At 36.1% G+C, this 144,179-nt stretch overlaps 1 pseudogene; it reads right to left on the reverse strand.

Moving 5' to 3' along the window:
• Positions 1-11,361: 11,361 nt before the first annotated feature.
• LOC124100017 (uracil-DNA glycosylase-like) lies at positions 11,362-80,182 on the reverse strand (annotated as a pseudogene).
• Between the last annotated feature and the right edge of the window lie 63,997 nt (positions 80,183-144,179).

Genomic DNA, 144,179 nt, shown 5'->3' on the forward strand with positions numbered 1-144,179 from the left:
AGTGTTTGGGGTTTGGTTTTGTTTGGGGTTTTTGTTTTGGTTTTTTTTTTCCACTTTGTTTTGTTTGCTTTCTAGTTGTCTGAGAGAGGTAATAGAAACTTCATTATGGAGATAAAATGGCAAGTGCTAAAATTTAATAATAATTAAATTTCCCTATCAACTAAAATTTCGGTCCTGGGTAGGGAAAAATAAACTCCCTTTAAATCATATTCCAAGATATGTACTTATCCAAAGCCACCCATGCTCTAATCTAAAAATCTATGTGAAAGTAGAGATGCTGCTTCCCAGTCCCCCTTACTTTAAGACATTAACTCATGTTTTCAGCCAAGTAGCAGCACTGAATCTGCTGGTGATTATGGACATTCAACATTCTATGTGCCACTTAAGTACCTTCAGCATCAATTTTGCAGCTGGCAAACTATTGCTCTTTATGTTTTCAGTGCATTTGAAATAATCTAGAAGTTATTTTACTTCCATTAGACATTAAGAAAAGAACCAAATGTAAAATCATTACTTTGCCAATTTACTGTAAAACCCAGAGGAAATTCTCAAATGCATCATTTATTGAATGGAACTAGTTAACATTTTGGTCAGGTAGATTTATCAAATGCATTTAAAGATTTTGAGACTTTTTCCATTTGTATTGCTAGAAAAAAAGTTGAAAGCTGCTGATTAAATATCTCCTATATGCCAAATACTATTACTAATGTTTTATGCCTTTTAATCCAAAAAAATCCAGCGAGTTCAGAGTGTTCCCATTTATATATAAGAAAAATGGGAATGAAATTCATTAAGTTGCATGGCCAGTTAAATGGTGATAGTCAGAATTCCAGTACAGGTACTTATAAAATCAAAGCCATTGCTCTTATATTTACAAGTCTTTAAGTTCTTTTAGAGATTCAGGTATACATTTTTGCAAATCTGGAAATAACAGAGCTCTGTACACAACATGGGATCATGAGATTAGAGTTTAGATTTACTAACTGAATTCCCACATTTTCCAAACTTCTAATATGCGAGGAAGTGACGAAGGGCAACACACACAATTCCTGCGCTGATATTCAGCAGACTCCAAGCTGCTTCAACCACTCATCAAATTTCTTGAATTGGTTTTTATTATTCCATTTCTATTGAGTTCTTTCTTCCTCTTTTCTGCTCAGGCTGAGAATACTTGGATGAATATTTAGAACCGTGAAGATTTGGCCCACTACACAATTATCCTATTTAGGATCCGACTTATCCTCAGGACTTTGAGTGCTACATTATCATCTTTTGCATCCTTTAAAAAACCCCAAGACCTCAACATATCCCTAAAGACCACCTTCCATGGGAAACCTCCATTCCCACAGCTGTTCACCTTACATTGGCTCCTTCAGGGGTCACATATCCTAAGCTCCAACTTTGACCCTTTACCCTCCATTTCAGTGACTCAGTACACCTAGGTCTCTGCATAAACTATCTTTTTCTTTGCTCCATTGACAGGCAAAATGACCTACCCACCCTGCCTCCAAGTTAACTTGTCTTTGACTGCTGAAGCAAATTTTTCCTGTGCTCAAATTGCCTCTTTTCAGCAATTCAGCCTGTTTATCTTTACCAAGTTCTTCTCCCTCAAGTTATGCACAGCTGCATCTATTGATGCAGGCAGAATAATGACTTCCCAAAGACGTCCACCTCTTCATTCCAGAACCTGCTAATATTAACTGGCATTGCAAAAGGCACTGTGTAGAAGTAAAACTTGAAGGACCTTGAGTTGGGAAGTTTATCCTGGATTATGTTCAGTGAGACCCTGTGCAATCACAAGAGTACTTGACAGTGAAAAATGGAGACAGCAAGAAGAGCCACAGAAAATGTGAGAACAGAAGTAAGATCAGAATACCACATGAGGATTTGTTTTTCAAACTTTGAAGGGCAGGAAGGGAACCATAAGCGAAGGAATGCTGGAAAAGACATAGAAAGGATCCTTCCCAACCTGCAGAAAGGAACACAGCCCTAACAACACCTTCTTAATTTTAACCTGGTGAGACCTGAGCCAGAATTCTGACCTACAGAACTCTAAGTAATATTTTAAATTGCTAAATTTATAATTTATTAACGGTAACAATAGAAAACTAACATAGATGTCATCTATATTATAGAGTATTTATGTGTGCTGCTGCTTCCTTTTTAGCCACATTTATGTCTCTAATTCTTTCTACATTTGTAACCTATGTCCACTGCCTCCAATAAGATAATTTTCATATGCATAATGATGAAACAATAATAAAACATCACCAATAGGTTAAAATATGACTCACCAAAATCTGATTTTTCCCCTCCTTTACAACCAAAAATGTATGCGGACATAGTCATCATTGTAAAGCATTTAAAGTTCTAAAAAGTCACTAAATAATTCCTACACAGTAAAAATGCATTGCAGGAACTACTTGGGAAGGAAATGTATCTTCTAAACAAAAGCCCACCATCACTACTGAAATAACATGATAAATATGTGCTAAGTAGCAATGACAGATGCAGGCACTTTTTAAAATAATACAAAATGAGGATTTCAGGGATGCATCATTTAATTTGCATCTCAAGGGTATATTTTCATCTTCTTGTCAAATAATTTATATCCATATCTTGTCTTTATGAATTACATTGTAGAGGGGCCTGGCATTTTTTCTTATGTGTGTGTGGCGGTGTGTGTGTGTGTGTGTGTGTATATATATATATATATATTTTTTTTTTTGAACCAAGAAGCATTGAACAATAACTTCAGAGGGCTGATCATAGTAAGCAAATATTTTGGAATATTTGCCTCCCCATGCTTACAAAGTAAGCAGCCCAATTCACTCATTCCAGAGATTTCTGGGATGATAGTGGCAGATCAGAGGTCTGTTTTAGATCAGAGGTCCCCAGTGGCTCATACCTTTTCAAATCTTTGTTTTTGCAATCACTATCCCTTTCCACATAAATACTTGCACACTGTGGAACAATGAGACTCCTGGCACACCCAGAGGCCTTCTTGATCTTTCTCTTTTGTTCTGCTTCTGTTCTCCAGCTGAATAAGAGAAAAAGAGATGTTTTACTGTGGATTCTTGGCTCTTTCACCTTTGAAAGGATTTTTTCCTTTTATCTTATTTTAGTATAGCTTTTATTTTTAATTAAACATTTCCTTTGAAATCATCTTCCACTTATTGTATTGCTCTGTGTTGATTTCCATCTCAAGTTTGCATGCAGCCTAAAAATGTGCCACAAATTTTGTACTGAAAGAGTAGACTATGATATTATCCAAAATTGATCTATCCTCATTTATTACAATTGATGCATTGATTTCCTAAATTAAATCCTCCTGACTGGATCACATTGTTCACTATGCTCTAGAGTTGTACCATCCCATATGATAATCACTGGCCATTTGTAGTTTAAGCCTAAACAATTTGAGTTTCAAGTAATTGGAATTAAATATGATTTAAAATTTAGTTTCTCAACCATACTAGTCTCATGTCAAGAGCTCAATCACTACCTGCAGCTACTCTCATGGAGAATAGCATCAATTTCATAGGAAATTTTCATTATTGCACAAAATTCTATTGGTCAGCACAGATTCAGATAGGTCTCATGGGCTAGAGCTAGAACTCTAACATGACCCTCTAGATGTGTAAGATTTCGAAGAAAATACTACAAGTCAGAGGTTCTATTCCTCACTGAGTGTAGTAAATGTAAGATATTCCAGGTAGAATGTAGTCATTAGTATGTAGATGAAAAAATAACACGCTAGGATTTATGTACCAATAAAGTCACTTTATACAAAAAGGCAAACAAAACATCCATGTGATAAAACTGATATTTCCTGCTACTACTTTGAACTCTACCTGATTCTTATAAACAATCCTTGGCTCTTCTGTGGTTCATTCAATCCTAAATTTATCACACGTCCACTATTTGTATGTGAATGCTCTACATTTTGTTGTAGGGGAAGAAAAAATTCAGGAAAACAAGATCCTTCCCATCTGATAAGGTTCTAGTCATGTGTGACAGTAAATATAGTATAAGCAAGGGCATTTCTGGGTTTTGGAGGATCTTGAAACTTATGCACTTTGAAAAGTACTAAAAAAAAAACAAACAAAAAATGCAAATACATAAAACAACGCTAATGTGGACATATTGACAAAGTAACTCACCATTTTTTTTCTTTTTTTAATTTTTATTGTTGGTTGTTCAAAACATTACATAGTTCTTGATATATCATATTTCACACTTTGATTCAAGTGGGTTATGAACTCCCATTTTTACCCCGTATACGGATTGCAGAATCACATCAGTTACACATCCATTGATTTACATATTGCCATACTAGTGTCTGTTGTATTCTGCTGCCTTTCCTATCCTCTACTATCCCCCCTCCTCTCCCCTCCCCTCCCCTCTTCTCTATCTACCTCCTCTACTCTAATTCATTTCTCCCCCTTGTATTGTTTTTCCCTTTCCCCTGACTTCCTCTTGTATGTAATTTTGTATAACCATGAGGGTCTCCTTCCATTTCCATGCAATTTCCCTTCTCTCTCCCTTTCCCTCCCACCTCTCATCCCTGTTTAATGTTAATCTTCTTCTCATGCTCTTCCTCCTACTCTGTTTTGGTACCTGTACCATGCTGTTTTTGTTACTATTTCTCTGTAGTATAGTTTGAAGTCTGGTATCGCTATACCGCCTGATTCACACTTCCTGCTTACATTGTTTTTGCTATTCTGGGTCTTTTATTTTTCCATATGAATTTCATGATTGCTTTCTCTATTTCTACAAGAAATGCCATTGGCATTTTGATTGGCATTGCATTAAACTTATAGAGAACTTTTGGTAATATCGCCATTTTGATGATGTTAGTTCTGCCTATCCATGAACAGGGTATATTTTTCCATCTTCTAAGATCTTCTATTTCTCTCTTTAGGGTTCTGTAGTTTTCATGGTATAAGTCTTTCACCTCTTTTGTTAGGTTGAATCCCAAGTATTTTATTTTATTTTTTTGAGGATATTGTGAATGGAGTGGTTGTCCTCATTTCCATTTCAGAGGATTTGTCGCTGATATACAGGAATGCCTTTGATTTATGTGTGTTGATTTTATATCCTGCCACTTTGTTGAATTCATGTATTAGCTCTAATAGTTTCTTTGTAGACCCTTTTGGGTCTGCTAGGTATAGAATCATGTCATCTGCAAATAGTGATAATTTAAGTTCTTCTTTTCCTATTTTTATGCCTTTAATTTCTTTCATCTGTCTAATTGCTCTGGCCAGTGTTTCAAGAACTATGTTGAACAGAAGTGGTGAGAGAGGGCATCCCTGTCTTGTTCCAGATTTTAAAGGGAATGCCTTCAATTTAGGAAAGAAAGGACCACAAGCAATGCAGGTCAACTCAACTTTAGAAGAGGTAATAGCTGCAGCAGATGGAATGTCAGATAAAGAATTCAGGATTTACATGCTTCACATGATCTGGAGTCTCAAGGAAGATATTAGACAGCAAAATAAGACAATGAAAGATCACTTCGACATGAATTACATAAACAAATTCAAGAAGCAAAAGATCAACTATACAGGGAGATAGAGGTTATAAAAAACAAACAAACAGAAATCCTATAAATGCAGGAAGCAATAAACCAACTTAAAAACTCAATTGAGAATACTACCAGCAGAGTAGAACACTTAGAAGATAGAACATCAGACAATGAAGACAAAGTATTTCAATTTGAAAAGAACATAGACAGCTCAGCAAGACTGTTAAGAAACCATGAGCAGAACATCCAAGAAATATGGGATAACATAAAGAGACCAAACTTAAGAGTCATTGGGATACGGGAAGGTATAGAGGTCCAAACGAAAGCAATGAGCCATCTATTCAATGAAATAATACAAGAAAACTTCCCAGACTTGAAGAATGAGACAGAATCCCCAACCTAGAAGCCTACAGGATGCCGAATGTGCAAAATCATAAGAGATCCACACCTAGACACATTATAATGAAGATGTCCAACATACAGAATAAGGAGAGAATTTTAAAAGCTACAAGAGAAAGGAAGCAGATTACATTTGGGGGTAAACCAATCAGGATAACAGCTGATCTTTCAACACAGACTCTGAAAGCTAGAAGATCCTGGAATAACATATTTCAAACACTGAAAGAAAATGAGTTCCAACCAAGAATTGTGTATCCAGCGAAATTAAGCTTCAGGATGGAAAATGAAATTAAAACCTTCCACGATAAACAAAAGTTAAAAGAATTTGCAGCTAGAAAACCATCTATTCAAAACATCCTTGGCAAAACATTACAGGAAGAGGAAATGGAAAATAACAATGAAAACCAACAGTGGGAGGTAGGACAGTAAAGGGGGGAAAAATAATCAAAGAGGGAAACAAACCATGTTTAGTAACATAAATAAACAAATATGGCTGGAAGAACAAACCATTCTCAATAATAACCCTAAATGTTAATGGCTTAAACTCACCAATTAAGAGACACAGGCTAGTAGAATGGATCACAAAACAAGACCTAACAATATGCTGCCTACAGGAAATGCATTTGATAGGAAAAGACATACATAGACTGAAGGTGAAAGGTTGGGAAAAATCATATCACTCATATGGACTTCAGAAACAAGCAGGAGTGCCCATACTCATATCAAATAAAATAGATTTCAAGCCAAAGTTAATCAAAAGGGATAAAGAGGGACACTACATACTGCTCAAGGGAATCATACACCAACAAGACATAACAATCATAAATATATATGCCCCAAACAATGGTGCAGCTATGTTCATCAAACAAACTCTTCTCAAGTTCAAGAGTCTAATAGACCACCATACAATAATCATGGGAGACTTCAACACACCTCTCTCACCACTGGACAGATCTTCCAAACAAAAGTTGAATAAGGAAACTATAGAACTCAATAACACAATTAATAACCTAGACTTAATTGACATATAAAGAATATACCACCCAACATCAAGCAGTTACACTTTTTTCTCAGCAGCACATGGATCCTTCTCAAAAATAGATCATATATTATGTCCCAGGGCAACTCTTAGGCAATATAAAGGAGTAGAGATAATACCATGCATCTTTTCTGATCATAATGGAATGAAACTGAAAATCAACAATAAAAGAAGGAAGGAAAAATCATGCATCACTTGAAGAATGAACAATATGTTACTGAATGATCAATGGGTTATAGAAGACATCAAGGAGGAAATTTAAAAAAAAAAGCAATTCTAATAGGAAAATTTATTGCTTGGAGTTCATTCCTTAAAAAAAGAAAAACCCAACAAATAAATGATCTCATACTTCATCTCAAAATCCTAGAAAAGAAGAGCAAAACAACAGCAAAAGTAGAAGACAAGAAATAATTCAAATCAGAGCTGAAATTAATGAAATCGAAACAAAAGAAACAATTGAAAAAATTGACAAAACTAAAAGTTGGTTCTTTGAAAAAATAAATAAAATCGACAGACCCTTAGCCATGCTAACGAAGAGAAGAAAAGAGAGAACTCAAATTACTAGCATACAGGATGAAAAAGGCAATATCACAACAGACATTTCAGAAATACAGAAGATAATCAGAAATTATTTTGAATCCTTATACTCCAATAAAATAGAAGATAGTGAAGGCATGGATAAATATCTTAAGTCATATGATCTGCCCAGATTGAGTCAGGAGGATATAGACAACCTAAATAGACCAATATCAATTGAGGAAATAGAAGAAACCATCAAAAGACTACCAACTAAGAAAAGCCCAGGACCGGATGGGTATACAGCAGAGTTTTACAAAACCTTTAAAGAGGAACTAATACCAATACTTTTCAAGCTATTTCAGGAAATAGGAAAAAGAGGGAGAACTTCCAAATTCATTCTACGAGACCAACATCACCCTGATTCCTAAACCAGACAAAGACACTTCAAAGAAAGAAAACTACATGTTGGGGATTGAGTGTGCAGACTTTAGCTCCCTCAGGCCTGACATTTTGCAAGAGCTGTGGCTGTGATTTAGGTCAGCTGAGGCAAACCTCAGTTAGGAGGAGGAAAGTTCTCTTCCCCTTATCGCAAGTCACAAGTTCTGCATGGTTTGGCCAAAAGGAAGAAGCTTCCTGCCTACTTGTCCTGGGAACAGTACATTCTAAAAGAAACAAATGCATCCTCAGGGGATTAGATAATGTCTACAAAGAACTTTAGGAGGATACTTATCAAATAAACAGGAAGGATCTGAATTTAGCTCTGTGTATCCGCTGAGGCATGATATTTGGGCAATGTGGGTAAAGTGTCATTGAAGAATTGCTTGCTTTGTTAGAAGAAGAATATAAAAGGAACTTGCAAATAAACCTCAGCATGCAGTTGCAATTGCTGCCTTTGCTCTGCATCCCCTGTGTCCTGGTTATTTCGCGACCCTTACCCAGGGACCCGAACTCTCTAGAAGTTCACAACTACAGACCAATATCTCTAATGAACCTAGATGCAAAAATCCTCAAAAAAATTCTGGCGAATCGGATACAAAAACATATCAAAAAAATTGTGCACCATGATCAAGTAGGATTCATCCCTGGGATGCAAGGCTGGTTCAATATACGGAAATCAATAAATGTTATTCACCACATCAATAGACTTAAAAATAAGAATCATATGATCATCTCGATAGATGCGGAAAAAGCATTCGACAAAGTACAGCATCCCTTTATGTTCAAAACTCTAGAAAAACTAGGGATAACAGGAACATAACTCAATATTGTAAAAGCAATCTATGCTAAGCCTCAGGCTAGCATCATTCTGAATGGTAACTCACCATTTTGGAAGAAGGCCCTGTAAGCAAGTGGCCCTGAAGTTTAAGCTTCATTAGTATGCTGCCAAATCATTTGTTAGTTTGAGATTGCCTATGCAAACATTAGGCGAGGATTACAATGACTGCAAGAACTAGAGATGGTGCTGTTATAGAAAAAGGACTGGAAGGAAATATTCTATATTATTAGATAAATATTCTACATTATCAGTGCTTACTCATTACATGAGAGTAAGGGGGGTTGTTTCCATATCTTACTTTTGTTATTTCTTGCAACTTGTAGAGTTAAAAACATTGTTGTATAAATTGTGTTCAAAAATAAACTTTGGCAATTTTTTATACATGCACACACAAAGAGAAAGAGAGTGCAGGAGACAAATGAGAGAGTGAAATGATGATGGAATTTGAAGTAAGCAGCAGAGAGTGGCTTGATAAAAAAAAAAAAGATGAGTGTGTCTTCTCTCTTCTATAACAAAACACCACAGACTGCAGGGCTTAACACCACATATTTATTTCTCAACTTTTAATGCCTAGGATTCTAAGATCAACATGCCAGCACATTGAGATTCTGTGGGCTTCTCTTCTTGGGCTACATTTTTCTTGCTGTCTTCTTACATGATGGGGCAGGGAGCAAACTCTCTGATCTCCTTTTCTAAGGATGGTACCATCCTATCATGAGGATTGTACCCTCTGGGCCCATCAAAATCAAACACCTCACAAAGCCTTTATCTCCTCCTACCACCACATTGGTATTAGGGGGTCTCAGCATGTAATTTGGGGGAGGACAAAAGCATTCATCCCAAATCGATGTGGTGACGAAACCTGAAGGACAGAATAGAAGTTGCAAGGGCATGGAGGGAAAAGGTGAAGGGAATGTATGAGTGTGTGTGAGGAGGCCGGAGTTACCTTGCTTCTGTGGTGCCACACCACAAAGTTTCCACTCAGCATCCATTACCCTCACCTATATGCATACATCTTAACATCCTAGGGAGTAAAGAAATGGTAACTGTCCAAAATATACTAAAATTTTAAATATATTATTTTAACTAAATTGTTTATGTATAATGAGAAATGGAAGAGTCATAAAGTCAGAAACAACAGCAACTAAAGCTGTATATTCTTATATTCTTTATTTCCCATGTCAGGTTGGGCCTCTTTCAGAGGCTTATTTTCTATTTTCTTTTTTGAGTTAATATAAAGAAAAATGATGAAAAGTACTACAAGTTTCAGTATTTACATATTTTGAATATATTTGAATGTATATTTTGGACAGAGTATTGGATATCTTTTGTTAAATTTTTGAGACTCTTGTCACATACTCTGTGAGCACAGTGATTTCTCTGGAGATGTCTTCCTTCTTGTTTGCTTGGTTCTAAGGTTCAAAACACTCCAGCCTCACAGGTCTCTCAGGGTCTTTCTCCTGCAGGAACCCACCAAGGGACAGGCCAATATGCCACTTCAGTCAGAGGCCCTGCCTTCCTGAGGCTTTTAATTCCACAACTTCAGGTGTTTTTCTCTTGGAACTCTGATGTGCCACAGAAAGATCAACAGTTTGACTATTAAGTCTTTTCTTTATTTTCCTTGTTTTCAAAACTTCAATGATCTTTTATTTCCAAACTTATGCAAGGTTAACTGTTTAACCCAGCTAACAGCAAACACTCCATGGGAATCCAGACCCATATACATTGTCCTTTAAAAAAAAAACATATGTATCTGCATATTTTGCAAAAATGTGAAATTCCCCAGTGATGCAGACGGAAAAAAATCCAAGTGATTCCAGTCCATAAAAATAGAATCTCGCGATCTGTCCCTCCTTAAAACACTTCAACTGATAACCATAGGAGAAAATCCCCCATCCCGCATGAAAAAAAAAAAAAAAACAGAGCCCTCTTCTCTGCTCAACTTCACCTCACTCCAGGAAACAAAAACAAAGAGTCCACTGCTTCTTTGTTCAGTCTGTGAGGCTCACACTGAGGGGAACTCCTCAGGGATCCTTGCCTTTACTACAATCAGGAAACTGATCCTTAGCTTCTGGGACAGATTTCTAGAAACGTACAAAAAAGTCCTCCACATTCTTCCAGAAAATGGCCTGAAGTTTCCTCCAAAGATCAAGGGGCCTTTTTTTAAGCCAAACGACCAAATGCACTGTAACCTAAGATCTAACCTATCTAAAATGTTAGCAACAAGCACCAAACCATTGGCTTTAACAAAAAGGTGCCTTTCTCCCTGCTGAATCTACAGAGTTAAGAAGTTGGAGAGAACTCAGTATTTGATTTCATTTGTCTTGCAAGAAGTGTGCTTATTTGAGGCTGAGCCAGCTTTGCCTTCCTTGGGCCCTTATCTTATTGTGCTTGGAAGGTTAAAATGCAGAAATGGTCAAAGTGTATATCTGCTGTCCCTGGCTGGAGAGCCTGGTTCTTTGCTGCTGAATAGAAGCTCTTTCCTCTTATGCAAGGTACTTAAAAATAAGGAAATTTTCAATGACTTCATTACTGACAATACTTCAACAGCCACTTCTCAAAAACCTTCCCTGGAGAAGAAGAGACCCCCGTTTCAGTGCAAGGTCACAGCCCCTTCCAGTCGATGGGCTTCTTGCCAGAATTTTGCAACAGCTCATTAGCTTTAGAAAAAGTTTACACCCAAAGAACCTTGGGTACACAGACAGCAGGGAGGGATGAGCAGTCTGCAGTGCATGATGCCCCTTTCTGTCAATGGCAGTGCCCTTCTTCCCAGCATAAGAGCCTCAGAGCAGGAAGACGAAGCCATTCAAGTTCTGATTAGGCCAGTACATGACTGCATCAGTGAACGGCTCCCAAACTCTCTCCTTAGGCGAATTGGCTTGATGGACCCGGGCAGTTGGCACATCATTGAGCAAGAGGACACCTTGTTTGGCACATCCCGATAAATCTCCATGGCCAGATGAAAACTATCTATGTCCGTAGACAGCTCTTTATAAATGTTGTCCAAACTAGGCAGAAGTGGGACAGATCTTTGGATGCTAAAGCAGAGCACACGAGCTTGATGGGGTCCATGACAAGGATCTTGTACCAGGATGATAACCTTCACATCTCTTATGTCACATGTTTGAGTCCACGTGAAGACTTGGTGTGGAGGAGGATAAACACTGTAAAAATGTTTTCTTTCTTCTGCACCATATCCATTATAAAATACAGTTTCCCGAACTCTCTACTGAGGTGCTTCTTCCAACTCTTGCCCCCAGCAAGCTGGGGCCGTGGCCTTGATTTTCCGGATGCAGACCAGACCAACTGCTCTTGGCTCGGCAGTGAGGAAAGCGGCCGCCGGGTGCCTCCTGCCTGGCCTGGGCCTTCTTGGTGGGCTTGTCAGTCCTCTGCTTCACTGTTCTTGTCAGCTACAGCTGCCACACAGTCCTCGGATCGACCTGCAGGCACCGACTTTTAAGTCTTTCTACCTATGTTTTAAAATGCAAGACACTTTGTTTCACTGAAAAACAAAATAATAACTGTAGACTTATTCCTGTTCACCAAATAGACAAATTTTAGTTTGGAAATGAGAATAAGCAGACAATTATGGGGGTAGTGTGAAAAGTTCTGTGATAGAGACTAATATAACAGTGAGACAATTAAATAAAACAAAGACAAATATATAAAAATGAGGAAATTAAAATTAATACAACACAGTGACTATATGTTTCTGGAATTTTAATCCTGACAATCATTATTTGAAATAACTTGTTTTATGCATATTTTATAAGAAATTGTTCCTACCTTAAAAAACAGAATTATCTGTTTGGACAAATTTCTTATGAACTGGGTAAGAAGATGGTAGAGTTTACATTTTAACTTGAGGCTCAGGTTCCTAAGCAATAAATCATTTCATTATAGTATCTCAGCTAGTAACTTGACTCTCTGCTATGTTCTAATTCTGTAGGGCACACTAGCAGGAAATTGTATAAAATCACAAGGCAAAGGTTTAATATCTAGCACTTTTGTGTAAGTTGCTCTACACCTTGTGCAGAAATTGTTGAACTACAATGAGCTGTCTCATTAGATAAGAACCAGAAAATATATTTGCTGAAATCTACAATATTTGTCTTTAAAATATAGGCTCTTTTTTTCATTGTCTTTCTACCATTTAACTAATACATGATAGCTTCTAATTAAGATGAGAATGATGCTTTTAAATGATCTTCTGTATTCCAAAGTTACTCAAGCATAATTCTTTACAAATTAAAAAAAAAATCTATCAGACTATCAAGAGAAGTAAAAGTGGAATGGAAGCAAACATGGAATTATAAGAGAGGAATGCAAGTGAACACACTGAGTCCACATTGGACCATTAGTTTAGATCACAACCTTGTTGACCTTTAGCATTTGGTCCCAGTTTGATGATATATGATTTTTTGAGGTGTTTTCACTTCCTTCTTTGGTCTTTTCAAAATGCACACTTCTTGTATAATTCTCTACCTATAAGTTTTATTTTAAGATATGATCAAGAAAATAAAATGGAATAAAATTTAGGTCAAACAATTGTATTGTTTAGGCAAAGAGCTGATAAAAGTTTCACTGAGAACAAAGGGCAATCCAGTTAAACAAGATCAGATTTTCCAGAATTTTCCTGTGTAGTGTAGATAAACTGAGTTCTTTTAAAAACAAAATGTCACATATATTATATATATAGTCATATATATCTTTTCATTTTGTAATGTGTGTTCACACACATTTCTATTTTATTATTCAGGAGAAATTTACAAAATGCTCTTAAAGTATATCAACTGAATAAATGGATATCAATGCAGGGGGAATCACAAATATGGAATATATTTCCCCAAAATTAATATAAATATTAAGTGCTACTTAAGAAAACATTTGAACAAGCTTTCTCCTTTTTTTTTTTTTTTTGTGGTGCTGGGGTTTGAACCCAGAGCCTTATGCATGTGAGGCAAGCACTCTACCACCTGAGCTATATCCCCAACCCTTAACAAGGTTTCTCATAGGTCTACAAATCCATGTAAAAAGCTAAAAATATAGTATTGCCAAGGCAGATTTGAAAATAAAGAACAAAGGGGAAAAAAATTTTAAATTATCATAAAACTACTATGGGGCAGAGTTTGGGTGGGGAGACAGCGTTGGTGACAGGACAAATAATAATAAGAAAATGTGAGCTATAAATAAAGATTTGTGTATCTGTATATTTATGGAAACTTATATGATGGAGGTGGCATATCAATGGGATTGACTCAATAAATTATTTAGGAATAATCTTTTCCTATAGGACAGTTAACTTAGATCATGAATCAAGCAAAGCATAGTTCACAATTCATAAAAGAAGAAATAAGAATGTCCAAAGGATACTTAAAAATATGTTCATCCAAGGGTACACTTGTACATTGCTGGTGGGACTGCAGATTGGTGCAGCCAATTTGGAAAGCAGTATGGAGATTTCTTGGAAAGCTGGGAATGGAGCCACCATTTGACCCAGCTATTCCCCTTCTTGGTCTATTCCCTAAAGACCTAAAAAGAGCATGCTACAGGGACACTGCTACATCGATGTTCATAGCAGCACAGTTCACAATAGCAAGACTGTGGAACCAACCTAGATGCCCTTCAATAGACGAATGGATAAAAAAAATGTGGCATTTATACACAATGGAGTATTACTCTGCATTAAAAAATGACAAAATCATAGAATTTACAGGGAAATGGATGGCATTAGAGCAGATTATGCTAAGTGAAGCTAGCCAATCCCTAAAAAACAAATGCCAAATGTCTTCTTTGATATAAGGAAAGTAACTAAGAACAGAGTAGGGACGAAGAACAGGAGAAGAAGATTAACATTTAACAGGGATGAGAGGTGGGAGGGAAAGGGAGAGAGAAGGTAAATTGCACGGTAATGGAAGGAGACCCTCAGGGTTATACAGTGGAGGGGGTAGAGAGAGAGGAGGGGAGGGGAGGGGAGAGGTGGGGAGGGGGGAGGGTGGATGATGGGAAAGGCAGCGGAGCACAACAGACACTAGTATGGCAATTTGTAAATCAATGGATGTGTAACTGATGTGAATCTGCAATCTGTGTATGGGGTGAAGGTGGGAGTTCATAACCCACTAGAATCAAAGTGTGGAATATGATATGTCAAGAAATTTGTAATGTTTTGAACAACCCACAATAAAAAATTAAAAAAAAAAAAATATGTTCATCCTCACCTGTAATTAAGAAATAAAATAATAACAAAAATGAAATTTATTTCACAAGAAATTTGACAATTTTCAAGTCGGTAAGGATAGAGAAAAAAATGGAAATCCTTAAACACAAAAATTAGCACAAACAATATAGAGAACAATTCAGGATCGTCAAAAATCCTAAATAAACTCTATAAGTCAGCAATGCAATGTCTAAGATACTAATGAGGAGGATGCCCACAAATGAATACAAAGGTATCTGTGAAACAGTCCAATAACAGTTAGTAAGACCAACAGGTATGTTGTTCCTCCTAAGTACTGACACTATCCTAGGGTAGGTATAAGTTATTTTTTCATCAGAGTAGTGCTGATGTCACCATAGATGTGATACTATTATAGTTTTCATATTATAAATAAGGAAACTGAGGCTCAGAGAGAATAAGGAATTTCCCCAAGGTGCCACAGTAATAGGTTATAAACTCAGTTGGCTACAAAGTCTGTATTTCTTTAAGAACCATGCTCTGCTGTTCCCCATGAATTAAAAAAATTAATAATATATGATAGTGTGTAGTTTCAAGAACAAATCTTGAAAACTCTGATAGTGAGGGGGGAAAGCAAGCTTCAAGATAACGTGTACACTTTGATAACTTCTGTATAAGTTTTTAAAAGTCTTAGGTATGCAATATTGCATTTTTTCATTGATGTGTACATCTACATTTGTAACTGGAAGAGTTCATATTAAATTCATGAAATGACTGACTCTGAGGAGATGAAAAAAGGAAATAAGGTTGGGGATAGGAGACTAAGAGGCTGTCAAGCTTATATTTAATGTTGCATTAAAAGAAACCTTTAATGAAATGTGTATATGCATTTGTAAATTCCAATTCACTGGTGCAGTTTATGACTTGCTAAAGAATATGGCAAATGGCAGAACTAAAAATCAAACTCATTCTAAGTAGAATTTTTTTCTCTTTCTAAATTTGGCTAACCAAGTATTTGCTGCATAGACATAAAGAGTGTAAAAGTAGTTGGAAAAGAAATTTACTACAATAAAATATAATATGTTTACTTCAAAAATTTTCCTGTTATTAATTCATTTATTATTTCATTCAAAAATAGTTATTGAAAAACTGTTTTGCACCAATTACTACATTTATTTTTTTTTTTTTAATTCAGCCAATTTATTGTAAACAGGATAACCCTAGGACTCTATCATACTGGCTGTGTCACATGCTCTTTCACATCAACTAGTCAAAAACAAGACTTTAAAAGTCCCCAGTAACTAATAACTTAATGTGTTTCGCAAATCTCATCTGCTAAATATCGAGTAAATAAAAGTATCTGGGGTAATCTGTTATTACTCATGGACTGCAGCTGGGACCCATTTAAATGAATCCATTAGTATGTCTGAGTGACCAAACAGTAGCTCTAGATCCCATTTAGAAACCAGAAAGTGCTGGAGCACACTGAATAAGTGCAGGTTCATGGAAGACTATAAGGAACTGCTTTCAGATCTCCTCAGGTGCCTTTCCTCACACAAATGACACTTGCAAATTTTATTCACTTTTTTTTAAGAGCTAATAGTTACTCAATAGAACATAATTTTCCACAGAAAAGATAGGTGGATTTTCATTTATTTTTACAGTGATGGACTTAAACACTCAGGACAAATTTTAGATTCATCTTGTATATATTTGCAGTTTGATGAAAAGCTGCATAGTCTACAAATGCATGAGACCAGAGGAAATGATAACTTCATACACCTTCTGATGGACCAAGACAGCTTCACACAAGGAGGCTCTTGAAGTTAGATAAAAAGACAGTTACAGCACCACATTGACCTGACAATAGAAAGGGAGCCCTGCTTTTGAAAGCAGCCTCTTCGGTTGTGACTAGTATCATTCTTGCCCCAAACTGAGATAATTTGGAAAATGGAAAAACCTAAGATGTGAAAAGACATGAATCCACACAAAGAAGTCCTGGCAAATCAAGTCATATGGGGAGGTTACATTTCATTTGAAAATGCCATTCTTTGCCTGAGTTAGTGGACAACAGGACCACTTACTATTACTAGTGCCTGTATGTGGAAATATATTTACAATTTCTCTTGAAGCAAGTTTTAATAATAGTAAATATTTCAAAACAGCTGTTTAATCTACAATTACTACATTTAAATATGCGGAGTAGGTTGAGAATCTAGTGAAGATTAAACTCATTGACCTCCAGTTTACAAAATCAGGGTTCAAACAACCATCAACAAAGGGAGGTTGTGAAGCTAGTAACTAATCATTGTTTGAGCTTGGGGAAGAAAATCTAACTACATCTTACAAGGAATTATCTTTACACATATCATTCCTCTTAATGGTATAATAGTAATTTCAAGCATTATTATCTTTATTATTCTCTGTAACTATGTAATAATCATGATGTTTCATTTCTAATCTCCAGAGAGGAAAGGAAAACTCCACTGGGAAGATGATGAGCGAGATTAGACCAAATGGTCTTGATAAATTTTCTATTGTAATTTTAAACAAAGCCCTAGATACCATCTGACTAATTGCAGATATTTCTGGAAAGCTTGAAGGTCTCCAAATAATTAGGTTGGGAAGAGGGAGGAAATCAGTTAGGAAGCTGATATCTCCCTGGACACTGTTACAAACTGGCAACTGGCCTGCAGACCCTGGTGCTGCTGACAGTGTGAGCACCAGGCAGCCCATCTCTGAGGCTAATTTGGTCTCAGAAGCAATGGCGTGTCTATCCAATTTGGGAAAGCATTTTGGCCGTGAGAAGCATTCCGAAGCAAAGGTTCATAGGGAGAGGAAAGAGGAAACTCGAAATTAAATTTAAAATGTATTTGTTATGAGCTGAATAAACAACAATTTTATGTGCACTAACCAAAATGTTCTGTCATTCTTCATCAGCAATCGTTACATTTAAATTCCTTTGCTAAAGAACAAAAAAGTGTCCAGGGGACTGGTAAATCTTTATTTGCTTCATTAAGTCTGCACAAAACAAAACAGAACTGAAGTTGATAACAGCATCCTATGAAGACTCAGCTATCATGATTCTCATCCAACAGAACAAATCTGATACAGTGAAAGAAGTGTTTTGAATTTCAGAAAGAGATGATGATAAGATGATGATAAATATCCATATTGACGGCAGACAGGATATGTGTTTGCTGTAAGATCTAACAGGAAGAAGAAAGTGTCCTTCCCAGTCTTCATGCTTATATTTGAAAATCTGAATTTATTGCAGATTATTTTTTCCTGATGAGAATATTGATATCAGACTTGGTTACAGCCAGGAGAGAATGATATAGAAATCTGGCTTTTATACACCAAAGTCCCAGTTCATGGTATAGCCTATACACTATATTCACTAAACACTAAATATTTCAGCACAAGTTTATTAGTTTTCTAGAACTGCAATAGCAAGCTGCTACAAAGTTAGTGGCAAAAGAAAAAAGAAAAAAACAGCAGAAATTTATTCTCTCACAGTTCTGAAATCAATATGCCAACAGGCCCATGTCCTCTCTGAGGGCTCTAGGAAAAAATCTCTTCCTTGCATTTCCCTAGCATCTTGTAGTTGCTAGCAATTGTTGGCATGCCTTGACCTATAGCTATATCACTTCAATCTGTCTCCATCACAGATGGCCCTCTTCCCTCTGTGTGTCTCAATCTCCCTCTCATCGTCATTAATCATTGGATTTAGTACCCATCCTAATCTAGGATGACCTCTTCTTAACTTGATTACTTCTCGAGACCGTATGTCCAAATAAGGGCATATCAGCAAGTACCAGGAATTAAGACTTGAACATATCTTTTTTAAAAAAAAAATTTGTAGTTGTAGATGGACAGCATGCCTTTATTTTACTTGCTTGTTTTTATGTGGTGCTGAGGATTGAACCCAGTGCCTCACATGTGCTAAGTAAGCTCTCTGCCGCTGAGCTACAGCCACAGCCCCTTGAACATATATTGTTAAGGGACACAGTTTACTACATTACAATAGGCTACATGCATACCTGATTCTCTGAATCTGGAAGATAAGAACAGATATGAAAAATGACTTTCAGAGTAATAAATATCTATTCATTTAAAAATGTAATCATGGAATTACAAGGAAGGAAATCCTTCCATACGGTTACACAGAATACAAACAGACATGCGAACCCGTGGATCCTGACATGCTACCCACAAGAAAGGTGAACAGAATTGTATATAGCAGGTCAAGCAGAAGGCCCTAGCAGGCCATGAAATATTATACTTTCGAAATAAGGGCATAGGTTGACAGTGAGGAGATGAAGGAGACTTTCCACCTTCATCTTTCTTAGTAACATCACCAAAGAGGATTTAGCACTGAATTCTCCTTTTGCCTTTGGAAGCCTTTTCTCCCCCTCTCACTCTAGTATCTGCTTTTTAGGATGCTGTTAGAATCCTGCTCACATGTACAGCTGGCACCCCAAGAAAACCCACAGTCCTTTCTCTCTTTTAGAGTAAGCAACTTTGCTACTCACCTTTACCCACTTAGACCCAAATCCATGCATTCTCCCACCACCCTGCACTTTAGGAAGCCAAACTATAGCCAGTTTGGAGAAAGAAGATCTAAGCTGTCTGCCTTAAAACTTGGAAATAAATTTGTTCTTCCTTTTCTTACTCTCTGTTTGCTTTCTCCTGCTTTCAGATTTATATTTTAAAAGAAAAGAAGATCAGGGGCTGTTTTGCCTGCTTCTAGTATTCTAAGCTTTAGCTCCGCTGGAAGTTTCAGGAGAAGAGCAGCAATGCCACTAACCAACAGCTTCATCATTCTTATGTGGTGCCTACCAAGTATTCTTCCAAGTGTTTTAATATATGGCAACATATCTAGTCCATTAAAAATTTGAAGTGAGGGCTATATTACACCCATTTCACAGAAAATAAATGGTGAACACAGAAATTGCATAAGCTCCTCAAACTCAAGTAGCAACAGGGCCAGAAGTTGGACCCAAATTCTTACAGTCTGGCTTCATAGTCTTTAGTTTCTTCTAAATTGTATTTCTTAAAGAAATGGTCTTAAAGTGTCTTCTAGATTAAGGCAGAAAAGCAATATCTATCAGCTATTCTGTGTAATCTAGTAAACACAAGTGCTCTGCCTAGACCGTCTCTGGGTTCTGATTCCCCAGGAGATCTCTTAGGAGATGCTCTGGCAGATAAAGTTTAGTATATCTACTTCTGGAAAATTCTCAACCTTTTACATGAGAGAAACAGCTGATGAGTCTCTTCAAATAGTGTTGTCAATATCTGGGCACAGTTCTGTTCTAGACAACCCAGTTTACTTGCCTTTCTTCCCAAATCCCATGATCCAGAAAATACTGTACCTTGCCTAAGATGTTCACTACCCTAATAAGGATTTTTCATCCATCCTCTTCCCTCCTTCTTGGATAACTCCTATTTAGAATTCCTAGTTAGACCTTAAGTGTTACTCCCACAAAGATTCATTTCCTGATACCACCTTACTAAGTAGAATTCTTCTCTCCTATTATCTGGATCCACAGTAGTGAACATTCTTAACAAGCAATCCCAATCTTTCTTTTTCCTATCAGAATCTGGAAAGTATTCATGTAACCGACTATATTCACAAATCTAAGTACTCAGAGAAAGCTACCCCAATTCCAACTTGAGGGATGCATTTGATTATTTACCCCCTGGGTATTGAATGCACTTGATTTTTCTACAAGTAATCTTATTAATTCTGCAATGGCATATGACAACTTAGGACAATCCAATGTTAAGAGATATTTCTTGGGGCTTCTTCTTTTAGTGCTTCTGAAATCGATATTTTGTCTTTTCCTCTGGACATTTTTAGATATGAAAGTGAATTCCAGAGGTAATGTAACCATCTCATTACAAGCTGAATTTAAAAGTAAGTGGCAAAAGAGAACACAGACAGGGAAAATGGAGTTAAATAAATGGATTAAGTCAACCCTGAAGCTGCACAAAATTTGGATCTGTACAATAATATGATATATTTTTAATGTTTAAGCTAATTTTAAATTATTTTTTCTTCTATTTTCATCTGAAACTATGATTAAATACCTTCAACAAACATCTTTTGCATATCTCTTTAAGATGGCTTTTGAATTTGTTGACCAATTAACCATGAAATCCTTGGAGTTAGGAAGCATGACAGTCTTCTCTATGCCCCTGGAAACTAATTCATACATGGTACCTGAGAAGATTTACTATTTGATATCTGTATAAATTTAAAAGTAAATGGCTAAGTAAATGAAATTACAACTAACTATTCAATAAAGAAGAACAATTGTTATATATTCTGCAAGAGACTTAGAGTCAGATTGTAAGAGATGGCATCTAAACTAAATAATCTGGAAGATAGAGTTTTAAAAATATTGTTCTTCCTCTACTTTAGTCATGGAAAATCAGACTTCCATGTCAGACAATATCTCTAGAAGCACATTAAGACACCCTAGTTTATTTGTAATTTCAGATGAACCAATAACAACACTGATAAAATAACAAGTGTTACATTCCAAATTCAGGTGCAAGATGAACCTTCAGGATTTCCAAAAGGAAAGTACAAAGATAGTGTTGTGTTCTTACATGCCCATCTATCTATAGCCTAAATGAGATTGACAAAACAAAGTAAAAAGCTAGAAATTGCAGGAATCTTTGTCAAAAAAAAGTTGTTGGTGTGTTGTGAACTTCATTCTTCTCCAAAGGTAGAGATATTGGGGAGCTTATTATCTCTTTATTTAAATTTAGAGAGAAAGAGAGAGATTTATTTTAGGATTGGCTAATAAAGCTTATTATTCTTCACCTGAAATTTGTAGGACATTGAAAACTGACCACTAGAGCACACTTAGAAGTCTGAAGAATGAGGTGCATCTTGGCTAGCTTCCTGTCTGAGGGAGGAGTGAAGAGGAGCTATAACAAGCTGCCAATGGAATCATTTGGCACATCCAGTGTTCATCCAAGCAAAGGATGGGCTACCCAAGTGGGAAAAAAACGACATGGGGCTCCCTAGAGGGGTACTTGGAATTCAGTGGTGAGACTCTTCAGAATAAAAGCCATTTTATTTCCAAAGGTGTAAGCAACCTAGAGGGTCCCTCTCAAAGCCCTACCTTTTATCTCCTTGTTCTCCTCTCTCTCTCTACTTACTTCCCTCTTTCTTACAGTGACCCTTTTCCTACTTAAAGCCTACAGCTTGCCTTCTGCTTCAGGGGATTTCCACAGGCTGTTCTTCCAGCCATCCATAGGTCACACTCCCTGACTTCCTTCAAGCTTTTGTTAAAATGACAGTGTACCAGTTTGCTAACCACAAATTTCAGTGGTTTAAGGCATCCACAGTCTGTTATTGATCATGATTATGTGGGTTGGCTCGCCTATTCTTCTTGTCTGTGCCAGCTCAATTGGAGCTAGATGGTGTGGAATGACTTCAGTTGAATTGTCTCTCAGCTAGAATGTTAGCTGAAAAGTTTTGGAAAAATGGAAGTTTGATTTCTACTTGGACTCTCATCTCCTAGCAGGCAAAAGGAAATTTCTTCACTCTGTGACAGAGAGTTCCCTAGCAGCAAGGGAAGGCAAATCCCAGTACACAAGCACTTCTTGTCATGTTTTTTATCATAGTTGTTATTATCTGGTACCCAAAGTGAATCTCATGGCCTCACCCTTTTGAGGGGGGCTCCAAAGAGAGATTCCTCCTCTTGAGCAGCATACACACTTGAAAAGGTGTGTGTCTGCAGGAATGGGAGGAGTAGCAATTTATCTTTTCAATGCAAGCTACAGTGATTGCTGTACTTAACTGTAATTTACCCCTACGTAAGCATTCCTAATCCTCCTTGATCTGCTCCACTTTTTTATTTCTATAGTATATGTCACTTTCTAATATGCTATGTTATTTACTTCTTATATCTACTGTTTGTTGTTCTGTCTCTCCTTTAAAATGCATGTTCCCAAGTTGGAAATGCTTGTTTATTAGTTCACTTAGAAGAGTTTCTGACACATAGTGGTTGTTCAATAAATATTATTTGAATGAATCAGTGAAAGACCTATTAACAATTTAAGGCTAATAGAAACTGCATATTTAGCCAGAGAAAATATCTCATTCATATGAAAGGGACTGTAGATATAATGAGCTTGTATAAGAATGTGATATTGCAAGATTATAAACTAATTTATAAACTAAACTAAGAATCTATTAAAACTCCCTTGAGAGACAAAATCACAGTAGGTCCCTATTTGGGGGAGGGAGAGTGGGAGGATAGGAGCAAGTCCAGTAATTAGACACTGATATGAGTCAGGGTAGTCAGAAATTTTATAAAGCCACTGGAATGTCCAGGTCAGGAGGCAAACTAGTCAATCTGGTATTTCTCAAGCTTGCAAGGTATTGTTAGATTCCATAAAATTGTTCTCTCTGATACATTCAGTTCCCAGCATGATGTCTGCATGGCAATCTGTTCCCTGTCAGAACATCTCTAAATCTCAGAAAAGGACTTTTGCTCCCCCTTTAACCATTCTGTAGCCATTTGGTTTATTTTATCAAGAGTTAGAAGCATGTATCCATGAAAGAAAGAAGAGGTCAGTGTGCTCCTCCAACAACCTAATAAACAATGACTGAACTGTGATACAGCTGAGGCAAGTTGTTGTAATTCAAATAAAATCTGAAGTTTTAATAATCCCATGAAACAAATTCTATAAATTGCTGATCAGGAATTTTTATTGTCTGAAAGGGACCAGAAAAGTCATGGGGTTTCCTTTAAATTTCATGCAGGAGAAAAGAAAGTACTGCCTACTGAATCAATTAAATGAATGAGTGGTGGTAGAGGTAAAATTGCTTTGTGATTGCATTCCACAAGCCATGCTTGTCAAACATCATGGTTGCCCTTTCTTTTCAATAATGAGAGATGCAGTTGCCAAATGGCTAACCTGTGCTTTATGCAAAGAACACTTCTGCATGGAGGAAAGGACTACTGATGAGAAATGTGAAAAGAGAGAGAGAGAGAGAGAGCTAACATTTATGGAATATGTGCAGGGGGTAGGGGCAGTATATAAGTTATTTCACAGTATCTTTCTCCAATGCTAAGTATTATCATCACAGCTTTATATATAAGGAAATGGAAGCATAGGAAAAATGATATGCCATACCTCTGACGGCTAGCAAGGGGCAGAGCTTGGCTGGAAACTGAGTTCTCGCTGGCTCTAAACTCCAAGCTCTTCTATTATAAGCCACTGCCTTTCAGACTGAAGCAGAATCCGATATAAATCCTCTGCACAATTAGTTTATAATCTTGCAATATCACAAGACCCTGGAGAACGTCTGTAAATCACTACAATACAAGTTTCTAAGTCCTTTAGGATAGGCTCTGGGAAGTCATAGAAGGAGGGAATTACTTCCAGCTGAGGATCAGGGAAAACTTCCCAGAGGAAATGGAATTTTCATTTTATATCATAATGATGACAGAACTAAAGCTCTGGTTGGTGTTCCTTAAATTCTTTCCCATCTTCGAAAATATTATAAGTCATATTTACTTATTTTGCAGTATTTAAATAGAAAAACCAAACTAAAAGTAACTTGGGTCTTCTCCTTTCTCTCCCTTTCTCTTCCTAAATTTATCTTCCCTTTCTCTCTCTCTCTCCCTCTCTTTCTCTCTGTCACACACACTACACATATGAGCACACATGTGCGCACACACACATATCTAAATGGAAAAAAAAAAAAAAACCTAAGTCCTCCATCCCCTATTGCACCACATGCATAACACACTGACTTTATTATTTTATTTTTTTCAATTACTTGGGATTCAACCCCAAATGCTTTATCACTTAGCCAAATACCCAGTCTTTTTTTTTTTTTTTTTTTTTATTCTGAGACAGGGTCCAGCTAAGTAGCTTAGGAACTTGCTTAGTTTCTGAGGCTGGCTTCAAACTTGCAATCTTCCTGCCTCAGTTTACAGAGCTGCTGGAATTTATAGGTGTATGCTGTGCCTGGAGAATATAGTCACTCTTTTTTTTTCCCTGATACCAGATATTAAACTCAGGGGCACTTAAACACTGAGCCACATCCCCAGTCCTTTTTAATATTTTATTTGGAGATAGGGCTTCATTGAGTTGCCTAGGGCCTCGCTATATTGCTGAGGCTAGCTTTGAACTAGCAATCCTCCTGCCTCAGCCTTCTGAGCTGCTGGGATTACAGGATTACACCACCATGCCCAGCTGATAAATTCACTCTTAAAGCAATTTGGTCTCCCATGTACAATTGAGTTGATCTGAAAATAAGTATAAGTATCTAAATCATTGCAAACTTTATTAATTCATATTTACATGTATTTTGACAAATTTAATTATTATTTGTTGCATTGTCCTTATTCTAAATTTCTAATTTATTTATCTTGCTAAACTGACAATGTCAATTATATTCTTTCAAGCTAGAAGAAAGAACAAATATGTAATAAACATTGCTTTACATACGATAGACTATGATATTTCAAGTTCAAATGTCAAAAATGATATATAAACATGAAACTTGAAGTGATTGAAAATTACAGAGTAAAACAGATACTTAATTTGCCTAAAACTGTAGCACCTAAGACATACAAATGACAATAATCATTTTTATAATTACATATTATAGCACTATAAATTAATATTTAAGGATAACAGAACAAATTTATTTCACATAAAAAATAACTGCCTGTAACTTGAAGAGCTTTTTATTAATCAAGAATTTCAAAGCCCACTGTGGAATACTAGACCAAGTTTTTTCTATGTGAAATGATCAAACATAGAATCCAAAATTCTGTTTACTCAACCTAATTCTCCTCAAGAGACTAATGCAGCTCGGTCTTAAATTGAGCCCAACTGAGCAATGAGAATCAGATGAATCCAAGACTACAACTTTGCCCAATTTGGACGCAGTCATATAAATGTGATTTACGTATCACACAAATGAAGATTCATCTCTTCGGTCAGATTGATAATGAAATAGAAGAAAATAGGGAAAACATTTGCTTGACCGTTGCTTTGAACCAGATCTTTGACTATGTCATTTTATTAAAATAGTACATGGTGATAAAGCTGGGCTTTGAACATACATATCTTGTCCCAGAACTAAGCACTTAATCACTCTCCAATGGGTCTACTACTAAATGATAGCTAAGATTTTTGCAAGGATGAAAACAATACTGATTCTATAATACTGCAAGATTTTGGATTTTTTATTATGTGCTATGCTTTGAATATGGATGGTTTTCTCCAAAGTTCCATGTGTTAAAGGCTTCGTCACCAGGGTAGCATTATTCTGCTGTAGTGAAAACTTTAATAGGTGAGGCACAGTGAAAAGTTCTTAAATCACTGGCAGCATGCTCTCAAAGTTTGGGGCCTTCCAATTTCTCTCTTCACTGCAATTCAAGAAGTGTTTTGCTCCCATCTAATCTCCCTGTACTTGCCATTCATGCCCTGAGGTAATGCAAGCCAGGCATGACCTTCACCAAGCCTCTGCTATATCTTTAGGACTAGAGCCTTCAAAACTCTGATATAAATAAAACTTTTCTATTAATAAAGTTCATTGTCTCAAGTATTTCATTGCAGTGACACAAAAATGGCTCATACACATATGTAAAATAATTGGAAATAATGCCAAAAATGGGCGGATGAGTTTGAGCCAAAACTGGTGTTTCAGTCTGAATTCTTTTTATCTCGATCCCAATTCATATTTAAGAGCCCTTCCAATAGGACACATTTGAATGTGTTGCCTTAACCCATCTCGTGAGAAAATCAGTCTTTTTAATCTCACTTTTTCTGTCTTTTGTTCTTTTATGCATCCACAATTACCAACGCAAAGCTGAGAGCCACGTGATTCCCAGGCTCCATAAAAACACATCACATTACTCCAACCTCATGGCTCCAACTTAAGCAAAGGCTAGCCTCCAAGTCTTGTCAGTAAGCCATTCAGGTCCCAGGGGGACTTCCTCTTTCCATCTCTAAGGACACTTGTAGAGGTTCAACTGTCACCTAATATAGCATCTATGAAGAGTCCATGCCCAGGATTGTGCATGCCATAATGTAGTACAATAATATTTCTGTCCCCATCATGTACTTAAGAGACTGCTGCTGGAGTGGCTGTTGCTGTCACTCTGTGAACACATCCACTCACCCAGCATTGGACACCTCTAGGAGATCTCAACTACAATTTCATTGAATATTCTCACAATTGTCCCATGTGGTCCTGTGTCATAATTCCTTTGAAAATGGACCCAGGAAAGATGTTATATGGCCTTATCTTTATGCATATATAATTGGACTAATAACTACCAGAATGCTTCGCAGAATAGTGTATCATTCCTACATATTAAAATTCAGTCAATTTATTCTTTTGATTGTTTCCCCTAACTTACCACCTATTCTTATGGATTTACCCTGATTTTTATTTATTAGTTTGTTATGTATAGCAATATTGTTGTCTTGCAAGTTTCACATAATATTCGTCTTCTCTCCCACTCTCCCACTTTCAACACAATGATGATGATATTTAAAATTTGGATATTTTCCTCAACCCATACTTTTTAAAAATAATCATGATATCTTTGAAGTTTTGGAACCACCATTACTCATGTATTATTCCTCATCTCAAAATATTCTCAAAGAATTTTTGGAAGTGCGACTTTGTAGGTAAATATTACGTACAAAGCCTGATTGTGTCTAATTCAGTTCTCCTTATAATTATACTGTTAAAAAGCCTGGAACCAATCTAAACATATTTCCATGATAAGTGATATGTTCATCCTCTTTAGAAGCATTTCCATTTCTCTTTGCTGTTCTAAAATCTAATTGTAATACAACTAGATAACAATAATGATACTGAAATAGTGATTATGTGCAAGGCACCTTTCTAAGGGATTCATAATAATATTTTTAAGGTACACATTATATTATCCACATTTTACTGGTGGGTAAACTTAGGCACAGAAAGTTTACCTTAAGTGCCTTTTCAATCAAGAGATCTGTCATCATTCTTTAACTCTGGGATGTAATAGTCTTTATTTCTTTGTCCCCCACAACTTATTAACTGAGTATTTGCCTTGAGTTCTATCCTCCAAATTGCTCAGTTTACTGTTGTATTTTTCCACATTTTATATTTTTCTATTGCTTTTTTGAGTGTTCAGTCTAATCTTTTAGCAAACTAAACTTTCCTCAGCTGAATCCTTTGGAAAATTTGTCTTCTCCTGATTTTTATTTTTAACTATTATAATTTTCATACTTATAATTTCCACTTGGATCTTTCTTGCAACTTCTTTCATATTTTATTAACACCTTTCTTATCCCTTTGAGTATTTTAATTAAGCTTATTTTAAGTTCTTAGTCCATCTGTTCCAAGAATTCTGTTTCATGTGATGTTATTTTTAGTTACCTCTATTTTAAAGGTTGCTGTCCCCACTATCTAGATAACTTTCCCCTGTGCCTCATGACACTGTCTGATAATAGGAATTACAGGGGAGCCTGAGTTAGACTCCTGTTGGTGAGTTTAAGCCACGGGGTGGGAGAAAGAATCCTCAAAGTATGAAACCTCCTCTCCCCATCACTTTTAGATGCTATCACTCCACCGACAAATCTGAAAGATGGCACATTTTTCCTAAAACAAAATTCACTAGCTCTAGCATTTAAAGAAAACCAGGGCCAAGATGGAACCTGACATTTTTTCTGTTTGTGTCTTAACCCAGCAGAGAATTTGCAGCCCTGGAATTTGCGTTGCTAGGATCAAGAAGTTGCCGCAGGTTTCTGTGCAAATAAGGAGTAAGAACCATCTTAAAGCAATGTTCAAAACAGCAAGAAGCAAGAGAACTGAAGACCTGCCCAGTACTGTCTTCCCACAGCTGTGTCCAGGCCAGCTGCTCTCCAACCCACTCTGCAGGCAGCACCCGCTACAGATAGATGTCTCACAGTTCTTACATTCATTCATTCCCAAGTCCGGGCTTCTTTCTGCTTCTGAAGCCACTCCCAGTAGATTTCTTTAGGGGAAGAAACAGAAGCTGTGCCCATTCACTTTCTTGTGAGGAATCAAATGCCACTCTCCTAGAATGTTATGTTTCTTTTATTTGAAGATGGGATGTAGAAAGGGAAAACTCAGTCCGTCTTATCTAGACATAGGAAAATGGCAATTCAGGTTTATTTTAAAAGAGAAAGCACAGGCTCATTCTTTCTGTGTGTTTTAACCCTCCATCTGTCTGACTCTAATCAGCCAGAATTGTCTCATGACCCCCACAAGCCCTCTTTTTCTGGTTTTGGAAACCTCTGGAGCCTTAGATACTACAGTATAGATAGTCTTTAAATTGTTCTGGGTAGGTGGGTGACATATCACAATTTGGTGATATGTCATCATATCATATCACTTACATCCTAAATTTCCCATTTTACAATTATTTTAGAAACAACTTTGGATATGATACATTGAACTAGTTCTTTAATAACAAGGCTCCAAAGCTTATTCAGTACACTGAAAAGTATTCTGATAGCTTAAACATAAATTTTAAGAATTTTAAAAAAAAAACACACCTCAGAAAAATGCTCCATGGTCCTTAGATTGTTTCTGATAGGCACAGAAGGAAATTCTCACATTTAAAATTTGTTTGGGGTAACTGCAAAAGTCCCCCCCACAACCTTGGCTATTACAAGTTGAAGTACAGCATAATCTAAAGTCAAAAGCTCTTCCTTCAAAACATTCTTACTGTTAATGAATTACACAGGTATCACACCTTCTGTCCCTTTCTGTTCAAAAGGAGAAAAGCTGTTCTTTTCATTTGGAGCAGAGTCTGTGATTATGGACCAGCTAATTAACTTGTCTGATATGGAAGGGATGATGCAATTTTCACTTCTAGCTTTTTCTCTCTTCCATATGGATGGGGTTGCTGCTTATAAACGCTGTGACTGTTGTTGTGCAAAAGCTCGCTCTAAGAACTTGCTTTAAGCCCATTTCTATACCTACCATTAAGCTCCCTTGGCAACAGAGGAAATTTTTTAAAGCCAGCTAAATTCCCTGAGTTACCGAGCTGAGTTTCCACTTATTCTTATTTATAAAAGGCAGGATTTTCCTTCAGCATTTTTCTGAGTTTCCGTCTCTCCTTTAATATTGTCATAAGATATCACTGTTACTTATTAAAGCAAAAGATGGCATGAAAAAAGACACTACCTATTCTTGCTTACTAAATCTCTTCATTCCAACCAAACCCTCAGATAAACCCAGGCACTGCAGGTAGGCAATTCACTTTGCTAGTTTAGTTAGTGACTAAGTTCTGTCTTGCAAAGGGAGAACCTCATTTGTTTTATTGATGATATATTTTCCTTGGCCAAAGTAATTTAAAACTATTTAAAATTTACAAATTTAAATTTTTTAATTTAGAAAATAAATTAAAATTACTTAGTGATACTTGGTTTTAAAAAGGGGAAAAACTTAGCAATAAATATTTATACATTTTGTAGAAAAAGAAAAAGCCAGTGGCACACTTCTCATTGACCTAAGAGAAATTTTCCAAGCCAGGTACACATGGGCACATATACTTCATCTACAAAAATAATGGCAGTTACATTAATATTGATAAAAATAATACATTGCTTTCTAAGGAGGAAAGCATAGACTACAAAAACATCTATTATGTATAGCTCATAAACTCAAATTTTAGACCCAGTGCATCAGAGTTGTCAATGATTTATAAAATGCCTTTATTGTATTGGGTTCAAGTGCCAGTAAGTATCTGAGGTCATCAATACCATCATCCTAAACATATGCTTTTTATAACATTTAAATAGCTGATGCAATATTTCACTTATGACCATCCTGAGTATGGTTGCTTTATAGACTCTACTAAGGGCAGAAGCCTGCACAAGTGATTAGATGCATGCAAGAAATAGGCAGTACTTTTGACACTGATCTTGAATAACTGTCGTGAAGTCTCAGGATCTAGACCAGACCTATGACAAAGCTAATCCTGCACTCTCCAGCAGTCTCCAGGATCATGTTCTCTCCCTTGGAAACAGTTTTAAAGTCTTGTTCATGCCTTTTATGTCACTCTTGATCAATAATTATAATAGGCAACATTATTCAAGGTTTGTGACATGCCAACCATTGTCCTGAATGTTCTATGTGTATCAGTTCATTTTATCTTCGACATAGTCCAATAAGGAAGATAATATTTCTGTCCTCCCTTTCACAGATGAGAAGGTAAGTTCCTAAATGTTTTAAGTTACCAAATTTAAACCAGAACTCCAAAGCCTATACTTTATACTTTTAACTCTACACTGATGCCATTTCTAATTCTATTTCCAAAAACAAATTCATTGAGAGCACAGATTGGCATTGCCATTTACAGTTGAAATACTCCATAGCATTTAGCACAGTGTTTGGTAAGTATAGGAAAATACAGGTTAAAAAGTGCATTTTATAGAATGTGTATGCACTAGGTGTTCTCTGACGCAAAAGATCTTCTTTGCACCACTTTTCACCCTGCTATGCGCCCCAGAAGGTCAACTTCTGTATATTGTTTCATGCAAGACCCTTTGCCCTTGGGGAAAAAAAAATCTATAGTGTGATCTACTAATAAAATTGCAGCACCTTATTGGAGATAAAGCTTCTTCCTTCTGAGCCAAGGCTAGACATCTGCAGTAACAAGGAGAGTCAGTTTTGTCTGCTTCTCTGTTTTACCCCTTTCTCCTACATTCTTGTACAAAGATGCAAGAGTTGAGGGTGGGAACCATGATGGGGAAGAATTGGTGGGAAGAGGGAAAATATAAGTGAGGCAATTTTATCTGGCTGACATAATGGTAATTCGACCTAGGCGCCCTCTGGCTGTGGCAGATGTTTGAAGCTGACTCTTTCTCTCCTGCAGCACTTTGAATGGTTCTTCAAAGTCCTGATCCTGAAACCCCTCCAGGATGTGGGCAATGCCTTCTCTAGTCACCTACAAATCTCCCCCTCAATACCAGCCTTCACCTACCTGCCTGAGCCATTCAGACTCCCTGCTTAGTCCTTTCAGGCTGCTATAACAAAAATGCCATATACTGTGTGATTTTAACAACAAACATTTATTTCTCACAGGCTGTTAAGTCCAAGAACAAGATAACCAAAAGATTCAGTCTGAGGAGGATCTGATTCCTGGTTCTTAGTGCCTTCTCAGTTTTGTCCTTAGGTGGTGGAAGGGGTGAAAGAGTTCTCTGGGACCCATTTTAGAAGGACACTAACCCCATTGATGAAAGCTCCACCATCATGACTTAATCACCACCCCACCTCTTAATGCCATCACCTACAGTATTAAGATTTCAATATATGAGTTTGTGTGGGGGATACAAACATCCAGTCTGTAGCACTCTTCTTAGGCCAATGAATCACCCAGATGAACCTCTCACAAGGCACCATTCAAGATGAGCCCAGTTTGGTTCCCTGGATCTACCTCTTACCCATGAGAATTCCTTCTCCAGCAAACTCTGGGAGCCTTTTCCAGCACAGTGCAGCTTTCCTGCCAAAGACTGCACTAGCAGGATTCTTCCTTTAGATTTTCTGTCCTTATATTCTGAAACAGCAGTCGTCTGATGGCTCTCAAAAACGATAACACCTACTCGAATTAACCAGGAAAAGCTTGTCTTCTAACTGGAAAGGAGGAAAATGCCTCAGTATCCTAATTTTAAAAATCTCTTTCTGTAATATTCAAACTTCCTTCTGTGTAGCTTGGCAGTGGGTGATGAGCTAACGTGGACCAAGGAAAGGATGGCCCAACACCTCTCCTCCTACAGATGGGAATGTGGTCCATCATGTTTGTAGCTCAAGATCTCAAAATAACTATGAGATAGAAATAGCAATTTCGCCACTCTGAAATTACCAACAGCAAAATGTTGGTAAACATTTGTGTAATTGAGATCACAGAAATCACTTTTTGTCATTGATTTCTCCCCTTTGCCTGTCACAACGTACAACTGTGAATACGTGAAAATAAGTTTCTTGTTTGTTTTACTAACTGATCACAATCTACGTTTGTGTTCTGCTTTTATCATGTAATATAACATCTTCAAAATGTCTCCCAACGAGTACAAAGAAAACCTTGCCTTCTTCTTGGCTGCAGTATTTTATGTTAGGTATCCTACAAGGAGCTTTATCATTTTTATTATTTTTATTAACCTTGTAAGTGTAAGGTCATTTTTCTTTTTTTTAAATGAACATTTCCTAGCTACCAATAAGACAGAGCCTCTGTCAATACGTTCATTTAATCTCTGGATTTATTCTTCTGTGAAACACCTGTTTGTGTGCTTTGTTTATTCTTCTGTTGTTTGTTGTTTGTCATTTTCTCATCAATTCATAATAACACATTTCATTTTAAAGCAATATCTCATATGTCTTGTAAATATTTCTCTTAGTCATTTGCTTTATGCATTATGATGTATTTTACCATAGAAATATTTTTTATAGACATTTATATAATATAATATTATTCTTTGCTTTAGTTGGGGATTTACTTGCTTTTGCAATAAGGAATTTTGTATTTATTATACAAGCCATCAAAACTGTTACTCATAGATTTACATGTGTTTGTGTGAGTGTGTATAAATACACTTGTATAAATGTGTGTACGTAAACACACATATTATATACACTTAAATATGGTATATACATATTTGTTATGTATATTTAACTTTAAAATGTCTGAATTTAAACATTTAATGCATCTTATTTTCATTTATTAAAATGAAGCAAACTCCAGATATGTTTCTTTCTAAATGTTTGTCAATTATGTTGATTAAGTAAACCCATCATGTATCTAAAGAAAACACCATCTTTATCATATCATTTATTTCTGGGTTCCCTGTTCCAATTTACTTATATGTATGTTTTTCTGTAAAACACTATACTGTTTTAATGCTATGTCTTTAGAGTACATTTTAATAACTGATAAAGCATCTCTCCTAATTTCACAATTTCCTTAACTTTCTCTATTTATTGCTTCATTTATCATTTTCAATAATTTCATTAGGTTTCTAAACACCATTTTATTTGAATAAAAGATTCTACCAAAAAAGTTTGAAAAATCATTTCAGGTGACAATTTATAAAAAATAATTCAGTGGTTCTTGCACTAGGTGAAATGACCAATAAACAGAAAAGATTGTTCAGAAGTACTGGTGAGCTTGTTCATTATAACTTAAGGAAGACTTGCTCTGCATGTACCTGCTTATCATGATGCTTCCTTTGCTCTGAATTGCCTCTGGAAATTTAAGATAGTTTGGAACCATTGACTGCTACTGAGCTTGAGGACTGAGGAAATATTGGGTAAAACTAATTTCTCTACACTTCTAAAATATTTCATTGTGTTTGTGTGCATGTGTGTGTGTCCCATGGGTAATAGGGGAGATCAATGGAACAGCAGGGAACAGAAGATTGAAATACAGGAAGGAACAGTTGTACCTGGTGAGAAAAATGCCTTCACTTGTCTCCTTCTTATCTGCATTAAATAGTCCCATAGCTTTTATTTAAGTAAATACTGTTGAAGTTGCACATTTATCTATCTTCTTGGCACAACTGGTTCATTAACATGTTATAAGCACTGTAGAAGGCTTCTGTAAAGAAAAGCACTAAATGCTGCTTCTTGACATTTTTTTGTTGTTGTTTTAGGAGTGTAATTCCTTAGAAACAACCTCAAGACAAATAAAGCCATACATCTTTTAATCACAGATGATATAAATCATTATGTCAGTTAAGTGTAAGGTCCATAAATCTCTTAAGAATATGAATTTATGACATAGAGATGCAATTTGCCAGTATTGGCTTTTGAAAGTTGATTAGAATGATGAGATATGATAGAACAGATTTTTGCAATACTGCTCATAACCATATCAGAAAGGGAGGCTCTCAAGCTTATAGCCTGTTGATGTATTAAGTATCAGCTTCACGTTTTCCCTGTTCAGACTAATTGCTTCTTTTAATCTGTGATTGCTGACACACATGTGCAGTTGTGCAAGTTAATAGGAAGGAAGATGGCTCAGATTTTCTTCAGTTTTATTATATTCTGTTTTTAATTGTCTTCACTGCTAAGGCATGGTTATTTTATTTGATGGTTTCATAAGCAGGAGATCCAACAATAAAATTTAAGTATCTAAAATAGTTATGGATAAACATTCAAAGGGAAGTCCACCCAGGCAGGCCCAAGGCCAAATGGATTCATTTTAAAAATACATCATGTCATGGAGAGATTTCACCCCACTAGAGCTTGCTCTGGTTTGCTCTGCTTGTTCAGTCTACCTGACATTGTAAAACTTTCTAAATCTGTGCTCTGAAGTTCGGATACACTTACCCTAATCTCATAGCAAGCACGCGCAGAGTCAAGTGCGCTGCAGCTGACTGATAATGCTGATGCGTTTTTAGAATGGAACAGAGTGAAGCTGAACCAATGCAGAGGCTAAAATAGGAAACCAATTTAACTCCATTGTAACGACAGCCACCCAAATCATCCTCCAAATAATCCAAAATGTTGGGCTGTAACACAGAAAATACATATTTGTTCTTTTTTTGGCATGCATGTTTTATATACATCCCAGTCTTTCCCTCCCCCTCAGAAAGGAGCACATGGTCTTCTTGTTCTGGAGATTTCGGAGCTGTTATTATAGCCATAGTCTCACATGATGCCTCTGTTAAGTGTGGTTCAGCATTTCCATTATGAAACCCAAAAGCCTCCAGAGCAGACTTCTTATAATTGTCTATGAGGGAAAAATCGTTCCCAGCTGATACTTAATGCCTATTATATTTATTTTCAGTCCAGAAAGCACTGTTCTTTAATATATTATAAAATAAAATATTCATGCCATTCATTGATTTTACTTTTTAAATTGCTGTTGTCACTATGATAACATGGGAAATAAAGCAGGGAAGCTAAAAGCCATTTGTCCCACATTTTGTCGTTTTTCCCGTAGATGCTATTCCACTTCCATTTCCAGATGGGAGTTGAAGTTTCAGATCTTAAGCACTGTGTCCTGAGGTCCTTACCACCAAAAGTAGTTCTGCCAACTCTCAGACTGTCAGATTATAGGAAACTGAAATTATGTGGATTATGAGGAATGTGGATTATTAGGAATCCACACAGAAAGATTCAAATTTCGCCACACTCAAAATCCATCAGTGAATTAAAATACAGAAAGTATTACACAATGGAAAGTGTCCGGAAACTATTTCAGAATAGATCATTAAAAGAGATATTATGCCAATTCAAGCAATGTTATTTTTGGATTACATTTTTAAATTGTGTAGGATATTCTTTAAATTGGTTTACTATTTGATGTTGGAGGGCAAAGAAAGCACAAGCAAGCTTATAAAGTGGGAATTTACAGAATACAGTTATAACTTGATTCTTTCAGTGATATAGAATTAGAGGAGTTAAGGAAACAGTATTTTTTTTTAACACATATTGAATGAGAAACTTTTTTTCACTGGTAAAATAAACATAAGGAGTTCTAGTATGTTTTCATAATGAACAGATAGATTTCAATGTCATCAGTGATAACTAAATTTTTACTCTTCTGAATGAATCTAAGGAGGAAATAGTTCGACTCTGGCAGATACATTTAAGAGGGGAGGTGCCAGAAAGACCTAGTCAGCAAGGGGGTTAATGGGAGCCAGGAGCCAAGTGGAACTGTAAACTGACCCCTGACACCAGACCTAAATCACTATATTTGGTGTCCTTCTTCTTCTGGCACCACCCTGATATCAGCCTTATTTCTCATACCCTTCAGTAAACAGAGCATTTGTGGAGGGTAATGGCAGGTGCCTCATGGACCCGGAATCACCTGTAACTATGCCCATGCCACAAAACAGTTTTATCCTGAGCAAAGAGTGTCTCTTGACACTCGATTCTTTGGCCTGGCCTAGAAGTTTTCTGTCTGTACTCAAGCTTGCCCAAAAGCCAGTGTGCAAGAGAAGCTGACTGACAATCTAAGCATTTTGCTGGGAGAGGCAAGTTTCCTCAAATATAAGTCCCAACACAAGATGTGTGTGTCCTCAGCATCCTACTGTAAAATTAAATGAAGAAAACTGGTATTTCATTGTAGATATAAAAGAAAGTACATACACATCATTTTTTTCATGCAGTTGACCAGATGACATTTAAATCTATCAGAAATTTTCGTTGAGAACCTATTTCAAACCCAGCAGTGTGCCAGGAGTCGAGAAGAGGAGTGCTACATGGGAAAGGTAGAGGATAACGTTTTTGCCCAGAAGCAGTGAACAGTTCCATTTATAAACCAACAAGAACGTTATGAATCTCAAGTTTGATATTTTCAAAGCCACTTCATAAAAACGTAAGTGTCATACATTTGTTAGTAGAGACTAATGGATACCTGCTGAAATAAAAATCAACATATTTTAATTTTTCAGGAAAATTACTAATCCTAAATATATATATATATATATATATATATATATATATATATACGTCAGGTTGACACTTTCTATATAACATGGTATAATATGCTTTCATAGAAAGAGAATGTACTTTGAAGCCAGAAAGACCTCTCTCTGGTAATTTACTACTTCTGTGAACTTGGTAGGCAACTTTGATCTTTTTTCAGTGTAAGCTTTTGAATCTATATAAAGGGGGGGTTATTTCTTTTTTGGCTAGATAAAACATATGGATATTTAAATGAACTTACACACAAAATGCCCAGCACTCCCTCTACCTGTTTCTAAGCATAGAAAACAAGATTTATCCTCTTGGTTTATATTTGCACTGTGGTTATGAGAACAGCCAGCAAATATGACTAGGCCTTTATTTTTGTTGGCTGAGAGGAAAGGGAAGCACGTTCTTAAATGTCACTTCTAAAACACCAACGTGTTGTGTTTTCAGTCTTTTGTTGAAAAAGAAAACCAACTGAATATAAGTCCCTACTCTCTGAATACAAGCGCATACTATGCTTTTAAAAATCAGAATTCATGCATACCCATGATCCTAGCGATTCAGGAGGCTGAGGCAGGAGGATCGGAAGTTCAAGGCCAGCCTCGGTAACTAATTAGGGCCCTAAGCAACTTAGCAAGACCCTGTTTCAAAATAAAAAAATAAAATGGACTCATTAGAAACCACACTTTCCTCCAAGAAACATATTTCACACTTGCATTCCTTGTTATTTTGCTCATTCCTGGTAAGAAATCTTTCGTGAACTTAATTTGAAACTTGTTCTGATTTTATTATGTTAAGTCCCTTAGAAACACAAGCCAAGGTCTTTCTTTTCTTCTCACAACTGCAGAATGACATCAGATCCAACTCTAATAAGTTACTTTCAGATTTCAACCGAGAGCAGACCAGGCACAGTGAGTACGGGCTGGCTGATTGCACCTGTGAAATGATCAACCTGCACTCCAATTTAGCTCTCAGTCCCATCTCCTAGGGCTTTACCAATCATTTGGCCCTTAATGGGTCTCTTTTGCTGTTTATCACTCTCTATCCCCATCAATTTTCATTGCTCTCTACAGCTTCTTTATCACTTTTTGTTGTCAAGAACATAACTACTTTTGGATCAGATGTTTGCCATAAATTCCTGAAATAGACATCTAGCCCATAAAGAATAGAAATGAATAGGCTAGTTTTAAATGTCACCGGTAGATAGTTCATCTCAGTAGGCGTGATTGTTAATACTTTCACATCTCTAGTTCAAAATTGAAATTTTTCCAGTGCCCCAGGCATAATTATTTTCCTCCAAATGACTTGGAAGCCAGCATTACTGCATCCACCTACACATTATATTTGACCAAAACACTGACATAAAGCAGAATCACAAAAATCTATTTACGTATGCTCCTTAGTGTTACAGCCTCGATTTCATAGGAAATATCATCTTATTCAGATGGAATAAAATTTGATAGCATTGGCAATTACTGACTTCTGCTTTGGATTAATGTCCACATGTGAAAAAAGTGGGGGTTTGTGATTCCAAATGTTGAAAAAATAACAATGACACTGAAACTTTATACACCATATTTCAGCTGAAAGCACAATTTAGAGCTGAGTTACACACCCTTAAAATGAAAGCTTCCAAAAGAAATGCTGACAGGCCCTTTACTTATAGGGAAGTATTTGCCTCTGGAATAATAGCAATATATTATATTTAAATGGCTCCTTTTATAAAGCACTTTAAAAACTGTCAACCTATATTCTTTCTCTCTCATGAAAGTCAATAGTGAACCTATATATCTATTATTTATTTAGCCAGTTATTATGTATTTATTACATTTATGAGATTCACCCATCATTTATTAGCCTCTGGGCACCTTTGAAAATTTCAGAGTTAAAAAAATAAGAAGACAGTCCATGTCATTATGATTTGCAAGTTATTCTAGACATCATGAAAATAAGACACATTGCTTCAAGGCTTATTGTCTTAGAAGTTCAACACATCTTCAAAAATATACATTCACCTGAAGTGAAACAGACCAACAGAGCTCAGAATAACTCCATGGCTAGAAGAAAGACAGAGTCATAATATGAATCAAAGGTATTTGACTGGTTGTCTTACATTTATGTGTTGTGAAGCACTGTTACATAGTAGAGGCTGGTATAAATGAGATATTATGGATGAATTTGCATAAATTATTTATTCAAATTTCTCACATTTATTTCGTATCGCTATTATGTACTTAGCATTGTATTCAGGTGGACAACTTCAATCATCATAAATTGAACATTAGATAAAATCTTTAGTATCATTGATAGAGAGCCCCCCAGCTCTAAGACTTTGATAATCCAGGTGCATTCAGAGTATATCACCTAAGGACATTTTGTTTTCTACATGAAATACCAAGATCCTAATAGATTACATGACTTAAAAATGATTTTAAACAAAACAGAAAAGACCCCCAGATACTACCTTTCACCCCAGTTCTCAGTATCTCTATAGGCACCCAAAAGAGATTGTGGGATCTGAATGTTCACTTTGGTGTCTTCTTGATTCTCTCATTGAGAAAATTTTAGAAGCTAGCTTTGGGAAGGTTGAAATGGCAGTTAATTTGGCCTGGAGTGTTATATTATTTACACAAGTCCTAGAACTTCACAGAAATGTAGTAAATGACTTTGGGTTAGTTATGAATCTAGTGAATCAGCATCTACTATCATTAGCTGAAAAGTAATCTTTTTGGGGGGGTACTAAGGATTGAACTCAGGGGTACTCAAATCACTGAGCCACATCCCCAGCCCTATTTTGTATTTTATTTAGAGATGGGGTCTCACTGAGTTGCTTAGCACCTTGTTACATTGCTGAAACTGGCTTTGAACTCACAATCCTCCTGCCTCAGCCACCACCACCACCCCTGCCCCCACCCCGCCACCCCCCCACCTTCCACCCACCCACCCCCCTCACCCCTCCACCTCCACCCCTACCCCCCCCACACACCTGGCAGCCAGGATTATAAGCCCATGTGCCTGGCTTAGTAAACTTCTTCTAACTGGCAAGTACATTTGAAATTGTTTTGAGATATTAAAATGAAAAATGTTTTATAAATATAAGTGTCCCTCTGTCTTTACTTCTGCAGTTTATTTCCCGTGACCTCTTATATATCACCTTTGCTTTTCCATTACTAGCCTGGAACTCTGTTGAGAAAACAAAAACTTGTCAATACCTCTAATTGCCTGTTAGTTAAACTAATCAGTATACATCAAACTAAGCCTAACAAAACTTGATGGGTTAAGTGGAACTCGTGACCATTAGGGAAACAAGATTCACACAGCTCCCCAGGGACAGAGAGCCAAAATATTAATTTACCATGATTTGGAAAGTTCTTGCCAATTCCCTACTTTAATTTATTTAGCTTCAGGACAAAGGGACTCCTCCAATATAAGCTTAGGAAATGCATTTCCAACTAAACTTTGCCCAGAACATTTGCAGAAAATTACTCTACATTTGATTTTCAGATGGTAGAAAGACAGATAAATGGGTAGTTATATCATGTAAATATAGAAAGATGGAGTAAAATGTGATTCCATTGGCAATTACTAACTTGTACTTTGGATTAATATCCATATGTGGAAAAAGTAGGGTTTTGTGATTCCAAATGTTATAAAAGGAACAATGACACTGAAACTTTATATACTGAATTACAAACATTATACACACACACACACACACACACACCACATATTTCAGCTGATATAAATAGTGTTGTCACCAGTGGCACTATAAATAATTACTCAGAGGCAGATTGTCTTTAAATGCACACATATATTCTATCACACCAATCATCAAATATAAACAATTAATGCAAAATTGTTGGGTGTGTGGGAGCACCCCAACTAGCATTCAATGCACACTAACTAAACACTATAAAGCAAATCACACAATCCTAGGGCAACCACGAGCCCCAAAATACCTCCAATGCCAGGCAACTTCTCTTAGTCAAAGAGCAAACATTGTCCTTGTCTGGTAGTTCTCTCCAGCCAATGGCTGGACATCAGGGAATGGTGGAGTTAGTCCAGGGACAGACAGCAAGGCGGCCAGTCTCACTGATGTCCTTGGAGCAAAACTCTTCAATGTGGCAGGACCAGCAATTTAAATACAGTTCCAAGTTGGTGGTGTATGTTGGTGACTGGGTACACCCAGTGAAAGTCAATGTTCATTGGTTATGTCAGGTGAAGTGATTTAATTGCAACTGGGCATTTTCTCTGCACACGTCCATGGAGCTGTGCTCCCTATCAGTTGTAACCAGTCATTGCTTAGCATATGGTTAGTGCCTCTTATAGCTCTTTATCAATTACAAGCAGACATGACTAAGCAGTTTAATGACTGCTGTTCCTTATGGCCAGCAACTTAATGAGTCCCAGCATGTCCCAGCATGTATGTCTATGACAGATGCTCCTTACAAGTGGGTTAGTCAGCTTTCAGTGACTATGACAAAATACCAAAGAAAAACAACTCAAAAGGAGAAAATATTTCTTTTGGCTCATGGTTTCAAAAGACTGTGGTGGCTTGGATCTATTGCTTTTTAATCTATGACAGGCTAGTATGTCATAGGCTGGGGAGCATGCGGGATGAAAGCTGCTCACTTCATGGTGTCCAAGAAGCAAAGAGAGGAACAGATTGGGATCCCAATATCCTCTTTGATGAAAAGGCTCCCAAAGTTTTCACCCTGTTCCAACAGTGCCATCAGCTGGGTACCAGCCCTTCAACTCACGAGCCTTCAGGAGACATTTATGATTCAAACCATAACAAATGGTTCATAATGGTCTCTGAAATTTCATTCCTTTTCCAGTAATTTTATGAAGCACAATATCAAATGTTTTTAAAACATACATACCATCTTCATAACTAACACAAAGTCATGCACTACATGGCTCTGGAATTGTTTGTATTTTTGACACACCAGCCAAATCCTGTCATTCTGAACCCAACTATACCAAATACAAGAGCTAGACATGACCCCTAGCCCCCTCACCATTCCCACCCAGACTTAAAACTGGGTTTTCAGTTCATGGTGAGAACCTTCATTTCTCCAGTTTCACCCTTCTCCCTTCCTGCACAGGCTGTGCTTCAACCCTTGTTACAGAACCTGATTTATGAGGTCAGCAAGCATGGTGATGTGTAGCTGTGTTACAGGAGAGATTTACATCTCTTCTTTCTTCTCTTTCTAGAGTATTCTTTCACTTTATCAATGTCAGTTATTCACCCTTTTTGACAAGGAACTTGAAGGAAGGTGGAGGTACCAGAGTAGAAGAAGATATATCAAACAAAAAAAGATTAAAGGTATCCATTTCAAAATAGAAGCACATTAATACTTTGAGAATTATTTAAGGTATTTGCATTATATTTGTGGGGGGGAAATGCAGCCAAAAACAAGGTAGGGAGGAAGAATGTCAAAGCTGGTAAAAGAGGAGGGCCAGGTTGCTGCAGAATTTTATCCCTTAGGATCCTGCTGTTTAGCACAACAGGTGGCCAAGAGGAATCTCAACCCATTATCTTACAAGTGCAGGAAGCTTTGCATTTCAGCCCCCTAGGGTGCTCCCCGCAGGCTTCCTGCTATTCCCCTGTTATTTTTGCAAGCATTACTGCCAAAGATGCTATTATTCTGGTTTACAACAGGTGATCATTGCTGTGCATTTCAGGCTGTGGACAAAATGTATTCTTTTAAAAATGGATAGTGGGGACCAACAGACCTCATGTCTACTTGTTCTTGGACAAACTTTACCAAATGCTCCACTGTAGCAGATCATTAAAGTCTTTCTTAATTTCCATTCCTATGGTTGCTAGTTGCTGATTGCTAGTTCCTGGTGTCTGAATAACAAACCTGTTTCCCTTTCTTTCACTTGGGAATGCATTCCCATGGGATGTAGGTCTCTACTGCCTGCCCTTTGGAAACTGGAATCCAAACACAATGCTTCCTATGAATATTTATTGTTGCAAAAGTTTGGCAGTTCAGAGCAGAATAATATTTGTGTGAGAAGCACCAACTATTTAGGTGATTTTATTTTTTTATTTATTTTTTTGGTGCTGAGGATTGAACCCAACAGTGCTTAACCACTGAGCCACATACCCAGTCCCCCCCCCACTCAGACTTTTTTTTTTTAATTGAGAGACAGTCTCCCTAAGTTGCTAAGTGCCTTGCTAAATTGCTAAAGCTGGCTTTGAAAGTGATCCTCCTGTCAGCCTCTGCAGCCTGCGGGATTACAGGCGTGGGCCATGGTACCCGCCTAAGAACACCAATTTTTTAATCTGAGGTAAGTAGGATGCCTCTCATTTCCTTAGTATGTGATGATGATACAGTTCCCATTAGGCCAAAGCATCCCTGACCTTTCCCTGCCGGGTCTCATATTACCTAACCATCAACCCCAGCTGGAGCATGCTTATCATTTTGCTTACTATACAGTCTATTATTGGTAGTGCATATTTGCTTACCCATCTTCCCCGAAAGATTCTGAGATGAAGGCAGACAGGAGCATATCAATCATGCTGATCATTCTTGTTGCCATTGCCTAATGGAGGACACAGCACAGGTGGCATTCAATTAATTTTTGCTTTGCAAATGAATAATGGAGTTGATTTTGTTAACATGATCATCTTTGTTATGTACCTTTGTAATACAGCAACCAAGTTTACAAGAAAATTGAGTTTTCCAAAATACACAACCAAACACAGATTCCAAGAGCAGATCTAGCTCAGCCTCCATGAATCAGAAATTCCACCTGTGGAGTTAAAATTCTATTACCTTCATTCAATGGCAAATACAATTGTAAAGGTAAACAGAGTTTGAAGAAGAGTTTATTAATCATGACATTCAGTTAGAGCATTCCTATGCTGAAACAAAAGCAAATAAATTCTAGGTGTTGCTAATAAGGTCAGAAAGCTGCTATTCCAAGATTCTGGGAATATACTTGAAATCTTCAAATTACTCTTAACCATCATAAGTAAATGCTTTATAGATGAATAGTCACCTATGGTCATTCCAGAGTAAGTGTTTTCCATTCTCCTCTGGGAATATAAGCTATGAATTCTCTCTTGCCTTTCTTACCCTCCTCTATAAGAACTCACAGTCTACTTTATAAATTATACAACATTGTATGTGGAATGCTTAAAGGTAAAAACCCAATCTGTTGCAGCCAGAAAGAAGGGTTACATACTATTATACAGCAAGGTCAATAGACTGTCTGTTATTTTAAGTGTTATTTAAATTATCTCCCTAGGGAAAACAATTTTGAGTTGACTCTCCATCTTCCCAAAAGAGCAGAATTGAACACATCTCGCTTCTTTGGCATGGTGAGAAAGCAGACACTGCAGCAGTGGTCAGAAACAACAAGAATAAAGACACAAATCCACAAAACTTGCACAAAGTTAGTCTGAGATAGTTGTTCTCATTGAGAGGTCCCCAGAACAGCCGTTTCAAACTTACCAGGGCACCTGATGGAATTGCAAATCCTTGGGCCTCAGCCAAGTCTAAGGAATAAGAATTTTTTTTGGGGGGGGCTCACCCATCTAGCTAAAGTTTAACAAACTACCCAGGTGATTCTGATGTGTAGTAAATCTTGAGAACATTTTATGTCAGGTAATAAGAAAGTAGAGCCCTTGTAGAGAAGACTAGCTGTGGAACCAAACAGACTACAGGGGTCCAAAACTACCTGTTATTGTGATCCCTGCAGGAAAGCTTTCAAGCAAGTCTTGTCCAGTGGCAGGCAGGAGTTTATTAGGAAAGTGAGATAAGAGAGATAAGTGTACAATACAGGTGCTGATCTCCCCAGATGACCTCTGGAGAGAAGGAGGTGGCCCTTGCAGAGCTGAGGTTTTTAAGGGTTTGGGGTTCCTTTGTTTTTGTCCTATTCTCTCATATCCTGTTAAATGGTTAATTAGCTCATGTTGGAGCCCTCAGCAAATTTCCTATGCAAAGTCTTGATGACAGAAAGAGAGGGAAGAAAGGAAGGAAGGGAGGGAGGGAGGGAAGGAGGGAAGAAGGACGGTCCCTCTTAAAATGAGGAAAAGTGTCAAAATGAGTAAGTTTTTTTTTCCTGAATTTTCTTAAACACCTGGAGTTAACAGCTTTCTAATTTCTAGGGAAAAAAATATGCAAGTTGATACCACTAAATGTATTTACTAAATGTATTTTCATCAGCCTAGTCTTTGTTAAATCTATAACAAACTATACATAGTCTGTGCTAAGTCTACAATCAACTGTAAATAGTTTTCATTCACAGTATGGATGAAGACACACTAAATATAATCCTGCCTGGGTTGAACTTCCATTCTGGTTAGGAGTTAATGAGAACTGAACCCTCTGCTTACTCATAACAAGCAGGTGAACTACCTGACACCACAGGCCAGGTGTCAGGGTCTGTAGAATAGTTAGCAGATAAGAATAGAAAATATGTAGAACCCACAGGTTGATTTACCTTAAAGCTATGAAAACTTCATCCCCAAGACTCTTTATTTGCATGAACCACTAACAATGATCTCATGGTCATATTCTGTTGTAAATTTTGAAAAAAAAAAAATTAGCCTTTCAACTGTAGTCCATTAAAACAGCAATTTCTTTCTAACCTGGATTCCTCTCCCTGTGTCCCACTGAGCTGGACTGAAGTAGCAATAGCCATTTTGGGGATCTATCAAAAAAGAAACTTGGTTGCCTATATATTTAGCATGAGTTCCGGTGGAATACATGTATGTGACTTCACAGTCATTTCCATTCATGATAAGTTGTTGCTACTCATCCCCATGTAGCGGTGACTTCCAGGAGCGCTCTCTCTACCTATTGTATTGATTTCTTAGCACATTGACACATTGCAATATAAATGTTTTGTGCAGAGCCATGTACCAGAAGTCAATGATAAGTGTGGGATAAAGAAGATTTGAAAGGTATTATGTCAGAAGCCTACCTATGCAAATTCTTCTACTTATCAGAAATGTAAAATATAAGAAAAGGTTTCAGTTCTCATAATGGAAGCTTCATCCTGTTGGGAATTATTCATGCATTTTATATATAAACACAAATGTGTGACACAGTTTTTGAGAATCCTATGAAATAGAATGTTCAGAATCCCTGTTTGGGGTGGCAAACCTGCAATGACAGTATAAACTAAAAGCACATATGAAATCACATGCTACGTATCCCCCAATATTAATAATAAAACGTTAATCAATCACAATAAATGAGATGTGAAACTTCTTCAATTCTTGATAATAATGTGGTATTATAAAGTCAGTTACATATAAAGTGCCAAAGAGCATGCCACCAAAACACCAAAAAGAAGTATACAATAAAACACTAAGAAGGAAAAATTCTGAAGCTGTGCTAAAGTATTAACAAAAAATTGGGGTGGGGGAGTTGTAATGTTTATAGCATTTCTCAGCTTTTTAAAACTGATAATTTGCTTTTTCTCATTTTAAATAAATATTTACATTTTACCCAATTTCGAATCCATATGAAAAGAAAGTCCTTCAAAATGTATAAGCATTAAGCATTTTATTAAGCACCACAGCAAACCCGTCAGATCCTCTGAGACACGGATGGTACAACCTTCTTTCTACTTATCCCAATAGGAGCCCCCTATGTCTTCACCCCTCCCTGCCCAGCTTGGCTCCAAAGACCAAGTCTAGGTAACCTCAGAAAAGATTAGGAAAAAGATGCAAGTTGATTGGGAATAAAGAACAAGACATGCCCAAACATGTCCCCATAATTATATTAATGTCTACATTGTATCTCATTTGACCCCTCTGGGGAAACAATAATATGTCACCCCCAAATGTGCTTCTTCCACATAACAATGGTATTTGAGCTGCAGGCAGTTAGGAAGCCATCAGCCTCCCCCAGCCTCCCGCTTTCTGCCTCAGGACATGGCATAAATTCTCCTCTACTGAGGATAATGTTAGACTCTGAGTGGCCAGAGACTGTGAGAGAGGAGCCTACAGATAAATCTCCCTCCATTACTATCATCCTATTTATTTGCCGTTCATGCCTCAACCTGCTTTCCTTCATCCTGTCATTTTTCTACAATTCATTGTTCTCTGCTGATAAGTGAAGTTTTGAATCACCATATTGAGTTGCTTGTTATGGAGATTTCTGTGCTGTGATGTGCAGGGCACACATAAATAAACTTCTTGTTTTCCTCTTATTAATCTGTCTTTTGTTGTAAGGGTCCATTCTATCTAAGAATTCATGAAGGTTGAAGAAAAAAGTGACTATTTTTCTCTCCTACAGCCCATATTTTGTGCAACCATTATTTCATGATGAACCCAGAATCCATTTTTCCTTAAGACTGTCATTAAATATGATGTGCATATATGTTCCACATTGATCTTTGTTCAAAGCTGCATTCGAGATATAAGCTCTAGTAGTATTTCAGGGTGTGTTTTTCCTAGAAACTCAACCATTGTGTATAGTCATTTTTATGGAGAAATGAATTCTGAGATGCTAATGAATTAATATTTGTAATAAATTTACAAAAGACCTTTTGAAATAAAACTTTTCCTCTATGGGAATCTAAATGTTCTATTGTGCTTCTCACCTCTTTTCTTTTTGACTCCATTTCCTCATCAGGAGTACAGAAACACTAATCCAACATATGTCCCATGGAGATGAGAAATTAATAGAATGATGTAGACTAAGAATCTAAAATGTAGTTCTATTTTTTTCTAAGAGCTGAAGTCCAAAAACATAGGTATGCATAAATAAAATTTTAGGAAAAAATAATATATTTTGATTGATATCATACCCCGAGAAGACAGTTTCAAAAATGTAAAAGTATTCCTGGCCACTGAAATTTAGTATTTGAGTTTTAGTCCTGGCTGTTTCTCCCACAAATTCTAACAGGTCTGGAAGGTCCTTCAACCTTCCCAGTCCATAAGACCAGCATCAGAATAATGAAGATGAACACTACATTGTCTCTGAATCTATTCCGATTCTCACAATCTATTATTTTGTGACTAGAAAGCACTCATTACACACACACACACACACACACACATATTATGGAAAAATGGTGTTTTCCCAAGGATAGAGAAAGCAAATTTCTGTGACATAGCAGACTGTTTAAACTTAATTGTTCTTGGTAGAAAAATCTCCATATTATAGAAATATCATTTAAAGATCCATTTTTTAAATATTTGAAAAGTTTTGAAAAGCCAAAATGTTAATTATTATATGACTCATGAAATGTCATTAACTAATTAAAAAACAACAAGCAGTTCTTAATAAAAATAAGATATTTTTTTTTTTACTTGTGAAAAGTCAAGATTAAAGAAAGTCTCATAGAAAAGGAACGAAAGCCCTTTGCTATAAACTAGCTGTAATTGTAAAATTCAAATAAATATGGCAACTTTATTTTTTTAAATAAGCCTAATGCAATAAAGACATACAATGAAATAAAGTTTTAAAAAGGATCTGAGAAAAAGTTCATACTTCTAAGGTACAAACCTTTGAATTTGGAATGCAGTGATTTTCCTGCTATCTGTAATAGCATTTCATTTTTATCGAGGGCAAAGAAAAGTTAAAAATATCCAGGAGTATGTATGTCATAAATGTAACTACTGTTTATTTTAAATCATTTCATTCCCTTTTCTGTTTTTTTTAAGCAGCTGTTGCCATTGCCACGTGTTTATACCAATCAATCAATCCCTTGCTCCAACATTTGCAACAAAATCCCAAATCACAAGCTGTAATGTATCTATCAACTCATCTTGGCAGCAATCAAGAGAAATCAAATAAAAAGCATTTTATGTTACAGGGTAAAAGTTCCATCTACATTTACATTTATATTTACTTGTACTGAGTTTGCAAACTCCAGTTTGGGAATGAAATAAGGGCAGAGTTTTCTGAAGATTTGTCCTGAAAAACAATTGAAACCCAAATGATTTCAGAAATCCATAAAACTGAAGTTCCATTATGCTTTCCCTATGAAGAAAATTGTCCCATCAGCATTTTAGCTGAATTTTGAAAGGAAGGCTTACGACGACATCCTTATGAGAATTTTTTGTTAACACCTGTAGGTGGGCAATGTACAGGATACAAGGCTGAGTTGCTTCTCTGGATCCCAGATTATTTTTTTTAACATTCTTTGTGATCATCTTCCAGAATTTAGATAGATAATTGATAGACAGACAGATGGATGATAGATAGATTTAAAAAAATAAAAAGTAGGAGAGAAGGGAAGGGTGTGTCTTAAGTCTAACCCCAAGTCTGCACTTGCCTTGAAAACCTGTGTAGGCAGAGGCTGCTGTCCCTGTCACACTGCCCACTGACTTTCCCGGTACTGCTGATTATGTCTCATTAATTCATGGAATATATCTACGAATCCTTTGTTCACCAGGGAAAGAATCTTTTTCACCAACAATTGATACTAAGGTCATAGCATTCATAATTCTAATTTATATCTGTTACAACCACTCAAACATAACCCCCATTAGCATAGGGTGCTGTTAATCATATTTACTACTCTACCTATCATACCCAGGGCACATCTGGCATGAAATCGTCTTTCAATAACTACTGTTGAATAAGTACTGAAAGAGTTTATAACTAGGAGCTCCATTGACATTTTCCTCCAATATAAACTTTATAAATAACTGTTTAAAAGTGGCAAATGTACTTCTATCTATGAATTCCTGGTGTAAGATGATATACTAGAGTGAAAAGAGAGAAATGAAATAATATACAGTTAGTAGGAGGCACTCTTTGAATGTTAGTTTCTCCGTTTCCACTACATTACCCTGCCTCTAAATTTAAAATCCCTAGTTGATATATAGCTCTCATAAAATAAGCTATCAAATGTACCACGAGTCCTACAGAGGATAGGGCAATATCAATTTTGGCCTTTTTCCCCCCACCCAGCTTTATAGCACAATGCCTAGCACATAGAAGATAAATATTTGTCAAATGAATAAATAAAATATATATGAATGAATGAACAAATGAATTCTGAATATGCAAATAAATGAGTATTCCAAATTATATATCCTTCAACGGAAAATGTTGTGAAAGTTGATTTATATACATTATTTAGCAATCTCTTGATGCATCATATTCATGTGTTCTTCAAGTATTCTTCTTTGCTTATAAATTATCAGTGTACTAAAAAATAAATAATTTACATTTAACTACAAAGTAGAATTTTACATGGAGAAGTTCCCCTTTTAAAAAAACATTTTAAAGCAAGAGGAACAAGACTACTGACATATTCTTAGACCCAGGAGTTTCCAGTGGATTGAGGATTCTTGTCATTAACAAGACTGCTTTGAACACCTATCCCAGAATTCCCCAGGAAGAGTTGATGACTAGTGTAAAGTGTATAGGATTCAGTTTTGGTTTAACAATAAAGAACAATGTAGTGGTTCAAGTAGAATCTAAACTATGTTTATAATCTTCTTTGAAATATTCAAATGAAAGAAGCTATAATAGCTGGAAAGAGCTAAAATATGGATTTTAAGAAAAGAATACTAGTCAATTTCAATTGCAAAGGATTCCATGTAGACCTCTTTTACAAACATCCAGAGCCTGGGCTGAGAACCAGCGCTGGAGAAGAGGTGGGAAGGGTTGATGAGTACCTTCCCACAAGAAGGCTGTTCTTGTTAAGGATGAGAACAGGCTCCTGTTCATTTCACTTATTCCCTTTTACAGTCCTCCCCCTCCTCCTTCTCATTCCTTGGAGCAAGAATTTTAGGAGCTTCTGTGTTTAACAAAATGTAAAAGTTCTCCTTTTACTCACCAACTTAAAAATCTCTGAGGGCTACTCAGTACAAACTCAAGATCAGTTCCTGACACCTCTGTGTCCTGAAAAAGAGCACATCATAGCCACTAAAAATTTAACTCCAATCTTAAATCTTATATAAACTCTGTGTCCACCACTTTGTTTTGGGCTGCAGCTAAAAGAGATTCCAGGGCAGGAGGAACAGACATGTGTCGAGGGCTTACTTAGCAAAGCATAAGTAGCCTCCATGTCCTGTCAGTTCAGCCACAGTGTCAGGCGCAAGGTGTCCCTTGCCCTGGTGTCTGGTATCCAACACTGCAGTGCAGAAAACCAGTTAGGCTTTTCAGTCATGGCACCCCTGTGACAAACATGTGAAGCACCGCACGACTTCCTCAATCAGCTGGCTTTCCTGGTGTTTGAATAAAAGTAAAAATAGAAAACAAAGAGGGGAAAGAAAAGTGACAAGCTGAAACCTGTGAGGAGAAAGAGGACAGATAGGTACAGAAAATTGGATAGAGGCTGGGAGGGGGTGGGGTATGGTGGGCTCATACTGCCATCTAGTGGCAGCATGATACCAGGAGAAAAATAAATCCGTTCCCAAGCCGTGATTTATTTTTCAATGCTAGGGAAAAACAAACTTCTTTCATAATCATCCAGTACTGTGGTGAGAACAAATGCTTTTGCCTTAGTCAATGGCTTCAACCTTGTTTGGTAAACAAGTGAAGGATACAGGAAAATCTTATCAGAGCCTTCCTAACAAGCAGGTCCTCAGCTTTTTTATTTGAGACTTCAGTAGATGCATTCCTCAATTCCAATATTTGTTTCCTCTCAAACTAGGGGTGCCAAATTTACAACATAATAACAATAATAATAATACAAAGATTCCTTCAATAAAATTTGAATTTTATATGAACAGTTAACAGTTATATAAGTATGACCAACTTTACCTCACCTCCAAATAAAGATGTTATTCAGCCAAAATTTTAGATGAGAAGTTTCTCTTAGCACTGACCTGAAATGTGACTATGAGAAAAATTTATTAGTTGTTGTTTTACAATGATTTTTATTTTTATCAGTATAAACAACCACAAGAAAAAGAGTAACTAATAATAAAGATAATATCTTAGACATGAAATTAAATTAAGTCCATATTAATCTTTCATACTGAATTCCTATTTCTTTTTAGCACATACCCCTGAGCTAGCAGTTTGTGAAAGGCAGACAAGATTTGGATCTAGTCACTCCAATATATTCCCAGCTAATAACCACATGTTGATTAGAAGCCTATGTAAATTTGTTAACATGACATTAGCATTAGTAGTTCTGAGTACAGGTACAGGTGAACAAAGAGTTATGAAATATGCATAAAAAGGAATATTGCCACAGAAAGACTTTTTTCCATTTGACAGGGAAACAAGAGTCAAAAAAAAAGCCTTAGTATTTTATCAGCTTTATTTTTCATCTCTAACACACTTGACCATTTGACAGATCAAATCTTACTTTTTACATTTTGACTTTTGATGAGAACATTCCACTCATTTCACTTTGCTGAAGGACAAGGTTTAAATGTCTGACTGAGCAAGAATAGCTTGTCAACTGCTACAAAGATGCCGTGGGTTGAATGATCTTGTGTATTTAGGACAACCTATTCCATTGATGGATGAGGCAAAATCTCCCAGAATTTACTACAAATATATCTTGGAAGTTGTACAATCATAGCCATTTTTTTCAACTTGTGTCAGTCATCAATAATAATGGAAGGGATCCCTAAAATAAGAAACAATAATCTCATTTAAAACAATGATAGTGAAAGGCAGCAGAATACAACAGACACTAGTATGGCAACATGTAAATCAATGGATGTGTAACTGATGTGATTCTGCAATCTGTATACGGGGTAAAAATGGGAGTTCATAACCCACTTGAATCAAAGTGTGAAATATGATATATCAAGAACTATGTAATGTTTTGAACAACCAACAATAAAAAAAAATTAAAAAATAAAATAAATAAAACAATGATAGTCCCAAAGAATACTTGTGCATTAACAATCAACACTATTCATTGACCTCTGTCTGTTGTAATTCACTTCAGGCTGCCCAGGACCTGCTGCCTGGCTTCTAGCATGTCATGTAGGATCAGTAATAGAAATGAGAGCCATCCAACCCCCAATCCTCACACACTCATATATAACTAAACCATATTAATACCTCTTCCTTGTTAATTAATAGTAGACCACCTTTTGTAGCTTAATTTTACTCATTGAAGTGCATTGAAATCTAATCTACTTTTGCAAAATAAAAGAGCCTAGTGATAGTAAGCAAAACACTTTGAAAAGTAAACCACATTTATTGTTCTAATTTTTTTCAATTATTTAAGGATGCTTTGACCCCAACAAAATGAGCACACGTAGAAGGAACACACCCTGGATTCTGAGAATATAATGCATCATTCTATAATGGTGTTCAGACAGATTTACACTGTCTAACATAATATATTTCTACATAGTATATCAAACCATATCAGCTTTTTTTTCTATTGAATTATATTACAAATTTGGAAATGTATTATCTTCTTTTCTCTTTTTTGTTTGATTGCAAGTGATTTCCAACACATATCTTTGTACTTAGTCACTTTACTCCTAATCAAGTAGCCACTCATAAAAGACATAAAATAGTATTAGAGGAAAAAAATATTTTTAACATTAATTCTTTTTTATGAGAATTAATCCCACTAAATATCAATTAGTATTTTTGCTGTTTTTCTCTAACACCTATATTTTCAGGCTCCAAAAGCCCTTGGTCTTATCTAGCCAAAATGTCATTTTATAAATAGCAAAACCTATATTAAAAATATCTAAGTTCTGCTATATTAATCTCACATAATTTGTGTTTCAGTCAAATGAGATAGCTTGGATTATAGGAAATAATGTATTGTTCGGAGACAGTTCTTCATGGGTCTCTTGTATGTATATTCATATCTTGTAATAGAGTTACTCATAGCTTTTATTCCAGGCAATCTTTTTTTTTTTAAATGTCTTTTCAGTATGCTTTTAAGAATGACAAACAGCCTTGAAAGAGAGAAATAGTGTTGCTTTCCCAGGCAGAAGACAGATCTCTTTGCTTATTGGTATAATAAAGATAAGGAAACCATGAGATCTCACTCTGGGCAAGAGTTGTCCAGGTTCATGTTTGTTTGCAATCTTTAGAGACTGGAATGTCTCAGCAGTGACACAAACATAGTGCATACGCAACATCCATCTGGCACCAACTCCTAGAGAGCCCCTTGGCATCCATGAGGAGAGGGGAGCCAGTGCAAACCTGAACTGCCTGTTGTGCTTTGGGTAATTCAGACTTTGTTTCTGACCCATGAATCTCTTGTCTTCTGCTGGCATTCATGAGTGTTGTGAGTAGGGTATTATTTCAGACTCTTGGTGGTTCTTTTTTTTGTTTATTTGTTTAACATTTTTTTATTTGCCTCTTCTTTTTCATTTCTTTTAATTAGTTACACATGACAGTACAATGATCTTGACATATCGTACATTTGAATCAGATGGGATATAATTTCTCATTTTTCTGAGCATACAGGTTGCAGAATCACATTGGTCATGCAGTCACGTATATACCCACAGCAATAATAATGTCTATTTTATTCTGCTGTCCTTCCATTCTCCCCTTCCCCTCCCCTCTCCTCCCATCACTTCTCTCTACCCAATCTAATGTGACAAATTTCTTTTTTTTTCCCTCACATCGTCATACCTGTATCCTGCATAACAAAGGGGGTTTCCTTCCCTCTTCCATGCAATTCCCATTCTCCCTCCCTTTCCCTCCCACCTCTCTTCCCTATCTAGAGGTAATTTTCTTCTCAGACCCTTGGAGTTCTTAAAATGAATGCAAAATTTTAAAAATTATTTGGGAGTTAACATGATCTAAACACTATTAATATACACTCATGTTAAAACATTGCATGGTACTCCATAACTATGTACAATGTTTATGTTTTTATGTATCAATTAAAAATTATTTGTGATCTTTAAAATTCTGAGATAATACTACACTGGAAAATTGCCTTAAGTGCTGACAAGATATGTGTCTATATACGTAGTTGGATCTGGTTGTATTACTGTGTCCTGAAAGTAATTTTCCCAACATGGACAACAATGTAGTATGTCTAAGTCCAGTAAATACATTGACATTGCAGTCCTACAATTTCTGCAGTATTCACAAAACGATTGCCTAGAGAATACCATATAGTGGTTCTGAGTGCTGCTGGTGGAATGGGGCTCTCAACTTTCCCAAGTACTAGCTGCATGATCTTGGACAAACTACTTAACCTTTCTTTGGGGATAGTTATATACACTCCATAAGGTTGTTAAAAAATCTGGTAGTCTGTATGTTATTATTTTATCCTGAAAAGTCAATCAATCAAGTAATTCAGCTTTTTCCTGATTTCAATGAGTCAAAGATTTCAGACAGATCATACATTGGACAAATCTGCAGTAGTGCTTTAATTTTATGAAGTTCTCTTTAACATCTCTTTCTTGGGTTAACACCTACCTTCACCAACAATAACTGATACATTAATATCCTCAAAATACCTACATAATCAACATAGTAAAAACAACATATAAATTTTAATAATTAACAAATTTTGTTCGTGCCCAGTTCATTATTTCATTTACCATAAAATCTTTAAGGTTTTATTATCTATATTAAGTATACATATTGTGTGTATACATTACTAATTTCTTTAAAAAAATTTTTAGTTATATATAGACAGCTTGCCTTTATTTTATTTGTTTATTTTTTATGTGGTGCTAAGGCTTGAACCCAGTGCGTCACACATGCTGGGTAAGTACTCTGTGGCTGAGCTACACCCCTGGCCCAAGAATAACTATTTTTTTTTATTAAATCTGAAAATAAATAAATAAGCAATTTTTTGTCTTTTGATCCACATATGTGAAAAATCTTGTAAATTTTAGTAGTCATTCTCAGAATATACAAAGAAAAAATTGGAAATGAGATTTTTTAAAAATCCCCAAATAACAATAAATCATAGTATAGTTTATAGCCACCATCAATAAAGGGGAAAAAAAATCTAATGGCAACCCAGCAGCCATAAACTCATACAAAGTAATTGAATGTACCCCATACAATCTTTATTTTTTTCCTTCAAGGTCAGTTCAATTTCCGTGATCAGGAGCCACTGAACTATAGAAGTATGTGCTAATTATTATCTTTCTAAAGATAGTTAAAATGAGGATCAGAATCAGAATCTCTATATCCCCAAAAAGTACAACGCATTTTGATAAGTGATGAGAATCCATCAGAAAAGAATTTCATTGGAACATTTTAGATTTTAATCAAGTAAGCTGAATACATTTTACATACTGATCTTTTTTTTTTTCATGTTCTCTTTTTTCCTATTTATACTTCACACCTCATACCTATCAATTTCCTAAGGCGCCCACATCTAACCAGTGGTGTGAGTGAATTGGTATATATCTGCTTAGGCATTTTCAGGAAAGCAGTGGGCTAAGATGTCATCCAGGAGTTGAGAGTGAAGCAAAGGAATTAGAATTCAGGATCTGGTCTTTACAAAGTCTGAAATGTTATCAGTTCCAATGACAAAACTGTACCATTAAACAGGCTGACCAGGCTGACGGATACAGCCTAAGAACCCTTCTATGTACTCTACACTCCTTTTCATGATTCTGAAGAATCAGTAGACGCTTTGAGTTTGAGGTTTTGTTTATTATTTTCACAAACATATGTACTGGTTTTTCTCTAAGTGCCAGAGCTGCTTTTACCACCAAGAATTCAGGAAAATGCTCATTTATTTTTCTTCCAAATCTATTTTTAAAATGGTGAGGACAGCATTATAAGTATGCATGAACAAATAAGTATGGAATCAAAGCGCCTTTGACAATGATGTAGATCTGTTCTGAAATACAGATTTCCATGTCCATGTGTGAGAACTCACTGTGTTTGGGCTGAGGATGCATTAATATGCACTGCCTTTATAACAGCCAACAGTGCAACTGGGAGGCCAACAAATCACCCCTTACTGCAAAAAAAAAAAAAAAAAATGCTATTGCCAAAGGAAGCATTCCAAGTTTTACTTTTAAAAATGTCTTTTCAGAGCAGAACCTTGAAATGCATTTCCCTGTTCAGCTCCTAGGGAGGGAGACTGAGGCATGAGGAGGTTAAGTGAGCTGCCCAAGGTCACCCAGGAAGTCAGTGAATTAACCAGAAATAGTACCCAGGACTCCTGCCTCCCTCACCACAGCTCCAACCACTGGACCACGTTTCCTGATGGCAACAAAGCAACAGACCACAGCGGTTTGCCAGTAACATCAAATAGCATTTTGCCAGTGTAATTTACCTCTTTCAGAATTAAATAATAATACCATTTTACCTTAATCTATCACCTTTTGTCCCAGAGGAGCTTAAAGTGCTAAGTACTTTAGTTATGAATTTTAGCAGCTTACATATAAATCACTTCACACACCATTAACGTGCAGCTGTCCTCGGAGTTAGTGTTGCAGCTGTTAAACATTTATTGAGCACCAACATTGTGCTAAATGTTAGAGAGGAGGCCAACTTTGAATTAGGGGAGTTTAAAGGGACTAAGAAATACAGGAAAACTGTTTACAATGATGATGACAAATACATAGAAATCAAGTTCTTCCTGGAACACACTTCTGTTCTAATGAGCATAATCTAAAAGGGGTCTGAAAATCACCTTTGTTTGTAATAACAACCCTTAGACAAGTGCTCTAAATATTTGAAAACAATAGTCCAGATAACAGGGAAATTCTTCCAGACTCATTCCAAGGCTTCCCACTTGTCTTTACCTGATTCATTTTGTTCACTTTCCTTCTTCTTTATGTTCAGGCACCTATAATGCCAAATTTTAAAATGTCAATTCCAGTGAATTTATGTATGACATGACTTGAGTTTCTCATGGAGATCTGTTATATAGAAAAGGCATTTATTTCTTGGGAAAGAAAAACAGATCTAGAGAGAAACAAGCAAACCATAAATAATGACATGGTGAATGGAAAGATAATTTTATGATAAATGGTCATAATAGATTTATAAGCCATTTTTTTTTTTTTGGCAACAGCTCACCTCCTATACACTTTAAAATATGACCTGACAGCATAAAAACTTCCACCTAGTAGATGCACATAGAAATTTTTAATGGAATTCATCGAGATTGCATTTATTTATACACCACATGAAAAGCCAAAGGCAAGTAAAGGTCAGTTCAAAGGGACAGAAAATCCCAGGAGGGGAAGTGAGTCTGTACTATATCCATCCGGTGCTCAGTGGCTGAGGATGCACCGAGGTTGCCCAGATGTCGTTTTGTAGCACTTCACACCAAATGATTACTTTTAGAAATGAACAAGTTGATGTGGTCTTCAGGGAGGAAGAGGCAGAGACACGCAGTAAAAATACTATTTGAAGAGCTGCAGACATGAGTCAACAAAGGGATCGCATCGTCTAAAACACATGGTTTGGGAATAGGAATGAGAAGCTTTCTTCCCCTACATCATTTCTGCTATGAAAATAAAAGAAAAAGAAAAAAAATCTGCTTAACTTTGTCATTTTTGTTGACTCCCGCATTCATGATGGAGGCACTTCAGCAAGTTTTATATAAATAGTTAGAGGAAGGTAATATGAAGGATTAAAAATGTTGGCTAAAAAAATTTAGTTTGCTTTTAAGTATATATTATACCATGAGTTACTATAAGATCTACTCTACATAAGTAAGTAGCTTAAAATAATTTGCAATTTATTTTTCATTAAAGCATTTTTTTATATCTTAATTCTTTAATACATGTGAAGTGTTAAAATACATATATAAAAGGTAGAAGTATAATGGAGAAAAACTGATCTAGCTGAGCAAAAGTGAAAAGGTCTCAAAGATGGCATTTGGCAAGCTATTCAATATGGTGCAGCCTTATGATACAACTGATAAGAAGGCTGCAGGGACTCTTGGGCAGCAGTCAGTTCTTTCTTTATTCAATATTGTTTTTCAAGTCTCCAGCTTGGGCTAGACATAAGGGGAAATCCAGTGATGAATTGTCCTTGTCTCTGGATCTTAGCAATTAGAAAGATAAAAACATAAAATTTTAATTATTTATTAATTCACCATGTAATGAGAGGTATGCCAAAATAAAGGTGTGGATATAAAGTGATATTTCAGAAAAGAGAAAGGGGGAAAGGTGTGATATAAAGGAAGATGTCTAAGTTCTAAAGAATGAATAAGATTCCACCAAGAAAAGAGGCCTGGGGAGAGGAGGGATGGATTTAAGCAGCAGAGAATACCAAAGTAAGCATGATGATTCTTCCATTCTGCTTGATATAGGTCATACTTCACCTGACAAATAAATTGGTCAAAAACAAAACAGAACAAAAAAAAAAAAAAAAAAAAAAAAAAAACACTGTACTGGCAGCATTTGAAACATTCCCATTAAGAAACATTTGGAATCAATGGGAATCTTGAGTTTTCAAGGAGGAAAAGAGAAAAAATCATCTCTGCTAGCCTCAGATATTTAAAGATTCTCATGTAAAAGGTTTTCAAGAGAGAACAGCTTGTCTGGTTTAGCTTCAAAGAACAGAATAAGGAGGAATGTTCGGTAGAAATTACAGAGAAGCAGAGTTTGGCTTGACACATGGGCAGATTTATAACTAAAGCTGTTTCCAAATACAGTGAGTCATCACCATGACTGGAGGTGTTGAGGCTGGATTAATCTCCAACAAGGATACCGCAGAAGAAATTGAATCATCATATGGGTGAATTAACTGACATCAATGGTCCTTGTCTCTCCTGTGTGTCTATAAAGAATTATAAAAGTAGTCCAAATATTGGTAGGTTTGGCTTGCTTTTCAAATGTTCTGTGGATGTCATTCTAAGTTTCTGCTTTTCTGATGAGACCTAAAATTGGGGGTAATGAATGGCACATCACAGTATACCCCACGAGATTTTTCCAAGAGGTAGACAAAATCACCCTTTGCCACCCTTAGTCCCTGATCCACTTCTGCTATCTATAAGCAAACATAAGATATTCCAGACAACTTTATCAGAGAGGGAAGGATAATGGAAGAGAATTAGTAGAAGTACTGTGGCATTTCTCTTCCCTTCCTGTTATAGAGAGGAGGCAGATGCATTTTTCTCTGGAATTCAAAGTTAAGTGAGAGAGGGTAGGAAGCCACTCTCTGTCTTGTGACTGAATTATTGGCTTAATTTCTTTTTTTTTTTTTTTTTTTTTTTTTTTTTTAGCTTTTGGGACTATGGGCCATCGTGGAACAAAGATTTTATGAAGTCCTTCAGAAAGGTTTTAAGAGTCCTTTAGAAAACTTGACATAAAGTCTCTTGGATTTTGGAGAGCATGAAAACCAAAGTATAACTCTTATCTAAAAGCAAGGAAAAAGGAGAGAGTATGAATAGCACACACTTCCAGTTTGGAAGAACAAGGACATAGGAGTTACCCTAAAAGCCAAATAGACACTTCAGAAGAGAACTGGGCTACAGTTTTTATGAAAAGCTCTCTCCTTCAAGGGTGTCTTGAGAGGATCCCAGAGCAAACCTCTGGGCAGGAGTTGAGGAAGAACTGTAATTTCCAAAAAGAGGTTTTCAGGTTGGATGCAAGAGTCTGAGAGTAGGAAGTGTTTTATAACAACCCACAAAAGTTCTTCATTTTTAAAAATTGGAAAAATAAACATTTACCAGAAAACCTGCTCCCACATTATGTGCATTCAAAACATCCCTTACTTGTTCATTTATTCAGAATATCCCTATAACTTCTAGCCCAGTCCTTCAGATTTTACAGCAAATTTTAAGAAGTTTTAAATTTGATTTTATAATGTATTTAACAAATGCATTAATGTTTACATTTCAAGCTTCCTTTTAAATGCAGTATCCATATAGCAATGATGGGAATCAGGTTTAGAGGAGAGAAATGAAAGAGGACAAACAGAAGATGGTATTTAAGTTTTCATCGTGCTTTAACTTCACTCTTCTTAGCAATAAAAAGCAGCAGGATGAGCTTCCATTCTAGGTGACATTGACTGGGGGCATTGGTTATTGTGAGCACATTCCCTGCTTACATGGCGAAGGCTGCCTAAGCACAGCAGGAGCCAGTGCACGTTGATGATACAATCCTGTATTACATGTGATGACTTGGTAATATACAGCCCATTCAGGATTGTTTCCTAGAAGCTTTTTATTGAGTATCACAAAATCCACACTGTGCATACAATTTAGAGTCCATCAAAGCAGAAGAGAACATATTATGCTTATGGTTATGGGAAACATTTCAATCAGCATCCCCTCTCCAATCTGTTATTAGTGGCCTCCTATGGCACTGCACTGAATATGATTCTATAATCACATCAGGGGGCAGCAGGAGTACCATGAACAGTTAGAAACATGTCCTACAAGCAAGGAAAAAGGAGAGGTGGCAGGTGGGCCATGAGTTTGCCATCTCTGAATTGAAGTTTTCTTTTTCCTTTACTTCAGCCACTTATATTGAGGTATAAGCAGACTATTGAGTTATGCTGAAATAGAAAGAAAAATATGATTTGATAACAGGTAGCATGGAGTCATTTTTCAATACCTACAATGACATGCTATTTTTGATCTTCTCAGTTGGGCTTGTCTAACTATCAATGTGATGTCAGCAGCATGTCTCCAGAGGGGGTAGGATGGACAGAATGGAAAAACGAGCAACTGAAGACTTAGGCACTAGAAGCTCATGGATGCACAGGCATACAGACAAATGCTTAAGAAACCACCATCAGCCCCAGAAATCCTGGGGGAGAAAACCCATATTATTGATTCTCATTATTCACAGTAGTTATGTTGTATAAAATCACTGAATTAGTGAATATTGAGCAATCGCTCCTAGAGGAAATACAGGGATAGGTTCCCATGAGCCTCTGGTCACACTAATTTTGTTAACCAGTGAATAAGTAGTCTTGACTTATGTATGATTCTATTTTAACATTTTATTTAATAAATGTTGTAGATTTATTAACATTGAACTATAATTCTGTTGTGGTGTGAATTGATAAATACAATCAATGAGAGTGTAAGTTATAGGTTATGGATTAGTAAAAAATATAGATTATAGATATAAGACTTTGATAAGTGAGACAAGACAATTATAAAGCAAGAACTGTCATAAGCAGGCCTGAAACTCCATTTTGCTGCCTTCTATTAAAAAAAAAAAACTGTCACAAGAGCTGTTTCTGAGAAACTGAAATGAAAACTGTTTTAGGCTAAATTAAAAATAATAATAATATATTATCTTCTGTACTTTGTACCCCACAAAATGTACACAACACACTATATGGTGGTCTTGGTGACCCAAGACTTTAAAGTAGATTCTCACCCCCAATAACCACCTGCTCAAACCCAGGATACAGTTGTCTAACATCTGCTTAAATCCAAGATGCAATTGTCTGAGTTGCTCTGCTAAATGCTGTTTTAGCTTCTATGATTGGCTTGCTTGCATGATGCTAAGGAAAGTCCCTGAGCTGTGGTTTTTGACCTTAAATTCCTAAGACACAGGCCAAGAAATTGCTGTTCGCCCATAGAGCTTTAGTCTCTATGGGTGGGTGACAGTCCCTGTTCAGGTAAATAAAGCTCTCTTTGATTTGAATTCAGACTTAGAGTGTTTTCTGAAGTGGCTCCTTATAACAATTAATGTCCAATCAAAGCTTATCTAATAATACATATTTACCATATTTACTCTATAAGATACCTCCAGCCTTCTCACATTTAAGAACATTAGACAGTACTCCAACCAAATACTTAGGGGTATTTTAAGCTGCAAAATCACCAACAAAAAATATATATATAAAAAAGCATGGCATTAAGCAGCCCATATAAAAGATATGTTTTTAGTAGGAAAACTGAGGTTAAAAAAGAAAACATGTGCCTGAGACTATTAAAATTTTTCACCATTCTACGTATGAGAGTGAAAGTATCTTGAGCTAATTTTGGGATTACAAATAAATTTTATCAAATAGGTGAATTCACAAATATGAAATCTGTAAATAATTAAAATTGGTGTGTAATTATGTGCATGCATGCCTTTTCAATTGAAAATAAAAAGACAGCCTTTAACTAACCTCAAATTTTGTATTTAATTGAATAGTTAGGACAATATGATCACAAATAAACTAAACAAATGACAAACTCTGTGTGCAAAAACTAAACTCAATGCTAAAGATGTTATTCTCATTGAAACGTTATTATGAAATTAAAGGACGAATCTTGGGAATACTCAGAGCAGATGTATCTCAAAAGAAGTAAGCATATTTCTGACCTTTTGAGTTTGGACATAATTGGGCTAAGAGTAATACAGCATAGAGAATACTTCAGATGAAGGACCAGAGTGAACAAAAGTCTGGAGGCGAGAATGATGCTCTGAGAGCCCTGTGTTCTCCCAAACCAGCAGAGCATGGGAGAAGGGAGGGACCAAGCCAACTGGGCCACACAGAGAAGCAGGGCTGAGGGTTTCAGAAGGAGTCTGGGTTGAAGATGAAGCTCAATGATAGAGAACTTGCCTAGTACATAGGGGGGATCTTGGGTTCAATCTTCATACTGCCAAAAACAAAAAAAGAAAAAGAAAGACAACCTGTCTGACCCTCACATTTGATTTCAGGCCCAGACTCCAAGAGAATAATGGTTGTGCCTTCTATGTGTGTTTGAATTTAGCTAAATTAAGCATGGGGCACTCTGCACAGATGGGCACTTGATAAATTTGTTCTTGGTTGTGCCTTTACTTCTGCCTCGCGGAAGAGAAGTGAATGATTATAGTTTTTCCCCCTCTCCCATCAGTCTCACAGTGTGGGAACAGAGTGTTCTTTCTTACTGCTGCTCCCTCTCCCCAGGATAAAGGAGAGAAAATGACTGGAGCCATAACAAATATTAGCTCAGGTATATTACTAAACATTCCCAAGGGAGTAGAGACTAAATAAATCCACTGCGAGGCCTTCAGAATTGTGGTGCTATCTGGGGCGATGTCCATATGGTCTTTATTTCTGAACACTTCCTGAAGATGTGCCCATAATTAAACTCTGTGCTGTCGTTGAAAACAAGGAAATTCTCCACAATTAATGTCTCAATGGAGTACTACCCTCATATATGCAAAGTATTTAAATATCCTTCATTAAATGTAGCATTTTCAAACACAAATGCAGTATAGTGTTCTTGCCATTTCTACCAAAGGTCTTATTCATAAGATGAGAAATAAACAGATGGATTCTGTGGGGGTGAGGTGACAGACTCAGGCAATTCCCTGGGGCAAGGATTGGGAACGTTCGCAAAAGTCCAGATAATAAATATTTTAATCTTTGCCTAAGGACTGCCTCTTTCACAAAACTGTTCAACTCTACCATGCAAAACCAAGGGCAATGCACAAATGAAGGAGTAAGACTACCCCACTATAAAACTTTATTTATAGGCATTACTATTTGAACTTTAAATACTTTTTACATCTCATAAAATATGGTCCCTTTTCTGCTACTTTTCAACTAGTTTAAAATGCAGCCATGAGTATTACCTTGTGGGACAACACTGATCAGGTTTGGCCCACAGGCTGTAGTTTATGGATCCCTGCTCTTAAATAAAAGAGAGTAAATACCTTTCAGATGCCGTGGCAAAAGCCTTTGGGTGGGCAAGGGGATATAACTGCATTCAGGAAAGAGGCCAAGGTTCTTAGTCTCTGAAATGTTTAAGGGCTGCTCAAATGGTATATTTCCCAGAGTTAGTTTTGCAGCCTAAGAAGAGGTTCCAGAGTAGTGCCCAATAGTTGCTTCATGAAAACTGAAGAGCTAATGTTGTTGTAGTGCCACTCAGGCTCGCATTCTTAATTCTGGTCGGCCTGTCCTGGTCCCTGGACTTAGTTATTCTCATTAGCCCTTGGCATTCTCTGCCTCACTGAAATTTTCTTCAGAAACATACAATAGCTGGGCCAGGGTGGTGTGGGGGGACTGGAAATTTGAACCTAGTGTCTGGACTCCCAGCCATCTGGTCATAACTAGAGTAAATCAAAAGAGTGGACAGAGATTTTCATTATAAGAGTTGTTGTAGTAAAGATAGTTAAAACTGGGGAAAAAAAGTGTCATTTGCATATGGCTTTGCATATGGTAAAAAACAGTCTTTGGTTTTTTAAAGATAAACTCTGTTTAACCCTGAGAACTAATCTTTTCAACCCCATAAACCACATGTAGTCTTTTTCTTTAAGATATGTGATAGAACTGGGTTTTGAACTCTGGAAGAGCAGCCAGTCTTCCCATAGTCATTCAAGTAACTAACACATTTTAAGTACCTACTATGTACCCAAGAATGTCATGCAGAGTATTTTTATACCTCAAAAAAAACCCTTGATACTAATCACCCCTTATGACTGCTCTATGTAGAACTTTAATGAGGTTCAGAAACTTCATATGACTTGCTCAGGCTAATAAGTGGCAAAAACACTTATCCATGTCTACCTGGTCCCTCTTAATTTATGTAGATTCCTCATTGGTTTATAACATGAAAATAATAGTAAATTACACCATCATAGGATTGGGGAACATAGTTTTTAGAATCCATATGAGAATCAAAAATGTGAATTTAAAAGGCCTCTCAAGACCCCCAGCATATATTAATGTTTAAAGATTCAATACCTTGCATGATAGAGGTCATCAGTAGCCACTCAGAGATCACCCACCTAATTAGAGACATCATTTGAATCAATTTAGTTATCTTGTTTCCAAATAATATATCATAAAAGAAGTCAGAGAGATTAGGGAGAATAGCTGATTTGATAGCTTAAGAACTAGAAAGGAAACGGAATAATTATGACATAAAAATGCAAAATATATAGCTGTCTGGGACCATTTAGTGTAGCACTATACTCTGTTTTATATTGTGGTATAGTAGTTAATTTTCAAAATTAAAATGAGTCATCAAGAAATGCTTAAATGTTGCTTATCATACTCTGCTTATAAAAGCAAGAAAGTTTTACAACATTTGGGGATTTTAAAAAAATCAAAACTAGCTTACAATGTTAAAGGAAGCTTGAAAGCTTAAAAGACTACATATCAGTTCTAGACAAATATTCTACAGCGAAGCAACACCAGCCATTCTTTACATGTGGGCAAGCACAGGTTTGGTAATTACCTCAGTAAGTGTTGAGGGTGTCTATGGGGCTTGTCAACAAAGGCAATGCCCATTCATGGGAAGCCCAAAAACTGAACCAAAGAACTCCTTACCAAGAGATAATTCTTGGAGCCAAGATGTGAAATCAGAATCCAGGAAATTGAGTAAATGATTGACTTGTAAGAAAGTCAACAATCATTGCTTAACATTGAGAGCTGAGGTAGGAGAAAGGTGAATAGACAATGGGAAAAATCAAGAAATATCCCAAAGAAACAAGTTAATAATAAAAAAGAGGGCTTTGCAGATGAAAGTGTTTTGCCTTGTGATGAAAACCACAATTATGTCCTCTTCTCATGGCAGTAGACTTCATAGGTCCTCATGTCTACTCCTGCCTACAATGTGCAACTTTCACACAAATCTCCAGTTTTTTTGCCTTGCACATTTCTGGATTTAACTTCTTCCTTTTACTTTCTTATCTTGGGGTAGAGGGACCGGCTAGAGGAGATATCTCCAAATTATTCAGTTCATCCCAGATCCTAGCCTTTGATTATAATAAGCATTCTCGTATATTTTATCTTTAGTCCAAGATTCTGTTAACAGTTCTAACAATTTTAGAAACTAAGAACCTTGCTACTTGTGGCATTATAAGCATTATATAATCAATGAAGATAAAAAATACATTTTATATTTTTTGACTTAAAAATTCTCTCAGGCCCCCTATAAAAACATTATTCCAGAAGAAATACTAATATTTCAAATGTACAATCTTCTCAGATTTTTCCCTCATAATTAGAAGCACAGCAAAAATTCACTAGCCTTTAAGAACCAAGAATCAATCTTGTCTAATTCATTTTTTGTGTTGGTGATCAACTATGTTATATTATAATTAAAGCCATGCCCCATTGTTTCTAGGCTTGGTTAAAAGTTAATGCTGGAATACCTACAGGTTGCCCAAGAACTTGATCTCCTGTCTAGAATTAATAGTGGTGATAGTGGTTTTCACTGGTAAAGAAAATAAATACTGAATAACCTTTAACTTTATTTCCAACAGATTTCAGGTGCATTTTTCTAAGTACTTTTATTGCCCTTTTTCATGAAACCATCAGTAACCTCTTCTCTACCTCCATGTGTTCTTATCTTCTAAAACCCTTATAAAAAAATGATTTCTGGTCCGATCATTGTGCCATCTCCCTGCTCTTAGTTGGGATGCAAAGCCAAAAAGAATGAAGTCTACATCTTCAAGCAACCTTTGTGCTCAGTCCAATTTACTTATATAAATAAATAAATAAAAAGAGCACTAATACATTGAATTTTACTGCATTGGATTTTGCTAATTAACCAATCTATTTTATTGGAGAATTAAATGTAAACTCAACTAAAGCTGGAACTGTATTTTTTGCTAATTTGACATCATGTGTAATTATGAAATGAATGAATTGGTCAAAATGTATGTTAAATAAATGAAAGAATCCTATTAACACAACACCCTGTCACACACTCCCACTCTAGGCACATATGCAGTTAAGCTTTGCATAATGATGTTTCTGTCAACTACTGACCTCATATACACAATGGCTGTCCCATAAGACTATGTCACATAGTAATGTCAGAGCCATCTTAATTTTTAGAAGTATACTGTATGGATGTCCATAGGGAAAAACTGACTAATGATGCATTTCTCAGAATGTATCTTTACCATTAAGCATCACATTAAATATATTGACATATTAAATATATATGACACTGTAATATGAAGATTTTCTTACTATTCTTTGTAGACAGAATATCAAAAATCCTTTAAGTGCTCTAGAAAATTAAATTTAAAAACATTTAACTCTCTATGTTGACAAAACTTCCCCACTTGCCTAATACAAATATATACCCCATATCCCTGCCCTCAATATGGACCCAAAATAATTTAATAAATGATAATTTCATGTAAATACAAGTTTCACACCAGGCAATGTCTTCAATAAACTTACCACTTAGTTTAACAAAGAGGCAGTGTAGCACAGAGGGCAATAGTGGGGTTCTGGGGTTAGATTGCTTTGCTTCATACCCAGTTCTGATAGCAGTTAGACTTGGACAACTATTATAATCTCTGGCCCTTTTCTGATTCATTTGAAAAAAGGGACAGTAAAGGGATCAACCTCACAAGATTATATGAGGCTAAATTTTTGGGTCAATTGTGTACTGTCTTTCAGCCCAAATCCACTCTTCCATGTGACCTATGATGCTCTCAAATGACATTTGTAAACTTTTGTTGGTGACCCTCTTGAGAAGCTCTAACGACCAAAGGCACAGAATAAGGATGGAAGGTAAGAGGACAGAAAGGACTTGCTTCCATTCTTGTTTATGTCAGCACTATTCACTTTTAAACTTTCAGCTTATCTCCACACACCTGCCACCTTAGCAATATCAGCATCAGCCTGTCCATATGGGACTATTTCTCAAAGTAATATGATGCCAGCTGTAGCCAAGTGATAGCTGTCATCAAAAAATCTGGGCACCTTCCTTTGAGATACCAAATTCTAGTAACACAAACCTGTGTTGTTCTCCCTACTGTGGAGGGTAAATCATAGGTAATGCTTCATGTAGATTTTATCTCTATCTTTTTCCTTTCTCAGCTCTTCAACACCTATGTAACCAATTCCATATATTAAATTGCCTCTACTTGAATACCAAACATGGTTAGTTTTGCTGACTGGACTCTGACATACAATAAAAAGATATTTATAAAGTGCTTAGAGTGGTACACAACACACAATAAGTACTCAATAACTTTTGGCATTGTAATTAGGGTATTGTGTATGTAGTTATCAGGACAAGATACCCCTGAGTGTTAGTTTCTATAGACAGGAGAAAAGTAGCTGAATTTAGGAGAAAAGCTGAAAATTATTCTCTCAGCAAATTCTATGGATGGAACATACCACTTTACAATCAGAAAATGGTATATAATAGAAGTAAGATAAACACTTGCTGAAGAGAATGATGATACAATTCTTTAACTCTCTATGTTGACAAAACTTCTTAGAACGTATGATCCATCACATGTCCACAAGCATGATCAAAATATAGCTGTTTTACCCATGACCTAGCACAGGAGTTTAACACACCAATCAAAGTGTTCTACACCCTGTTCCACAAAACCTAACACCAGTCCCAGGCTTGGATACAGTCTTGGTGCACTAGTTCTATTATAACAGGCTTTGTAGTTTATAAATGATAGAAATTTATTTGTCATTATTCTAGAGGCTGGGAAGTGGAAGATTAAGGTACAGGCATGAGTGGAGCCTGATAAGGAGCCAGGTGGCACCTTGCTTTCAAAGTGGTACCTTGTTGTTGCCTTCTTCAGAGATGATGAACACTGGGTCGTCATGCAGCAAAGGGGACAGAAGAACAAGAGAGCATTCCATTTGGCATCAAACCTATTTACAGGGGTCCTATCCCATTCATAAGGTCAAAGCCCTCATGACTTATCAGTTCCCCAAAAGTCATACCTTTTAATACTGTTGCATTGAGGATTCAGCTTCAACATGAAACTCAAGAGACACATCATTATTTAAATCATAGTAGATGTTGTGGGACAGTATTGCCATAAGTTTTAAGCCCTGATTCTCAAACTCTCCTATGGATTGATTCCCAACAGTTTGAAGTGGTCTAGAAGTTACTCTCGGCAGCCTTACTTCATAGTGACCTGGAGCTACCAAAATCTTTTGTAGAAAACTCCAATTGAGTGAGAAGCCTGGGTCTATCCTGTATATTTAAATAGGTATTTCTACCTACACAGAGAGAAAAGCTTCAGATATACTGGGGAATGTGTCAACGGTGGATCACTTAGGCTGCCAGTTAGAAAAGGAGACAAACATCTCTTCCTGAATTTTATGTCTGGAGTACAAACTGCCTCATTGCCCCTTCTTGTCTTCAGTAAGGAATGGCTAGCCGTGTCATGTGCTTTCAATCCCCATCACTTTTGGCAGAGGATGTTTTATGCTGTAACTCTGTTCTTGAGTTCCTTGTCTAGTATTCCATTTAGGCTCAATCTCAAAGCCATCTGTTTTAGGAATTTCTCTCTGATCTCTAACTGTATTCTGTTTAATTATCAACATCTGGAACTACATGGTGCTTTGTTTATTTTTTTTAATTCATGGATTATCTTTTTTTAAAGATTTTTAGCTCCTTGGAGAAAAGTCTCTTTTTGTTATAAAACCTTATATCCACCTTAGAAATTGCATTCGAGGTTCCACATAAAGATGTTTTAAAACGTATTTTATAGACAAAATGAGGACAATAAAATATCCACTGTTTTAGTCAGTTTTTTATTTCACCAGTGCAACTAAAAGACCCGACCAGCACAATTATAGAGGAGGAAAAGTTTATTTGAGGGCTCATGGTTTCACAGGTCTCTGTCTGTAGAAGTCCCACACCATGGCTCCCGGCCCCAGGTGAGGCTGAACATCCTGGAGGAAGACTGTGGCAGAGGAAAGCAGCTCACATGATGATCAGGAAGCAGATAAAGATCCCCACTTGCCTAATACAAATATATACCCCATATCCCTGCCCTCAATCCTTCACCTCCTCCAGCCATACCCCACCTGCCTTTAGTTACCACTCAATTAATCCCTATCGGGTGACTAATTCCCTGACTGGGTAAAGGCTCTTGTAACCCAATAATTTCTTCTTCTCTGAACCTTCTTTCATTGTCTCACACTTGAGCTTTTGGAAGACAGCACACACCCAAACCATAACATCCACCTTTATAGAGGAAGGCTCTAAGAGAAGAAAACAAAACACACTCCTTCAGGGGGGTACAGCAAACTGATTTTTTGATTGAATTATGAGATCAATGTTTATAAAGTATTTAAAAGTTCTTGCATAAAAGAAAACTTATGAATGCAGAATACAGTGAAATATTTATAATTAGGGAAAAAAGGAAACAAGGTAAAAATTTGTTAATGGTGTGACTAATATAATTTAAAAGTTGTTTTATTTTTATTGTATAAAAATAACTGAAAGTTTGGGAACTAAGTTTTATGTTACAGACTTTCTATCAAGATTTTTCTTTAAGCATTTTGAATATTTCAGTCCTTTTCATCCAAAGTTAGTGGATAAAAACTGCAGATTTCTATATCTCTAAAGAAGAATTTGCCCAACAAGATGAAGCATAGTTAAGTCTCTATCTAAATTATTTAAAATCTCTCAATCTTCACTAATGATTTTTTCATGTGGAAGTGTCTAAGGAATAGAGGAAACAGTTCCATTCAGAGAATCTGGTTGATTTCTTTCGTTAAAGCCTTATAACTAATCAGTTTTAAAATTCTCTGCATATCTACATGCTCATCTGAAAATGAGATTTTTTAAATACATGATCTCTATGTTTCTTTACATCAGAAATAAGAAAAGTGTTTTTGAAATGGAAATGTTTCTTTAAGATGAGAAGCCTCAGTGATTGTTGAACTATACCAAGGGACAATTTGACATTTCCCCAGTAATTTTTGAACTAAATCAAGCATTTTGAACTTTCAAAGGTGATAGAAAGAGAATGACTCAGGCTAACAATTTCAAAATCTGCCTTGCTACTGGCATGTTTGACAGAATTATTCTAACCCTAACCCTATCAGTATCCTCTTTTCAAGAGTGTATTCCTTTGCAATCAAAACTTCTTTTATAATCTCTTTGTAAGCCACATGTATCTTAAAAATGTATTTTTACCTTGACTTCAATTTGGGAAACATATTTCATGCTGTGGTCCTTTTTCTTGCAGTAGAGCCTGCAATAGTGGAAGCTTTTGCATAGCTAATTTCTGGCTAGTGCTTCATAAATTACTTAGACTGCCCCTTTCCTAGGAATAATATGAAAGTGATGTCCATTACAGTTTCTCGGAGATTATGCTAGCAATCCACCTTGGGCTGTATGTTTCCTGCCTTTTTGTATGTTTTTTAGTGTCTCATCTGCTGTAAAATTTCTCTAAGTCCTTAGGAATTACACTATCCACAAAAATTAGCAAACCAGAGGATAAGAACAGGAGTTCAAATGCATTAATCTTGTGTAAATATTACTGAGTTTAAAGGTGATAAGCCATCTTTTGTTTAGACCTTGGGGGAATACTTGCTGATGATATATTGATCAAATAATTAAGAGAATTAAACTCCATGCCAATCGACACAGATTTTAGACAAGGCACATGCTTTCATATACTTTTATGTCTGTGTTTCCTCATTTTGCTTGTTCTCAGTATCAGGAATTATATGTAGTTACCATGACCTTTGAGCTTATATTGCACCAAACTTATGGTTACCACAGTACCTAGGTGAGCTCCTATAACAAAATTATATTACTACTAATACTATTAATACTACTAATACTACCATCACTACCTCTGGAGAAGAAAATATAGAAGGTGAACCAGACCCACTAAACTTCCAGAAGTAGGTTTATGAAGGTAGTCAAAGAAGGAGCTTTCCAGAGTTGTGAATCTATTGGCATATATCTATTTCAAAGGTAGGAAGTTAAAACTGCTTCAAGAACAAGCATTATATTATTAAAATTATTTTTAACTGGTATAAGAAATATAAAAATTATATATATATATATATATATATATATATATATATATATATCAATATGTAGCATATTTTGTTACAAGCATATATTGAGAATATCACTTTTCATAGATGACAGAGGAAAGACATCTGAGCCTCTAAATTCTTCTGTGCCAGGAACTTTACTTGGAAGAATTGTCTGTTGCCAACAGTATGGTAAATGATATAACTAAAATGTACTTTATCACTTACTATATAGAGCAGTTATAGCAGTCTGCTCCATGTTTTCCATTTTTTCATTCAATAAAAATTCAAGGTGTTAAAAATAAAAGAGCCATTCAAAAGGAGAGGAAAAGCTATAGGAAGATTTGAAATAGTGAGTACAAATCTTTTTAATAGAGATGTGCTGAACGTACAATGGTACCACAAAGAGGGGAATGACCGATTTTCCTTGACATTGGAGAAGGTACATGAGAGGGTACAGTTGAGGATGTGTTTTGAGAGGAGTAGAAATTTCCCAGATAATTGAAGAGAGGGATAGGAAGGTATTCTAGTTAGAAGGAACAAAATGTCCAAAAGCAAACAGACATGAAACAGAATAAAATAGCAAGATCTTTTAACTTCAAGGGAAAAATGGAGGATCCATTAAGCCATCCAAGCAATTTGGAGATTTATGCTGTAGGCAATAGGAAGGCCTCAATGTTTTCTTAAAGAAATGGAATAACATCATATTTGCCTTCAGTGAGACCACTCTGACTGAAACATACAGAATGGACTAAGTCATACCAGATTAAAAGTAAAATGAGTAGTTTGGAGACTCTTGGGATAATCAAAGCCTAAACTAAAGAGGTTCAGGAAAATGAAAGGAAGGAAAAAATTTGAGAGAAATTAGAAAATTATTTCCTAAGAGACAAATAACAATGGCATTAAATGAAATGGACTCATTTTTTTATTCTGCACTTTGCTTAGACGTTTTGCTACTCCCTAGGGACACAACTAAATTGAACAGACAGAACTTATGGTCTAACAGGAGAGGCAGAACAGTAAACAAGCCTTTACAGAGGAATGTAAGTGCTGCAATGGGGTAATATGGGTTGCCATGGCAGCAGAGCACCGGATCTCCATACCCAGACAGGAAAGAAACTCCAAACTGAGACTGAAGAAGAGGGGGCCTGTGAAAAAGGATGGAGGGCAGATTTCAAGAAAAGAGGAGAGCATTTGCAAAGGCCTTGAAGTGAGAAACAGTCTTCTGAGAGAGAACCTAAAAGTGTGGAGAGACGAGAAGCAGCACCAGTTAAAATGAGGCCAGATCGTGGAGGCCCCAAGGCAATTCGAAGGAATTCTACATTCAACACTGAACCATGAAAATTATTTTAAATACAGAAACTACATGTATACTTGTCATTTATGTAAGTATATGCTTGTGTTGTGTACAGTGGAATAATATATACTACAAATAAAAATATTAAAGTCAAAAAAATAAAAGAAAAAGAAAAAAGAAAGAAACCACATGTATACCTGCATTTTTAAGAAATAACCCTGGATGTGATTTAGAGAACTCACTGCAGGAAGAGGCAGCCACAGTATTTGTCAAACTTGTTTAAAGAGTGTTACTCCCGTGAAGCCAGATACCTCATTAAGACAGAGAAAATGTCCTTCTTGACAATTACTGTATTCCCAGGTAGATGCTGAATAATTATTGAATAAAATAAATAAAAGGATGACTAGATAAATGAATTAGGTTGCCTTTATGGAATTTCACAAAGGTAAATCTGGAAACTTGACAAAAGTGGAGATAATAGACAGCTTCAAGAGATATTTAGAAGCGAAACTGACAGGTTTTTAAAAGTGATGGAAATAAAATTATGAAGAAGCAAAAATAACTTCTATTTTTTTTGTGCCATAAAATCAGAATGCTAGTGATGTATTTGTCAACTGTGTCCATGTAGCCATCTGACTTTTATTTCCCATAATGCTCCAACTCTTAGATTCATGTTCTTTCCTTTGTCTACCCAAATCATTTCCCAGCATGCCCTGCACACCACAAAGAGCAACCATTGTCAGATTGTAGTCTATTTCCCATGAGTTCCTCAAAATCAGATTTAAAACTCACACTTTACAAAATTTAAATAAAGAAAAAACTGTTGAAAATTAAGAAATATGGATAAAAGGAGAAAGCACATACAAAGCTCAAATAAAAAGAGGTCATCTAGTGGCTATGATCATTAACTATTATGACTAAGGGTGAAGTATTTGTAAGCCACTAGATGGAAATAATTAAAGAATTGCTTTGTTTTATTTCAAAGATAGAACATTTATGTCCCCAAATGCTTTTGTGTATAATATATAATAAGTGCCAAAGAAAGGTCAGATATATCTGTACTTGTAATGGTAGTATTCCTGTGTACAGGATACAGAGAAAATTGAAGAAAGGACATCAGAAGCCCCAGATGTCCTAAATCTCTTCTCAAGGCGGCTTAAGATCCCTGCTAATGACTATGTCAATCCCTGTCTAGTGGGCTTTCCATCAGAATAATAAGATGCATACCAAGTTCAGGGATTTTTCTCCAACCTGCTGCTGGCAATATTCCTGAGCAAACATAGCTAATACCCAACAGCTGAATGTATTTGCATTGGTATTCAAAAATATTCATGCTGCTAAATATTAGAAGTACTGATATTCATGCCACTCATCAAATGAGCAAATTATTTAATTTCTCCAGCCCTTACAATCTCAGCATCATCATATCCTCTTGCAAAAAGAAAAAAATGGTATCTGAGAAAGTAGAAAAAAATCAGAAGAACATGTCATCCGGCACATGGAAACTAGATTATTGACATTAATATCTCCATTTGGCATGCTCACCTTATTGAAAATACCAGAACAGCACACAGTTCTCTTCCTGACTCCTATGGAAATCAAAATGTCACAGAATCCTAATGCTTTTAACATATCCATCTAGTCTGGGTAGTCTAAGGTGTCATACAAGAAGGAATAAGGGAAAATGAACGGGATAAAAACATTATCAAAAACACAAAAGAAAGAAATGGCATAATTATAGGGTGATAGTGGCCAAAATGGAAATGTAAAGAGAAGAAAAACAACACACTTAGAAATTAAGCCAAGAATACTCATTTGCAAATCTCTTTTCCACATGAAACCTGTGTGTGTGTGTTGCTGTTGTGATTGGTGTTGTTATTTTTTAGTGTTAATGGAGAAAGAGCCAGAAGCCTTTTTTTTTTCCCTGCCAAAGATATTCCCCAAGTAGCAAAGTAAATATGTACAGAAGAGAAGAGAATTAAATATGCCATTTAAAAAAGAAGCAGAAAGGGGAGGGGAAAAGGACAGCAAAAAAGAACAAACTGAAAACTGACCAGGAAAGGAAATGAGACTGAGAAAAGATGATGCAAAAAGAGGATAAATGATCTAAGGAAATCGTGGATGGCCTGGAGGGAACAGAATGTCAGCAGAAATTCAACAACCACGAAAAAATGAGATGTAGGAATTAGACGGAGCTGCGGTCTCTGATATCTAGATGTTTTGGTGTATTTCACTCATATATATATATATATATATATATATATATATTTTATGGCAAAGCTTTCATGAAATTAAAATGGACAAAGATTCTTAATCAGACCAAATTTTGCTGCTTGAAAGGTGGAAGTTTTTCAGGGTTTTCAAACTACAGACCAAACCTTGTTACCACCGTGAAAATTTTCTCCCCCTCATAGCAACCTAGAAAATGGGTCTTCAGAGCAAGATACGGTGGGCAGTGCAACAGGATGGCTTATGGAAGAAGCACAGAGGAAAAAATAGATGACCCAGTTTCCAAAGCAAACTGAGCCAGGAATTTCACATAAAACTGCCTTTGCACATCTAAGTAAATAAAGTAAGAGAAATCAGTGAATACCTTTTGTCCCTGATTTTTGAATGCCACAGGTAGCTCCCTTAAACGCATGTAAAGCCTGCAATCAACAATAAAAACTGGTCAGAAAAAGTTGACACCCACATCAAAGTTATGTTTGAGGAAGCAGAAGGATAGGCAGGAAACCTGATATTGGGTTTAAACCAGATATTTCTTTATTCAACTTTGGGGTGGTTACTCAATTTGTCCAAGTCTTGGCTTCCCACTTTACGAAATAACAACAGTAAAGTAAATATGTACAGAAGAGAAGAAAATTAAATATCATGCAAGGGTGTTTTAATAAGCAAGTGCAAGTAATATGTTCATTTAATAAATACTTTTGGAGTACCTTCTATGGTTCAGCTATCAATGCTAGTGGCAACTAATACTGATGGCCCAGGGGTGAACAAGCAGAGCTGGTTCCTAACCTCAAGAAAGATGCTAACAGAAAATATAATAAATGCATAGATATTTACTAACTAGAATTTACTATTTTATGTCTTGATAACATTAAAAAATGCACGAAGGATAAAATCCTGTGTACACATGCAAGCTATCACCTGCAGGTAAGTGGATCTTTGCTAAATGGAAAGCAAATGTGGATGATTTGGTGAAAACTGTACTGTTTTGACACATGTGCAGAAAGCTTGAGAGAGTAAGAAAGAAAGCTGATGAAAGAGGTAGATGAGAAGAACTTTATATGTGTGTGTATGGCTTCCGTAAAACCAATCCCAGCCGCTTCATTACAAATTCAGCAAGATTTCCTAAATTGAAGAAGCAGATACATGTTGTGTTACTGCTCCCCTATGGACTCACAGTGAGCATCAAGAGAGGTTTCAGTCTAATGAAAACAAAATTGAATTCCTCTCTGGGTTGGTGAATAGGTAGCATTATTCAGACCCTTGTAGGAGCAGAAAATTGACTTATTCTAAAAAGATCTCACCGCCCATGCCCGTCACAGTGCTACGTTTAGGGAAAATTTATTCTGCCTTCACACAACTGCAGGAGCTGACAAAAGTAAGAACCTTGAAATTGAGGATTGTCTTCTTTCTGTTTTCAGAAGTGTCTGGCATTTAGCTCCAGCTTCTTGGGATGCTGTTTTGTCAACAGGTAATGTTCCAGACTAATTATTTCACTCAGAAGAAGAGTCTTTGCAGAAATCCTGTGTAAATGCTGCAAGCTTTTTATTTTTTCTTCTCCAAGATTCTGTTTAGGTGGCTATTACAGTGACAGCTCCACTGAGCTGGTCTCAAGTTCCAGAGGCCATCTCTAAGCTGAGGCGTTAGAGGAGCTCCCAAGGAAGCATTGCTCAATGCTATAGAAATTAAAAATGTGATTAGTCTAGAAATCTCCTGGACAGCAGTAGCCCTATCTCTGTGCAAGATAACAATTGCAGGGGCCCAAGTGGAATTTCTCACTGAGATTCCAAGAGCATGCCAGCATTTCCATGGTTATTTTGAAGAGCTACAAGGAAGAAAGTTCAGGGAATAAAGGCTGAATAACAATTCTTCTTGAAAATGAAGTAAAGTCAGAAGTAGACTGTAGTAAAGAGGCAAAGAAAATGAGAAAAATTCTTTACAGAGACCTAGTTCCCGGAAAAGGAACTGGAACCAGTAACTCGAACCAAAGTTTTTCTCTCAGTCTCTCTAGGTCTGTTGGTCTCTTGTCTCTGCCTCTTTCTATAAATGTCACATTCACTCTTTCAGAAAAGAAGTTTCTTCTATTTTTCTGTCCACATAATGACAGATGCCAGCCTCTTCCAAATGGCTCCCTTATGCTCTGTAGTGGACAAACAGGGAGGCTCTGAGTTCAATACTAGCCCATGCTCCTCTCATTTGGATTTTCTGTGACAGTGAATTCTGTACAGAGGTCTCCAGAGAGAAATCATATCATGTTCTACTGCTCTGTGATGTGCTTCCCTTTTGAAGCAGTCAAATATGGCCTCTACTCCTGGGCAGAACAAAAGCTTCAAGTAGGACTTTACCCATTTTCAAATTTCTAAAACTTATAAGCTATACAGATTCATCTTTCCACTCTCCAAAATGTCCATTTCACAACTCCTCTCCTTGTCTTCCTCTCATAAAAATGTGTTACTTCATTATGAATCATTTAAAAACACATATGAAAACTACCTCAAATTATCACCACCAAATATATATAAAAATTTCTATCTTACCTCATGATACAATGGGAGAAATTTCCACGCATTTATCTCATGTCAAGCCTTCTATTACACTCCATCAGGCACTTTATATGTGACTACTCCAAACTGCTATGTGCTGCAAGTATAAATTATACATTGAATTTCAAAGCCATAAAATTATAACATAGTGGAAATCTCCCAATCATTTTATGTTAACACATGTTGATGTTATATTTCGAACATATTTTGTCAAATAAAACATACTACTAAGTTTGTTTCTCCTGTTTATTTTTATGTTAAATGAGGTTATTGGAAACTCAGATTTTTTGTGGCTTTCATTATATTTCTGTTGGGCAGTACTGCCCAAATTCTATCTTTTGTTGACAATGCAAGGTTTTCACTTCTGCCGTCATTCCCCCTTTTAAGCAATATCAGCTTCCCTCTCATTCCTGAATCATTCTGACCAGAATACAAGTTTACCTTCCTCTATTCTATTTTTAAAATAAGAATCTTCACCGGGCATAAAGGAGCACACCTGAAATCCCAGCAACTTGGGAGGCTGAGGCAAGAGGATTACAAGTTCAAAAACGACCTCAGCAGCTTAGTGAGGCCTTAAAAACTTAATGAGACATTGTCTTGAAATTTTAAAAGGTCTAGGAATGTGGCTCAGGTGAAGCACCCCTGGGTTAAATCTCCAGTATCAATATAATAATAAAATACAGTAAGAAGCTCCTTTGATTTTTCTCTCCATTCTTATGGAACTCTTCAATAGAAAATTTCACAAAAGATTTCTTTATCCAAAACTACTTTCTCATTTGTCTTCTCCTGATCTCTCCTAAAGGCCATTCAAGTTGGTCTTGAGTCTCTTTCTTCAGGGCACTTCTAGCATCCACCTTATTCAATCTTATCACCAATTCTGTCTTCACTTCCTTCCCAACCTTTCAGCAACACTTGACATTATTCACTACTCACTCCATGAAATACCTTTCCCGTAGTGTTCTCTGACTGTATAATTACTCCCCAGTGACTTTTCCTGTTCTTCTAAACACTTTAGTGTCTAAGAGCACAACCCTAAAACCCCAAAATGTGTCCATGAGCTCCAAACTCATAAATCCATCTTCATCCTTTACACTTGGAGGCATTCTAATAGACAGTTCAAGGCTTGCAAAATTAAAACCCAGTTCTTATAATCCATCCCTTAAAAGTGCTCTTCCTCCACCCTTCCTAATCTCAATTCATGACACAGATGCCTACCCAGATGGCAAGGCCACAAACCTGAATGTCATCGGTCACTTCCCTCTCCTTCATCCCCTCGTGCCATCTGTTCTGGTCACTTTTCAGCTTATCTACTGCAGCCCAGGTCACTCTTATGTCTCTTGGCTCATTGCAAAACTTACTCCTTACTCCAAAGTCTTGCTCCACTTCAGTTTGTTTTGCTCCAAGCAGATCCACCTATTTTTACAGCTCCTGTGAATTTATATTACTCCTGTGCTTGTGACTTTTAATGTCTTTCAACCACAATTGGAATAACCTCAAATGCCTTAACATAGCCTACAAAACTATATAAAATTGAATTTTGCCACTATTTCTGATCTGATCTTTCACAGTGTTCACCCATACTAGAGCCTAGTTATTCTGAACTTTCTTTCTGTCCCTTAAATACACTATTTCCTATCTAGGATCTTCCCAGTTTCCATTTTCTTCTTAACATTTCTCCTATTTTTTTTTCATAGTTGGCTGTTCTTCTTTTAGATCTCAGCTCAGCTGTCCCACCATCCATAATGTGTCTCCCACCTCTACAACCACTTCTATTCTATTACTTTCCTTCAAAAAAAATGTATCAGTGTCTAAACTTAATTCTTATTAGAATATGAGCTCTGTGAAGAGAAACCCTGTTTTATTCACTATTGTTTCTTCTATGCCTAAAAGAGGGCCACCCCATTAAATGCTTCAAAGAAGATGGATGAATTGGTTGACTGATGAATAAATGAATGATGATAACAAGGAACAGAGAAAAGGAAACAATGCACTGTTCTGTAATTTGTTCTTATCATATGTGGGGAATGACCTCAAGGTTTCTACTGAATGGTATTCATTGAAGATTTTGGGGAAAACGTATCAACTTCTTGAGCATGAAATACCTACAAAAAATGTAGAATAACCTTGGAAAATTAAGATTTCTACACCTACAGATACTTTCTCATGTTATCCTTAGAGTCAGAATCCTGCTTTTTGCTGAATTGAGGAGTTTGGCCACAGATGTATAACAGGGCAGAGAATTTAGCAGCTGCAATTCAACACAGCATTTAGCTGATTTCTTGATCTGGATTTCAGCAATTTCAGAAATTAAGACAGCACACAATCTGATAAAACTTTTCACAGAAATTTTCATATTTTCAAAGCTATTCCTTCCTTCTTTGGGCTAGAAAATCTTTCCTTTAGGATTCAGTGTTAGCACATGGTAAGAAAATACAAGAACGAGTTTATTAAGCCTTTTGCCATCAATAAGAAAGACTAACCCTTTGCTTTGAATGAAGGAATTTTCACTGTCCTTAATGTTCTTCAGTTTTTCCCAGGCATCCATCATTTACAATTCTAGTCTGATAAATGTCAGGTTACTACTTGGAAGTAAAGCACACAAATTCACTTAAGCAAATTGGAAAATGTATCAGAAGACAACCAAAGGTGTTGTCAAGCCCCTCAAAGAGTGAAATCAGTTGAGAACAAAGATTACTATCTCTAATTCCAATCTCTCTGCAAACCTGTGTTAGCCTTCTCTCTCTTTCAACAATGGCTATTTTTCAAATTTGAAGTCCCTGGTAAAAGAAATATGTTGTTCTAACTTGTGTTAGATCATAAGTATTCTTGTGGTCCAATGGTTCCATTATAAAATAACCTGCTCCAGCCAGACATGGTAGCACACATCTGTAATCCCAGGGACTCTGGAGGCTAAGGCACAAGGATTACAAGTTCAAAGCCAGCCTCAACAATTTAGTGAGGCCCTAAGAAACTCAGTGAGACCCTGTCTTTAAGAAAAAAAAAAAAAGGAGAGAGAGAGAGAGATATGTGACTCATTGGTAAAGCAGTTCTGGGTTAAACCCTCAGAACATAAGGACATCATCATCATCATCAACATCATCATCATCATTGTCATCATAACAACAATAGCAACCTGGTCCATGGTCTAGTTAACAGTTGCTCTGAGCATAGGCTTTTTGAGACGAGGGCAAATGCAGATAAAGAAGGCTATGTGGGGCTGGGGCTGGAACCCAGTTGGCAGAGACATACGAGGCACTGGGTTCCATCCTTACCACTTCATAAAAATAAACAAACACAATAAAGGCATGCTATTCATCTACAATTCAAAAAAGGAAAAAAGAAAAGAGAGAAGGCAATGGGGAGGGAGGGAGGAAGGTGATAAAGAGTAAGGTTTTTTAAAAAAAATCTAGTACAAAATGAAATATTATGTCAAGAAAGGGAGGAAGTAAGGTGTTTTTTAAAAAATCTAGTAAAAAATGAAATATTATGTCAAGAAAGGGAGGAAAACATAACTTCTATTGAGTTTTTAATACTTCCTTAGTTCACTTTGATACTCAAGGATCACATATTATTTCATCTTGTCTATTGAACCCCATGGCAAGTACTATGTTTTATATATTAGATCCTCAATAACATTGGTTTTGTGCATTAAAGAATGAATAATAACTGCATAGAGAAAAAAATGAAGAAATAATTATAAAACAGGAAATTATAAGCTTCAAGTGAAGAGTTATAGAGCCAGTATCTTAAAAGACAAACTTTTAATAGATATTGAGATTTGAGAGCAGAATCTTGCAGAGATAAAATACTGGGAAAATAAGATACATATTCAACATATGTAAATAATACTTGAATTAACAAATAAGTAATCTGAACTTTATTCATTAAAGAAAAGGGAACCATTGTAGGACTAATGCTGCTCCTACTATTACAATCTACTAATTGTTCTCTAAGACACCACACTCATCTCTCCACTCTACTAGAATATCACCATAATGATGATTATAGATGTGTTGGAGATGGGCAAAACACCCAAATGAGATGTGGAAGATGTTGAGGACAAATTTCACATCATTGACACTGATACTTTCCATCTGTACAGCTTTTAAGGCTTTATCTGCAATGCTTTTGTATTTTTCTATTTTTACCTTAAGTGTAAGACTACTAGAGAAAATTTATACACTACATTAATAGGAGAAGTGGTGCTGTATTTTTGTTCACAGAGATATTTACCAGGGCATTTGTAATTGGACGGTGCTAAGAAAGCTCAGAGATAAGTTGAGGGCTTTCTGGAGTATTTATACATATCTCAGAAGAAGGTAAAATGAACAACCAATTGTTTGCTTCTCAAACAATTAAAAACATAACCAATCTACACTTAGAGATGTGCCTGCCTCTTAAAAAGGTAACTCAGATCTTTTAAAATCATTTGATATATTAGTAACACTGTTTGGTTTAAAAAACAGCATTAAAATGAAATGGATGTCCTTGATTCCTCTATTTACAGTGGTAAACTTATTTAAATTTTGAATGGCACAATTCCCTCAATTCAAATCTCTAAAGATAGGTTCCATTATTTATAATTATTAAATATTTTACAGTTAATATGTTTTCAGAAAAATTGCACTCAAATCTTTCCATTTTACCATAACAATCATTCTTTCAAGAATGTCAGTCTGACCAAAGTATTTTGCTCAACTACAAAATATCAAACATTATAGAAACAAGTTTAAAATTTCTCTCTATCTGTAAGTCACTTCTGGGGGAAACAGCCATGTAATCAGAAGATTGTCATAGAATATAATGAGAATTAAATTAGATTTAGTTGAGTGCTCTGGGAGTCCCTAATGCACAATGAGAGGGTCTTGCCAGCTGAAGGAAGTAATGCTTAGCCTGAGTTTTTAATGATAGGAAAAAGGCAATCAGGCAAAAGGAACTAAAAATGTTCTTGGGAAAGATGGAGCATCAATGAGCTTCCTACACATCTCATCCCCACCTTGTAATCTATAGGTGGAGTCAAGCACATCCTAAATCCAAGATTAGAAGCCACATTTCCTCCATTTGTCACTTTTACCCAGCTTATTACTACATCCATATACAATGGTATTTTCTGATTATTCAATAGGAATAGCCTATGGAGTTCATTAAAATCTAACTTGTGAAATAAAAAGAAACATTTGCATTAAAACAAAAACAAATTATTGCATTGGGCATCAGACTTATCAGTGTTTAAAGTATTAAATGTGGATTATCTCATTTAGTTTCTCAAAAACCTTAAGAAGCAATGCACTGTTATTATCATTTTATAAATAATAAAATTAAAGCTGAGAGAGGTTAAAAGATTTTCCCAATATTGCACAGCTAATAAAGCAGCAGAGCTAGTATTTAAATTTAGTCAACTTAACTTCAGCATCTGTGTAACTTGATGCTACATGATACTGATGACCAGCCTCATTGTATTGCTAAAACTAGCTTTGTGGAAAGAATAGACAACAAGCTGATTTTTAAAAAAATGGTATGCTATTTGTGTTTTTCTATGTATTTTTATGTTTTCATATAATAATGCAAGTATATGTTCATGTTTGAAAAGAGTGTCTGGAGTGTAGTTCCTAAAATAATAGTAGACTACACATAGAAAGCAATACTGCATACCTGTGAGAATAGGCACCAAAGGAGCAATTCTGAGACCAAACCATGTGAAATTGGTGGGCTTTAAAATAAAAGCAGATGTCCTTTAAACATATAGAAAACTTTCAAATTACTTTTAAGGAAATGAACAATATATTTGAATTATTATTCTCAACAAAAATATTTTTAAGGAAAGAAAATATGAATCAAAAATATTAGATCCAGCTAAACTATCCTTCAGTTATAAAGACCTAAACAGTTAAGTGCAAAATGTTAAAAATGTTCATCCCAGGAGCCTTGGTTAAGAAATGTAACAGGAAATAAGCTGTAGACAGCCATAGGATAATTTCAGAAGAGTCAACCTAAGAATGCAAATGAGCAGAAAATATTTTTAACTAGAATGAAGTATTAAAAGATGTACTTAAGTATGATAAAATAATACTAGGAAATACATACTCTGGCAATGTATAAATAAAGCAAGTAATAAAATGCTGATTGATTTAAAGATATTGTCTGAGAGTTAAAGGTAATCATTTAAAGCTTGAAAACAAGTAGGCCAAACCCACAGACATTTAATATAATAAATATTCAAGCAAAATTAACACAAGTAATATAAATTGGAAAGTGAGACAAAGGAAGGTATACAAGACATTTCTTTACTCTCCATGGAAAAAATAAAATATTCTAAAGAAAAAAAATATTTAAAGATACCAATGAAAATAGAGCACCTACAAAAATGAAAACCTTCCTAAATTTCACAAAAAGCTAATAAACAGTTCATATAGCAAACAATTCAGTAAATATATCAGAAAAACATGAAATTGAAACCAAATAAATAATTTATGTTAATAAATAGAAAATGAAAGACTTATAGATGAAATATATATATTTGTCATTGGTTCACAAAGCAAAAATCAAACTTATTATACACATAAATGAAATTTATTTACAAGGCAAATATTAAAATAAATGGGAAAAATACACCATGCCAATATATCTCAATAAAATGCAATCTTAACAGTTGATAAGTTAGCATTCAGGACCAAAATCATGAAACAAAAGGAATACCTACTGATGCAATTAACATTTTTGTACTAGATTTGTAGTAACAACTTCCATAAAGTAAAAGCTATAGGAAGCAAAGCAAATAACAGATGTAGATTCTTTCCTACAACATCATCAAAATGGCGATATTACAAAAAGTTCTTTATAGGTTTAATGCAATGCCAATCACAATCCCAACGGCATTTCTTGTAGAAATAGATAAAGCAATCATGAAATTCATATGGAAAAATAAAAGACCCAGAATAGCAAAAGCAATGCTAAGCAGGAAGTGTGAATCAGGCAGTACAGTGATACCAGATTTCAAACTATATTACAGAGCAATAGTAACAAAAACAGCCTGGTACTGGTACCAAAACAGGCGGGTGGACCAATGGTACAGAATAGAGGACACAGAGACTAATCCACAAAGCTACAACTATCTTATATTTGATAAAGGAGCTAAAAGCATGCAATGGAGGAAGGATAGCATCTTCAACAAATGGTGTTGGGAAAACTGGAAATCCATATGCAACAAAATGAAACTGAATCACCTCCTCTCGCCATGCACAAAAGTTAACTCAAAGTGGATCAAGGAGCTAGATATCAAATCAGAGACTCTGCGTCTGATAGAAGAAAAAGTTGGCTCCGATCTACATATTGTGGGGTCGGGCTCCAAATTCCTTAATAGGACACCCATAGCACAAGACTTAATAACAAGAATCAACAAATGGGACTTACTTAAACTGAAAAGTTTTTTTCTCAGCAAGAGATAAATAGGGAGCCTACATCATGGGAACAAATTTTTACTCCTCACACTTCAGATAGAGCCCTAATATCCAGAGTATACAAAGAACTCAAAAAATTAGACAATAAGATAACAAATAACCCAATCAACAAATGGGCCAAGGACCTGAACAGACACTTCTCAGAGGAGGACATACAATCAATCAACAAGTACATGAAAAAATGCTCACCATCTCTAGCAGTCAGAGAAATGCAAATCAAAACCACCCTAAGATACCATCTCACTCCAGTAAGATTGGCAGCCATTATGAAGTCAAACAACAACAAGTGCTGGAGAGGATGTGGGGAAAAGGGTACTCTTGTACATTGCTGGTGAGACTGCAAACTGGTGCGGCCAATTTGGAAAGCAGTATGGAGATTCCTGGGAAAGCTGGGAATGGAACCACCATTTGACCCAGCTATTGCCCTTCTCGGACTATTCCCTGAAGACCTTAAAAGAGCGTACTACAGGGATACTGCCACATCGATGTTCATAGCAGCACAATTCACAATTGCTATACTGTGGAACCAACCCACATGCCCTTCAATAGATGAATGGATAAAAAAAATGTGGCATTTATACACCATGGAGTATTATGCAGCACTAAAAAATGACAAAATCATGGAATTTGCAGGGAAATGGATGGCACTAGAGCAGATTATGCTTAGTGAAGCTAGCCAATCCCTAAAAAACAAATACCAAATATAATGAGAGCAACTAAGAACAGAGCAGGGAGGAAGAGCAGGAAGAAAAGATTAACATTAAACAGAGACATGAGGTGGGAGGGAAAGGGAGAGAAAAGGGAAATTGCATGGTAATGGAGGGAGACCCTCATTGTTATACAAAATTACATATAAGAGGTTGTGAGGGGAATGGGAAAATAAACAAGGAGAGAAATGAATTACAGTAGATGGGGTAGAGAGAGAAGATGGGAGCGGGGATAGTAGAGGATAGGAAAGGTAGCAGAATACAACAGTTACTAATAGGGCATTATGTAAAAATGTGGATGTGTAACCGATGTGATTCTGCAATCTGTATTTGGGGTAAAATTGGGAGTTCATAACCAACTTGAATCTAATGTATGAAATATGATATGTCAAGAGCTTTGTAATGTTTTGAACAACCAATAAAATAAAGAACTATTAAAAAATATCTTAATACACCTCTCATAGGTACAGATGTAGATTCTTATCTATAAAATATCTTAATACACCTCTCATAGGTGAACAGATTCAGAGGACAAAAACATAAGTAAGAAAACATATGATCAAATTTGGAGATCTTACAAATAAATACATAATGTAAAACACCTGCTTATTTGGTTTAATGTCCAATATTACAAAAATTTAATTAATAAAATAAATAAATAAATATATTGAAATAAGAGTCTTGGTTATGCCAAGTGGCACACGCCTGTAATCCCAGCAGCTTGGGGATTAAAAAAGCTGAGGCAGGAGGTTTTCAAGTTCAAAGCCAGCCTCAGCAACTCAGCAACTGAGGCGCTAAGCAACTCTGTGAGATCTTGTCTCTAAATAAAATACAAAATAGGGCTGGGATGTGCGGTTTTGATTTTTCCTTTGAGCTGTTAATCACATCTATCTTGTCCCCTCATTAGTTAATTAGTAAAATAAATATTTAACACATTTATAATATCTGTGAGAGACCTATGACCTTTCTCTGAAAATTATAACATTTAAACAGTAAAATTATACACTAATATTAATAAAATGATAAAATAATATTGGTAAAATAAAAATAAATATTCAAATTCAAAATTTAGAAATGGATCTACAAATTTTAAAAAAGTAAAATCAAAATAAAAGCTCAATGTTGAAAAGCTTGAAAACTAATGAATTTTAATTTAAAAATTCCTTTTAAAAAGATGAACAAATGGAAAACCTAATCCAAATAAAGTTTGGGATGGTGGGGGGAAAAGAACAGATAAATACAAAATAAATTATAATGAAGAAATAGCAATTAAAATATGAAAAAGTTAAAATAAAAGATTGTTTTTATCTTTAATATGCTAATATATTAAAAATACCAATAAATAGATATTTATAGCAAAAGCATAAGGGTGTCTAATTGCCCTAAGTTCCTTCATGTATTTAAAATGATTTCCACAAAAATTCTAGTAAGCTTATTTCCTAGAAATATACGTGTTTATTATAAAGTTAATGTGAAAAAATACACTCAAGTAAAAATAGTAAGAAAGTCCTAGGAACCAAAAAGTGATGTCCAAAGGCTATTTCTATTGGATATAAGAATAATTGTCAGGCAAACTTCATGCATTACTAAACTATATTATGAAGCTTCTAAAAATAAAATAGACTGATCACCGAAATCATGTAGAACATCTAATAATAGATCCAAATACTTTTAGAAATCTGCTATATGACAAGGTATTGATATAGTCAAAGTGAGTTAAATAATGTCTCCCCAAATCACATCTACTCAGAACCTCAGAATGGGATCATATTTGGAAATAGTAATTGGAGATGGATCTAGTTAAGGAATTTCAGATGAAATCAAGCATCCTAGATTTGGGATGGATCATAAATCCAATAGACTTGTGTCGTTATCAGAGAGAACACAGAAATATACAGAGAAGGAGGCCATGTGAAGTGAGAGGCAGATTTTGTTTACACTACCACAAACCAAGGAAGGTCGGTCCAGAGACACCAGGAGCTGAAAGAGGCAAATAAAGATTCTCCCTTAGAGCCTGCAGGCAGCAAGGTCCTGGTGACACTCTGATTTTGGACCCTGGGCCTCCAAAAATAGAAGCTAAAATTCAAAATGAGGCTGGAAGAGGTCAAGGGAAGAATGGAGGAACTTGGGATTGAGCAAAGGGGAGAGAGGGAAAGGGAAGGGTTTTGGGGGGGAGATGATGTAATGAGATGGACATTATTACCCTTAGGCATGGATGTGATTGCACAAATAGTGTGACTCTGCATCAGGTACAACCACAAAAATGAAAAATTGTGCTTCATTTGTAGGAAGGAAGAAAGGAGGGAAGGGAGGAAGGAAGGAAGGAGGGAGGGAGGGAGGGAGGGAAGGAAGGAGGGAGGGAGGGAAGGAAGGAAAAAGACTGGCCTTTATGTCAAGAGAGAAAAATTCTGAAATGTCTTAATAATAATAATATAAATAGATTCACGTTTTTTTAAAAAAAGAACATTCTAACTATAGAATGGAGATGAACTAAAATATGAGCTGCTAGGAAAATATTGTTTGAAGTCTAGGAAAGAAAATAACAGCTTGAATTAGAGTGGTAGTAAAAGAGGTGAAAAGAAATGCTGATGTTCAGGAGGTAAAGGTAGAGGACTTAGTAATGAATTGAATATTTTGGATATAATATTAAGTGAAAAACTCAAATGTGAAATATGGATTCATTATGATACCACTAAACCTGAGAGAAATACAGGGAAGAAACATATAAAGTATAGATAACATTCTCAATTTTCTACTTTCTAAGATAATAAAAATGTGGTTATAGTTTGCTTCTACTTTTTAAATACAAATAATACTTTAGTTTAACTACCACAAAATTATACTGACAGGGTTACTCCTCAAGGGTAATTGAAATGTGACTTCAGGTTTTGCTGAGACTTTGTGTGAAATTAGTACATTTGAGAGAAGACTAGCAGTAGAAACGACCCCTGACATTGAATGAAATATGCCAAGAGGTTCAGCAGTAAAAGGGTGTTCCAGCACATGAACATCCATAGAGAGACTGAAACCAGCAACAAGCTCCACTGGTTGATTTTCTTGATAAAGGTTTTGAAATAAACTTGCATTTCCAATAAAATGGTTTATACTTTATTTAATTATGAAATTTGGGTTTAGGTTAAGTCACATTATTCCTATGGCATAGGAGAGAAAGTCAGTTTACTGTGTGTGTACTAGGAAGTTTACGTTTTGTTTTCATCCCCAGTTCCCAGAATATCCTGAGTAATAAGGATGATGGGAACATCTTTTGTTACAATATTTGGGTTTTGTAAATATGTCCTAAAACCTTTGGGATATCCTAAATAATAAAAACTTCTTTTGTTGCCCATAAGAAAGAAAAGACAACATTACTGCAACCACAGAAATATAAATAATCAGAAGAGATTACTATAAATAATTACATGCCAACAAATTGGGTGATCTAGAAGAAATTGATGAATCCCTAGATAAATGCAATCTAACAAGAAGGAATCAAAACAAAATAGAAAATCTGAACAGACCAATAACGTGTAAGAACATTCAACCAGTAATAAAAATTCTCCCATTGAAGAACAGCCAAGGACCTGATGGCTTCACAGCTGAATTGTACTAAACATCTAAAGAAGAAATAATACTAATTGTTCTCAAACACTTCTAAAAAATTTAAGAGGAGAAGGAACTACTTCCCAATTGTTTTTGAGACCACCCTTACCCTAGTTCCAAAACCAGACAAAGATGTTACAAGAAAAAGAATATTACAGGCCAATTTACTTGATAAACATAGATGCAAAAAATCTTCAAAAAAAATTATAAAACAAATTCAACAACACATTAAAAGAATCATTCACAAAGATCAAGATTTATCCAGAGATACGAGGACAGTTCAACATACAATTTCAGATCCTATCAGTCTTAAATTTTATCTTATGTAAGTATAGAAGTGAGAAATAGATGATTATTTTTGAGAGTATAATTTTTCAACTAGATTATACTTACTATGTAGACATAATTTAGAGTCAGACAAAGCAGATTTGATTGGCATATGACAGATCCATTAAATCCAAATTGAAACCATAATAATGCATTTACAAGTTCAATGTTTTGTTACTCTGTCCCTTTATTCTTTATTCAGTCAAGCTGTTTAGCTGGAAACCTTTTCCAATGTATCTTCAGAGAAAACATTTTGAAAGGAATAATTTAATGAGACCATTTGTGTTCCCAGTTCCTTGCAGAATGACAGATTATGGAAAGCACAGATAAATATTGTTTGAATCGAAGACATAAAAATGGAAACATTTTGTAAGCTTATCAGTGTCTCACATTGACTGTGAACTAGTGAATTTCCAAAATGTGCACCAAATATAAAAGTTGTAAAATAAAAGGTAAATGACTATTCCCCATTCTTTTTTTCAACAAGAGATTTTGGAGATGTCACTCCATAGTGTCACTTTTCAAGCATCTCTTATTTGTAGATTTCTTGAAAAGTTCTAAAGTAAATGGACAAAATATTTTCCTCAGTTTTGCAATACTAACAATGCTTATTCATTTCAAAGACTATTTACATTATCAACGCTTTTTGTGTCCACGTAAGTAAGTATATCTAGTTATAAGCTGATATGCCATAATCTGAATAATGGAACATTTGTTTATTCTACAAATTTATTTAGCTTCGTAAGTTTCTGTTGCCTGAAAACGTACTGATAAAGGATGATCTCCCATTGTTCCATAGCCAAGAATAAAATGCCATTTGTCTATGCCTACATTTAGTATTGATTCTTCAAATGGAAAAGAATTCATAATAAACACAGGGGAATCAAGACAGGCTTTCAGACTCAGCAGTAGATTCAAGTAAAGAGGGCAGGCCAGAAGTGGTTTTAAACTGCCTGGAAATTACCATGCAGTGAAAAGGGCTGGGAATCCACAATTGGTTAGTAAACCCAATTCTTATGAAAGCTGTCGAATTGCTGTCACAAGGTAGAGATCCTCCCTCCCTCCCCAGCCAGCACTTGACAGTCTAGCTGTGTGGGTCAGATGGTACAATAGTTCAAGCCATTTCATCAAACGTGGACCTTGGGTCATCAGCAACCCTTTCATCTTCCTGGTACCCTTGGATCTGTCCTACAAAAGCTTCTGACGTGGAAAAACAACTCCACTCTGTCCAGAGTGTGGACAAAGGGGACGGTCTTGAGCTGCTGCTGTGGCAGAGGAGCATCTTTTCATATAAAGAGGAGATAGGAGGTTAGACTAATTGAATAATTTAGTGACAGTCCCTTTTTCAATGCTTCCCTGCTTGAGGGACCAAACCTATCTTAACACTTCTACCCTTAGCAAGGCATTCCTTGAGTCACAGTGCTTTGTCTACTAGACTTCTAGGACTCTATAGAGCTCACTAAATATATAACAGGCCAGTATGAATTGTGGCAGTTGAATGGATTGTGTTGCATCAGAATTAAAAGATAATAAAAAAGGAGCTGGCCTTTGTGGTCCACTGTAAAACGTGTCTCCCATGCTTCCTCCAATCTGGGGTCATTAAGTCATTCCCTATATTCCATAAGAATTGAAACATCCATGCATTTCCTCTAAATGAGTCAGCTGGTCTGGGAATATTAACTTGTCAGATGCATTCTGAAAAGTGAGGTGTATATTGTGCTATTCAAAATCTCTCCACATTCACCACAGGTCTGCCACACACAGCCATAAGCACTATGGGGAACCAAAGGCTTAAAGAATCAATGAGACAGATATCATACAAAAACTGCTCATACAGAATCCTAGGTACCTTCATGAGTATTACACCTTCTAGTATATAATATTTATTTTCTCAAATATATTGCTTTGGTTAGCTTTGGCATCACTGTGACCAAAATACCTGGCAAGAACAACTTAGAAGAGGAAAACTTTATTTAAGGCTCACAATATCAAGACCTCAGTCCATAGATGGACAGTCCATTGCTCTGGGAACAAGGTGAGGCAACACAACATGGGGGGAGAGGTTCAGCAGAGGAAAACTGCTCAGCTCATGGCAAGGTCAAGAAGCAGAGAGAGAGAGAGTAGTGGGAAGGGACCCCAGGGAAGAGGAACCCTAGTCACCAACCTCCTGAAGCTAAGCCTCACCTACCCAGTTACCACCCAGTCAGTTCATTCAGAGTAGGATGGACTGATAAGATTACAGCACTCAGAATCAAACCACTTAACCTGCATTAACACAGGAGCTTTGGGAGAATATTCTCACATTCAAACCATAACAAATATCATTTTCTAAATTTAGTAAATGGTCTCTATTTTCTAAATTGCTCATTCTCAATCCAGTTATTTCATACTTCCCTTTCTTTTCTTTACATGTTTGATTGTAAGAGTTGATTTGTTTTATGTAATTTTACAGAATTGAATTTGAATGTGTCAGCAATGAATGTTTTTTTCAAATTTGATATCTGAAAATTAATCTAAGTGAATAAAAAGGCAAAGCTATAAAAGAGTACACAAAATAATAATAATATATAATTTATTGCACTCACACTAGATGCCAAGTTTGGTGTTGAATTAAGCACCTTATAAATATTAAAAAGTGGTCAGAATTGAACTGGATGGTAAGATGGATTTTAAAGTGATGATACTTCTAAGAGCTTATCAGTCAATTGCATGCACATGTAGATTCCATTTTGATTTAGGTGCTGTGAGGAAGCCCCCTTTCCTGCATGTTTCTCCTCTTACAAGATCTTGACATGTAATTAGCCAAGACCCACTCTTTGGATTCCATCATTATTCCTTCAGAATATTTTAAGCAGTACAGTTCTCTCAAGTTCTCCTTCCCTAAGTTATCCTCAATCTCCTGTTTGTTAATTCTCCCTATTTTTTCTTTCATGTTTCTTTGTCTTGCTATTATGTTTTTCTCCTATGAGTTAGTTGCTTGCAAAGAATATTCTGAAGTCTGTGGAACTTCTGCTTTATTAAAGATAACCCAGTCCACTATGCCACATTCAAATTATTTTTGCAGAATAGAAATAATTCAAGTTTTGTAGTAGAATTTTACCTTTTGTATAAAATTGATGTCTTAAATGGGTGAAATTGATTAGAAGTCTAGTTTGATGAATTAATAGGAAGAGAAGGTCAATGCTCAGGAAAAAAAAAAATATATATATATATATATATATAACTTCTATTAAAGGTCTAGGAAGGAAGCTTACCTCCAAAAAGAGGAAGAATAAATATTATTCAGGCTTAATATATCCCTGAAAAGGACATTACAGTGTCTGTCTAAGACATTGGCACACAGAACTTCTCAAGGGAAGAAAGGAGGAATTTAAATCTGCTGATGCAATACTTTTGTGCCTGAATAGAGGAAGGCCAGAGCACTGGAGAAACTGAGCTGAATTTGAATTTCAGAAGAATTTACAGCAAGTTTCTGTGTAATCTTACTCTTTGTTCTGGGCAACTGGTCTACCAATATGAAGCCATCATGAAGTAAACAACAACAACACATTCTTTAACGCACAATGGGGATTGGAAGAAAAGATTCCTTCAGGAATTTAGTGGCAGACTTTATATAAACCAATCTTTTTTTTACAGAAAAGGTTTGGAACCCTTATACTATCACAGGATACCTGTGTGACATTGTCTATGTTCTCCCTCCTGAGAGCTAGGCCTGTTCCAATTCCCTAGCCAAATTGGACAGCCATCACTTAGACCACCAAGTTAGCTGGATATTAAACAAAGATTGTGATTTACTATGCCAGAACTTTCCTAATCTCAAGTGGACTCTGATGTTACCCTGATACTTCTTATAACCCCGAATACAGTACTCTGGTGTTTCAACAATGAAATAGACTTTGAGAATATGACTTTGTCCATTTCTTTTCACCTAGATTTTTCTGACATAGTTTCTGTCATGTTTCATGCTTTGTCTCAGCAAGAACATTTCAAAGGGACTTGCATCCTGTCAACACACATTGCCTGCCTGCATGTACCTCATCTCCAATTTCAGCAGCCAAGCCCATTCCCACAAAGTTGAGTTCCTCCTCTCCATCTCTTCCATGTCACTGGACAGACACATAAATTGATGGTAAATGTTCCATAGGTGAACCCAGAATCAGGAACATACTGCCCAGTGACTAGAAGTTGTCAAGGGAGGAACCCAAAAGAAAATCAGTTGAATAGGCATGAAAGGAAGAGTGACGGAGAATAAATCAAAATCCATGTTAGTAGTGTAGGCAAAACAAACAAATGAAACACCCATGGAGTTCTGATTTTAAAAATAATTAGAATTCTAAAGGACTTCAGAATTAAAGTCATTGGTGTTGGAGAGAGATTTGAGAGAGCCCAAATGTCAAGATTAGAGGAGTGTGTGATGGTTTACCACCCTCTAAGTCACACGAATATTTGCAAATCAATCTGACCTGTCCTTTGATCTCTCCTCACAAAGATGGGCCAGTCAGATTTTGCCCCTTGAATTAAAAAAATGCTCTCCATTTGGTCTCTTCATACACACACACACACACACACACACACCACCCCTTTGGTACAAGATTTGTGTGATGCTGTCTTGCTCCCCTTCTTTTCTTTCTCCTTCCCCACCCCATGTGTCTCTCACTATCCTAAAGTCAGAGAATCTTCTTGCCAATGCACTCTCTCTTCCAGGGTCTTCTTTTATTTTGCCTATGGCCAATGATTTAAATATCTTTTAATGATCTCAGCTCATTACATCCAGTGTGGTGAGTTTTAATACTCTCTGCCTTTAAGTGGTAGGGAACAGGCAGACCAACTTGTTGCAGGTCAAGTTCCCTAAAAAAGAATGAAAGATTAATCTGTAGGAAGTTTAAGGAAGAATATTTTCAGGATTAACCTCTGTGTGAGATGGAAGGGAGTAGGTCTGGACAGAGGAAGACATTGGGCCAATCACAGAAAGGGCTAAGCCAACCCCTTGGGAGCTCTCAAGCCACCATAGCCCTCAATGTTGTTCTGAGTTGGAGCAAGGTGGTTGAGTTTTGGGTTCCTGATTTGGATACAATGTGGCTTTTTTCAATTGAGGGAATTCCTAGAAAGATGAGACTGCTATAGACTCTTTGTGGGGAGCAATCCCAGTTACTGGGAGAAGATTTCAGTGCTCCAGAAAGGTCCTCATTACCAATATAGTTTTCACTATAACAGAATTGCCAAAAAATATTATTTCATGTGATTTGGTATGTTTTTGAGGTACAGGTATTTTTTACCCTCTGTATTTTCTGTCTGTGCCAGCAGGGGAGGTTCTGGATCTTTGGAAAGCAGGAGTAGGCAAGAAAATTTCTGCACTTAAGATTTCCAAAAATTTACATGCAATATGAAGGCTAGAGTTTCAGGGTAGCAAGAAAGAGAATTGTGGATTCTAGATCAGTAGGGAGCTGGCTTCATTCCCTGGCCATACTTCAAGACTGTAAGACTGTATGGTATTTCCAATATGTAAATTGGTGTACCAGAATCTTGAAATACATCTGTGAGGAACTGGCTCTAACTTGGCTGTGCAGATGGGGGTTGGGGGGGTGCGTATTGGTGGCCATATGACTATTATCAGAGGGTACCTCTCTCCTTCCTTTAAAAGTTAGTGGCACTGCTTTAAACCTCATCACCTCTGGAAATAGAAGAAAGCTTTAAGCATAACAAAGCTTGAATATCTTACCAGCCTGTTAGATGAAGTCTTAGACTCAAAGTTACATTGAACTTATTGTTCTGATATGTCTGAAAGGCTTATGGAAGATCTGAAAATGTTGACCTATAGAAAAGGATAACAGAAAACAACTGAAAGGACTGATATTTGAAAATTCATCTGAAAAATGGAAGTAACAACACAAGAAGAATTTTCTATTAATGTTTAATACTTTTTTTTAACATTTTGATAAAATACACACATAGTTTTTAAAAATTTTAAAAAAGCCCAAACAGGTAAAAGCAAACTTCAACATACAGCATGCTGTAGATTATGTCTATATAATAAATCAGTCATGACTTTAGCCATAACACAAGAGAGGATTTTTTTTTTTGGTTATTTGTTTGTTTTCCATTTGTTTGAGCTATTTGCTGTGTCTATGGAATGGCAGACTTTTGCATTAGAATATTTATAACTTTCCAAAGGAATATTAAATGTTAAAGTTCATCAACTCAAATTCAGTTCAACATGTCTATTTTTAAAAAATTAAGGCCTACATTATGAATTCTACCATAAGTACCCTGTGAGATCAATGACATCAATAGAAGAGAAAATAAGGAATCATAAGGAAATATTAAAATAGTTCGCCAGTAACACTGTGTGTGTAGGAAAGTTTTACATTTACCCTCTCAAAGTGTAACTCAGATTATTTAAATTTAGGGTAGAATTTTGTGTTGTAACTGAGAAAAATTTAAGCAGTTGAGACTAGGGAAGGAGTAGTAAAGGTCTGCAAGCATGACAACAGCCATTTTACTAGCCTGTAGGATGAAGTCTTAGAATCACATTGAACTTATTGTTCTGATGTATTTGAAAGGCTTATGGAAGACCTGAAGATGTTATAAACTGTTCCTGTTTCTCAGAGAGCCTAAGTTTCCATCTGAAGGGGAGCAACTTTGTAATATGGTGCATCTGCCAAGGGACAGAGTTTATCAACTTCTCCTTAAACACCTTTTAAAAAAAAGAATGCTGTAAAACTTAAAGGGTATTCTTGCTGACCTCAGATGCACAGCACAGAGAGTTCTGAGACAGAATTTCTCTCACTTTCCATTTTAATAAAACTCCTGCTCGTTTGCTTACCTCAGCATTTGTAGTGATCATTCTTCCACACTTGGAATACAAACCCAATTCTGACACTTGCCTGTAACAAAAACTAAGAACTCTATCAGCAGGATCAAGATTTATGCCCATACTTACATATGGCAATTTTGTTCCCATTCTGTCAGAATTGACATTTTAGGAATTTGAGATGGTGCTGGGAGAGGTATTAGCTCCTCCTGGCCTGAATAGAAAAGAAATGCAGATAGGTTTGCTAGTGGAGGTCATTAACAGGCTGGATATGGAAATCTACAAAACTTTACACTTCTGTAAGAGGTTTTTGAATTAAAATACTGCAAGATTAACAGTAAGATTCTATAGAGAGAGGTTTGTGATCAAGTCAGAGTTCTCAGTTGTCCTCTCTAATATCATGTTCAGAAAAACTCTAGCAATATGCAGGAAAGTTGATGGAATTTGGCATCTTTTCAAAGACTGCAAATTGGATGCTATGCATTTAATCTATGTATAATTGGGAAATTATGAATGAGCCTCTTAGAGATAGAAAATGCCAATCATTTCCTGTTATGCTACAATTGGTTTGATTTATAACGTCTTTATAAAAAAGTAAAAAAAAAAGGAAATTTTTGTACTAAAGTACTAGAGCAAAATAGGAAATGATCACTGAAGTTCTCAGTTGCAAAGGATGCTATTTCTTTTCCAGTGGGAAATGATTGACATTCAATTAAGAGACCAAAGTAACAAATAAGTTTTCCCTTATATTACCATTCTCTCAAAATGCAGAAAGAATTCTTACAATAAGTCAAAACCAATATACAAAGACATAAAATAAATAATGTATGGCAAAGTCTGATTTGAAAAAGGAAAAGAAATCATCTAATTGCAATTTTCCTCTCATTGTTTCAAAGTCAATCTTTTTCTTCTCTGGTATATCTACAGATAGTTTATTTTGCTTCTGACTGTGAGGTAATCAACGTCTTGCCCAAGGCATAGCTGGAAATTCAACCTATGTTCCTTTGTGGACTCAGTAGGGAGGCCAATAGTAAAACAGGCAAGCTTAGGGATTTAGCATGTTGACTGGGAACTCAAGGAGTGCAGCTTGGTGGGAGTGCAGTTTTTCTAGGCAGTAATTGTACTAAACAACACAAAGGTACTTGGCTTATATAGTGATTGAGTCAATGAGCCAACTAGCTCTGCATTTACATATATGTTCTCTTAAGCCTTTTATCTTTGTATTAGCCCAAGCAATGACTCAAAGGCTCTTGTTGTTTAATGAAAACAGTTGCAAATGAAACCTTGCTACTATAAAACCTACCAGAACTTGGCATCTGTCTCTGGAAGTGCTTTTGCATCAATTTCTCTTATAAGAATCCTTCATTCTGAATGCCCTGATTAAATAGTATTGTTTTCATCCCCTCTCTTTAAAAAGTACATGGCACCCCATATCCAGCAATGTGATCATGGAATTATTTCCCAATTCTGGGTAAATTCTGGATGTTCAAACAGTCTGCTCACTTCTAGCTAAGCTTTAGACCAGCGTTGGAAAGCTCTAGTCATTTAGAGAGAAAACCTTAAAAATAAACAAACAAAAAAAAAACTGGTGTATAATAGTTTGCAAAATAGTGAGATTCATTGAAACATATTTATCTGCACATAACATAATTTGGACAACTTCATTCTCCAGTACCTCTCTATACTCTCCCCTCCCTATCCAACCTTCCCTACCCTGCATCCCCACATCTTCTTTCCCTACCCTACTGCTCTTTTTACCAGAGTCCTAGACTCAGGATCTAACAGATCAGGTCTGCCCACTTGTCCCAAAAAACAAATAGAAAAGATAATCATGAAAAGCAAGAAAGGAACTTTCATCAATGTATCTATGCCAGGATGTCAAGAGGACCATATCCCTTGCCCTGTTGGGAGGCTGAAAATGACTTTGAGGTTTTGTAGAAAAGGGAATGAGGGCAAGGGTAGGGGGTTTTCATAGCTGGAGGTTTTTCATAGATGACAGAGCAGGTGACGTTAATCAGGTGTGATCTGTACATCATTATCTCAGAATTGATCAGGTGGGACCTTGTCCAAGAACAAAAATGTTTTTCTGATCAGATCTTGTTCCTGGAATCCCAGGTGACTCATAGCAAAGGAGAAGAATGCAAAATGGTAACAGAGATGTCAAATTTTTTTGTTATGCTTTTAATCACTCATTGAACATTTTTAGGCAATATGATGTGTTTACGACCTTGTTACAGTTTCCCTTCTATTTTCATGAGATCTGTTTAAATTATTTTTTTCTCTGTAGCATTCACACATATGAGAGAAAACATTTAATGACATAATTCTTCCTCTGTCTGATTTACTTCAAAGATTTTTTTCCTATTACATGAACGAAAGAAATCAACACTAATAATGGAGTTAGTTGATGTATCAAATGAATGTTTAAAACGCACATGAAGCATAGAGAAAAGCATTTTCCCCAGTAAACTATAAATAAAATAAGTAAAATTATTTGGAGAGAAAACTTATAAGCTTCTGTCAAATTTAAAGGAAGAAATCAAACTTATCAACAACAACAAAAAACTGTTCAAAAAGATCTAAGGAGAAGAAAAGCTTATTGGAATAAGTGGCAGGGAACTTCATGAATTAGGAAGGCTGGTGTGACATAAAATCTGCAAACTTCTAAGAGATAGGAAAACAGGGGTTTTCTTTTATAGAGAGGAATCATCTAAGTTAGATAGGAGGGTGTGGGGGTAGAAGGATGAAAGGGTGATGTGATTACATAGTAGATCAGAGGCATTTGTATCCCAAGGCTAGCCACATTTTGTCTTTCCCAGAAGGGGAGCTATATGCTGGCTCAGGTTATGAGTGGGCCAAAGCTTAGGAGCCTGGGAGAAGGAAAGAATCTTAACCAAGATTTAGGTAACCAGCACTTTGCTCCCAGTGACCAGATATTCAGTTAATCATCTCTGAGGCAAAGAATGGGGATTTGGAGGCTCTATGTTTGTCCTTGCCATTCTCAAATAAAGAAAGCAAGAATGAGAGTTATCTAAGTCATGCAAGGAAAGGTGATTATTTGCAATAAGCCACTTTCCAGAACACAAAAAGTTAGAGGGAGGCAACCCCTGTGGGGTCCTGTCCCCTCTTGTTCTTGCAAGAGTTCTGTTTCTATTCATTTTTTAATAAAACCTACTTCTTTCATTTTGGGGGTGTGGGGGGGGGAGTCAGAGGGTTACCAGTTTCAAGACATAGCAACACCAAAATATAACATCTCAGGATTTGAGAAAACAGCAAGAAGCAAGACAGTTTTTCTGATTTTATCCTAACATCATTGCTTGAAGCAAGCCAGAAAGAATTCCCAGCCCTTCCTCTAAAGAAGGCCATAAAACTTTCATCCCAGAGACATTGTTCCTACCTTGGAAGACACAGAAATGCCAAGAAGAATCTGAAGAATCAGGTCTTATTAAGTATCCCCATCTCCTACCTGTGGTTTATTACTTTTTGATCATACTCATTCTTTCCAATCATACTTCTATATAGCTGTTCACTATTTATCAAATGTAGCATAAAAATCAAAGATTTCCCTTTTTCTTTGGATCTTCATGTTGAAGGCACTTAGGTCACATAGAGGATATAGTAAATAAATGTGTTATGTTTCCCTTTTATTAAGCTGTCCAAATATAACATGAAGAAGTGGAGATTCACAGCCAATAAACAGGGTAGGAGCATCACCAGAGGAGTTCCAGGAGAGAAGAACCTCAGTCAGGTCAAGTGGGATCCTTAGCAGATACTACAGAAAATAATGTTAACAAGTGCCAGTCAGAGACACAGACAGAGGTTTATTTAGGGAAGAAAACACACATTTAAGAGAGAATGCAGACTGTCTCCAGAGGCACAGCAACCTCTTGATCTGGAATGTCAATATTCATAGAGGAATAGTAACTAGAGCTACACATCTTTGCTCCAATTTTCCCCGAGCTTTGAATTACCCTGGCATTGTGTTACTTTTCCTGGATGAGGATGCAGGCCAAGAAGGAGGAGGGCCAAGGATGTGGGCTGGGTTGTTCTGGAGTTGCCTGTTTTGCATTTCAAAAGCTCCTGGGCATTTTCAATGGTTCATGGATGCTTCTCTTTGGAGATTCAGCATATTTTTCTTTTCCAGTATCCCCAAATTCTTATATCAAAAGGTCAGTGAATAGAAAATTCCACAGAGAAAATAACCAGGTCAGGAAGATTCTTGGGAGAGCTACTCAACAGTGTGATAAGCTATGGAGTATGAGGGATTCTTGCTAAACTGACTTCATCAGGATTTTTGCTAAAGCTGGACCAAGCAGACCAAATCAGAAAGAGAAGTTTTGAGGAGTATGACTCCAGTTTGGCCAAGGACAGAGACTGTTCGTCAAAAATTGTTAGTAGACAAGAGTCTGGTTATAGGAAAATAAAATAAACGAGGTGGCTCCAAGATGTCTTAGTAACTTTCCAATCCCGAAAGTTAGTGCAATCCTATTTTAGACATGTATTTGATAAAGAGTAAAAGGAGCCCTACAATTGCCAATTAAGATCACAGACCACTACAAAAAGTGGTTCTTAAGGAGAACTGTGAATTGATTTTGTGTGAACATGAGCCATTTTAAATTGACACAGGAAACCACTTCTGCAAACCCCCTGACTTCTTGCTCATAGGCATCTCCATCATCATGGCCGCACTGCCTCATTAGAAAATTGAGGTCATTTGTTGTGGTTACTGGTGTCATTCGTGTTAGTCTTAACCTCTAGTTTCACACTGGTCTGATCTCTCCACAAAGATGTAAGGACATTCAAATTGCCCAATTGACCTTAAAGGATTACTTTATTCCTTCCTGCTAAAATAAAAGCCCTTTGTGCTCTCCAGGAGTCTAAAGAAACAGGAGATGACCCCATGAGAGGAGATTCAGAAAGGGACAATAGAGGCTCTGAAGGAGACAGAGCCATTTTCAGGGTGGACAAGATGCCACTGAGGTTGTTTTGTTTCTTATTCCTGGAACTTTTCTAACCTACCCTCTCTTTAATGGCCCAAGTTTTTATAGGTGACTTATTTACAAAGACCTTTCAAAATAATGTTGAATGTAGGCCTTACCTCTTACTCTATGTATTTTTCAGAGTCATAAAATGACAGTTTCAGCTAGGTCAGAATTTATTCTTCTACAAATCTGTCAGTAATGGAAAAGCAAAAAATAAATAAAAGTTCTTAAGATTTGGTGGTTTGATGGTTAAGCTATGGTAGTATATGTTTCTTGGAAGAGGCAATCCAAGTAGGTTAGGGAGCAATTTTGTTCCAGTTCACTGTTTAAGATGATGATGATACCTCTGGCAAAAAAAAAAAAAAATTGATTCTGAAAAGATATGGCCTGACTCAGTGCCAGAGAAGAGTCTTACTCCTTCCTGTCAACTGCTCTCCTTGGTTCACCTCTCATCCACTTCCTTCAAACTCTCTCGCCAAGTAATTGAACAAATCAGTCAGCACCAATGCCATAGAATTAAACGTTCCTACACCTCCCTGACGTGCTTGGAGGGCCACTCAGGCAAGGCAATGATGGAAGACTTTATCAGTGACTCATGAATGCCGCAGACAAAAGGTGAAGCAGTGTCATGGGGCTGGGAAAAAGAAATTCAGAACCACCGCAGGGACTCAGTGTCCCCTCAGAAATTGCTCCCTAATCCACTTGGATTGCCACTTCCAAGTCACATACACTACAAAGAGACATACTTTGCTTTTGAGTGAATTCAAAATGATATCATGATTTAAAGAAAAAAAAACAATGAAACTGTCTTCAAATCTATGACTTTGGAATTTTCTTTTTCTTCCTTGGCTAGATGTTGGATAATTCTGATATCATTTGACTCACGGATAGATGGCTCTTATGAAAATGAATTCCGGGCTCAGGTGCACTCCTAACATTTTGTGACTCTTCACCTAATTCATGGGAGTTGAGTCTCTTAACCTACTGCCCAGGTCCCTTGGCACATTATTAGCAACTATTGCTTTGATGGATCTTTTTAAGTGCTCCTCTTGGGAAAGATATTTGAAAGTCACATTTAAATAAGGATCCAACAATTACTGAACATTAATTCTCTTCTAGTCTCAAATGCTATTTCTGGCGAAGGTTATGGAGACAATTTTAGTGGGAGAAATACACCATTATTTAGTTACTCCTGGTTCCCTATATACAGCAAGGGGATTTTTGCTAATATTTTCCCTCTAATGATATAATGAATTTTCATTCACAACTGAAATGTAGAGAATAAAGTGAATGAGGAAAAAGCTAGTGCTCATGGAAGATTTTCTATCTTTTTACCCTAAATACAACTTTCACTGAAGTTGCATCCTATTTAAAGGATTCCCATAACTTAAAGTTGAATGTCTGATCCAGGAACATTCTTTGTTTCCTTTCTTCCATCTTTTAATGTCGATTGATGCACTAGGCTAAAACTAAAAGAAAAAAAAAGCCAGTTCAATCAGAAGAGGAGACAGGGAATATGAGTAACTTGTCCAAAAACACACAGCTTACAAGTAGCAAGATGTGAATTGAGACCAAGTCTCCTGACACAGTGTGATATCATATACCTCAAAAATTAGTTATTTTTTTTTAAAGTCAAGCATATATCAATTCATAAGGTAAAAGTTTTAAATTCATTAGGCTCAGATTCAAATGGAATGGTTATAGAATTGCAATCACATTTAAAATGACTAATCTATATAGTAAAAACTACTTATGGAAGCAAAACAAAGGAGAATCTGAGATTTAAAAAGAAATGAGTTTGAAACATTCTTAAATTTACAATGTTTTTTTTTTTAAATTAATGATGTATTTCAGAACAAAGCCAAAGTACCAAATAATTGCAAAGAGAGACATTATAAATTCAAACTAATGCTAAATGTGAGAAAAGAGACCAGTGAGGATGAATTGAGAACATCAGTGATGAAACAGGAAACAAAGAAGCTCTGGATGGCAAATAGTTCATTTATTAAAAAGGTAAAGAGGAATATAATTCATACATTAAACAAATCCAAGATATCTGTCATCAAACATTGATTTTGCATATAAGCATAAAAGGGGATTTTGGTCAAAAGGTAGAAATGGTTAAATTAGGACAACAGTGCAAAGCCACAGAGTGGAGATGAAATGATCATAGAATTTTATTTAAGAGAAAACAGTTGAAGCAAGTTAAGTAAAATATGGTTTTATCTTTCTGAATATACATATAAATTGTATTATTTGCATAGAAAGGTCATGCATGTCCAGAAAGTACATTTTAGGTATTTGCAACAATAACAGATAGATAAATAAGAAGAATCCTCTTCCTTACGAAAGTGTGAGCTTCTGTAAGAGTAGGGACTATGTCTTATTCACCTCTCTGGCCTCAACACCTTATGTAGTACTTAGCACAGAGTAGAATCTCAAAAAAAAAATTTTATTTAAAGAGAAAATATAAAAGGCCATTGGAAATGGCTCGCCAGATAGAAGAAATGACACAGCAGTGGTATTCAGGAGACTGCCTGTTATAATTCTGCCACTAGCAGAAACCAGCTATGAGACCTTGGAAAGCCATTTTATATTCCTAAGACTCAATTTCTTTATTGGTAAAATAAACCTATTTTTCAAGATTACTCTAAAATTCTATTACTGTGAAAATAGAATCAATATTTTTTTGGAAGTTTCCTTATAGTCACTAAGTACCGATTTTTATTAGATTTGGCCCCTTCAAAAGTGGTATATGTTAAAACACCTAAAATTTTGAGATTTTAGCTCAATGTAATAAATGCACTAAATATTTTTAAATAACTCAAATATTCCTTCAATGATAAAGTCAGTAAGTTATGAGAAATGCATTTTTAATGTCTCCAGTGTGAAAATAGAGTGTTCCTACCTCTTCCATGTAAAGGCTCTTGTGGCTATTATTATTTTCTTATTATTGTTTAATTTCTGATGATGCCATTGAAAGAGAATGGTTGATTATGCTTTAAGTTGATGAGCTCTATTAATCTTCCCAATAACATCTTTGTTAAAGAAAGTGAAAATTACAGGTGTCTGAAATGGCTTTTTTTCTTCCAAAAAATCAGAGAGTTTTGTAAAGATTAGAATGTTTAAAATGAATTGTGTAAGAGCATATTTATTTGTTTAATTATCTGTGTAAGCCATAGCATAATGAAAATATTGTAATTGTGCCACTTTTCAAAGAAACACTGAGGAGAAAATTGTAAACATCATGGATAGGGAATTATGCATACAAAGACTAATAGCTACAATAATGTTATTCAGAACTATGCTGGTAATTTGCCCCTTAGGGGGTAAATTTGGAAAAAATATATGTATAATGTTTAACCATGTGACTATCTTTTAATGGCTGTTGTACTGCAAAAGCCACACACACCACATTGAACATTCAGTGATAAGTATTTCTTTCAGTTATTCTCCTGATGGCTCCTCTAGTATCCCTAATTGCTGTGTTCTCAAAAGCAGCATTTTTTGTATGGCGCCTGATCAACAAGTAAATGGACTGGTGGTTACAACCTAGTATTAACAATTATAATATTTTTTTTCTTTCAACATTCCAACACAGAGGGCTTATTCTAAAGAAGAAAAAGTAAAAAGAGTAGCTGAAGATCTGACTTGAGACCTGGCAATCTCAGCTGGTAGAACCTCTTTATTAAATGTTTTACTTAGAGATTATTTGTCAAATTATTGGAGAAAAGGGCCTGCCTTATGGATAGAAGTGCAGTCTGTGTTTTGTTGGGCATTTCCCCCCACTTGCCGGTTTATTCATTCTCGGTTTTCTCATTCTGCTCTTTGCACCATTGCATCTTCTAGATTCATTCATTGGTTGACTTCCTGTTGGGTCTTCCTTTGGGAAGCTCAAGCTTCTTTGTCTGTAACTGTACTACTCAATGACTGTAACCCCTGCTGGTAGAAATGACTCCAGCTCTCACTGAGCTTCAGTATCTGTCTTCACACACCTTCTCATTTCTAACCCAGTGGAGTTGACTGCAACTAACTTTTGCTAGTCTCTGGGTATCTAATCACCCTGACCTGTTCATACATTTGAAATGGCACTTTAATAATATTTTAACTTTTGAGCCATCTGGAGTGAATTCTGTCTTTTTCTAAGGCACTGAGCCTAAGGCCAATAGCATATATACCTAGTGATAGTTAATGATACACAATTTAACATATTTAGTTATTGCTCAAATGTAAGCCAACTATTACTACTACAGTTATCTGTGCTGTTTCTTTATGTGGCAATGTACCACAGTGGCTATTGTGGTGCTATACCCTAAAAAGTACAGGACTAGATTAATTGGAGATAGAAGGTGCTTGCCCTTTGCTTTAATTGGGAAAAATCTGCAAGGCCATCCCAATTCCAGAGTTCACCATAAGATTGGCTGATGTCTGATTAATTACTTGATCTTGGGTCACCTTTTCTTTCTGTCTGATCTTGCAGATATATCTCCCCAAAGCAGACCCTAATAAATCTTCTGCTTGCAACATTCTCTGAGACAATTTTCAGGGAATCCAAGTCCTATAGTGTCTTGGATCAACCTAGAACTGAAGTAGAGGGGGAATATAGTTAGAGCCCCCAATTCAACGAATACTTATACCATGACTATTACAATCAAATTCTCCTACAGTCTCTCATGATAAAAAAAAAAAATGTGTGTAACCACAAAACTCAGCTCTTGCTGAGAAAAGAAAAAAAAATACTTTCACCTATCTAATATTATAGCTCTTTTATTAGGCATGTCCAAACTCTTAAGGAAAGGAAAAATTAGCAAAAGCAAGAATATCAACAGGGACAGGTTGGGGAAAACATAGGTCAGCAACAAGTGAAGAGAATTCTGGGCATCTGCCACAACAGTATTGGGCTTTAGAGATTCACCTACAAGAGTTCTGAGAGGGTCAAAAGAAAGGAAAGGAAAGGAATTGGCTATTTTCATTATATCAGTCCATCTCATGATAATTCCTGGGGTAAGAATCAATAGTATGTTAATGCTGCTGTTTCATTGGACCCAGAAAAACTCAGAGAAACTACAAAAACTGGGTTCTCACTCTGAACTACTGCAGTCAACTAGAATAGGTAAGAGGAAAAAAAGAAAGAAAGAAAAACAGACCCTTGGCAGAAGTAAAATGGGAGATGAAGAAGGCTGAATGAGAGAGGTAGGCACACAATCCATGTCATGTAATCAGTGTCAAGAAAGAACATAAATATAATATGCATATAAAATAACCAGGCATCTGAAATTATATTTAAATGGATTAAGTCCACTGAAAATGATCAATACTAATTTTAGAGCGTCTTAAGATCAAACTTCCCAAATGGTTGGTGACTTCTTCCCACACAGAATAATATGAAATAAAATTAAAACATAGGAAAAAATATAACCATAGTTAATAATTGAAAAAAAACTCTAAATAACCAATCAATTTTTTTCAGAAATATATGTTTGAATACCATAGCAAAAAGCTGATCTTAGGTCCTTTCTCAATGCTTGAATTTAGCAATGGAATAATGTGAGTTTCTTTTCAATAATGACAGTCTTGCTGTGCCTCCTTAATATAAACAAAAGATAAAAATTGCTCAGTAATACAATGTGCTTATTTGCCTCCCATTCTCCTAGGCAGACTCTAGCTAAATAAAAAAGGTAATTTAGGGTTAGTCTTTCATGGAAATGTTCTTTTAATGAAAAACAAACCTATTTTAACTAATACCCATTTTAAACAGATTTAGAATTAAGAATCCTATTTGAATTCAGACTAATAAATTTAGGTTGCGCTTACGTACTTGTAGTCTAAATAGATTTTTACCAAAAGATTTGTTTCTACATCAGGCTATATTTAGTGGGACCAACCCCACAAGCAATGGAGATTCAAAAACATTAATAGAGTTACTCACAAAACAGTCTTAATGAACTGTAACTAACTGTAATAACCATTTTGCATGGTGGTTTCTGCCCAATTTAACCACATCCATGCAGGTAATACTTTTAGGCAGAGGTGGCCTTGAAGTCTTCTTTCAATGTAGAAATTCTCAACAGTCCTCCAGGTCTTCTAATTTCATAATGTTCTATGTGGGTTGCCACTCCTCCCCTACCCAACACACACACACACACACACACACACACACACACACACACGTGCACACACATCTCCATGAGGAATGGGAGATTTGTGTCCTGCTCTCTTGGGAGGTCATTAACAGGTCTAGGGCATGCCTATTCCACGTAAGCATGCACTAAGATAGAAGAAATTAAAAAATATATAAAGGTAGAAAGGAGACAAAAGGAAGGAAAGAAGACTCAGCCTTTAATCCAAATCCTTATATTAAAGTTCCTTACACCTTCACTCTGCAAGTCAGTATTCTCCCCAACTCATTTCTTCTCTAGACCTGCTATTCCCTAAATTTCTGAGAAATTCTCAAATCTTTACTCACAATCTTAAAGTTACCAGAAATTTACTTATGAAAATTGCCCTGTGCAATGTCCTTTTAGAATATATTAATATATAATTTAATTAAGATTAAAGGAGACACAGCATTGTAAGCAACATATAATATAGGATACATTCCAAATGTTATCCATTGATCAGATAAATGAGACAATGTCAAAGATCCTGAGAACCACCAGACCGCCATAAACCATCTTGTGATCACCAGACTGATGGAATCCTCACATACCTCTCATGCCCACCGCTCACAAAATTTCCTTTAAAGAAGAGACTGAGACCCCATGTGCATTATACTCCTGAGATATCCTGCGTTGTCTCTTGAATGTGTACTCATTGCTGAAAAATGTCTACTTGTGCCTCTAGTTGACTGTGTTGAAATTCTTTTCCATGATCTTTGTCACGTGCCCCATTATCTTGAGTTGAGCTTCATTCTGTAGGATCTCCTCAGATCCCCTCTGGTGACAAGTCCATTTCCATTATGCATGGGGGAGGCTATGTAGAAGTCTTAATTCTAAGATGGCTCCAAGATTTCTCCCCTAATGTGTATATGCCCTGTGTCATCCCTTCCCCTTACATGTGAGCAAGAGCTGTGACATGATGGGATAGTCCCTTCCTTAAGTCATAAGGCAAAGGTGATGAAATAGTCACTCGGGATCTTGAAGAAGCAGTTTGACATGTTGTAGAGAGGACCTTGTGGCAAGGAAAAGTGGTCATCCTTTGGGAACTGAAGTACTCAGTTCTACAAATAAAAGAAACTGAGTTATGACAATAATGACATGAATTTCAAAGAGAACCTCAAGCTCCAGAAAGAAATGCAGAAATGTAGCCTACCCAGCAATTCAACTGTAACCTGTAAGATCCTGAACAGAGGACCCAGTTGGTACTCCAGGTTGACAAAAACTATGAGACAATAAATGAATACTGCTTTAGGGTGGTATGTTTGTATTAATTTGCAACACAGCAATAGGAAACTAACATAGAGATGGACAGATGGAGGAGAAGGAATATCTGGGATCTTAGATAATGTTAATGGCTCTATTGTGTTGTGTATATAAAACACCAAGACTTTATCAAAGATATATCTTTGCAGGCCCTAAAAGCATAGAAGGGGGCAGGGTTGCACAGGTTAAGAGAATGGGCCTAGAATCAATATGTAGAGTTGAATTGCCATTCTGCCACTTAGTTATTGTCTGAATTCAAATAAAAAAATTAATTTCTTTGCATCTCAACTTCCTCATTTATAAAATAGACATAATAATTGTTAGGGTTATTGTAGAAACTAAATGATCTAATCCAAACAAAGTGCCAAGATGAACATATAGTAACAATCAAAATGTTTAGTTGTTATTATTTTTCAGACCCTTGCCATAGAAGCCAGGGCTATCTTTTCAACTCCAGCCCAGTAGAGTCAGGATACTTACATTGGAGGAATATAGAGTCCAAAAACATTGGCTTAAATGAAAAAAAAATGTTTTTATTTCCAAGTAATAGAAAAGTCTAGTGATTGGGATGGTTTCATGTGATAACTGTCCAGGGTACCATGTCATTACAATATATTTTTATGTAACTCTTCATATCATTTCTTCCATATGTTGGTTTTATCGCTTTTTTGATGCCTATAATATAGTTAGATAGCTTTGAAGAAATCAAATTTCAAATCCTTGTACTATATACTTGGCTGCTAAATAGTGTCTTCAATGGTTTTGACTAAAATATGTGCACACCTACAACCAGGCAGAACAGCCAGGGAAATGTAACAGTACCCACTGACTAAATCAGTCAGAATCCTTCCCAGGTATGGAGAATGGGGTCACTAATACTATTCAAAACTTAACACCTGAGAATGGAAGCGTAATGGTTTTTCAAAACAAAATCATTTGTTATGGGTTGTGTATCCTCTGGCCCCCAAAATACATTTATACCCTAACTTCCCATAAAAGTGAATGTGACCTTATTTGGAAATACGGTGTTATGTACTGAATTTTAAATGTTCTCCAAAAGCTCATTTCTTGAAGACTTAGACCCCAATGCAACAATGTCCAGAGGTGGCATATGGGAGGTGACTGAATCTTGAGAGCTCTGACTTCATGAAAGGATCCAGCCATTTATGGATTTGTAGCTTAATGTGTTTTGGGAGAGGTACTTTCTTATAAAAGTGAGCTCTCTCTGCTTCCAGGCCACTATGAGGTGAGCAGTTTTTCTCCACCAGGCACTTTCACCATGATATGCTTCCACACAGTAGGACTAAAAGTAACCAGGGTAAGCAATTACAGACTAAAACCATTAGCCAACATGACCCTTTTCCCTTTAAGTTGACTTATCCTAGGTATTTTGTCATAGGAACAGAAAGCTGACTAAAACATGACGTTTTTGTTACATAATCAAGTTAAGATGAGGTCATTAGGGTAGACCCTAATTCAATGTTGCTTCTGTCTTTATAAGAAAAGAAAAATGTGGACACAGGTATTCAACAAGACAAGAGATTATATTGAAGCAGCTACAAGCTAAAGAACACCAAAGTAAGTCCCAGAAGTTAGCAAGAGGCAAAGAAGGATTCTCTCTTATTAGTTTTAGAGAAAACATTGCCCTGCTGACAACTTAATTTCAGACTTCTAGTTCTGAGCACTGTGAGACAGTAAATTGCTGTTGTTTTAAGCCATTCAGTTCATGGTACTTTGTTATGGCAGCCCTAGGAAACTAATGCATCGCTGTTGGTGAAGATAGAGAGAAAGTAGATGTTAGGAAGACAACAAAAATGTCCCTTATAATCTTCTGAAACAAGAAATGAGAGCTCTTTGAAAATTAAATCACTCAGTAGACACTGTGAGGTCTCCCAGCTAGTCATGCACTCTGCTTGTCACTCCTTTTAAGCTCAGGGTCATTGAAAACTCAATGGGAAGTAAATAATTTGGCTTTCATTCTTCTCTAAGTTGTCTTTCAAGGAAAAACAAGAAGATATTCCCAAGGAAGGAATATATGGGCATATGGAGTGGACTGAAAAATAACTCCTCAGCATTGGGTCAAGCAAGACTTGAAAAATTTTGCTTTGGAAATCAATGCCTATATATGCTATAATCTCAACAAGCAGTATAAACATCCAACATTATAAAGAAACCTTAACCTGAAGCCACTAATGCATATGAATCTTAGTTCCATTCCCAGGAGAACATGGATGTGCTTGCTATATTGGAGAAAGAGAAAGGAATAAGAAAAATGCTCAGCCTACTCTGAGAATCTACTCAGAATGTGCTCAGCTCTTAATTGATTATATCACCATGACAAGACTATGAGTCATATATCTGTGCCTATCTTATAAATCTAAAAAGAGGGGAAAAGCTATGGAAGGGCAATACTAATAGCTATAGGCTGAATAGGGCCACAAATTTACTAGGTCATAAACACAGAAGCCTGTACACTTTTCTTTATCTGGAAAAAAAAGTTTCTTTGAATATGCAATTAAGAATCTTGAGGTGAGGAAATTATCTTGGATCATTCAGGTGGGCTCTATACACAATCACAAGTGTCCTTCTAAGAGAAAGGCTGAGGAAGATTATACCACATGCACAAGAAGAGGTGACATGAGGCAACAAAAGAAGTTACGTGGCCACAAACCAATGAATGACAGCAGCCACTAGGAACTGTAAGAAGCAGGAACATAATTTTCCCTTGTGCCCCCCTAAAGCAGTGCATATTTATTTAGAAGACTTCTGCCCACTAGAGCTGTGAGAGAATTTATATTTATTGTTTTAAGTGATCAAGTTTATGGTACTTTATTGTAACAGCCATAGGAAATTACCACTTAAACCTAGACAATATTTTTTTGTGTTTTACTATGTTTTTGTTTTTGTTTTTTTAAATGTTGTACAACAAACCTAAGAAGTGTGTAATATGATAATTTCAATTTTATAGAAAGAGAAACTGAGGCACAAAACATTAAGGGATTTATCCAATGTCACATAGTTAGTAGGGTTACTGTTACCAACTTTACCAGTTTGTTCAATACATTCCCAGTTTTAGAAATGAATGTCTTGAGTTTCAGGATACCTGGGACTGGGGATATAGCTCATTTGGTAGAGTACTGGTCCCACATGCACAAGGCCCTGGATTCAATCCCCAGCACCATAAAAAGAAAAAGAAGAAAAAGAAAGAAAAGAAAAAAGAAAAGGAGTTTTAGGAAACTTTTCCATCCTGAACAAATAGGTATTGTTTGCTGATCTTATACAGAAATTTGAATCCAAAAAGTCTGATGAAGATATGATGCTCTTAAAATACCCAGCTTACTCCTTCTGTTCCATCATTACATTGAAGCAGAGAGCCATGGTGATATATGAATTACTTACAACTGGTCCAAAGCCTGTTATCCTGTAGTGGGCCACATCTCTGTATCCATAGTCCTAGTCATTTGGCATAAGCCTCACTTTGTGACCCCAAAATGGAATGCTACCCTTTTCCTTCTATGGAATGTGGCAGGAGGGTGCCCCTCCATTGCCAGAACCACCTCTTAAAAGATCAGGGAGCCTCCTTTTATCCAGAAGACTCCAGGTTACATGGATAAAGTTCATGTTTCCTCATGGGCTCCTGTCCTGAAGTGCAACTTAGGACTCACCATAGTCTTGAATAAAGAGACAGAAATAATAGGAAAGTTAGGTCACCTGGCCTGTGACACTGAGACTCAACTTCAGCACTTAATTTCAGAGCAGGCCAATCTACTATAGGCGAGTGCTTTTTAAACACTATGGATTTCTTCTAAAAAAAGACATACTGATTCTATTGATATCCATTTTCTATGGCTATTGCTCTTGTTAAAAGTGCTAGGCCACAGCTAAAACAATCTTTAAATACATTACCAGTCATATTAGAAGAATAATTTCAGGCATTCTCTTATATTTCCTTAACCTTTCTGAACTAAGAGCACTTTACTTTTGGAGGCATATCAGAAAGAAAGACAACTGCTAACAGTTGGATTTCCATTTTTCTAATTCAGTTTCTCTAAACACTCCTTACATATCTTTCCCATCCAACAAGTCTCCCTTATCTTTCATAATTCAACCTTAGCCAGGTCTTCTCCAGGAAGCCTTGCCCAAATCTTATTTGTACACAAACAGTGGTAAAATGTTTATATTATAGCATTGTACTAGATGTCATGTCAAGCACCATGCTTTACAGGTAAGCAGATGAATAGAGGATAGATTCCCAACACATATACTTTTATTTAATCTTCACAACCTTCTATGAAGTAGGTAGTATTCTATCTTAATTCATAGATCTGAAAATAAAGACATAGAGAAATTGAGTAATTTGCCCAAGTTCATATAGCCAGACTGATAGGGTCCAAATGCTCATCTGTCTCAAGCAAAAGTCTGTCTCTAAGCTTTAACCACCTCAAAGTCTCAAAGTAGTTCCCCAAAAATTCATTTGGAAAATACTCATTGAATAAACTGCTACACTGTATCTTTGCAAATGATCCTGGTCATTACTAATAATTTTCATGTGCATTTCTTGTTTACCCCAAGTACATCCACAAGCACCTACAATACAGGAACTCTGCTTTATGCCTCTTTGAATCTTCAGCACTTAGCATAGTGACTTCCTCACTATAAACCTTGGTTTTGATCCAAATCTAACATTATGATAGCATTTGTCTTGAAAGGAATGCAAACATTAGATTGACTGCATGCCACAAATGAGTATTTGATTTATGAATACACAATGTATTATTCACTTACATTATCATTACTGAAATATTCAAAAACTGATGAGAGAGATTGTGTTCATTCATTATATGTTCAATATTGTGTATCAAACAAATACTTATATACATTTGTACTTGAAAGATATTCTTTTGAACACTGATGAACACAAAGATGAATCAGAGGCAGATTTTGGCCTTAAAGGAATTCAATTTAGTAAGAAAGATAAGGCATGTAGATAGATGACTAAAAAGTAAAATAAGTGAAGATTAGTTATATAAGAGGCACAGATAACCCCTCTAGTTGTGCCCTGAGCATGGGTGAAATCTAAACAAGAGAAAATGAGCAATGTCATTCCAGTCAAAGAGAACAACATGAACATAGATGCAGAGGAGTCTCTGTGCAGACAAGAGTAGCTCTCAAGCTAGAGGGGGTGGGAAACAGAAAGGAAATGAAGTTTTAAAGGCAAGTTATATTATGATGGCCTCAACAGGAGGCTGAGATCTCTAGGGCTGATCTTAAGTGTTTGAGAAAAGACATGACATAACAGTAAGAGATTTGCTTCCAAAAATTAATACTAGAGCAATGAGAAGAGCCAATTAAAGGAAAAGAGTACAGAATACAGAAATTAGGGGATGTAGTGGAGGTAACTGTTTTCAACTATGATGAAGATTATCATGTTTGTCTCTTCAAAAATAAGCATAATTTGGGGATGGGGTTGTAGCTCAGTGGTAGAGTGCTTGCCTTGCATGTGTGAGGCACTGGGTTGGATCCTCAGCACCACATAAAAATAAATAAACAAAGATTTTGTGTCCATCTACACCTACAAATTAAAAAAAATAAGCAGAATTTATTATCCAAATTTCAACTAAGATTAATAAAATATTGACCCTCAAATGTTTTGTAATATTTCATGGAAATGTTTGTCATAGATGTCTTTCTTAAAATATCAAGTCTGGAAACAATCAATTATCTCTGCAGGTATTGAAGCTCAGAGGTGCTATCACTTCTCCATTTTTATTCTCATAGTTCTTTCTTTATGTACTTATTAGAGAAACTGCCACAGCCCATCTGTCATTTAGGATTGTTTTTGTATATGGTGATCATTAGATTGTCAAACCAGAAGAGCTAACACAGCAAGGAGGACATTGTTAGAAAATAATCAGTAATTTTTGATACATATTCCTTACACTATAAAAAAACAGAAGTCATTTTTAATTATCCATTGACTTATTGAATGAGGTTTGGTTGTCTAATATGTCCAGACACAAAACAAGGTAGCAGGGATATAGAAATGACTGTTCTGAAGATGCTGGCAATGAACAGCAAGTAAACCATTAACTATCGCAAGTCTTACAAATGTTATGCTAGAGATAGTCACAGTTGAAAAGCCACCTGAGCTGGGAGCATTAAAAAAATTCTTAGAAATTAGGACATGTGATAAGAAGAAATATCATAAGAAGACAAAGACAGCAAACATCATTGTATATTGTCCTATAAGTGACCTACAGTTCCAAATAGTCTGTAATTTCAAAATACAGTTCTTTACTTAGTTCATACCTGATTTGCATACAAGACTATTGAAAGTACAATTCCTCTCCTTTTATTTTATATTATTTGAGCTTTTCAGGCAGATATATCCTGGATTTTATCTTCAACTTTTCTACTTATTAATCCACTAGGAAATTAATTTTTAACCTACATAATGATAACAAAATATAAGTACCTTTTTTCAAGCTTGTTGGAAGTATTAAATAAAGGAATGCTAATGGAAAACACCTATCAAAGTTCACTCTTGTGCTTCCTCTGTACCATCTTGGATGACTCTGCTTACCATTTCCTAGGTTTCACCAACCCAGACCCACTCCCTTAAATTTACCTCATTTTCTCAAAAGAATTCCTTTAGACCATATCCTATAGTGGCAGTGTTGGCAGTGACAAGTGAGAACGGAGGTCCCCTCATCAGTTATATATTATGTAAATCCCTAATAATTAAGAGTCATGTTTTGCATAGCATAGCCTTACTTCTTCCATTCCACATTATGACTCATGCTTTCTGTTATGCTTAAACTATTACACAAATACAAAACGCCTATCTAGTTCAACCTTTAAATCTGCAGTTTTGGAGTCTGCCTACACCTACAAGATCTTCCCTTTATGGGTCTCCTCTCTCTCCATCATTTGGCACACATTCAACATATATATCCAACTCCTTATATATTTCCCATTTCATTGGGCAACACATACCCTTTCTCTAAACTCCTAAGTGCTATGTAACTTAGTATTTATTGTCCACTGATTGTTTCATATGTGACTTTTCACCCTCTCCCCACCATCATAACTAACCAAAGCTTTGCTCCTGAAACAAACAACTTAACATCACTAATGGTCTCATTTACAAATCTACTAATTAAATTTGGATACTTATCTATCTTATATATTCACGAAGATTGAGATTATTGAAAAATGACTTGGGAAAAAATGGTTTCCTTCTTTCTGAACCTTTCTACTCCTTTTCTAGATATGATACCACAATGTCATGACTATCTTCTCTCCTCAGTCTCTTTCATAGACTTCTCATCCTTTGTCTGCCCTTGTTTTTCCTAGCTTACCTTGGCCCTCTGGCTCTACCCTGCAATCCCTGAGGTAATGTCCTGTTCTTGAGTTTGTTCCTTAGATCCACACTTTTCCAACCAAGGTCTTTTCTCTTGTGTTTCTGGCCTCTGTTCCTGGATCCCCTCAGAATGAACATGTTTAGAACTAATGCATTTTCTCAGATGAATCCCTCTTCTTTCCTCTTTCCCTATCTTGGATGGTGACATCTTCTCCAACTCACCATTCAGGCTAGAAACTGACTTGGCTCTTCCTGCTCCTCTACCAACCCATGAGATCTGTCATCAATTCTCAAGGACTTTAGTAAATATTTTATGAATTATTTTTCCAGTTCTTAGCCATTGTTGCAACTGTACTTATCCAATGGCCTCCCTGAAATGTAAATCTTTAATCAATCACATTATAGTTTAGAACTCTTGAAGTTTCTATTTCCAACATGATAAATTAAAACTTCCTCAGATCCTCATTTCTCTAGAATTTTCTGCCACACTCACACAGGGCCCCTATATTTGCAGTCCTAATTATGCCATGCATTACATTTCCCCATGCCTTTGTGCATGCTGTTCCCTCAGTTTTAATACTTTACTCCTTATCCTCTTGACTATTTAAAAACCTCATTTTTTGTGCTTTCCAAGAGCCAAGCATAAACAGAGTTGATCATCCCACCATAATATTATACTTTATCATAGCACTCATCAAGTGTTATGTTTAGTGATTTATATAGCAGGTGTCTCCAGTAATCTATATGATCTTTAGGGCAAGGGCATTCTTTCTTATAATGGTCTAGGCCAGGAGTTAATACACATAACTTTATATCATGATTGGCACACAAGAGATATTTTTGAATGAATTAATTAATTTGATATAAATTTATGGTATGAAAGGATTGTTTCTTAGAAGTTGAGTTTTTCTTCCTTACAAAAATCACTTCTGGTATCAGCAGTTGTGATAAACAAAAGAATGGCCTCCTGAAGAGATCCGTGTCCCATCTCAAGATTCCATGAATGTGTTATGCTCCATGGAAAAGGAAGTAAGTTTGCAGATAAAATTAAGATTCCTAATTCCTTAACTTTTTAAAATTATATTTTACCTAATTCTTTAATTACTTTAAAATAGGAAGATTACCTTGGATTTTCTAGATGGGTCCAACCTAATTAAATGACATCTTTAAAGTAGGACAGAGAGGTAAGAGAGAAGAAGGAATCAACTTCCCATTGATGATTTGATGATGGAGGAAGCAGGTGATGAACCAAGGGTACGGTTGTCTTCTAGAAAGTTGAGAATAGCCCTCAGCTGACATCAATAAGGAGCTGAATTCAACAAAAATCCCAAATGAGAAAGCAGATTCTCTGAGAGCCTGCAATAAGGAGCATAACCTGCCATCAGGTGAGACACACAAAACTGAGATAATAAATTTAGAATTATTTTAAATCACTAAATTTGTTGCTGTTTCAGGAGCATAAACTATTGTAGTAGATATTCAGTAAACACCTGCTTTTGTATGTAAAAATTTCAACCCATTTGGTTTGATGAAATGCATGGCAGTTTAAAAACATACATGATCCACCATTTCATCTACAGGCAGAGAAATATCTCATTCAATGAGAAGAATTAGTTGTCAAGTACACCAAATGTTTCACATTGCTTCTTCTAGCAGCCAGTTTCCGTGTTTTATCACCCATACGATGAAGAAGTACCTCCTATGTCCCATAGAGCTCTTTCTTGCCAATGATTTAAGCTTATTTTCTCTTGACCATTTTCTTGTGGACATTAAGAAAAACTAGTCAATATCCCCCTACTAAATGTCCTACAAATTCTCAAAGACAATAATCAAGCTGGTCCTTAAAGTTCTTAACAGAGTTTAACTTTTTCTTAAATGATTTTTCAATCCCTATAATATAATTGTTTTTACTTCCTTTGTTTGGATTCCTTTTTAAATAACAAACATAGGATGTGATGTGTTTGGTCAGTATTAAAACTAGGCTTAGAAATGGAAGAAGAAAAAATAAAAATAAAAGATTCTTCCCTCATAAACCTTGCAGTGACACAATCCTGCTACATGGTATATGGAATTTCTCAGATTAGGTAAATATTTATTCTGCAGTAATTCTTCTAAGCTGCTTTCAAACTGGACCAAAACCCATAAAATTCACATTGTTTTGTAAAATCTTCGTGCAGAGGAGCTGAAAAGGAGAAATAAAGCAGAGAGCCGATGAGAAATTGCTTTTAGAATGGAACAATGTGTTTTTGAAAAGCATATGTCTTTCCTGGAAAATGCTATAAAGATATTACTCTATATGTATCAGGGCCAGACTTCTCCAATCAAAGATTTGGCTTTTCTGTTTCCTTTTGAATCTTAGCCAGCATTTCAACAATCCACCTGCTGTAGTAATATTTCATAATCCTCTTTGTGCTGCCTGTGTTGACCAGGTGGAGCAGTCATATTTTGATTGTTTGGTTTTTAGTAAAAATATGCAAGGACAAAACAGGCATCACAAATCACAAGTACAGAGTCCTAATTCTTCTGGGCAGCAGGACAGTGTGGAAGCAGGCATATGTAGTAACTTTGATATAAGAAAAATCAGATTGAACACTTTCCTAATGCTTTTTTGCCCCCAGTATAGAGAGATTATAGGTCCTAAAGAATCATGCCAGCTCCATTGATCCAAGTCTATGGAGTCCCATCTTTGTCCCTTGGAAGACCACAGAGATCTTTCAACCACACCCAAGTTAATTTTGTAGTATGAATAAAATAACATATCATTTAGAAATGTGTACCTGTGATGGTTGGTTTTACCTGTTTACTTGACTAGGCTATCAGACTCAAATGCTAATCAATCACTGATCTAGGAGTTATTGTGAAGATACTTTGTAGATAAGTTTTACATCTGCAACTATTCAACTGACTAAAGGAGATCACACTCAGCAATATGGGTGGCCCTCATACAATCAGATGAAGAGAAAACAGCAAATTTGCAGTTCCTGGAAAAAAATTTTTGCTTCTGGATTGCAGAATTTTAGCTCCTGCTCAAGACTTTCCATCCTGCCAGCCTTCCCTACAAATTTTGAACTTGCTAGTTCCCAGGGTCATGTAAGCCATATGCAGCATAAATACTATTTCAGTTTTCTCTGGAGAACTCTAACTGATACAATATTATTTTCAAAATATGTAGATTCTGTTTATGTTTAAATACATAAATTGACTACAAATGTATGACTTCTAATAATATTTATCATAATATATGTTGAAAACCATTAATAAAAATTAATACCAAGGAAATTGAAAAATTATTTTGACATTAACTAAGGGTTCTTACACTAGAAAAAAATTGGAAAATTTTGAAAGTATAAGGCAATCACTGAGATCAAATACTAAATTTCACCCACCCAGTAAGGTTATAGAACAGACCCTAAGCATGACTCCTAAATGGGGAAATTTGAAAAACTGAGGCTCAGAATTCAGAATCATGGGTTGCATTACAGCAATTGCCAGGGTGAGAATTATATAAACCTAACCATTTATTAAATAGATGAAAAGCAGAACTCAAATAACTTAACACACACATAAAAAAATAACCCCATCAATGAATGGGCAAAGGAACTGAATAGGCACTTCATTGAAGAAGAAATCCAAATAGTCAACAAATTATCTGGCAATTAGAGAAATGCAAATTAAAACTACACTGAGATTTCATCTCACTCCAGTTAGAATGGCAATTATCAAGAACACAAACAACAATAAGTTTTGGTGAGGATGTGGGGGAAACTGTTTATTCATACATTGCTGGTGGAACTGCAAATTGGTGCAACCACTATGGAAAGCAGTATGGAGATTCTTCAGAAAACTTGGAATGGAACCACCAATTGACAAAATTATCCCACTCTCCATTTTACACCCAAAGGACTTAAAAACAGCTTACTACATTGACATAGCCACATCAATGTTTATAGAAGCTCAATTCATAATAGCTAAGATATGGAACCAATGCAGGTGCTCTTCAACAGATTAATGGATAAAAAATGTGGTATATATAAAGAATATTACTCAGCCATAAAAAGAATGACGTTATGATTTTTGCCAATAGATGGGCAGATCTGGAGACTAGCATGCTAGGTAAAATAAGCCAATTCCAAAAAACCAAAGGTCAAATGTTCTGTCTGATATGTGGATGCTAACACACAACAAGAGGGAGGGTATAGAAGTTCATTGGATTAGACAAAAGGGAATGAAGGCAAGAGAGGGAGGATGGGAATAGGAAAGGTAGCAGAATGAATCAAACATAGCTTTGCCATGTTCATCTATGAAATGCCAATAGTGAAATCCCACATTATGTACAACGACAAGAATGGGATATCATTTGATTAAGTTATACTCCATGTATGTATTATGTGTCAAAATAAACTCTACTCTCAGGTATATCTAAAAATAACAACAAAAAATTAAAAAAATAATAATAATAACACAAGGCCATGGTAAACTATGTGGTTTGTTCTACATAGCACAGCAAGTTAACGGCACAGTCAGGACCAGATGCCAGATTATCAGAGAGTTAATGCTTCTGTTCCCAATAACATAGCTTCCCAGGCCATCTACTTCTTCAACATTGCTTTGTACCAACTAACCACATGTCATATTTGAGCTCTGTTAAAGAATGGGAGGAAATTAGTAGCTAATTTCTTCTTCTCATTCCTCAAATAACCCCTCCCCAGGACCAATGCAGTCTCTATAAAAAGTAGATAACTGATAACTGATGATTTCAGTCTTCTCTTGATTAAAAATATCAAAACAAATGAAAAATAAAATTACTCTTTTAATCTATCAAGATAGCAAGCTATTTGAGTTTAGAAATCATACTTAAACTCCCTAGAATGTGCCACGTTTACATAGAACATGTATAACTTTCCCCAAAGCATCCAGGATGAAAAGTTGTGAATGGTCACAACCTAGAAGTTTTGAATGTTCTCTGACCAAGGGCTCTAAAGGGTCTGATGTGAATATTACTTAGAATTTTATATTCCCAAGTTAGGAACATTTTTAGAATTCTTATCTAGAACACTGATTTTAAGTGAAAGAAAGTTTTGTTGAGAAATTAAAATGGAAATGGTATAAGTTACAAGACTCAGAAGTGAATTATAGATTTATAGCTTGCTCTTATCCATGATTTCACTTTCCATCATTTAAGTTATCCATGGTTAACCATGGTCCAAGAAAATTAAATGGAGAATTTTATAGATCAGCAATTCCCATTTTTAAAATTTCATGTTGATTTGAGTAGCATACTGAAATCTCACACCATACTCTTCCATCCTCCTGGCAACAGAATGGATCAATCCTTTTTTCAGTGCATCCACAAAGTATACTCTACCCTCCCATTAGTCACTTAGTAGGCTCTTAGTTATCAGATCAATTATCACAATATGGCAGTGTCATGTTCAAGTAACTCTAATGTAAACTCAATACTACATCACAATGCTTATGTCATTCACCTCACTTCATCTCATCATGTAGGCATTGTATTGTCTCATATCATAAGACAAAGGGTAAGTACCATACAAAGATGATTAATTTTTTAATTATTGCATTACAATTATGTATAACTGTGGCATTCATTATGCTATGTATGCCATATTTGTACATAAATATAACATAATTGATCAATCTCATTCCCCAGTTTCTTCCCTTTCCTTCCCCTCCTCAATCCCCTGGACTGCTTGCCCTACTGTACTTATCTCCCTTCTATTATTATTATTTCAATTAGTGCATCATAATTATATACATAAGTTGGATTTATTTGCTATATTCATGAATGGACATAGCATAATTTAATAGATTCCATTCCCCAGTACTTCCCCATGCCCTTCTGTTCTCCCTACCTTTTGATTTCATTCCACAGTGTGATATTTTTGCATATTATTAATTGGTGCATTATAGTTGTACATAGTTGACACAATTTAACAATATAATTTGGCCAGTATCATTTCCCAGTATTTTTCCTTTTTCTACTCTCTTCTTTTCCCCTGTCCCTTTTCTGTATTCTGCTGTTCTTCCTTTGATTTTTATGAGACCCCCCACACACACCCATACACACACACCTTTCTTTTCCCTTTTATTCTGTGGCTTCCACATATGAGAGAAAACATACAATCCTTGGTCTTCTGAGCTTGGCTATTTCACTTAACATGAGATACTTTGAGAGAGAATATTCACATAACTTTTATTATAGTATATAGCTATAATAATTCTATTTTTATTGCGTATCATTGTTTGTTTCTTATTATAACTAATTCATAAGCTAACTTTACCCTAAGTGTGTATGTATAGGAAAAACATGATATGCATGGGATTCATTGCTATCCATGATTTGAGGCATCTCATAGAAGTCCTGCAATACATCCCCTCTATATAAGGGGAAACTAAATGCAGTTCTTGCATTTAGTTGAATTCATAGATTTGGAACCAAAAACAAATGTCTTAAGCTTGTATATCTTATAGATAGTATAAGGGAATAAGAGCCTCAAATTTAGAACAAAACTCTGGATACTGAAAAACACAGCCAGGATTCCAGAACTCAAGTATCCTAGAATTAATGAATCTAGCCACTAGAATGCTTGAGTTTTCCTAAGTAAAAATTATCTATTCATATGTATTAGAGACATCTTGAAGCTCTGATCTGGATGGAACCATTGCAGGAGTCCACCAATCAATGTGCAATTATATTTTTTAAAAAAAGATAAATAAGTGTCATTTTTCAAGAGGAGAGGAAGAAGTTATAAGCATCTTCCCATCCAAGCTCTGATCTTTGCCTGTAGACATCATTTCTGATCATGTAGTATTGTGGGCCTATGAAATTACACCACTTCTAACAACCAATTGCACTAAGACATTTCTCTTAGAATTCTCTGTTGTAATTTTAAAAACTTAGTACCTCCTGGACACACATTATTAAAATCAACTTCTCTTGTCTGCAAATTCCAGCATTGTGCTCTTTTTTACATTTTTCAGGTACCTCATATCTCTCCTAAGCCAAAGTTTTCAGAATTTGTTTTTCTCATGAGAATGGATGACTTCTTCTTAGGGTCATCTGAATATATGCCTATAGACAGTTTCAGTTCACAGGCCAGACACAGTGCTGCACACCTATAAGCCCAGCTACTCAGGAATCTAAGGCAGGAAGATCACAAATTCAAGGCCAAGACTCAAAATCAAGAAGTATAGATCAGTGGTTAAAGTGCCCTTGAGTTCAATACCTAGTACAACACAATCAATTAACCAACCAACCAATTCTTAACAGTATAATTTCTCTAATCATATTACCTAAATTAGCTCTTTTATCTGTTATTCTGTATCACAAACACATTTGTCTTCACAGTCCTTATCTCCTTTTATATTTTGTTTTTTTTTTTTAATTTCCTCTTGGTTTTATTTTTATTTCTATTTTATTTCTATTTTTTTCGTTTTCTTTTTATTTTTTTTTAATTTTTATTGTTGGTTGTTCAAAACATTACAAAGCTCTTGACAAATCATATTTCACACTTTGATTCAAGTTGATTTATGAACTCCCATTTTTACCCCATATACAGATTGCAGAATCACATCAGTTACACATCCACTGATTTACATATTGCCATACCAGTGTCTGTTGTATTCTGCTGCCTTTCCTATCCTCTACTATCCCCCCTCCCCTCCCCTCCCCTCCCCTCTTCTTTCTCTACCCCATCTACTGTAATTCATTTCTCCCCCTTGTTTTTTTTCCCTTTCCCCTCACTTCCTCTTGTATGTACTTTTGTATAACCCTGAGGGTCTCCTTCCATTTCCATGCAATTTCCCTTCTCTCTCCCTTTCCCTCCCAACTCTCATCCCTGTTTAATGTTAATCTTCTTCTCATGCTCTTCCTCCTACTCTGTTCTTAGTTACTCTCCTTATATCAAAGAAGACATTTGGCATTTGTTTTTTAGGGATTGGCTAGCTTCACTTAGCATAATCTGCTCTAATGCCATCCATTTCCCTGCAAATTCTATGATTTTGTCATTTTTTAATGCAGAGTAATACTCCATTGTGTATAAATGCCACATTTTTTTTATCCATTCATCTATTGAAGGGCATCTAGGTTGGTTCCACAGTCTTGCTATTGTGAATTGTGCTGCTATGAACATGGATGTAGCAGTGTCCCTGTAGCATGCTCTTTTTAGGTCTTTAGGGAATAGACCGAGAAGGGGAATAGCTGGGTCAAATGGTGGTGCCATTCCCAGCTTTCCAAGAAATCTCCATACTGCTTTCCAAATTGGCTGCACCAATTTGCAGTCCCACCAGCAATGTACAAGTGTACCCTTTTCCCCACATCCTCACCAGCACTTGTTGTTGTTTGACTTCCTAATGGCTGCCAATCTTACTGGAGTGAGATGGTATCTTAGGGTGGTTTTGATTTGCATTTCTCTGACTGCTAGAGATGGTGAGCATTTTTTCATGTACTTGTTGATTGATTGTATGTCCTCCTCTGAGAAGTGTCTGTTCAGGTCCTTGGCCCCTTTGTTGATTGGGTTGTTTGTTTTCTTATTGTTTAATTTTTTGAGTTCTTTGTATACTCTGGATATTAGGGCTCTATCTGAAGTGTGAGGAGTAAAGATTTGTTCCCAGGATGTAGGCTCCCTATTTACCTCTCTTATTGTTTCTTTTGCTGAGAAAAAACTTTTTAGTTTGAGTAAGTCCCATTTGTTGATTCTAGTTATTAACTCTTGTGCTATGGGTGTCCTATTGAGGAATTTGGAGGCTGACCCCACAGTATGTAGATCGTAGCCAACTTTTTCTTCTATCAGATGCCGTGTCTCTGATTTGATATCAAGCTCCTTGATCCATTTTGAGTTAACTTTTGTGCATGGCGAGAGAAAGGGATTCAGTTTCATTTTGTTGCATATGGATTTCCAGTTTTCCCAGCACCATTTGTTGAAGATGCTATCCTTCCTCCATTGCATCCTTTTAGCCCCTTTATCAAATATAAGATAGTTGTAATTTTGTGGATTGGTTTCTGTGTCCTCTATTCTGTACCATTGGTCCACCCGCCTGTTTTGGTACCAGTACCATGCTGTTTTTGTTACTATTGCTCTGTAGTATAGTTTGAAGTCTGGTATCGCTATACCACCTGATTCACACTTCCTGATTAGCATTGTTTTTGCTATTCTGGGTCTTTTATTTTTCCATATGAATTTCATGATTGCTTTCTCTATTTCTACAAGAAATGCCGTTGGGATTTTGATTGGCATTGCATTAAACCTATAGAGAACTTTTGGTAATATCGCCATTTTGATGATGTTAGTTCTGCCTATCCATGAACAGTGTATATTTTTCCATCTTCTAAGATCTTCTTCTATTTCTCTCTTTAGGGTTCTGTAGTTTTCATTGTATAAGTCTTTCACCTCTTTTGTTAGGTTGATTCCCAAGTGTTTTTTTTTTTTTTTTGAGGATATTGTGAATGGAGTGGGTGTCCTCATTTCCATTTCAGAGGATTTGTCGCTGATATACAGGAATGCCTTTGATTTATGCTTGTTGATTTTATATCCTGCCACTTTGTTGAATTCATTTATTAGCTCTAATAGTTTCTTTGTAGACCCTTTTGGGTCTGCTAGGTATAGAATCATGTCATCTGCAAATAGTGATAATTTAAGTTCTTCTTTTCCTATTTTTATGCCTTTAATTTCTTTCATCTGTCTAATTGCTCTGGCCAGTGTTTCGAGAACTATGTTGAACAGAAGTGGTGAGAGAGGGCATCCCTGTCTTGTTCCAGATTTTAGAGGGAATGCCTTCAATTTTTCTCCATTCAGAATGATGCTAGCCTGAGGCTTAGCATAGATTGCTTTTACAATATTGAGGTATGTTCCTGTTATCCCTAGTTTTTCTAGAGTTTTGAACATAAAGGGATGCTGTACTTTGTCAAATGCTTTTTCTGCATCTATCGAGATGATCATATGGTTCTTATTTTTAAGTCTATTGATGTGGTGAATAACATTTATTGATTTCCGTATATTGAACCAGCCTTGCATCCCAGGGATGAATCCTACTTGATCATGGTGCACAATTTTTTTGATATGTTTTTGTATCCGATTTCGCCAGAATTTTATTGAGGATTTTTGCATCTAGATTCATTAGAGATATTGGTCTGTAGTTTTCTTTCTTTGAAGTGTCTTTGTCTGGTTTAGGAATCAGGGTGATGTTGGCCTTGTAGAATGAATTTGGAAGTTCTCCCTTTTTTTCTATTTCCTGGAATAGCTTGAAAAGTATTGGTATTAGTTCTTCTTTAAAGGTTTTGTAAAACTCTGCTGTATACCCGTCCTGGGCTTTTCTTAGTTGGTAGTCTTTTGATGGCTTCTTCTATTTCCTCAATTGATATTGGTCTGTTTAGGTTGTCTATATCCTCCTGACTCAATCTGGATAGATCATATGACTTAAGAAATTTATCAATGCTTTCACTATCTTCTATTTTATTGGAGTATAAGGATTCAAAATAATTTCTAATTATCTTCTGTATTTCTGAAGTGTCTGTTGTGATATTGCCTTTTTCATCACGTATGCTAGTAATTTGAGTTCTCTCTCTTCTTCTCTTCGTTAGGATGGCTAAGGGTCTGTCGATCTTATTTAGCCTGGAGTTCATTCCTTAAAAAAAGAAAAAAACAACAAATAAATGATCTCAAGCTTCATCTCAAAATTCTAGAAAAAGAAGAGCAAAACATGTTTGGTCTCTAATCTTGTAGGCCAGGTATATGTCTGAAATATGTTTTGCTTTGCTTTTTTTTTCCTTTTTTCTTCTATGTGGGCAGGTGTATCTGGCCATTTTATCTACAATTTCTCTAGAAGACATGGGGCACATTTTTTTCTATTTAGGTTATAATTCAACACATGAAAAATTGTGATTTATGAGAAATCTTAAGAGTTAAAAATGAACAGGCTACCTTTTGCTGACTGTGTGATCTTACGATAATTATTTAACGTACTGAAATTACTTACATTAATTATTTTAGTTTCCTCAGCATTTAAATAGATAGAATAACTGTACCTTCCTAAATAAAAGGGGTATTTACAGGATAAAATGAGATGGCATAAAACTCTTAGTATACTGCCGCAGTCTGGCTGGGCACAAATGCCGCAGTCTGGCTGGGCACACAATCACGAGCCACCACACACTTGTAGATTCAAACAGCAACTCTTTATTCCCGAACTCACACCAGCCTTCTACAATCACGTTCTGGGGAAATCCACGTTCTCTGCCCAAATCCACGTTCTCTGCCCAAATTCACCTCCACTGGGCTTCTATCTCCAAAATATACTGTCTGAATCCCGTGAGAACTCAAGGGGAACTCAGGCAGCAGGATACGCCCTATTCCCAGCAGGAATAATCTTAAACCTTAAACCTGGAACCTAAACTGGGAACGCCCTAAACAAGATTATCTTAAAACCGGGAACACCCTAATCTGCCTTGGTCCTTGAGCAAGGTCATGTACATTCAATGTCACTGCAACATGGGGTACGCTGGCAAGGAAATTGTCATACCTACTTGGCTAATGGCTCCCAGCAGTATACTGTCTCACATGTTACAAAAATCTCAAAAAATGGTAATTATTTCTTTGATTGTTTTAACTAACAGTAACCATATATTCCTAAGAAATCTGAAAGCACTGCTTTCACATGTTTTTCTTTCTCTCCACAATATTGAAATAATTTCTAAAATGCTGAATATAAAAAGAAATTGTCTAGTATTTTCAAAGAAATTCTAGATGAACCTTATGATACCTTATTCCCATCTTTCAGAATGCATATTGTAAATGTTAAGGCCTTAGCCCTTTCTAACCCTGAAGTAGGGTATTAGGGATTCCGCCTCTGCTTTGGAAATGGCTGGAGACATTTTCCCAAAACTAGTGATTCTCCAATAGTAAATATAGACTTTTATTCAGTAACCAATTTTCTAACAACTAAGATCTAAGAAGTGTCACATAAGGACCACTGAGCTACTCGTTTGAAGTATCACTTTATAAAATCTCAAATTTCTCTATTGAAGTTGTGATGCCTACTGTTTATTTATTTTTTTATCAATTTATTTATTTTAATTATATATATATATATATATATATGACAGCAGAATTCATTTTGGTTCATTGTACACAATTCAGGACAACTTTACATTTCTATGGTTGTACATGATGTAGTGTCACACCATATGTGCAGTCAGTCATAAATGTACCTAAGATAATGATGTCCATCTCATTCCACCATCTTTCCTTCCCCCATGTGCCCTCTGAACTCTCTCTCCCTTTTGTCCAACTTTCATCCATTTTTCCCATGCCCCCTCCCTCCCTGTTATGGATCAGAATCAACTTATCAGAGAACATTTTTCCTTTGCTTTTAGGGAATTGGCTTACTTTGCTTAGCATGAGAGTCTCCAAATCCATCCATTAACCTGCAAGTGCTATAATTTTATTCTTTTTAAATGCTTAGTAATATTCCATGGTATACATATACCAGGATTTTTTTATCCATTCATATACTGAAGGACATCTGGAAAGAAATAAAGAGATTCCTTTAAAAACTTGGAATGGAACCACCATTTGACCCAGGTATCCCATCCTTTGATCTATACCCAAATGACTTAAAATCAGCATACTATAGAAACGAAGTCACATCAATGTTCATGGCAGCTCAATTCACAATAGCTAAGTTATGGAAGAAACTTAGATGCCCTAATGTTTATTTTTCCTTCCTTAGGAACTTTTTCCCTTTTGAAAGTCAGTTAAATGCTATTTAAGATAATGCAATTTTCCACCAATACTTCGAAAGTGACTGAACTCTACAGTCCAGCTAATTATATGTCCCCACAAACTCAACTTCAAATATCTCATCATCTTTCAAAATGTTTAAAATTCATTTCTCTCCATGTTTCTTTGTGACCTGCATCAGCAAATGTTACTGAAGTGGTCTCAAAACAATAGGAAAGAAGCCATATTTGTCAAAATATAGTGTTCTACCAGTATATCACATTAGCAGATTTTAAAAATTCCATTTGCAAGTAGAAAATCCTGATGGAGACACATTTATAAGAGGGTATTCATTTCCATACACCTTTAAATTGAAAAATCAGAAGTGTAAAGAATGTCGGTTTTGCATATCTAAAATATAGAAGAGGAAAACACTAATAGTAGTAAAGTCAATACTTTATATAGAAAATTCAGTTCTGTATATGATACAGTATGTGAGAGTATATAACAAAGTCAGAGAAAAATGGTGCCTATTAAAAATGCAATCTTTAAAAATGAACCTTATTGGTAAAGAGCAATGTTTTAATCAGCTTTTTAGCTTCTGAGACTAAAGGACCCCCAGAACAATTGTAGAGCAGAAAAGGATTATTTGAGGGCTCACAGTTTCAGAGGTCTTAGTCCATAGAAGGCTGGCTCCTTTCCTCAGGGCTCAAGGTGAGGCAGAACATCATGGAGGAAGAGTGTGGCAGAGGGAAACAGCTCATATGATGATCAGTAGGCAGAGAGGCAGAGAGAGAGAGAGAGAGAGAGGGAGAGGGACTCCACCCTCCAGAAACAAAATATATATCCCACAGCCATGCCCTCAATGAACCACTTCCTCCAGCCACACCCCACCTGCCTTACCATCAAGTTAATCTAATCAGGGATTAATTCACTTATTAGATTATTACTATAACCTGTAGCTGTGGGTCACTCAGCTACCTCAGTCGCAACAGGTATGGGGGACAAGGAGTCAACACACAGACACCAGGAGCTGGTGAGAGCTGGCAGGTGGCAACCTCAGCTGACCTCCATCAAGCTCATTTTATGCGGAAGTGAATACAATTGATATAGGTGCATCCTCCAATCATATATAAGCAAAGCAAGTTATACAACATCTAGAATCCAATCATCTTATGATTAATGTAACCGCACTATAAAGAAGCTCTAAATATTGCTACATGGTGGAAGGCAGACTGGAAGGATCATTGTCCCTCTGAAAAGGGGCCTTATGAGTTGGGGGAATCATGCCCTGAGGCCCTTGTCTCTCGGTCCCCTGGCAACACTGACCTCAACCACTGAGGATGTTGGTTTCTCAGAGGGCTAGCTAGAGCAGAACACCCCCAACCTGCAGGTGTTCCTGTCAGGCCTGTAGGAGCATAGGTTTTTCAAGCACTCTGAGCTGCTCACAGCTGCTAGCTGCAAACCGAGAGTCACTCCTACAATAACCCAATCAATTCTCCTTCAAACTTTGTCTCAAATGTGAGACTGTAGATTTCAGTCACTCTTGAAGTATTGGTGAAAAACTACATTATCTTAAAAAATTGCATTATTTCACAAGTGAGCTTTTGGGGAACACCTCCTATCCAAACCATAACAAGCAACAAGGGAAAATTATAAATATATTGACACAGTATTGTTATTTAAATGTTGCTGCAGTCCCTTTATTTTCTGACTTTCTAAATAAATGTAAGAATTTTAACATGGCAGGTGCCCTTTAAGGTAATCTCTTTAGCAATCATGGAAAGTATGCCAATTTTCTGGCTGTATGCATAGAACTGAGAAGATCACTAGCACTTTCTCTTACTTTGCCCTGCCCCACCTTTATCCTTAGTGGGGAATGGGTATATTGTTATAACAAAGCAAATTATTCCTCTTTGAATGATTTAAAAAATGAGAGATAATGCTTGTTTTGTAGATTACGAAGCTTCGGATCAAACAGTGTTTTGAAAACTTGATGTCAAAGAATAAATATAACTTATTGACCTTGAAAACAAATGGCTAAAGCTAAACATAGTTTGTACCCTAAAGGGAGAATTCTGAAAGAGTAGAAAGAAAGGAGGAGATTTTTAGTAATCCTTTTAGCAAGTGAATGTTTAGCCCTGTGTGCTGACCTTGGTGACAAAAGGTGTCCATGGTTGCCTATGAATAATTATTGTGTTCTTTCCAGTGGGGGTTAAGAGCAAAAACCCTTTCAGTCAGTGAAGGGTACAAACTTGAACATACAAAGTTAATGACTGGTGAACTGTCAGGTGCATGTAATCAATATGTATAGCCAGGTTAGGCTTTACTGTAAAACATCTGTGGGCAAGAGTTTTGTAGGCAGTGCCCAAACATTCTACCCCTTTTAACAGAATGGTTCATTTTAGCTGCACCAAATAACTCTGAATCTAATATTTCCAACAAATTAAATAGGGCATAGTAGCAAGAGAATATTTTTATCTAATGGTTTCTGTGCTGTCAGTCAACCTGTCTCCCTTAGAGAGGATTATTATGAAAACTATTATTGCATTAGCATAATTGAACGGCTAGAAAAGATCAGCTTCTATCACTAGGCCTGGATAAATACAGGCATCATCTAAGACCAAATTTTTTATCAATGTCAACCATTAACTGAAGTAGATAATTCTAATTTGGAACAGATTATTTAAACAAATAATTCTAATTTTAAAAGAAGCTAAATATAGAGAGGGTAGAGATAATAGACTGCTCTAGATCAACTGCTTTAGCTGTTCAGCTTCATTACATGATTACTAAGTTCTCTTTTTGCTTACATAGACCATGTTTGGGTATAAAGAAATAATAGACTTTCTTTTTGATAACAAGTTTCATAATGTTAAGCAATTTTATGAATTGTAAGTATTTGGTCCTTCAAACTAAGTCTCCTATTATTTGCCTGTTTTGCTAGAATGGCATTTTCCCACTTCTGAACATTACTGAGGTTTGTAGACTATTCAATAAAAATATTATTTCCTCCCTGCAAATGTCTGTTCCGATTTACTTTTATATTGTTTCTTTAACCCCAATTTAGTTTTATCCTATAGTGATATTTCGAACTGAACAGAGCAACTTTACTTGGCATTGTATCTCTAAGAATTACTGATGTGAAGATGTACTAGTTTTAAAACCAAATACAGCAATGATTAAAATAAAAGAATAAGAAGAAAAGAGCAAGTGTTAGTCAGAAATATGCTTTTTAAACATCTAACCCTTAATGGATACACTAAGTATAAAAATAAATCATATGCTTCAGCACAGTAGTCAGTCTAGGAATAAGCTTTGAGAATTAAAATTTATTTGAATAGTATTCTATAATAAATGAAACAGTTTTGTGACCACAATACTTGTGGTTATTTAATTACCAAAGTATGCTACAAAAACACTTGCATGATTTCTTTCTACAACAAAGGTGTTTACCAAACACTGTAGCCCCCAACAAAACCTAACATTCAGATGAGGTCTGACCTTCAAACAAGAAATGATCTATAAGCAAGTACCAGCCAGAGGCAGGCAATGATCTCCTGCTGGAACAGAACCTTCCATTCAAGCTGATCTGAATGGAATGGAATGAAGTATTTGCACCAGAAAAGCTCCCCCCCCCTTCTTTTTTCTCTATCCTAACCAAACTCATCAAGTATACTATGAAATACACTAAGGAAATTATACGAATCATCATTAAATATCAAGGGGAATATTTTCTATCCCATGTTCCCCAAAGAAGTTGATGTGCTTCCAAAGACCCCATGGCAAACTATCATGATCCAAACTTTGCCAAGAAGTGAGAGTTCACATAGCAAAAGTTAAGCAGGTCTGTTTTCCAGCAAATCAAGCTATGTGGATTACAAAGAGTGTCATCATACCTAGGTAAGCCCACATACCAGAAAGCTTGAAATTCTCTCAAGAAATATTTATAAGTATGATATCACAAAAGATAAGAAGTAAGGCATCATTTAGGGGCTATTACCCTACAAATAAACAATTGACTTTTCTTTCTTGACAGTTATACATGAGAAGCTAATAATAATCAGTAAGATGAAAATCATTAGATGTTAAATCCTCTCATATAAACCTCTTATAGAAGCTTAGAGCAATGACCTTCTTGCCTAGGAATTGCCGCCACCCTTCCCAGTCCAAAGTTCACAATCTAAACTTTCACCAGCACCATCTTAGATTGAAGTTCTCCAGGAAGCACAAAACAAGGAAAGCATAATGCATTGAGAAAGTAAGTTGGCATTCTGACTAAAGATCAATGTCCACAATCCAACTGTAGCAAATGTAATTTAACATTTTTTAAAAAGTTTAATTCGCACAGAAGCTTGTCAGTAAACCCCAGAGTTGGCATTTGGAAAGGGCTGGCAAAGTGTCCAGGCTGCATGGAATCTCATCACTAGTACATCTTAATACTCTTCACTGAACATTTTGCATGGTGTGATGGAACTTCTTTCCCTTTTTTTCTTTCACTACATCTGGATTCTCACAGGTCTAAGAATGTGGGAAACAATCTGAAGAATGATATGTGCAGTTATCTTTCTTGTCTATTTCAATATAAATACCCCACCTTCACTTCTGAAGATCATCCATCAAAATATGCAGAGAAAGGGAAGTACTTTGAAGATGTGGGCATCTCAGATACAGGCCTGGCGGGCTTGGGACAGTATCAGGAAAGTAAGATCTGAGAAATTGGAGAGAAAAGCATCAGGATGTGAACGATAAAACAGAAAAGCCATAGGAGATGCCACACACAGACTTCCTTTATTTCCATATTTTGCATAAGGACCATTTTGAATGGGATAAAGTGGGGTTTTGTATGGATACTTTTCAATGACCCCAAGTATCAACCTAAAGTCTTGGATAGTGACCTAAACATGGTAACTATTGTTTCTTCGTTTTTAAGGATTTAATCCCAACAACATCCTAACCAATATGTGGGGATTTAAAATTAACAAAGAAGAGGGTAGAATCAATACCTGCTGAGTTTAGAAGAAGAGATAGGTTTCTAATACTATTTATTTGTTTATGTTGTCGATGTAACAGGTTTTATGAACTAGTCTAAAATTAGGATTTTATGGAGTAGCTTGAAAATTCATTCTATGTTGTTCCTAAAAATAAATTGCATTCCAATTTAGAAAATTAAAAACATTTAGAGCACACTCTAAAAACAAAGAGTCTAGAAAGAAGGAGAAAGGGAAGTTATCATATAAAGGGTACAAAGTTTCAGTTTTGCGTATTCTTATGATGAAAATCATTTGTATTTAATTCAAAGGAAAAGGAATGTTTATTAAGTGTACTTTACATATCTGAAACTATAAGAAACACCAATAGTATATTATTTATAAACTACAAAAAAAGATCATCATACATTCCAATACAATTCGCCAATTTGGCAGCACCACCTGCACTTGTCAACTAGGACTTCTTTTGTTTGCAACTGTTTGCTTCAAAAACAAAAAACAAACAAACAAACAAAAACATAATTTTCTTAACTCCATGGTCCAACGCCAGAATAGCAACGTTTTATATCTGCCACTTAATCTGCATCTTAATTAAACCATTAAATGCTGTTTCAGTGCATACAGAAATTAGCTGTGCTTTCTCTATCTCCTTTTCATTTTAAGGTTTCAACCTGAAATTTATAAAAATTCTCCTTTTCAAAAAAAGTCTAATAAATAGCCAATAAAAGCCAGAGTCTGGGATTTGTAGATTAACCTTCTTTCTGAGATTTGCCTTTTTGCTCCTGGTTTATAAATTTATTTATTCAATGATTAATCATTCCATTCTCAAAGGAAATTATACAAATGAGTTTCAGTGTTCTTTATCAAAAATTATTATAATTTCTCAATAGCTCCTAGAAGACAGGGAGCAATTAATATCTCCATCACATGGAATACTAGAGGCGGATGGAAGAACTGGAATGTTTAATGAAGAATTAGAAGTTCATAGAAGATTGAACTGCAGACAGAAAAGGAAATAATATTGCTACCCTTTGGCTTTAGATTTTGGCCCATATAATTGGGACCTTTCCTCCCCCAATTGATTCTTCTTCTTCTTTAAAATATTTTTTTTTAGTTGTAGATGGACACAATAACTTTATTTTATTTGTTTTTATTTGTATGTGGTGCCAGGGATCGAACACAGTGCCTCACGCATGCTAGGAAGGCGCTCTACCACTGATCCACAACCGCAGCCCCTGATTTTTCTTTCTCTGTGATGCCATTTCTTTGAGGGGACCTCCCTTTGTCTCTGTACTCTAGATCACATGCCCCACTTCAACATTCTAGTACCCTCATATGTCTCCTGTCTATGGCAATTGGCATATCCTTTATATTCATCTATCTGTCTAGCTCTTCCTCTAAACTCTGCAGGTATTGATTCTACACTCTTCTTTGTTAATTTTAAATCCTCACATATTGGTTAGAATGTTCTTGTGATTAAGTCCTTAAGAATGAAGAAACAATAGTTACCATGTTTAGGTCACTATCCAAGACTTTCACATTTATTAAATTCTCAAATCAGTTTTATGATGTAGGCAATTTTAATATCCCATTTTATAAGTGAGGAAACTGAGGCATAGAATGTTAGGTAAACTACTGGTGTTTAGAAAGATAGTAAGTAGTTCTGGTGACTGTGGCCCCCAAATCATGCTAAACCAAATGAAGAGAATAAAGAGAGCTAAAAAGCACCTCCCCATATACAACCCTGGGTAACCTGAAATTTAAGACACAAGGGGGCCATATGGAAGGGAATTCTATTCCTTTTTTTTCTACCCCTCCCTGTGCTTTATATTAAACTAGAAAAATACTTTTATTGATGAAAAAATTAAAAGGGACTTGGATTATTGATATAATCAGAGATAACCAGTTTATATTCTGAGATCAAATAACTACTTTACATAGAAGAACAGAAAATCTTATAGAAAATGTGATATTATATATACTCTTTAAAAATCAGGTTTTGTCTCTTGACAAGCTAAAGAGTCAAGGTGACTCTGGTGACAGATTCCACAAAGGAAAAATTATGAGTACAGAGGTGTCACGTCTATGGCTAGGTTCCCAAACATATGTATGTTAACTAGTTTAGCTGGCAGTGGTGATTGGAGCCAAATGGCTTCAGAACACCTTTGAAAGAAGTTGACACTAGTTAGATGGAGTTGATCATTTAGACCAGTGAGGAAAAGCTTCTGTGCCTTTTATCCTTTTCTCAAAATCTTTTTGTTTACTTGTTTAGAAATAGCATGAAGAAAATGTCCTGGCATTCAGACTAATGTGTAGAAGAACTTAAGTCAAGGATGCTTAGCTAAAACTAAAGATATAAGCGAAAATTTGGGTAGCGGAAGGAAGAACTGCATTATTTGTCAGGTTTTACACAGATTCATAATGCGTGTGTATTTGAACATCTCGGACACTAATGGAACAGGTGCTGAAGAAATGTCTTGACAAGGAGCAAGGGAGAAAGATTCAGAGAATGCTCACAAAGAAATGCACATTTTTTTCCAGAGATTCCACACAAGTAGCACTTAAACTGTACATAAAACACTTTTACAAGCAGATCTCTTTCCAAGGAAATGAAAAGACATTCTTAATCTGTAGGGAAATAAAACTTCCCGGGGTGAGGCCTCAGACAATTGATTTTAAAGGTTCATTCTTTTTCAATTGTGGTATTTTGTTTTAACGAGGCACATGAAATGCTTCAATTTACCCCTTGGCCACCTTAAAACCTTGTTTTAATTCCCATATGTCCTTAATAGGGTTCTTAGATAAGAGGTTCCTCTATTTTCATGGAACTCAGCTATGTAAAGGAATTCAACCCTTGGAAAGAACAGAATTCCTCTACCACTAACTAAGAGAGTAACCACAGCATGGATGGATGGAGTCCACGGTGTTTGTGGTGAGAAGCAGCTGAAATCCCAAACTGAGGATGCACCTGGTTTAGTTGAAATCCTCTTCAAGGTCTGTGGTTGCACAGGAAAGTAATGAGATGACAATTTCACATCTGTTCACACCTCTCCTCTGGAATGCTCAACACTGCCCTTCTCAACTTCACGCCTACTTCTTGTTACATTGAAAAAATAAGAAAAAAATAAAACCAGAGGAAAACCACCATGAAGGCTAACAACCTTCCTTCATGTATGATCCAATATATGGGTTGTTCCAGTTTCAAAGGATGGAATCCTTCCTCTTGTGTACTGATGTCAACCTCTTCTCATCCTGTGGGATTCTGCTCCTTCTCTCCTCATCACATTCTCTCTTCCTATGGGATCACTTCTGCGTATGGGAGGCAGTGTCCTGTACTCCAAAGAGTACAACCTCTGGAAGCAGACAGATGAGATTTAAATCCACTCCCCTGGTAGCCTCATTGAGCCCATTACTAACCTCTTTTGTGAATTGATTTCATCTGTAAAATAAAGGGTTCTTATAAAAATTGAGAATTTTTAAAAACTGATAACTTATAAAACAATTAGGACAATTTCTAGTACATATGAACTAATTTTGTTTTTCACATTGAGATATACCTAGTATTTGACATATTTTTTTTTTTTTTAAAGCTGGGGTTAGGTAATTGTTTAGTTTGTGATTTCAGCTAATTCATGCCGGAGAACTTAAATACTTAGGATAGAAAATTAAAAGAATTCTACTTCCAAGTTGGCAAGTAACTCCCAATCATTTAGTTTTATTTTGAACTGGGTAGCCTGAGAAGATTTCACTAGGTGTACCAGTGCATTAACTTGGGCAAGGATAGTAAATTATGATAGGGTATCTGTCCCCTCAGTGTGTAAGATTTAGAAAAAAAAATGTTGAATTGGAACGTTGGTCTGGCTTATTGAAATAACATTGAATAGCAACAGTCTTAAATTTTTAAATCTTAATTTTGGATATACATGGTAGTGTGTGGTTCTCTTTTAAGATTTTTTTCAGGTGATTTAATGTAACTTAACACTACTTTAGAAACTTCAGAGCAAAGGAAGTGACTTAATGATCCTAAAGAAATTTCTTCTGATGGTAGAGATCCTATTTTCAGTATTTTTTTAAAATTTTTTATTATTGACTGATCAAAACATTACATAGTTCTTGATATATCATATTTCACACTTTGATTCAAGTGGATTATGAGCTCCCATTTTTACCCCATATACAGATTGCAGAATCACAACAGTTACACATCCATTGATTTACATATTGCCATGCTAGTGTCTGTTGTGTTCTGCTGCCTTTCCTATCCTCTACTATCCCCCCTCCCCTCCCCTCCCCTCCCCTCTTCTCTCTCTGCCCCCTCTACTGACCTTCATTTCTCCCCCTTGTATTATTTTTCCCTTTCCCCTCACTTCCTCTTGTATGTACTTTTGTATAACCCTGAGGGTCTCCTTCCATTTCCATGCAATTTCCCTTCTCTCTCCCTTTCCCTCCCACCTCTCATCCCAGTTTAATGTTAATCTTCTTCTCATGCTCTTCGTCCCTACTCTGTTCTTAGTTACTCTCCTTATATCAAAGAAGACATTTGGCATTTGTTTTTTAGGGATTGGCTAGCTTCACTTAGCATAATCTGCTCTAATGCCATCCATTTCCCTGCAAATTCTATGATTTTGTCATTTTTTAATGCAGAGTAATACTCCATTGTGTATAAATGCCACATTTTTTTTATCCATTCGTCTATTGAAGGGCATCTAGGTTGGTTCCACAGTCTTGCTATTGTGAATTGTGCTGCTATGAACATGGATGTAGCAGTGTCCCTGTAGCATGCTCTTTTTAGGTCTTTAGGGAATAGACCGAGAAGGGGAATAGCTGGGTCAAATGGTGGCTCCATTCCCAGCTTTCCAAGAAATCTCCATACTGCTTTCCAAATTGGCTGCACCAATTTGCAGTCCCACCAGCAATGTACAAGTGTACCCTTTTCCCCACATCCTCGCCAGCACTTGTTGTTGTTTGACTTCCTAATGGCTGCCAATCTTACTGGAGTGAGATGGTATCTTAGGGTGGTTTTGATTTGCATTTCTCTGACTGCTAGAGATGGTGAGCATTTTTTCATGTACTTGTTGATTGATTGTATGTCCTCCTCTGAGAAGTGTCTGTTCAGGTCCTTGGCCCATTTGTTGATTGGGTTGTTTGTTCTCTTATTGTCTAATTTTTTGAGTTCTTTGTATACTCTGGATATTAGGGCTCTATCTGAAGTGTGAGGAGTAAAGATTTGTTCCCAGGATGTAGGCTCTCTATTTACCTCTCTTATTGTTTCTTTTGCTGAGAAAAAACTTTTTAGTTTGAGTAAGTCCCATTTGTTGATTCTAGTTATTAACTTTTGTGCTATGGGTGTCCTGTTGAGGAATTTGGAGCCCGACCCCACAGTATGTAGATCGTAGCCAACTTTTTCTTCTATCAGACACCGTGTCTCTGATTTGATATCAAGCTCCTTGATCCATTTTGAATTAACTTTTGTGCATGGCGAGAGAAAGGGATTCAGTTTCATTTTGTTGCATATGGATTTCCAGTTTTCCCAGCACCATTTGTTGAAGATGCTATCCTTCCTCCATTGCATGCTTTTAGCCCCTTTATCAAATATAAGGTAGTTGTAGTTTTGTGGATTGGTTTCTGTGTCCTATATTCTGTACCATTGGTCCATCCGCCTGTTTTGGTACCAGTACCATGCTGTTTTTGTTACTATTGCTCTGTAGTATAGTTTGAAGTCTGATATCGCTATACCGCCTGATTCACACTTCCTGCTTAGTATTGTTTTTGCTATTCTGGGTCTTTTATTTTTCCATATGAATTTCATGATTGCTTTCTCTATTTCTACAAGAAATGCCGTTGGGATTTTGATTGGCATTGCATTAAACCTATAGAGAACTTTTGGTAATATCTCCATTTGGATGATGTAAGTTCTGCCTATCCATGAACAGGGTATATTTTTCCATCTTCTAAGATCTTCTTCTATTTCTCTCTTTAGGGTTCTGTAGTTTTCATTGTATAAGTCTTTCACCTCTTTTGTTAGGTTGATTCCCAAGTATTTTATTTTTTTTGAAGATATTGTGAATGGAGTGGTTGTCCTCATTTCCATTTCAGAGGATTTGTCGCTGATATACAGGAATGCCTTTGATTTATGTGTGTTGATTTTATATCCTGCCACTTTGCTGAATTCATTTATTAGCTCTAATAATTTCTTTGTAGACCCTTTTGGGTCTGCTAGGTATAGAATCATGTCACCTGCAAATAGTGATAATTTAAGTTCTTCTTTTCCTATTTTGATGCCTTTAATTTCTTTTGTCTGTCTAATTGCTCTGGCCAGCGTTTCGAGAACTATGTTGAACAGAAGTGGTGAGAGAGGGCATCCCTGTCTTGTTCCAGATTTTAGAGGGAATGCCTTCAATTTTTCTCCATTCAGAATGATGCTAGCCTGAGGCTTAGCATAGATTGCTTTTACAATATTGAGGTATGTTCCTGTTATCCCTAGTTTTTCTAGAGTTTTGAACATAAAGGGATGCTGTACTTTGTCAAATGCTTTTTCCGCATCTATCGAGATGATCATATGGTTCTTATTTTTAAGTCTATTGATGTGGTGAATAACATTTATTGATTTCCGTATATTGAACCAGCCTTGCATCCCAGGGATGAATCCTACTTGATCATGGTGCACAATTTTTTGATATGTTTTTGTATCCGATTCGCCAGAATTTTATTGAGGATTTTTGCATCTAGATTCATTAGAGATATTGGTCTGTAGTTTTCTTTCTTTGAAGTGTCTTTGTCTGGTTTAGGTATCAGGGTGATGTTGGCCTCGTAGAATGAATTTGGAAGTTCTCACTCTTTTTCTATTTCCTGAAGCAGCTTGAAAAGTATTGGTATTATTTCCTCTTTAAAGGTTTTATAAAACTCTGCTGTATACCCATCCGGTCCTGGGCTTTTCTTAGTTGGTAGTCTTTTGATGGTTTCTTCTATTTCCTCAGTTGATATTGGTCTGTTTAGGTTGTCTATATCCTCCTGACTCAATCTGGGCAGATCATATGACTTAAGAAATTTATCTATGCCTTCACTATCTTCTAATTTATTGGAGTATAAGGATTCAAAATAGTTTTTGATTATCTTCTGTATTTCTGAAGTGTCTGTTGTGATATTGCCTTTTTCATCCCGTATGCTAGTAATTTGAGTTCTCTCTCTTCTTCTCTTCGCTAGCATCGCTAAGGGTCTGTCGATTTTGTATATTTTTTTCAAAGAACCAACTTTTAGTTTTGTCAATTTTTTCAATTGTTTCTTTTGTTTCGATTTCATTAATTTCAGCTCTGATTTTAATTATTTCTTGCCTTCTACTTCTTTTGCTCTTGTTTTGCTCTTCTTTTTCTAGGATTTTGAGATGAAGTATGAGATCATTTATTTGTTGGTTTTTTCTTTTTTTAAGGAATGAACTCCAAGCAATGAATTTTCCTCTTAGAACTGCTTTCAATGTGTCCCATAGATTCCAATATGTTGTGTCTGTGTTTTCATTAATCTCTAAGAATTTTTTAATTTCCTCCTTGATGTCTTCTATAACCCATTGATCATTCAGTAACCTATTGTTCATTCTCCAAGTGATGTATGCTTTTTCCTTCCTTCTTTTATCGTTGATTTTCAGTTCCATTCCATTATGATCAGATAGGATGCATGGTATTATCTCTACTCTTTTATATTATCTAAGAGTTTCCCTGTGACATAATATATGATCTATTTTTGAGAAGGATCCATGTGCTGTTGAGAAAAAGGTGTAACTGCTTGATGTTGGGTGGTATATTCTATATATGTCAATTAAGTCTAGGTTATTAATTGTGTTATTGAGTTCTATAGTTTCCTTATTCAACTTTTGTTTGGAAGATCTGTCTAGTGGCGAGAGAGGTGTGTTGAAGTCTCCCATGATTATTGTATGGTGGTCTATTAGACTCTTGAACTTGAGAAGAGTTTGTTTGATGAACATAGCTGCACCATTGTTTGGGGCATATATATTTATGATTGTTATGTCTTGTTGGTGTATGGTTCCCTTAAGCAGTATGTAGTGTCCCTCTTTATCCCTTTTGATTAACTTTGGCTTGAAATCTATTTTATTTGATATGAGTATGGACACTCCTGCTTGTTTCTGAAGTCCATATGAGTGATATGATTTTTCCCAACCTTTCACCTTCAGCCTATGTATGTCTTTTCCTATCAAATGCGTCTCCTGTAGGCAGCATATTGTTGGGTCTTGTTTTGTGATCCATTCTACTAGCCTGTGTCTCTTGATTGGTGAGTTTAAGCCATTAATATTTAGGGTTATTATTGAGATATGGGTTGTTGTTCCAGCCATATTTGTTTATTTCTGTTACTAAACATGGTTTGTTTTCCTCTTTGATTATTTTTCCCCCTTTACTGTCCTACCTCCCACTGTTGGTTTTCATTGTTATTTTCCATTTCCTCTTCCTGTAATGTTTTGCCGAGGATGTTTTGAAGAGATGGTTTTCTAGCTGCAAATTCTTTTAACTTTTGTTTATCGTGGAAGATTTTAATTTCATCTTCCATCCTGAAGCTGAATTTCGCTGGATACACAATTCTTGGTTGGAACTCATTTTCTTTCAGTGTTTGAAATATGTTATTCCAGGATCTTCTAGCTTTCAGAGTCTGTGTTGAAAGATCAGCTGTTATCCTGATTGGTTTACCCCTAAATGTAATCTGCTTCCTTTCTCTTGCAGCTTTTAAAATTCTCTCCTTATTCTGTATGTTGGGCATCTTCATTATAATGTGTCTAGGTGTGGGTCTCTTATGATTTTGCACATTCGGCGTCCTGTAGGCTTCTAGGATTTGGGATTCTGTCTCATTCTTCAAGTCTGGGAAGTTTT

The sequence above is a fragment of the Marmota monax genome, unplaced genomic scaffold (genome assembly GCF_021218885.2).
Source record: "Marmota monax isolate L192 unplaced genomic scaffold, Marmota_monax_Labrador192_F-V1.1 WCK01_AAM20220418_F8-fsc00053, whole genome shotgun sequence".
Lineage (NCBI taxonomy): Eukaryota > Metazoa > Chordata > Mammalia > Rodentia > Sciuridae > Marmota > Marmota monax.